This window comes from Lemur catta, chromosome 6 (assembly GCF_020740605.2).
Source record: "Lemur catta isolate mLemCat1 chromosome 6, mLemCat1.pri, whole genome shotgun sequence".
In the NCBI taxonomy this organism is placed as follows: domain Eukaryota; kingdom Metazoa; phylum Chordata; class Mammalia; order Primates; family Lemuridae; genus Lemur; species Lemur catta.
Genome location: NC_059133.1, coordinates 7,755,393 through 7,877,803, shown reverse-complemented (window position 1 = coordinate 7,877,803; position 122,411 = coordinate 7,755,393). Strand labels below are relative to the sequence as shown.

Sequence of the window (122,411 nt, the reverse complement as noted above, 5' to 3'; positions counted from 1 at the left end):
GCAGGTTCAAAGAGTTTGATTTACGTCTCATTGATGTAGACTGCTTTGTAGTTATCAACTAGACCTTCTAAGGGATAACCAGTAAAGATAGAAATGACTTTGAATTCTGCCTGGAACCAAACCTTGTTCACACTGGAGAATAAGTGCTGGTTTTTGGTTATTGCACAATTTCATTTCAGTTCACGTAGAGGAGCTTGTTTTGTGAAGTACCTGTAAGAGTTTGGGGTGTCAGCTGTTAAATCTTGTTTTTTGTTTGGTTAATAAATATGGACAGTAATTTCTTACATTTTTGTTTCCCTTTAGAGGTACATTTTGGTTATCCTTTTATGACTTTATAAAGCGGTGGGCTTAAATAATGCCCTTAATGCCTTAATAAGGCCAGAGACCTAGCAGGTGACCACGGGCTCCCTCCCAGGAGCCCCGAGCAGCAAGGCTTGTGATCAGTAGTTGCCTCTTGGTGCCATTGTGTCTTTTACCCCTTTGCTTACAGAAAATAATTACTGTTCTTTTTATGCCAAGAAGTTCTTATTAATTGGGTAGCTTAGAACAGTGGCTTTCAAATTATTTGATTGGATCTACTATAAAAATTCTATTTGCATTGAGACCCACACTGAAGCAAAAGTATTGCTTTCTGATACTATGTGTAATGTAGTCAGATACATTCAAGTGCATTTTATAAAATACAAAACTAAACCCCCCAAAAGCTGATCCCAACCCACCAAATTGATTTAGTGATCCACTGAGGATTGGCTTCCTGTGGTTTCAACAAGTTTTAGAGGGAGCCACTCATGGATTGCAGTATTCTAGGATATGATCCCCAGTTTTGCTGGTCTAGAGAATCAAGTTTATTAGTCCCACTGTGTCATCACATCAACCAAATTCATAAGCAACTTTAAAAAACAGTGTTAATTTATTATTTCAACCTGTGGGAGATAGATATTTTTGATGACCAGAATGTCACCTTTCCTGTCCAGAGCATCTCATTTTGATCTAATGGAGTTGGCCATCTGTATTGAGAAATGGATATAGATATATTTATATTGAGAAATAAAAATATGTATACTCTCCCCCAGGTTTTGGAGACACAAGTAGAAAATACCTTTTTAGCTACCAGATTATGTATACTTTCTTGGAAAAGCCTCTCAGGAAACACTGCTATGCTCTCTTTTTTGGAAGAGGGGGACACACACCTCCCTCCCCCCAAGTTTCATGAAGGCACATCTCTCAATTAGTATACATTCTGTTTTCAGACACACTTTTCAGTACATTTGATTAGTTCAGCATTTCCCATTGTTTGTTGGGGTACTGGTAGATTTGCCTGCAAAAAAACAAAACAAAACAAAAAACAGGTTTCTTTCCTGATTATGGTGAATTAAACTGGCCTCTGCTTGCTATAGGACTTAAGATGTAGTGTGTACTAGGAATCTTAAGTGATGTGTATATAAAACTTTTCTTAAAGTACCAGGTTTTTGTTTGTTGTCTTTTAGTCTTCATTTGAGGAAATTATCGATTAGCTTTCCATTTCATTTATTCCCTTGTAAAACTATATCCTAGTCAAGCAAGCTGGATTTGGGTGTCTCCAAAGTCTCCTCAAGCATTTCAATACGGTGGTTCCCAGACTTGGGTTCCAGATAACATTGGAAAAGTAATACTGGGATCCAACATGAGTTACTTCCTGGTTTTAAATTTGCCAAGTAAAGGCATTTTTAAAAACTCATTGTTTAGTAACATCATTTCAAAGAAATAACTATTTTAACATAGAAGTAGTACAACAGACAGTCTCAGAATAAGAGACATCTCAATAAATTGAATATAACTTTATGAAAACCATTACGTTGTTTTTTTTCTATTTTTCCCATAGATCAGCTCAGGTACTAAAGTTCAACATTTGTGAAACACATCCTAATTATAGACCATCTCTTAGCATGTATTACAATTAACTGTATGCATGCTGGTTTTATTGGCCTCACTCTTAGGAATAAACCTTATTTCAAGTTCTGAGACTACCTCCCTTCATTCTATGATGATGATTTCATGACTCACACTTTCAAAAAAAATTACTTTGTTCCATTGGAATATATTGTGAGAAGATAATCATTCTGCATTATTGTGTGAAAAAACTAAACCAACTCCATTAGGTGCTGAGCAATTGTAGAATCTAGAACAACAATCAAAACTTACAGCAAAGTTTATCTGATTCAGTGAAGTATATGGCAATGGTGACTAAGTGGCAAGTATGTCACAAAACTAATATTTCTATATACTTTATGTTTCAGCCAGCCTATTGGCTCTTTATGAGTTATAAATAATGGCCATGACAGATTTTCTATCTTGTACATTTAATTTGTATGTCCATCATCCATTGTCACATTTTAAATGACAAAGACCTTAAATCTGGAAACCCCACATCAAATGGCCCCTCTGTCCCTTTCTCCCAAGGAGAGAATGTACTTCTTAGATGCACTTCAGTCCTGTAATCAAGAGGACCATAGCCAGCAGCTCTGAGCCTGCCCTGGCTAAGATAATGCTATCGGCTGGGTACGGGAGTGGCCACCTCAGCAAGGGTTGACTCCTCATCACTGAAGAGTCCTGGGGCAGAGAGAAAGGGAGAGCTCAAGGTTAGCTGTGTAGGGCATTTGGAAGTAGTAACGTGCTGGGTAGACTTGAATTGGAGGTTGGTATAATCTAGGTCCTGTGTAATTGGAAGGAAGTGTTTATTACATAAGTATTTATTGAACATTTGGTAAAACGAGGGCAGTAATAGTACCTGTCTCAGAGAATGCTTATGATGATTAAATGAGAATTTATTTAGTGTTTAGCACATTGCTTGGGTCGCTGTTAGCTACTGCTTTCCTTATTACTAGTATTATTACTGTTAGCTTTTCAGGCAGAGGAAATAGCGTAAACAAAGGCAAGGACTTTGGAAGTGAGTGGAAGAATGGGAAATGGTGAGATTAGAGGGACACAAGTGTTGGCTGTCTGGAGGAGAGGAAGGGTAGTTTGTAGTTGTATTCTGATGGGTTTTACATTCTAAGAAATTTGGATTTTATCTCGTAGAAAGAAAGCAGTTAAAAACTAGCTTGCCGATTGCAGAGACACTCTGAAAATAGAACCAGTCGGACATGATGAGAAAGGGGGGGGGTTTGTGGCTCATCCCCAGGGTAGGTGAAGGGGCCATACTGTGAACTGTGTTGGGTGTTCAGTGGGTGGAGCAGGGGTTTGGGTATGTGGTGGGGTGAGTGCCAGGGGTGGAAGGCGGTGTGTTTTGCTTGCGACATATTTTGTATGTGGCGGACATATAATATAACTTGGTGGGCAGAAGTAAGGGTCTGGAGCTCAAGAGAGAAGATTGGGGGCTGTTGATTTACACAGAGATGGTCATGTAGGCCACGGGAGTGACGGGCTCCTTTAGCATTTATCTGGGGAATGGGAGGAGAACCGGGAAAAGGGTGGTGCAAGAGAAACCCAGACGGAAGGAGTTTGGATAAGTAAAGGATAGCATCATGGCCTGTGTGTGTCAGCCCAGGAAGCCCAGCATGCTCTGGATGTGGGCAGTTAGATTTGGTGTTGAGGAGCTTTGGGGTTGTTCATCCTGCTTGCCACTGTCTGTCACATTGGAAAGTCTCCCCATGGGCTTTTGGGTGTTTTCCTGGAACTACCTCCAGCAGCTTACCTCCGTAACCCCAGCACCTGCACCAGCTCTGACACTCACAGTGGGCACTCAGGGAGCATTTGTTGAATGTATAAGTGAATCAAGGATGACTTGAAGCAACTCAACAAATATTTCTTGAGCTCCTTATGTGTTCTAGGAGCTATGCTAGTGTCTAGGGATAAAAGAGTGAGCAATAATAGAAAATCACTGTCCTTTTGGGCTTACATTCTAAAGCACAAAAGGAAGGCTGAGGCAGAGGAGCGAGCAGAGAGGTAGGGATTGAAGGTACAAGGATGCGCTCTGTGACTTGGAGCCTGGCACCCAGGGGACATTCGATAAGTTAGTTGACTCGAACATGGGAGAGAAGATCTTCCAGGTGTCACCCTCAGAGGGAGAGACCTGAAGCCTGGGAAGAGGTTTGCTGCACAGATGACAGGTTAGCCTCAGAGAGGGAAAAGTAAATTTGGAAATGGAGGGAAGGGTATTTGAGGGAGTTCTCCTGGGCAGCATTCACGGTTTCTGTAAAATAGGAGGTGAAGTCTAAGTGGAAGAGGGAACCTGAAGAAAGATAAAACATTTGGAACAGCGCTCCCCCCACCCCTCAAGAAAAAGAAAAAGTGCTACAAAGAGAACCGTCTGCTTGCTCTAAAGGCTGCGCTGAAAGAGGAGGTGGCTTTATATTGGAGTTATCTGTAGCTGTGTAGGTTTTTTCCCAGCAAGTCAAGGTGAAGAACACAGTGGGGGTTAGAGTTTGTCTGATGCTGAGTCTAGAAAGGCGGTGTGGGATAACCAAGGGGGCGAGGTCTTTGGAGAATGCTGGTGAATGTTCATGAGAGTCCGAGCGAGGTGGGGAATAAAATAAAACCGGGAGCAGGCAGATGGTCTGAAAGAATAGGGAATGAAAAGAAAGGGTCTTGGTTGGAGGAGGCGGGAATTTATCTATTGGAGGGAAAGAATATTACTTCCTGTGATGAACTGCCCCCGCCCCCGGTGTTCTAAGTGCCTTACATATGCTAACTCACTTAATGTTCTTGGAGACCCTAGGAGCTTGCTGAGAGGTTAACTCTGTTGCCCAAGGCTACACAGGTAGGAAATGACCTACACAGCCTTGCCTGCTGAGATTGTCTGCCTTAGGGAAAAAAACAGACAAAAAGCTTCTCCCAGGCCAAATAGCTTTGCAGTAGCTTCCTGAAGTTGCTGGGCCAACTTTTGTTCTTGAAGAAATATTTGTGGTAATGTGGAAGAGGACTATGGACTGCTCCCCGCCTTTTAAAATAAAATCCCTATATTTTAGGCAACAGTGTACTTTATATAGAACTCTTTGTTTTCCTACCTGTTTTGCTCATGCCAGAACATCCTTTAATATAGGAAACAAAGAATGCCTAACATTTCATGATTAATTAAGACTCTAAATGCAAATTCAGCGTCTGGTGGCTCACACCTGTAATCCTAGTACTTTGGGAGGTTGAGGCAAGATCACTTGAGGTCAGGACTTCGAGACCAGCCTGGCCGACATAGTGAGACCTGGTCTCTACAAAAAAATAGAAAAATTAGCTGGGCACGCTTCTGTAGTCCCAGCTACTCGGGAGACTAAGGCAGGAGCATCCCTTGAGCCCAGGAATTTGACTTCTGCTGTTGGGTAAGGAATTTAGTCTCTGGCCCTGTGCCCTTTACCTGCATCTAAGGCCTATGACATATCACTCAGGGTCTAGGCCCTTTGTAAACTCAGGGAAGACCTCCTTAAACTTTGCGTGGAGGCCATTTGGAGGCACAGGAGGCATTGCAAATGAAACATGTAGACAGCTTTATCCTTCTGTATGAAGAAAGAATTGTTTGCAGAGACAACAACATATATTCATGGTACCTTTTTTTGTTTGCATTTCTAAAATATCTAGCCTTGCTCTTGAGGCAGTTTGGAAGGAATCTCACTATACGTTCTTCAATGTAAACAAATTTTCATGGTATTAAAAGAAACAACAAACTGAAATCACATAATCTTATATGCCAAGAAAGGTTAGATACTTCAAATATTGAAAATGTATAGCAAATAGATCATCTGGCATTATTTGCTGGCAAATTTTAGATTCACTCCTGATCCCAGCGTTTTCTGTGGAGGCCGCGTATTTGAAGTGTTTCACCTGCTGGGACCTTTCCACTTCTGCTTGATTTAGTATCAGGGATTTTCTTTTTTGTTTTTGTCTTTATTATTTTTTTTTAACACTGGTAGGATAGCCCATAGTGCACCACATTATTAACACCTTTGATTTTTAAAGTTGCTTACCACTAATGGATTTTTAACAATGAGACCCTAATATTTAGTCCCTAGTATACTTGACAGAGCTGGAGGTAAAAAACCAGATCAGCCACCAGTGAATGAGTCTGTTCACTGGTCCCTGTGCCCTCAGGCCAGAATTCACTGGGATCTCTAGGACTAGTTGGCACCTTTATTTGGAAGTCAGGGTAGAAAATATACCTATTTATTCCTCATTTCTTTTCCTCTTGAATACTGATGCTATTCTCCCTGGGGGAGGGGTGATTTGGTTGCTTATTTTTTGGTTATGGAACTCTTGCTGGTGTTTTTTCCTGTTTCTCTTTGTTTTGGTCAGGGGCAGACAAAGTTCAAGTTGAAGGTTATGACCTATTCTTCAGTAGGTTCTCTCTGAGGTTCTGTGTGACCAAATTTTAAAACATTGCTCTGAGTCAGACTAAATTTTTCCATGAGGTTCTGTGGGGAAGGAACATGAACTAATATTCATTAAGTGCCTATTATATAGCACGTACTTCCATTACCTCATTACCTCCTGACAACCTGGTGTGGAGAATGGTTTTATCTTCACGAGGAGAATGGTTTTATCTTCACGAGGAAAATGGAGTGCCAGCAGCTTAGTGACCAGGCTGAGGCCATGTATACAAGGAAGCAGAGGAACTGGGTGCTACAGCTCCAGAATGCCTTCTCTTTCCAAGCCTTCCTAAATGTAGTGCACAATAATTTGTTAACTGATTGGGTGAATCCCTATTTTGTAAAATGGAGTGTCTTAAATAAAATATGGACACAAATGATACAAACCAATGGCTTTATGGGCATCCTCAGTGCTGCAGTTGTGATAAATAACAGGAGAACGAGACCTGGGCTGATGGGGTACAGAATAAGAGGTCTCAGGGAGCAGTCCTGGATGGCCACTGAAAGGTGCTTTTTTTCTTTTCGAGCAGCATGACACAGTAACAAAAAGGGGGAAATCACTGAATGATTAAAAACTTTATTTCAGATTAGTTGAACAGCCAAATTGATTAATAAAGAGATATTTTTAAAAGTATCTTAACTGTATAGAGTTTGAGTTGTAATTCTTAAAGTGTAATCAAATAGAGGACTTATCAAAGCTATAATGAAGAAAATAGAAATCATTTGTAATTAGACAATAATTAAAAGCAAGTACATGCCCAGTGATTTTAAAGTGCTTGAAAACAATTAGTTTTCTTAAGTAGGTTAAACATCTGGGTTACAAGCTTGTTTACACTATTAATTTACTTAGCAAACCTGTTCTTCAAAGATGATGCAAAGGTGAACTTTAGCTTGGCTCTCTAAATTATCACAAGTTCTAATTTAATGGATATCCTTTATAAAAATATTTTTTACATTAATTCTTTTTAATTATAAAAGTATTCTTCTCTTTCCTCTTTTCCTTCCTGAATGATTCCATCCTAAAGGCTATTAAGTTTGCAGAGCAAGGGCCTGGCCCGGGGGGTGTCAGAGCCTGAGTAGGATGAGGTCTTCACATGGAGGGAGGGTCTGGTGTGGTGCGTCAGAGCACAGAAGAGATGAGAAGGACATCCACTGCTGCTGGGGTGCCCTTCCTGTATTCATTGGTTCCATATAGGAGGCTGGATCAAATAAGTATGTTTAGGATAATGGGAGCCAGCAGCTCTAACTGTTGCAGAAGGGTATTACAAATATTGGAAGAAGACAACTAGAATTAATCCTGCAATGTTAGATTGGAATCAGAAGTATTGGTATTAATGTATAGATTTTAATAAGGACCAACAAATATTGAAATACAATCATTGTAAAATGTACGCGTCCGTGTGTGTGTGTACATGCACATACAAACATACATCTGTTTCCTAGCTGTGTCCACAGTAGAGGGGAAGGATGCCTGGAAGCATTAATACCCCAATAGCAGTGAGTGCATCAAGTGCCCAGATCTTGGCTTTCCACTAAAAGGAACCCCAGCTTCTTGGAAAAATGGCTCATTATAGGATCAAGGCAGAAAAGTTCAAGATGAACCTGGAGGCTGAGCTTGGTGGCTCACGACTGTAATCCTAGCACTCTGGGGGGCTAAGGCGGGAGGATCATTTGAGCTCAGGAGTTTGAGGTTGCAGTGAGCTATGATGACACCACTGCACTCTACCTGAGGCAACAGAGGGAGACTGTGTCTCAAAAAGAAAAAAAAAACCATGAACCTGGAACATCTTGGGTTCGGAAGCAAAGAAGTCTTCAGAGAGTGATGGAAACATGCTAAAAGGATCCAGAAGTCACTCTGAGGGGGTTCTCCCTGGCCAACTCAGAGGTAATTTGATCATCAAAATTTAAGAAGTGATAGACATGGATTAAAATCTATTCAATAAAAAAGAAAACTAAGAATTCTCACCCAGCCTCAACTACTTTGTTAGAAAACCTATTTATGGACTCGAATAAATTCCAAGTTTGAAGAATAGGTTATTTAAATTTCAAAGTACCTCTTCACAAAATTCCTATTGATTAAAGGGGGGAGGGGGAGAGCAACTTTACAGTGGAGAAGACTGGCAGATGCCACCTTAACCAAGTGATCCCAGTGACTATCACCAGCAGTGGGACAAATTGAAATCGTGTCACCCGCTAGGATGCAGAGAGAAAGCAGCACTGCTTCTGTGGTATTCCTGCCAGGGTGCATGACCTGAATCTAATCAGGAGGAAATGAAAGACAAACCTAATTGGTGAACATTCTACAAAATAACCTGTGATCTTCAAAAATTTCAAGGTTATGAAAATCAAAGCAAGACTGAGGAACTATTCCAAACTGAATAAGGTTAAGGAGACATGACAGCTACATGCAACACATGATTCTGACCTGGATCTCTTTGCTGCAAAGGCCATTGCTGGGACAAGTGGGGAAACTCGAACGGACTTGAGGATTAAATGGTGGAAAACGTATCATTGTTCGTTTTCTGATTTTGATGGTTGTATTATAGTCACATGGGACAATGATTTGGTTTGGTTTTGGGGAAAACATACACTAAAGTATTCCAGGTGATGGGGCCTCAGACTGGCAACTTCCCCTCAGTGGTTCTGGGGAGAGAGAGTTCTTTGTACTATTCTTGCAAGTTTTCCATAAGTTTGAGATTGTTTCAAAATTTAAAAATGACTTGGAAAGTAATATTCTTGCCTAAAACTTAAGCCATGAGAAGTACATAAAATTATAAGTTCCTTACTTATTTTAACCTCTTAAGCATTTTTTTACTATATTGATTTCTCTTTTTTTCTTTTTGAAAAATTTTTTTTATTGATACATAATAATTACATATTCATGGATTACATGTTACATCTTGATACAAGCACATAGCATACAATGATCAAATCAGGGAAACTGGGACTTAAGTATTTTTATTTATCAATGTATATGTAGTATATAGTGTAGATTATAATGAATAAATTGCTAGGCACACTGCACTCCTGGGAATTACAGTGGCCAGCAAGCAAAACAAGCCAGCTTCCCAACGCCTGACACTGCACGCCCTTGTGTTACTTCAAGGTGCCATCATTTCTTTAAACTCCTCTCATGAGAGGCAGTGCAATGTGGTGGTGAGAGCTTGAGCTCTAAATTCGTATCCCAGCCCTGCCAGCAACTCTGAAATCTTACTCAACTTCGCTGTGCCTCCATTTCCGTACCTGTAGTTTGGGGATACTACTCGTCCCCATCTGACAGAACTATTGTGAGAATTACTTACAGTGATGTGTGTAGGGTGCTACACTTGTGTGTGGCATGTAGCAAGCACTCAGTTAATGGTAGCTCCCACTGAGGGACATTGAAGTTACCCTTTTGTACTTCTGCAAATCCAAAAATTGCCTTTTACACATTTTTGCATACTTAAGCTTTAGAAACTTTTAAAAACATTTGGTTACCTTTCTGTTGTGAAGTTTTGCTTTTAGTGGCTTTCATAGTCTTTCAGAGTGATGTGAAAAACTAGACAGAGAATGGGGAAGATTTGTGTGAAATTCTGTGCCATACAGTGCTGGAACTTGAGCAATATGGCATATGAAGTACTGGCTTAATTCCAGATTGATCTCTACTCAAGGGTTGGTGTACTAACATAATTGTTTTTATATGGCAGTTTGCCCGTTTTCAAATACAGGTTGAAAATCCCAAATCTGAACATCTGAAATATGAAATGCTCCAAAACCTGAAACTTTTTGAGTGCCAACATGACTCTCAAAGTAAATGCTCTTTGGAGCATTTTGGATTTGGAATGCTCAACCAGTAAAAATCATGCACATATCTTAAAATTCAAAAAAAATCTGAAATCCAAAATACTTCTGGTCCCAAGCATTTCAGATAAGGGATAATCACACTGCAATACAATTTTAGAATGATTAGGTGAGTTTCTCTCGGGTTTGAAAGGATCATGTAATGCCAATCACTAGGAAATGTGAAATTGCTTTTGTCTCAAGTGGCATAAATCAAGAAAATGCTGTATATGAGGTTTTGAGAACATTGCCTGATGGATTTTGGATTTTAAATGTCAGAGAAAGAAGTAATGGAATTCCTATTTGTTCCTAGTTTAAAGTCATTTAATTTGATGTTTATATTCCTGTATACCCTGCTTCAAACCCTGCTTGAAAAACCAGAATAGGCTTTTAAAACCTCTAAATGGTTTTTTTTTTTTTTTTTTTTTTGCCTTTGGCAGACCTATTTTGCAAATGACCAACTTTCTATTATGAGTTTTTAACAAGAATGTTGCCACTTGTTACTTTTCACATTTGAAAGAATCAAGTAACCTATTTTGGGGGTATTATAATTGCAAATAGATTGTGATTTTCCTGCACTCAGTGGAGGAGTGTAAATAAACCATTGCTACTCTGACTATATATAAACTCATGTAGGACAGGAGATGTGCTTGAAAACCATGAAGCAAAAGGGAGTCTATCTTTCAAAAAGAGATAACCCTGCTGGGGGCGGTGGCTCACAGCCTGTAATCCCAGCACTTTGGGAAGCGGAAGCAGGAAGATCACTTGAGGCCATGAGTTTGAGACCAGCCTGGGCAACATATAGAGACCCTGTCTCTACAAAAAATTAAAAAATTAGCCGGGTGTGCTGATGTGCACCTGTAGTTTTAGCTATTCAGGAAGCTGTGGCAGAAGGATTGCTTGAGCCCTGGAATCCAAGGCTGCAGTAAGCTGTGCTCACACTACTGCACTCCAGCCTGGGTGACAGAGTAAGAACCTGTCTTTTAAAGCAGTGGTCTCCTACCTTTTTGGCACCAGGGTCCAGTTTCATGGAAGACAGTTTTCCATAGCAAAGAAGATGGAGGCAGAGCTCTGCGGCCTGGTCCCTAACAGGTCGTGGGCCATAAGCTGATGCTAGCCTGCTGCCCGGGGCTTGGGGATCACAGTTTTAAATGGGGGGGGGGCAGAGAGATAACCCATTTATTTAAGATGAGTGTGATTTATGTATTGCCTCAAGATAGCAAATGACTTATTTCTCAGTTTAGAGATACATAGCCCACAGCGTTGGATAATAACCCTCATTACTTTATGAAGATTAAAATGTTTCCTCCATGTCACTGGCCATATGATATGGATCCCTAGTCCTTGAAAATGTATAAAAAGGGGTCCAGGCCAGGCGTAGTGGCTCACACCTGTAATCCTAGCTCTCTGGGAGGCCAAGGTGGGCGGATCGTTTGAGCTCAGGAGTTTGAGACCAGCCTGAGCAAGAGCGAGACCCCGTTTCTACTAAAAAAAATAGAAAGAAATTAGCTGGACAACTAAAAAAATACATATAGAAAAAATTAGCCGGGCATGGTGGCGCATGCCTGTAGTCCCAGCTACTTGGGAGGCTGAGGCAGGAGGATCGCTTGAGCCCAGGAGTTTGAGGTTGCTGTGAGCTAGGCTGATGCCACGGGCAACAGAGTGAGACTCTGTCTCAAAAAAAAAAAAAAAAAAAGGAGGGGGGGGTGTCCGTATATCGAGTGCCTGCTGGAATAGGGACAGGAGTGGGCTGAGTGGAGGGGATAACTGCAGGTGGAAGGCATCTCTTTAGATTATCCATCTGAGAGTCGGTACTTTTGTGTATCTCAAAAGTGACAGCTCATCAGCATTGCTTCCATCCATCTTTCCTCCACACACTTGTCTTTTCTTCCTCACTCTTTTTTTCTTGCCCGGGTTTTCACCAACATTTTGATTGTTAGATTAAAATGGTTTAGATTTAATGAGGAGGACTTCAGGCCTGTTGTCCTAGACTGTGATAAGGCCAGATTCTGTGCTGAATGGGCTTCAGGCTTTGCAGATTGGCATTAGCTCACCAGCAGGTTCCAAAAAGTGCTGGCCACTGATTATCAACCTGTCTTGTTGAATTTAGTAGAGATAAATAATTATTGGTGATCACATAGTGGTTAACAAACTTAACTGATAGGTCAAAACAAAACATATTTTGGGTCCTAAGCTATTTGTGCTTCCCGGCGAGGTGTCAGGACACTCTAGTGCATCACAAAGACCTAACATGTCACAGCATGCCAGGTTCCCCCTGCCCAGGGTCTGGCTTACCACCTTAATGGATTCCCATCAGGGTTGCTTCTGGCTTGTATGACCCACCCTCCTCTTTCCATCAGCCCCATGCTCTGCCTTTCGCCCCTCCATAACAGAAGTGAGCTTCATGAGCATACTCTTCGCTTTTCCTTCAATCTCTTCCAGGTATGCCATAAAAATCCAAAAATATACAAGTGTGCAGTGCAATAGAATTGGGAATACAGCCCCCAAAACTCTTTGATTACTTTAATAAACACCACTTATGGTAAATCTTTACAGTTATGATCTCTTATATTTAAGATGAAATTTTGAAACCCAGTGTTTTTTCACCTCAGACAGCCTTAGGCTCTGTCATCAGAACAGTCTCCTGTGGTGAGGCCTTCTGCTTCTGCCAATTTTGTTTTGTTTTGTTTTCATTTCCTGCCACACGGCAGGTGCAGCTGAAAAGTACCTTCAGAAACCGCTGAAAATCCTAGCCTCATCTTTCTAAGAGTTCAGTGAACTGGGTGGGAGGAGAGTGGGTAGCATTGACTTGGGCCTCGGGCTTGTCTTTTATTGCCCCTTATAATGTGTCTATCTCACTTTTTCTTTCCTTCCCTTCCTCAGTTTTCCTTCTTTCCATCTTTCCCCCAAATATTAATAGCATTGCCTTCTCCAGTGTTCTCTTTTTCACCCCCATGTGCCTCTTAATAAATAAATCAAATCAAAAAGGAAAAGAGAAAGAAGAAGAAACATTTTATAATGCAAAGTTTTGAGCAAAATACTTAACTGTGTCTAAATGTTGCCACATCTCTTTACATTTTTAGAAGAGGATATGAACATACAGCCTTTTGTATTCCATAAGCCATCTGTACAGTGTTTAGACCCTGTGGGTTCTTTGTTGTTTAATTATAGGAGGAGGAGGTATGCCCTAGGAACTTTTTACGTAATTGCGAATTTTGGTCTTTCCTGTGAAATGTAAGAGTCTAGCAGTTATTCACAGACCTCATTAGGGTAAACTGGTTATGTAGATTCAATCCTTTTCCCCCTTACGGGGATGCTGTGGCCAGTGGCCAGGGACAGGCATTCCAGATTCACTCACTGCCACTTTGGTTCTCAGGGACTAGCAGAGCCCAGGCAGTGAACATTTTCCTGGTTGTTGACCTGTACTTCTGCTTCCTCTGTCGCACTGTATGCAGAAAATGCTAACAAGTGACTAGCCAGAGTAAATTTTATGTGTTGCAAAGTAGTTTGTGGAACTTGGGTTTTAACGTTTGCATCACTATTTGTAAGCATGATGTTACCTCTAAATGATAGCATGTGTAACTGACTCAGGTGGCTGCCTGGCCTCATTGATGCTCTTCTGTGAGAATAATTGATTCTGGTAACTACAGTGCTGCCTGCGGCTATCAAGAAGCTCTGCTATACTTATACCACCTGCTTCTCGGCTACTGCTGCTTTTTCTGTTTTTAATAAATTGTCAATTACTTGGTTTTGTAGGGATACCAACAGTTCGCTAAAATGGGCATAGGAAACTGTTGTTGGTTTCTAACCTTCATTTTTTCATTTATCCAGTAAAATTAATGGTATTAAGAAGGACTCTGATCAATTATTATCTTATAAACAGCGCTGTTTAGTTTCACCATTTTGAAAACAGTATATAACCAAGTAGCTAAGAACAGTTTGCCCGACATACACTAATTTTGACAATGATGTTAATTTCAGGTGTGGTCTAATAAGCTGATCAACTGTTCCTGACCCACTCCTGGACCACATTGGAGTGTGCTAAGTGTGCGACACCCCATAGGGGAAATTGTCAAGGTCTTTTGTCTCTTTTGTTCAGTGATGTACCCCAAGAGTTTAGTAGAAGTTTAATTAATATTTGTAGCATTGTAGTAAGCAAACAAATGTAATTAAATAATTAGATGATGTTCACAGATTATTTGTTAATAAAAGGTAAGACCAAAGTTTTATGCACCAGTACTGAAAATAATTCATTGGTATCTACTAAGGTCAGATTATTGGAAGGTGATTTTTTATATGCCCCTCTGGTTCCAAGAATGGCCAGAAGGATATGAAGATCACCAAGAGTAATTTGGAGGTTGCCAAGGACTTATTTAAAAGTGTTTTCAAGTCCGACCGAGAACTCTGACATTTAGAGAAAAAGAAAGAAAGAAAGAAAAGATTACTGGTACTGCTGATTCTGTAGCTTATATATTAAGAAGGAATTTAGACATAACATATTAATGTAATCACCATTCTATTCTAGTAAAAATCATCAGAACAGTCAATTATTGGTTTGCCCACAGAAGCAATAATAATCATCAACCTAGAACCTTTGGGATCTGGGTGAGGTCCACTGCTAAATCTTGAAAGTGAATCATTAATTTGAAAATTGACAGTTAAGCACTGAGTATTTTTTTTTAATAATTAAAAAATTATTGGGAAGTTACCGTTGTAACAGAAATACTAGTTTTGTGACATTCTCAGTTAACTATATTATCTAATTATTGAAAGTGTTGAGTATTTATCATCTATAGAGTATTTTATTCTAATTAGTCAGAAAAGTAGTTTTGAATCCATAAGTGCAGTCAGTTTCATTGCTATTTTGATTTGGAGAACTCACCAAGTGAATTTAGGTAGTCAGAAGGGATTTTTATTATTAGGAAAGTCTTCTTGGATTCTGAGGTTACGGGTGGATTTTATTCTTCTCATCTGTCATAACAAGGGGGCAATACATACAATACTACTCAAGAAATTAAACAGTGGAGCCAAACACTGCCTTCTGTTTCCAGTGCTACTATCTCCTTGGGTCATTACCTCTTTAAGCCTCAGTTTCCTCAACTGTACAATGAGGTTAACAGAATTTACCTCAAAAAAGTTTACACATTTAGGGCAATGTCCAACACATGATGGAGCACTGACATAGTAGATATTAATATGGTTATTAAAATGTCTGGCTTCTGTTTGAGATGCTCATTCAAGAGTTTACTGGGCATGAGTATATGATTAGGAGCTGTTCTAAAGATCAGCAGAGTTTCATCTATTTTTATTTAAATGAGTCCCAGTTTAAGAATATAATTTTAAAAGATATTACAATAGCAAGAGAAAATATAAGAAATCTGGGAGTAAACCTAACAAGAACTCCATGAAGAAGATATAAAACTATATTAGAAGACATTAAAGTAAGAACTAAATAGACATAGAGCTCTGTCATGTCCATGGATAAGAAGGTTCTGTAATTTTAAAATGTCATTTCTTCTTGAATTATTAAATAAATTCAAAGCAATTCTAATAAAAATTCCAGTAGTTTTTCTGAAACTTGATAAGCTGATTTTAAAATTTATATGAAAAGAGAAAGAACAGGAATCACAAATAGGATTTAACGTACTCGATCTCTTACCATCATCAAGCTGTAGTCAGAAAGGCAGTGTGGTGTAGATGCGCAAGGGTTGAGATGGGTCAGCAGATCGGAGTTGGAAGTGTAGACTCAGACTACCATGTGTGGGATCTTGCACTATGATAAGGACTGGCTTTAACAATTGTCAGGAGAGGAGACAGTTGTTGCAGATTAGTGGGGAAAATAATGGACTTGCCAGCAAATGGTGCTGGGATACTACAGATGGATTGTATTAGTCTTTTAGGGCTATCACAGCAAAATACCACAAATTGGCTTAAAACATTAGAAGTTTATTCTCTCAAAGTTCTGGGGACTCTAAGTCCAAAATCATGCTCCCTCCGAAGGCTCTAGGAAAGGATCGTTCCGTGTTTTCCTAGCTTCTGTTGTTTGCTGGCAGTCCTTGGTGTTCCTTGTGTTACAGCTGCACCACTTCACTTTCTGCCCCTGTCTTCACTCAAGTCTTCCCCTTGTATGTTAAGGATCAAGCCATACACCATATATACAAAAATAAATACCACATGGATTCAGATAAATATGAAAAAATACTATTTCTAGAAGTAAATAATGTTTATGACCTTGGACCAGAGATGATTTAAACGATAATAAAAAGCACAAAACGTGAATTTAAAAAGTTGATACATTCATGTTCATTATAATTAAGAACTTACGTTCACCAAATGACACTATAATGAAAGTGAGAGAGAAGCTAGGAAAAAATATCTTAAGCACATACGATCAACAGTGTGTTCATATCCAGAATACAATACAGAACTCCCGCGAATCAGTAATAAAAGACCTAGTAGGGAAAAAAATAGACAAAAGAAACAAATAGAAATTTCACAATAGAGAAAAATCTAAATGGCCAATGGATATAGGGGGGAAAATCCAGCTTAATTAGTAATCAAGGAAATGCAAGTTAAACCATGATGAGATACCACTTTATACTCAACTTGGCAAAAATTAAAATGTTTGAAAATACCAAGTTTTGGTGAGTATTTAGAACAGTGAGAGCTTATACTTTTCTTATGGGAGTGTAAATTTTTGTAACCACTCTGGAAAATAGTATAGCACAATGTGTCCAGTTTAGTTTGAAAACACGGACAACCTGTGATCCAGCAGTTTCAGTTGTGGGCAAGTACTACCTCACAGAACCCTTGTGGGTATGCACATACAGAAGACATGTACTAGGATGTCTGCAGCCACATGGCTTGTAGTGGCAAAAATTGAAAACCTAAATGCCCATCAGAAGGAGAATGTATGAATACGTTGTGGTATATAGCATTTACATGAATGAACTATAGCTGATGCATCAGTGTAAGTGAATTTTAGGACCGTAGCATTCATTGAGAAAAGCAAGTTGCAAAAGAATAAAGTAGCATAGTTGTACTTTATAAAATTCCAAAATATTTAACACTGAAATTATTGTTTAGGTTACCAAGCATGCGATAAATCAAGGGGATGCTGAGCATTCAGTTAAGGGGGTGGTTAACCTTGTGGAGTAGGAAAAGGTAGGACTGTAGAAGGGGCTTCTGAGTACTGGAAATGTTCTGTTCCATGGTGGGTACATGGAAGTTGTTTTGTATGTATTAAATATTTAATAATAAAAAATTACCCTGAGAAGTTTTATTAAAAAGAGTGGAAAAATAACAGAAATGTCATCTCCCTCCAAAAAGTAATTTAATACTGAACACTTACTTTTAAATGTGTTTTGAATTCTTTGTAGATGAGAGATGCTTTAAACACAGAGAAGGGAAAGGCTGAGTGATCCTTGTTTGTCCTGTACTTTGTCATTGAGAGGCTTCCGCTGCCGTAGACGGGGACAGTGTGTCTCAAGAGCCAGCAAGAGGGGGTTTTAGCAGCTTATGAAAGCATATTCACATTTTGATTGAAGCATCAATATGCCCATCTCCTGTTCATTTTATTTTTTCTTGGCATCTAAGTAATTGAGCCAGATGGAAAATGTTTCCCACATTAGGTTCTCTTTCAGCGTGTCAGCCATTTAATTTTACTGTTCCTAATTTCCTAAGGATGAGACTTCAAAATGTGAGTAGTTGACTAAGAGAGTCCAATTTATTCTCCTGTACCGAAGGTGTTTTATGTTTGTTTGTTTGTTTTGTTTTGTTTTTTGTTTTTTGAGACAGGGTCTCACTCTGTTGCCTGGGCTAGAGTGCAGTGGCGTCGTCATAGCTCACTGCAGCCTCAAACTCGTGGGCTCAAGCAATCCTCCTGTCTCAGCCTCCTGAATAGCCAGGACTATAGGCACGTGCCACCACACCCAGCTAATTTTTCTATTTTTAGTAGAGACAATGTCTTGCTATGTTGCCCAGGCTGGCCTCCCAAAGTGCTGGGATTACAGGCATGAGCCACCGCACCCTGCCAGTACGGAAGCTTTTAATGATAGTTTGTACCTGCCCTTTTGTATTGATATCATGTAGTTAACAGATAGTAAGAACAAAATAAATAAAACTAGCTTTCATTTCTTCCAAGCCTATCTGGACATGCAGGCATCTGGTCAGCTAGCAATAGAAAAAGCTCAATTGTTTATTTTACCGTAAGAACATGGGCTTGGAAATCAGACAGACAAACCTAGGTTCAGGCCTCAGCTCTGCTTCTTACTATGTGTAAAAATTTTGTAATAACAGTCTCTGAACCTCAGTTCAGAACATGGTGGTAGTTCTGCCATTGGCCTCTCTCAGAATGGTGGCGTCCTTGTGCTTACCTGGGCTCTTGGCCCCATGACATACATGAGTAGCATTACCCCCGTGAGAGGAGCCCTGAGTTAGGGCTCTCCCCTGCTGCAGTCACCAGTTGCATGATCTCATGTAATTCACTTGACCTCTCTGAGCCTCAGTTTTCCCGTTTGCAAAGTGGGTAGAAAGACTTCCACATCTGGGTGGATAATGAACATGCAGATGTGAGCATGCACATACTTGGTGACCCAGAGATCTCTGCAAACTGCAGACCCCACATTATCACTGTCGCAGACCCCGTACCCTCACCTGCCTGATGCCCACCTGGTGTTCACTCCTTGCTGCTATATCCCAGGCTCCTGGAGACCTTTCTCCCACCCTCTGCTTCCCCTGTCTGGATGGTGTCTTCAGCTATAAAACAGAGATGGCAATGTTTGTGTCACAGGTTTGCTATACAGATCAAGTAGTCAAGTGAGATGAGACAGAGGATGTGAATATGCTCTATCATCTCTAACACCCTGGGAATATAGGCACAGATGATGTTCACCCTAACTAACACCAGGCGTTGGCCCCCTGAGCAAGCCTGGTAATGTTTGTTCATCATGCAGAGTTTGATCTTTGTAAAATAGCTTTGGGGGTCTATGGCCTGGTTGGTAAGGGAGTTTGTGTATCAATTTCTGCTTCCATATTCATTGAAAACTATTAGCACCTTGGTCAGAATTATTGTTTCTACCATTTTATATTCATTGCTTTCAGTAGTTAAAACACATACAGAGTCTAAACTCCTTTCCACTATTAAATTGTTCCTCTCTGACTGCAGCAGAGACTGTTTTAAATGAAGACTGGCATTGGAAACTATTAACATGCTTTTGGTAGCAACATTCTTTGATAATTGTCTTTCCTAGAACTTAATTCAATTAAATTGTAAGAAAGATGTGATAGTTTCATATGCCACAGTTTGCTAAGATATATGTCATCCTTAGATTTGTCCCTTGCCATCCTCTCTTCATGTTCCCTGGATAAACTCATTATTCTTATTACTCCTAGGACTTTGGCTTCCATCTCTGTGCACTGCGAGACTCCTGATTCTTATGACCAGACTGTTCCTCTGATGTGTTTTCAAGCCCTTACTCAACATCTGTGTCTGGATGGTCCATGGGAACCTCTGTTTCACCATGTCCACAACTGAATGCATTTCTCCCCTGCTCTCTCCCCCAGCCCCAGCCTGTATTCATCCTCCTTATGTGCTGTATCTTCATTGACAGCCCCATTCTTTACCTGTCGCCCTACTCCAGGAACCTGGAAATTATGCTAGACCAGAGTTTCTAAACCTTGGAAATATTTGGGGCTGGATAAATCTCTGTAGTGGGGGCCATCTTGTGCATTGGAAAGTGTTTAGCTGCCTCCTTGACCTCTACCCACTAGATGCCAGTTAGCACCCTGCCCCCTCAGTCGTGACACTCAAAATGTCTCTATACATTGACAGGTGTCCCCTGGGGGGCAAAACCATCTCTGTTGAAAACCACTGTCTTACACTCATCTTTTTCACTTCCCTTCCACATTGAGTTACTAGACATTTTTTTTTTTTTCCTGAGACAGAGTCTCTTGCTCTGTTACCTGGCTAGAGTGAGTGAGTGCCGTGGCATCAGCCTAGCTCACAGCAACCTCAGACTCCTGGGCTCAAGCAATCCTCCTGCCTCAGCCTTCCAAGTAGCTGGGACTACAGGTGCTCGCCACCACACCTGGCTAATTTTTTGTTTCTATTTTTAGTTGCCCAGTTAATTTTTTTATTTTTAGTAGAGACGGAGTCTCACTCTTGCTCAGGCTGGTCTTGAACTCCTGAGCTCAAGCAATCGTCCCATGTTGGCCTCCCAGAGGGCTAGGATTATAGGCATGAGCCACCATGCCTGGCCTACTAGCCCTTTCAGTACTGCTTTCTGAATATCTTTCTGAGATTTCTTCATTTTTCTTTATTCTCATTGCTTGTGCCTTAGTGCAGGTTCTTTTCCCATGCCTGAACTATTCTAGTAGTTACTAGGAACACCACCTGTGTTGAGTAACTGGTATGTGTAAGACACCGCGTTTGGTGCTTTGCATGTTTCATATGTAATCCTTACCACAAATTTATTGTGGATCTCTGGGTTGCAAGCAACCTAAATCCAACTCACACCTTTAAACCCAAATAGGCACTTACTAGCCTAAGTTACTAGGAGGCCAACACTCCACCTATCCACTCTATCTCAAGGCTATGCGTGCTTGTGCTTTGCTCTAGGTCCACCTTGTCCTTACAGCCCTCCATCCCAGAGAGGGACAGCAAGAAGGTGTCACCAGAACTCTGGCAGCAGTTCTTGGAGGGGCCAGCCTTTTGTCTCGACCAAAAATGTACAGGGGGATATCCCCATTTTATATGGCAGTAAACTGAGGCTGTGGGAAGGGAACCCTGTGTCCTAGCCTACGTTGTAGGTAGAGCTGGTGGACGCTGACTGTAAAGCCTAAACTCTTCCCGCTACTATGACTGCCTCCTGACTCCTCTTTCCTTTGGCTACCTCTTCACCTGCAGGATAGCCTTCCTTCACTTCAAATGTTAGTTTTCTGAAATACAAATTTGGTTGTTCAGTTACTTTGCTTAGGAGGTTCCTTCAGTGGTTCCTCACCAAGATAAAGTCCAAATTTAGCCTGAAAGTCAAAGCCCTTTATCTTCCTTGACTGTGCTTATCTTAGGGTTATAGAGTTAACCGTCTGTCATTTACCTAGTTGTGCTTGCTTCAGAACTTCATGGTTTTGCTTCTGCAGTTTCCTTAGTCGAATGGAGTGGTCAAGATCACGGGCCATGGGAAACAGACCTGTGTTTGAATCTTGGCTCTACCACCTCCTAGCTCTGTGACCTTGGACCCTGCCTGGAATGCCCTGCCCACTGTGTCCCGCTAGCTGATGTCTGTTCCTTAAGAGGAAACAGCCCTCAACTGGAGAGGCCTTGCCAGTCTTTCTGCCTCTAGTCTCTTAACCATTTTGTTCTTAGCCTCTGTATGTAGTGCTATTAACACTCTCATTAATGTCCATATTGCCAGCATTTGTTTTTTTTTATATGCATACCTTTGCGAACAGATTAATTGGGAACTTTTGTGGCCTTTGGGGTATTGGACACAGGCCAAGGCTGTGGTGTTTGTGTACTGGATTTCTACATGCTTCTAGCATGCGTTGTTTCCTCTGTGGCTGGACAGCTTTGCTCCTGCCTATATGCCTTGCCCCTCACCAGCTAGGTCTATTTTTTTTTTTAATTTTTTCAAATACTCTTAAGCAGTGCTGTCCAATAGACTTTCTGCGATGATGGAAATATTCTGTATCTGTGCTGTTCAGTACAATAGTCACTGGCCATGGTGACTCAATATGGTTATTGAGCATTTGAAATGTGATGGGTATGACTGAGAAGCTAAGTTAAATTGCCACATGTGGCTAGTGGCCACCATGTTAGACAGCTCGGGTCTTAACTGTTAATAGCTTCCTGTTAAATGAGACTTCATGTCCTCTCTAATTTGTAACTCCTGATTTTCTCCTTTCTTACGGAAAACTATTATGTATTCCATTTAATGCCTACTGCACCTGGAATAATGAACTCATAGGAAAATTGAATAAAGTGCTAATGGCACTGAACTGTATGTACACTTAAAAACAGTTAAAATGGTAAATTTTGTGTTATGTATATTTTAACCACAATTTAAAAAAGCACGTGGTGAAGCGATCCAAACCTCAGTGGGCCTCAGGGAGGTTTCACTGAGGGGGAGAGTCTGACAGGTACAAGCTGTGGCCAGGAAGGGAGATGTCGAGTGGCTTCCTGACCTGGACCTGAAGGGCCTGGTGAGCAGCTGGCATGGCAGGGACAAGACTTGGTACAGAAAGCCATGGGAAGCCACTGAGAGAGTTGAAGCAAGCAAACGACATGCTTGGATTTCATTTCTGTAAAGAACAGTCTGTCTGCTCTGTGGGAAATGTATCAGAAGGTGGCAACACTGGATCAAGGGAGACATAATCAAGCTAATAACAATCACAGTGATAATAATAGCAGCTAACATTCAGTGTTGTGGTGGTTCAGGAGGAGATGAAGAGAATCTGAAAGGCCGTGCAGAGTGCAGTGATTGTACAGCTAGTAAAGATGGGGTTTGGAAAGAGGCCAGGATTTCCTCATTTGGAGAGGCCTTTAACCATTTTGCAGTGCACTGCTGTATAGGAGTAGCTGACCCAAAGTTAGCTGAGAGATCTTGTTCATTAATCACTCTTTAAATACAGAAAAAAGAACTGTGGGGTTGATATGATGAATAATGATAGAATAATTTGTAAGCTCTTTTCCTTAAAGAAATAATGTAGACGGGTACGTTGGGCAGAGAGATGGCTGTGATTATGAAAGTAGCATGAGGGATCCTTGTGGTCGAACTGTTCTCTTTTGACTGTGGTGGTGGTTACACGAAGCTACACATGACAAATCTCATAGAACTATTAATGAATACACACAGATACACACACAAATGAGTGCATGTAAAACTGGTGAAGTCTGAATAACACTGGTGGGTTTTGTCAGTGTTGATTTCCTGGCGGGGATAGTCTATGTAGTCACGTAAGGTGTCACCATTGGTGGAAACTGGATGAAGGGTGTGCAGGATCTCCACGTGGTATGTCTTACAACTGCATATGTATTTACAGTTATCCCAAAATAAGAATTTAAAAACAAAAAAACTTAATAAAGCAGGTCTCCCTTCGTGCTCCTAGTTTTTAGTATTTTCCTTTTATCTGGGTGTTTCTTCAGTAATAGTTTTCTACAGAAATGATTTGTTTTGATTAAGTTTGACACTTTTACTAAAGAATTTTTAGCGCTTTTTTTTAACCTTTTAACGTCTTTGAAATAAGCAATTCATGGAGAATTAGCATTGAGTCAGTTTAATTGGCAGCAGTTTTTCTTAGTACACATAAAAAATTGATGAGTCTCACAAGCACTGTTCTAGATTTGATACATATGATTAGTGAGTCATTCGGCTACATTGGAAAGGAATAGTAGCTGGTAAAAATTTTGTTAGATACATTTTCGTGTGATTTATCAGTTATTAAGTGTTGGCTTCTCAGCCCCAAGCCTGCCCCCTTTCTCTACTCTGTTTTGTGCCTTTAAAGCTGGGATCCTACCGAGCAACCTTTCTATTGCCACCTGGCTCTTCATTAGGCAATGCCAGCAGGGGGTGTGAAAGGGTGAAGGAAGAAGGAAATTGCTGCTTCCTGTCTGTTTCCTGTTGTCATAAAAGGTACTTAAGCAACACTTATTTTGCCCTAGGGGCAGCAGCAGTTCTTTTCTGTAGCAGCCGGTGAATCTATTTTGCAGTTTTTCCCATTATTTGTAGGACCAGCTTCATTGCACCCACTAAGCTGTTGACACCTGACCAAAGCTCATGGAAGCCTTTTCCGTTTGTTTGCCCAACCCTGGAGCAGCTTCTACCTCTAACCCTCTAACATAGCTTTGTGTTCTTCCCACCCCACCCCACCCCCCCACCCCCGCTTTTCAGTGACTGGTTAATAACTTTATACCTAATTAACAAAATAATGAATGTGGTTTCTGTCTCCTGCGTGGTCCTTGACTAATACCTAGTGAACAGAGCCACCAGTTCCAGTGTGAACTGCATCCAGGCTTCTTTCTCACGCATACTCTGTTCTGTGCAGCCAGTGACCTCTTGAAATGTAAGTCTGATATTCTTCCACTTAAAACCCATCAGTGGATTCCTGTGTTCTCAGGAAAAGGAAGACAATTCTTAGAGGGCTTACGAGGACCATGAATGATCTTGCCCCATCTACTGGCTTCTCATCTCACGCTTTGCTTCCCTTCTGTCTTTGTGATCCAGCCATGCTGCTCTTATTTAGTTCTTTACAACCAGGTTTCTTCCTGCTGCTCAGCCTTCGCCCGTAGTACTCCCTGTACTTAGACATCCCCTCCCCTCTTGCCTAGTTAGCTCCTTCTTTGGTCTCAATTTAATTGTAACTTCCTGGGGACACCCTTCTGCCAAGCTCCATTCCCCCATACATGCACTCATAGTACCTCATTCCCCGTATAGCACTGAGTACCGTCTTAGTGTACATGTATGTGTGCTGCTCTCTAAAGCATGTCTCTTTCCCCAGCCATACCATTCAGCTTCATGAGTGCGGGAACTAAGTCAATGTTGTTGTGGGTATTTTTCCCCATTCCTACTGCTGTGTCCCTAGTGCCTAGGACATTGTATATGCTCGATAAATATTTGTTGAATGAACAGTAGAAAGAGACCATTTGGAGATATCTTGATAGTGAATCAGTTTTTACTGTAAGCTAAAAAATTTTGATAAAGAAAATCTCTCTTGCTGTTCATTAAATTACTTCAATAAAAATACTGACAAGGAACCCCAAACCATGAGAAGAAATTCACTTATTAACTGCAAGTCAACATGGTAGATTGCCACCTTTTATAATTCTCAGATGAAAAGATAATCTGAGAACCTATGTACCCCATTGAAGCCTTATCCTTATAGTGGTTTCTATATTACCACTCCTTCTTAAAAGGTAAACATGAATTATTCTACTTCCTGTCTTTGAGTTACCATTAGTCCCACACTGGAGGTTTTGCTACAACATGAACTCACAATGTATAGATGTTTGCTCTCCTAAAGCTTTTTCTTGTAATCTAGTGTAGTGCCTTGTGTTTGATGCAACTGTACCTTTGCCTTCCTTTCCTCTAAATCTTCTTAAGCTCTTGTCTCATGGGCAAAGCCTTCTGCTCCGGCTAGGTGTACCACACGTCCTTTCCCATTACCCTACTCCAAAAATTCCTTCTGACCTGGCCCATTACCGTACTCTGAAGAGTCCTGATTTTGGAAACATTTCTTTCATTGCTCCTCATTTTCTATCACTGCATTATTGGTGTCAACCTTTTTATAGTGAGCAGTAAAATTAGAGACTATGTTTTAATACTTGTCCCACATAGTAGTTCCCAGATTGGTCTGTTGTTGAAATTGGATTTTAGTAATTCTCTAAAATCAACAAGAAATCTAGGACTGAAGGGAACCTGACATTATCTACCCCAGTTCCCTCTCTCATGTGTATGACCCAGAACGTGTGAGTGGCTGCCCAGACCCCATGTGGTGTCAGAGGCAGAGCCAGGGCTCCAAGATGCTCTACCTCCTGTTTCTGGTGACAGGACTACGAACCTGTGTATAAGGCAGCATTGTGAAAGGATGGGTGATGTGACTATGCAAATTAATTTCTTTTAAAACTAGTCTTCTAGAATTTACACATCCAAATCAGTGTTGCTTTAAAAAAGCAGACTTGGCCGGCACGGTGGCTCACGCCTGTAATCCTAGCCCTCTGGGAGGCTGAGGCGGGTGGATTGCTCGAGGTCAGGAGTTCGAGACCAGCCTGAGCGAGACCCCGTCTCTACTAAAAATAGAAATAAATTATCTGGACAACTAAAAGTATATATAGAAAAAATTAGCCGGGCATGGTGGCGCATGCCTGTAGTCCCAGCTACTTGGGAGGCTGAGGCAGGAGGATCGCTTAAGCCCAGGAGTTTGAGGTTGCTGTGAGCTAGGCTGACGCCACGGCACTCACTCTAGCCCCGGCAACAAAGTGAGACTCTGTCTCAAAAAAAAAAAAAGCAGACTTTACAGATATTGGTAAAGGTACCACCACGTGCTCCTGCACTCCAGCCTGGGTGACAGGAGACTGTATCTCATTTTCTCTCTCTCTCTTTTCTTTTTCCACTCTATCGCCTGGGCTAGAGTGCTGTGGCATCAGCCTAGCTCACAGCAACCTCAAACTCCTGGGCTCAAGCGATCCTTCTGCCTCAGCCTCCCAAGTAGCTGGGACTACAGACACGCGCCACCATGCTCGGCTAATTTTTTCTATATATTTTTAGTTGTCCAGCTAATTTCTTTTTATTTTTTTTAGTAGAGATGGGTCTCGCTCTCACTCAGGCTGGTCTCGAACTCCTGAGCTCAAACGATCAGCCTGCCTCGGCCTCCCACCATGCTAGGATTACAGGTGTGAGCTACCGCACCCAGCTGAGACCCTATCTCTTAAAACAATAAAAGGAAAGAAAAAGTTGCCCTAGCCCTGGTTTAGTCTGTCTAAAACAGATGTTCCAAAATGGTGTGAACCAAGAAAATAATACTAGAATAAGCACAGAACCCTCCAAGGTAACTGCTTTGAACAGGACAAGACATACTTGTCTCAGTAAATTCTAGTATGATTGTTAAAACCTCAGACTTATCTCTTGATAACACAGTTTGTAGAGTATGGCTACTATTTGCAAGTTGCTTGACCTAATTTAATAATATTAGAAATAATTTTTAAAATCCTATTACATAACACCTTGTTGACTACTAAGTGATAGTGAGGACTAGGCATTCGGAACAGGGAAAGTACTGCCAGGAGAGCTTTTCCAAGTTAGCTCCTGGTGTAGTCGCAGGGACGTTCCCTTCATTTCTTTGTTTAGCAAGCGTTTATTAAGTACCTTTCTTGGACCAGGCATGGGTGGTACAGAGTGACCACAGAAAGGCAGAAGGTGACAAATTACAGGGACATTCTGGGAACAGCAGGTGAAGGTCTGTTAAGGCAGACATGGTAGAGAAGATGGGGTGTAAGTTGAGGCCACATGAATAGCAGGCTTTAAGAGCCAGGCCAAGGCCGGGCGCGGTGGCTCACGCCTGTAATCCTAGCACTCTGGGAGGCCGAGGCGGATGGATTGTTTGAGCTCAGGAGTTCGAGACAAGCCTGAGCAAGAGGCAGACCCCGTCTCTACTGAAAATAGAAATAAATTATATGGACAACTAAAAGTATATACAGAAAAAATTAGCCGGGCATGGTGGCGCATGTCTGTACTCCCAGCTACTCAGGAGGCGGAGGCAGGAGGATCGCTTGAGCCCAGATGTTTGAGGTTGCTGTGAGCTAGGCTGATGCCACGGCACTCTAGCCTGGGCAAGAGTAAGACTCTGTCTCAAAAAAAAAAAGAGCTAGGCCAAGAGTGGTGACCTAGTCCTGATGGGGAAAGGGTGAAGTTGTTGTCCACAGTGGGACACTTTTAAGGAGCCACAGGTATAAAATAGAACTTCCTAGGCATTCTGGGAAGCAGGTTCACCTGCCACTTGAGTTTTCAGGCTGATCTGGGCAGATGACATCATATGCACACTCATGAAAAAGTTAAGTTGCTGTTAGAGGCAGTTATCTGATAAAAAGCCAAATGGAATTTTATGGTTATAATCAGCCCATTGTATAGAATTTGTTTGCTTGCCAGTCTTCTCCCTGGGGCACCAGCCTGAGTCTCTTGAAGACAGGCTGTATCTGGTTCACTTCTGTCTCTCCCCAGGGCCAGGTTAATACCTGGCACTTAGTAGGTGGGCAGTAATATTTGCTTAAAAAATTAGTAAGTGCTCTGGGCTTTCAGGAACACTAGAGAAGATGAACTTTGAGTGGGGAAAGTATATGAAGGAGCAAGAAAGTCATTTCTGGAGGTGGGAATGACCCAAGCAAAGGTACAAATTGGGAATGAGGACAGGAGGAGGCTGAAGGTTCTTTAATTGCAACCCAAGGAAAGGAAGAGTCTTGGAAAGGCTGGCAGGGGCTCTCCCCTTTTGTATTGTGTAGGCATTTGCCATGGCACCTCTGCCATACTGTTCCTACTCTCCTAACTTCCAGCTGTCCTGCCAACTTAGTCTGGTGTCCACAGTGGCCACCCAGACCTTCTTCCTGTGCCTTACACTCAAACAAGGCAGTTCCCTCATTCTTCCTGTATTAGTCTTCCCCAGGGGCCTGTTTTCAACATTTAGCTCTCTGAACCCTTCCCTCTGAAGCCTCTGAGATTATTTAAAGATAAATATCCAAAGATCCATTCTCCACCCTCTCCAAGTTGTATTCCATTACCCGTCTAGTTTCTTTTGTTCCTAGTATTGATCACTACTAAAATCATCTTATTCATAACTCCACTGGTTTAGTGCCTATTCTTCTTACTGGAATCAATGTACACGTGATTTTGGTCTTTTCTGCTATCCTGAGTACCCAGAGTAAGGCGTGGCCTATAGGGGGCACTAAGTGAATGCACAGTGGGGGGCGGGGAGGAAATAGGTTTTATTACAGAGGGAGCACCTTTGTGTAAAACAAATCATTTGTAAATTTAGAAACTTTATTAACAACACATTATGATAGAGCTCACACTGATCTCATTGAGAATTGCTGCCATAGGAGATGAGGGTTGGAGCTTTTATAGGCAAGCATTTCAGGGTGTCCTGGCTCAAATGCCCTGGCCTCCTGAGCTCTGAGTCTAATGGGGTGTGTAGTAGGGAACCCTTGTTGACAGACCCCCAAACCCTTGATACCCATGGACAGGCCCCAGTTGTCCTGGAGCCAAAGCTAGAATTCTGAGTATGACCAGAGTTTAAGGCATGGCAGTGGTTATACTCCCATACATTTTCCATTCCCTTTGAGGGCAGGGTAGAGGTTTGAGTCCCCTCCACGTCCCACCCCCACTGTGGTTCCTTTGTCATTCTCTCAGCTTTAGAGTGACTTGGAAGGGAGGTGTGTGGAGGGGTGGGGATTGTTTGAGCCTACCCGCCTGTAGGCTGTAAATAGTTTTGTAAGTATGTGTACACTCTATTGTTGAAGTTATTTTCACTTTAGAAATTTTTTTTACCTTTTGGTTAGCGCCTTTACAGTTTAGTTTTGGTACTTAGTATTTCATTTCCTGTCTCCTTTTGTCTTTTTTTTTTTTCAAGCAAAAGATGCACATGTGACAGTGGAAAGCTTAACTGTAGAAACCCCAAGTTGGCCAGAAGAATTGGCAGGCGTGAATGCGCTTTCTTTCTTCACTTTCCTTTCCCTTTCAAAGCCTTTGTTTTAGCAAAAAGGAAATTGGTGTGTTTGGAGAGCAGTTGTTAGCTTTTCAAGACTGGACTAGTTGGTCTAATTTGGTAAGGGCCCAGAGCACGTTGTGTGGAGTGAGTGAAAAATGTGAAGCTGAAACAGGCATGTAGGGGAGAACAAATAACTGCAAACTTTAACCCCAGAGCCCCACCTCATATGCGTTTAGTGAGAGGCTTGGCTGTTTCTGGGAAGCTTTAGGTTTCCTGATGATGCTAGCACCCCTCCATGTTGTCCCATTCCCTGCCCTTCCCCCATTCTTTCGATACCGGTAGCATTTCTTCTTGTGTCTGGACACTCAGATCAGGCCAGCATGTGGAAGATTCCGGTTCTTTCCTTCACTGTTGCTTGTGACACCACATGGTGGGTAGTTTCCTTTTTGTCAGAGCGGATGTTTCCTTTTTTAGGTGTATGGGTGGTTTGACTATACTACTTACCTGGGTTCCTATGGTAAATCTCAAGTGTCTAGGTTGAGTGTCTAGCTGATGTTTCAGGAGCAGTTGAGTGCTCAGGAACTAGAGGAGTACAAACTTACTTAGTTGTTAGTTTTCTCTCAGAGGTAGTTCAGCTAGGTGAAGATTGCGGGCCACCTTCTTATCGCCTTTACTGACTCCTATCTACTTTCCTGCTGCCTCTTGCTCCAAGGCTCCCAGTGGACATTCTGCCCAACCCTGTTTTTACCCAGGTGTCCTGTGTAGGAAAATCAGATGGTTGCTTGGTGAGCAAGGAGTCCATATATGGGGTGATTGGACTGAAGGATCTTAATGCCTAGTGTCCTGAAGTTAAGGTGTGTTGGCCCATCCATCCCTTTTTTTCATTTTAAGGTGGAGGTAGGGTGGTTCATATCTAATAATGGAGGCACTTTTCAGCTCCAAGAAAACTGGAGACACCAACAAAGTCTGGCTCTCTGGAGACTCTTCCGACCATCTCTCTTGTGCAGTCTTCATGCCATCTCTTAGCCCCTTCCTAAAGGTAAAAATAGGGGGTCCCTGAATCCTCTTAGTTATCCATTGGCTGCTTATTGCTGAGGAGGGTTTAATTCTGTCATGGCTAATCTGGGACAGCTTGCATCTTCATGTTTGAGGCACCCTAAGTTACCTCTGTGTGCCACTATACGAAGTGCTGAGGTGTTAAGAATAAAAGAGGTTTAAAGGGGATGCATGGAGGAAGGGGAAGTCTCACGGTTATTTGAAGGCCTTGCTGGACCAGAAGAAAGGAGGAGTGCAGTCCACGTGGGGAAATGCTTGAGCCAGAGGTCACGGAGAAATGGCACTTGTTTGTGGGAATGAAGGGTTCTCAAGGAGGAATTGTGGGCTCATGTGGGGCAGCCTAAGGTGGTCTTTCTTCTGAACTCAGGACAGCATTGCTATCTGGACCACATGTTTGACTTCTAGATCCAGTTTATATTACGTATTCAAATAAAGCAGATTATCTTTTCTTATTTAAAATTAAAAATTCTAAATTAAATTTACATTTTCAGATAATCATATATTCACATGCAGTTAGAAGAAATAATCTCTTGTACCCTTTTACCCAGTGTCCCCTATTAACATCTTGCTATATTATCTTTTGTTTGTTTGCTTTTTGGAGACAGGGTCTTGCTGTTTCCCAGGCTGGTCTCAAACTCCTGTGCTCAAATGATCCTCCTGCCTTGGCCTCCCAAAGTGCTAGGATTACAGGTGTGAGCCACTGCACCTGGCCTGTATTATCTTTTGTAAAATGGAATTGATCTAGTTAAAAAGCGTATATAGTTGTCTTACAGCCACCAGCTTTTCCTTTTCTATCTCAGTAGTATTACTATAATAGTTTTTTATTTCCATTCAAGGAGTCCCTATTCATATTATATATTAAAAATTACTTATGAGCCCACTGTTTTTTATACACATGGTAATATAAAGTCCCCTTTTTTGGATCTTGCTTTTTTAAATTTAACAACATATCTTGAAGATCTATCTTCATTAGTACATAAAGAACCTTTGTTTATAATTGTATGGTATTCCCTTGTATGGATAAGGTATAATTTATTTAATCAGTCCCTTAATTAATGGACTGTTTCCGATTTATTATCATTACAAACATTGTTGCAATGAATTTCCTTTATATACATAATTTCCCATGTGTATAATATTTTCCTGTGATAAACTCCTAGAAGTGAGATAGCTGGGTCAAAGACTATGTACACTTTCAATTTGATAAATAACTGCCAAATTGTCCTTCATAGGGACTGTACCAGTTTGTGTTCTCGCCAGCAATAATATATGCGAATGTCTTTTTCCTGTTGCCTTTGACAGCTCTGTGTTATTAGCAAATTTTAACTTTGCCAGTTTGGTCAATGAAAAATGGTATCTTAGTATACTCTTAATAAATGCTATTCCCTTATGGGGAATGCGATTGGTCTTTTCAAACGTTTTGGAACTCTTTATTTCCTTCTTTGTGAACAGTCTGTTCATTTCCTTTACCCATTTTTCTATTGGATTGTTGGTCTTTTCCTTGTTGATTTGTAGGTGTTCTTTATGTATTATGGAATGCTCTGTGTCATAAATTGCTGATATTTTTTCCCGGCAGTACCGACTTTGTTCCTGGTGGTTTTTATCATCATAAATTGTTTTGAAGTGTTTATATAGTTGGATATAGCCATCATTTGTTTATGGCTTCTGAGTTTGTATCATGGTTAGAAAGCCTTTCTTCACTCTGCATTATGAAAAGAAAAAGTAGGCAGTTTCTTCCAGCGCTTTAATGGTGTCCTTCCTTTCTCCTTCCTTGCCTCCCTCCCTTCCATTTAAATGTTTCATCCATCTGGTGTTTATTTTCATGTAAAGTGTGAGGTATGTATGTAATTTTATAAACTTGTATGGTTCTTGAGTGCCTTCTCAGTGGTGGTGTGTGTTTCATACCTCTGTGTTGCTCATAGCTCCTTCTCTGATGCTTTATGCGTAAAAGATACTTGAGGTGGAGGAAGAGGAGGAGGAGGAGGACCTTGCTGCCAGAGCAGTAGCAGCAATAATAGCAGCCCGTGTGTTTTGTATTGTTAGGTGCTTTCCGTCCATTATCTCTAATCAACACAGCCTCTCTTGAAGATAAGTAGCATAACCCTATTTTACAGGTACAGAAACTGACTTTGAGGTGAGATGATTTGCCCAAGTTCTTACCATCAGTGTCTGAGATACATGTAATTTGATCTTAAACTGTCAGACTCTAAAGCCTGTGCTTTTTTTCTCTTTACCTGGCTACCATTTAGAAAGGGAACACTTTGGAGTAGGGGGACATCAGCGTGTCACAGTTGATCTTGCTTGGGTTTAGGACTTTGAAAGATGGATTCAAAAGAACTTTGAAGATGATATTGGAATCTGAGGATCCTGAAACATGATGAAATGCACAAATACTGTATGCATTCATTAACAGGATCCCTAGATTCAAATGATACATAGAGAACACACTTCTCAACTATCTTCTTCATAGCATGTTTAAGAGAAACTTAAGTATCCTCTCAGAAAAAGGTGATATTTAACATAGCTATTGCTGTGATTGTCTATTAAAGAGTATAGTGGTAGATCATTCACTGGGTAAAACATTTCCCCAGGTTACTTAAGTAGAAATTAGGTAGGTGCTAACATGTGTATATAGAGACTTGGATATCATTTTGAATGGAGCCAGACATCCTGTATCTGATCCTGAGGAGTTAAACACAGGTAAGTTGGCTTAGTCCTTACCAAAAGGCTGTATATAAATGATGTTTTAGATTTTAAGTCCTTTTCCCACTGCTGTATAATTTTAGTTAAGAACCGGGTCATGAAGCCAGGCGCAGCGGCTCACACCTGTAATCCTAGCACTCTGGGAGGCCTAGGCGGGAGGATCATTTGAGCCCAGGAGTTTGAGGTTGCAGTGAGCTACCCAGGGTGACCAAGCAATACTCTGTCTCAAAAAAAAAAAAAAAACCAAACAAACAAAAGAAAAGAACCAGGTCATGTAAGTTCACAAGTCAGCTTTACTCTGTAGTTTGTTACTTATTACTATTAAACATGCTTCTTTCAGAAATATACATTTCCCTCAAGATAATTCAATTATTATCATTCAGCTTGCTAAATTTAAATGACAACTGCTGGCACACAAGAACACGACTTTCCATTTTTACTATTCTGAAAATAGAGCACAAATTAAGAGCATTCAGAAGTAGGGTACGACTGTCACCTGTGGAATCTTGAATTTAGAGTTGACTTTCTTGTCTGCTAATTTTTTTCAATACCAAGATAAGTGTCACAAATAGCACCCTTTCTCAGAGGATTTCCAGAATTAGAATAACAGACACAAACTTAATAAGACGGTAGTGATGCAACGTAATCAGGAAGCTTACACGCTGCCTGCTGGCTCATTGTTTGCGGTAGACACTATACTGTGTGATCCCTGAAGAGAGTTCATGTATCTTCCATTTAATTTCTGACATAAAATGCTTGGTTTTTTCCTTAAAGCACAGATCTAGAAAGATGTACAAAAGTCACTTTCCTTAGTAGGTGGACCAGACCGCATTATGACAAGACTCCTTGGATCTTCCTTGTGTCTTTGTCATGGGGTACACATCAGCCCCAGAGTTGAGGACACGTGGTCAGAGGAGAGCCAAATGTATGATTGTTTGAATTCATTTTTTCTTTTTGATGCCTTAAATTTGAATACTGTTTTTAAAGATTTTCAGGCCCGTCATTTAGCTCCATTTCTTCTGTCTGCAAGTAAGAAGTGACTTGGTCAGAGAGAAGGTCTGGAGCCTGTAGGTAAGGCTCTCAGCTGAGGGCACACACTCCTAGCTCCCTTTCCCGGTGTTGGCCTGCAGGGGGCCTCCCAGAAACACTGGTTACTCCGCTGGGAATGCTCAGGCCAGGGGTGGGGAACTTGTGGCCTTAGGGCCACATGTGGCCTTCTAGGTCCTTAAGTGTGGCCTTGGACTGAATCCAAATTTTACAGAACAAATCCTTTTATTTTTATTAATACATTTTTGTTTGTCTTTTATATTTTTATTTTATTTTTAAAATGAACATATTTAAAATACCAAAGAATAAAATAATTTTTAACAAAACAATCCTCCCAGATTGACCAGCACAATCAGAATACTACTAAGCTGTAAGGGGTACATTGACGGCTGCTAAGCTCATGATTTAGTTCTAACTTTCACTGCCTGACTGGCACCACTACTGCACGAGGCTTGTTGGTGAGAGTTTATGGGGGTCAAGTACGCCAGTCTGTTATCAGCTTTTGACAACAGTGCACTGTGTTTCTGTTTGAAGTGGAATTTGTGAATAGTTGCACATCTCAACAGTGTTTTTTAATTGTCTGCTTAACAGCCCATTGTGTCAAAGACCAAGAGAACACTGAAGGAAGGAAATAGATTTTTTAATGAGGATTGGGAATTGCACTGTTATATAAACTGCTGCTTATGTACTCGGGGGGAAAAAAGGGAAGCCATTCAGTGATGTAGAAATTGTGAACGAATATGTTGTCGAAGTTGTAGGATGCTTAGACCCCAATAAAGTTCCAAAGCACAACTAACCTCTTCAAGGAGAACCATGACTGATTGACAGCATGAATTAGCCTTCAACTTAACAGAACAAATTCATGCAATACTTCAAAAGGAAAATATATATTATTCAGCCGCTTTGGATGAATCAACTGGTACGGCTGACTCAGCACAGGTTTCATACCTCATTCGGGTCGTAACAGAAGATTTTCTTTGCTACAAAGAGTTACTTGCTTTGGGTACTCTTGGGAACAGAACACGGGGAATGGATGCCTTCAACAACTATCACGATGAATGTTATGAAGTTGGACTGAATTTGGTAAATTTAGTGAGTGTGTGTACAGACAGTGCACCTTCCATGACAGGAAAACATGAAGGGTTTGTTGCACAGATACAAAAACGTATTAACAGATCCAGATGCTCTCATTTCTTTTCATTGTATCTTGCATCAACAAAATCTCTGTGCTAAAGCTCCTATTTTAAGTGACACTTTTCAACAATTTATCAGTATTGTTAACTATATTCGTGCAAATGCAATGCTGCATCACTTTTGTAACATGCTAAAGTTGAACGATGAGGTATTCAGTGTGGATTTGCCGTATCATTCTAAAGTGCATTGGCTATCGTAGGGACAGGTGTTAGCCAAAATTTTATCTCTGTGAGAACAGAGTTAAATTTTATGAAGAACAGAATCAGCAGTGTGAATTATTGAGAGAAGATTTCTATAGGAGTGCAGCGTTTCTGTGCGATGCCATGTCAAAATGACTTGAATATTTCTTTACAAGGTAAAACTAAGTCTGTATATGATATGTGGCAGAAAATCCAAGCATTTCGAAAAAAGCTATCTTTTTCCAAAACACTTTTTAAAAAGGAAATTTCGGATGAACATTTTCCCCAGTTAGCAAAGGTCATTGATGACCAGGATGATATATGCAAATCATTTGGAGAATACCAGCTGTTATAGACCTATTAATTGGAGAATACAATGAAAGGTTCACTGACTTTCAGAATCATGACATCACACTCAAATTAGCATTTCAACCTCACCTAGTTGATATCACCAAGGCACCTAAAGAACTACAGATGGAATTGATTAAGCTTTCAGTAGATGACATTTTAAAGTCATTGTTTTATGCGAGGAAAGATCCAATTGAACTATGGAAAAATGCAGTAAAATACCCACGCCTTTGGCATCATGCCCGAAAAATGCTTTCTTGCTTTTCTACCACTTACTGCTGCAAATCTACATTCTCCTACCTAACCCAAATCAAGACACCCTTAAGGTCAGAAATGACTGATACCCATCTAGAGGATCAACTGAAACTGGAGACCTCCATGCCACAACCAAATATTCAAATGCTTTCCAACAAAAAGCAGACAACAAATTCATTAAAAGGTTAACTAATTTTAAAATTAACAAATAGTTTTCATTTTTTTAATTATTAAGTACATAGCAGATTTTTACAAAATAATATACATTTTTAAGTATATGTAATTGAAGTTTCTTGAATGCAGCCTTATTTGATTACAGCTAAATTAATGTGGCCTTCCAACATGAAAAGGCTCCCCACCCCTGGGCGCAGACCGTGGCTTCAAATCAGCATCTTCAGAGAAGAGGCCCTGGTATGCACAGCATGTTTGAAGTACTTTGGCTCATTTCTGTGTCCTAGCCACTGAGTCACTCTTTTTTTTTTTTTTTTTTTTTTTTTTTTTTTGAGACAGAGTCTCTGTTGCCTGGGCTAGAGTGCCATGGCATCACCCTAGCTCACAGCAACCTCAAACTCCTGGGCTCAAGCGATCCTCCTGCCTTAGCCTCCCGAGTAGCTGGGACTACAGACATGCGCCACCAGGCCTGGCTGATTTTTTTTCTATATATATATATTTAGCTGTCCAGATAATTTCTTTCTATTTGTTTTGTAAAGACGGAGTCTTGCTGTTGCTCAGGGTGGTCTCGAACTCCTGACCTTGAGCGATCCTCCTGCCTTGGCCTCCCAGGGTGCTAGGATTACAGTCGTGAGCCACTGCGCCTGGCCTGAATCACTCTTGATACATTTGTATATCACATACTTTGACAGTCATATGTCATGCTTTAATTGCTTTCAAATTGCCTTTTAGTGGAGTTTCAACTTACTGTAAGTTTGGTGTTGAATTGCTAACAATCTGATAGATTTCAAAGATCAGTTATTTATTCTCTCAATATAAAAGAATAATTATGTTGGACCATGCGTGGAGGCAACAGGCAAAGAAGAAAAAATATTGTAACATAAAAATGAAAGCACCTAAATGTTTGTGAAAGCAGCCCCGCTGTCTACTGTTGATCAGTTCTCAGTTCTCCTAAGGAGCATGTGCCTCAGAGCTGTGGACTCTAATCGATAAACGTTCTGTTGAGGAGCTGTGTTTCATCACTCTTCTGTAGTGTGTAGTTATTTCCAAAGCCATGGTGTGGAGTCCTAGTCCTCATTTTCTTTCCAGTTTCCTTGCTGTGGAATGCTGAGGGTAGAGTGCTTCTCTGGTTTTGTGGGTTTGTCTGGCCCTTGAGGTGTAAACATAGTTTTTAGTGGTTCTAGATTATAAATATTAGAATGGGTGGTATAGCCTTCACCGTGATGCTGCTCTTTAGCCTGGTTGGCTGTCCAGGCTACTCCTTATTTGAGGCTGTCATTAGGAGCCTGGCATATTAATTGTATTGTATGGGAAAGTACTTTTAGGCGTAAAATGTGAGGTGATGTTAACAAAGATTTATTTACCACATTTTATTAATACATTAAAACCCAAGGGGTCCTTTGAACTTAAAGAATCTTATTTTAAGGCAAACAAAACCACAAGGATGGTTGAAAAATTAACAGCTTTGATTGGGTTACTATATAAACACACAATATGGGTTTTACCAATTGAATGAAAGTTCAAGAAAAACCCTGTGAAGATGCTGGTAATTTATGATGGTCCAGAGACTTAAAGTGGTGAGATGTGAAGATACAGGTCTAAAATTCAGATGTTTGCCTTATTAAGCTCTCTCTGACAGGAGACTTCATTGCATTGAAAAATGGAACCTGACACCCATTGTAGGAATATTATCCATACAGAATCTCCCGTTTAGAGATTTGCCATCTTAGGAAACAATGTGAACACCCAGGGTGAAATTTCAGCTGATAAAGAGATCTCACTTACAGGGCTATATCAGTTAGGGTTCTGCCAGGGAAACAGAGGCCATTCTAGGTATTCCATGTAGGAAAGATTTTTTCCCTGTTCTTTATTTTTCCTTTTAGCCGCCTTATTGAGGTATAATTGGCATATAATAAACTGCCTATATTTGAAGTATACATCTTTCTAAGTTTTGAACTATTGTATACAAAAGAGAATGACCATATCCCTCACCCTTCCCTGGTCAAGTCTCTCTTTGCCCATTTATCATCCTTTCTTCTCACCCTTCCCCACCTCTCCCCCAACCCCACTGATCTGCTTTCTGTCACTATAGATTAGTTTGAATTTTCTAGAATTTTATGTAAGTGGAATCATACAGTAGGTACTCTTTCTTGTCTGACTTCTTTTATTCAACATAATTATTTTTAGGTTTATCCACGTTGTGTGTATCAGTAGTTCACCCCTTTTGTTGCTGAGCAGCATCCTGCTGTATGCTTTACCTTGATTTGTTTATCTCTTCACCTGTTGATGTACAGCTGGACAGTTTCTAGCTTTCAGCTATTATGAGGAAAGCTGCTATGAATATTCATTTAGAAGTCTTTGTTGGACATATGCTTTCTTTTCTCTAGGGTAGATACCTGGGCATATCTACCCTAGAGCAGGCTGGGTTATATGGTAGGTGTATGCTTAACTTTTCTAGAAACTGCCAAAATGTTTTCTGAAGTGGTTGGACCATTTTGTATTCCTAACCATGAGAGGGTTTCAGTTGCCAATGCTTGGTATGGTGAATCTTTTTAATTTTCGACATTCTTTAAGTCTGTGTGTTGCCATCTTCATTGTGGCTTTAATTTCTTTTCTTTTTTTCTTTTCTTTTTTTTCATAATCACCAGTGATGTTAACTTCTTTTTATGTGTTTTTTTGTTATGTATATATCTTCTTTGGTGAAGGGCTGATTTAAATCTTTTGCCTGTTTTTAAAATGGGATGGTTTGTTGAGAGTTCTTTATGTTGAGAGTTCTTTACAAATTCTGTATCAGATAAGTGATTGCAAATAACTTTTTCCCATACTGTGGCTTATCTTTTCATTCTTCTAAGTGTCTTTTGAAGAACCAAAGTTCTTAACTTTGATCAGTCAAATTTATCAGTTTTTTTCTATTAATAATGGTGCTTTTTGGTATTTTATCTAAGAAATAATTTCCCTAATCAGAGATCATAAAGATTTTCTCCTAGTTTTCTTCTAGAACTTTTATAGTTTTAGGTTTTATATTTAAGTCTATGATCAATTTTGAGTTAATTTTTATATAGTACAAGGTATGGATTGAGGTTCATTTTTTAACATATAGCTACCAGTTGTTCTGACATGATTTTTTTTTTTTTTTGAGACAGTCTCACTTTGTTGCCCGGGCTAGAGTGAGTGCCATGGCGTCAGCCTAGCTCACAGCAACCTCAAACTCCTGAGCTTAAGCGATCCTACTGCCTCAGCCTCCCAAGTAGCTGGGACTACAGGCATGCGCCACCATGCCCGGCTAATTTTCTATATATATATTTTTAGTTGTTCAGATAATTTATTTCTATTTTTAGTAGAGACGGGGTCTCGCTCAGGCTGGTCTCGAACTCCCGACCTCGAGTGATCCACCCGCCTCGGCCTCCCAGAGGGCTAGGATTACAGGCGTGAGCCACTGTGCTGGCCTGACACGCTTTGTTGAAAAGACTGTCCTTTTTCAGTTGAAGCCTTTCCACCTTTTTTGAAAATTGGTGATCCATACATGTGTTGGTCTATTTCTGGACTATGTTCTGTCCTGTTGAACTTTCTATTTTAGTGCCACTACCACACTGTTTTGATTATTGTAGCTTTATAATAAGTCTTAATGTCAGGCTGTGTAAGTCCTCCAACTGTGTTCTTTTTAGAAGTTGTCAGCCTGGTGTGTTGTTCCACGCCTGTAATCCTAACACTTTGGGAGGCCAAGGGAGGATCGCTTGAGGTCAAGAGTTTGAGACCAGCCTCAGCAAGAGCGAGACCCTGTCTCTACAAAAAATAGAAAAAGTAGCCAGGCATAGTGGTGCACACCTGTAGTCTCAGCTAGTCAGGAGGCTGAGGCAGGATGATCACTTGAGCCCAGGAGTTAGCAGTTGTAGTGAGTTACGACGACACCACTGCACTCTTGTGGGGGATGGGGGTGTGGGGAGGACAGAGCAAAACCCTGTCTCAAAAAAATAAAAAATGTTGTCAACTGTTCTGGGTCCTTGCATTTCCTTGTGAATTTTAGAAGGCACGTGTCAATTTCTGCAAAAAATCCTGCTGAAATTTTGATATAGAGATTTTGTTGAATCTATAAATTAATTAGGGGATTAACATCTTAACACTATTTAGTCTTTTTATTCATGAACATGTTATAGCTCTCCATTTATTTAGGATTTTAAAAACTTCTATCCACAGTGTCTTTTAGTTTTCAGTGTAAAGGGCTTACATGGTTTTGTCAGACTTACTCCTATTTATTCATGTTTTTTGATGCTACTGTAAATGGAATTTTTTTTTGAAATTTCAATTTCTGATTATTGTTAGTATGTGGAAATAATGGTCAATCTTTATATATTGATCTTGTGTTCTGCAATCTTGCTAAACTCATTTATTAATTCTGATAGTTTTGGTGGGTTTTTTTGTTTTTTGTTTGTAGAATCCATTGGACTTTCCAAATAGGAAAGATTTTAATATAGGGGATTAAGGGCTCACACAACCATTAGAAAGTTTGGGGAAAGAAGTTTAGGAAAGCCACAGTTACTGTTGATGAAATTGGAGTGCTGGTTCCCAGGGAAGCAGTGATCTCAGCTGTCTGTAGCTCCAGTATGACTTTAGGCCATCTGGAAGCTGCTGTAGAAGTAGAAAGTCCTATCTGCTGTTACCCATGTGTCTTTTTGCAACTGTTTCTAGAGAATATTGACTTGTTTTCTGCCTTCCCGATCTCAAGAGGGTGCCTCTTCTTGGTGGCTGCTGACCTGGAACCATATGTGGAACGAGATTCTGAGAAATGTAGTTCTAGGCTTTTCCCTGCGCTGCACGGAAGATGGGCATGGTGATGAAGGCAGTTGACAGTCTGGCTCAGAGGGCATTAATAGGGATACGTGTAAGATCTTGTGCTTGGTTTTGAAAGAGTGAGGCAATAATATTGTGAAAAAATAGGGGTGTTAGCTGTCTGTTACTCAGTAAAATGTGATTTCCAAGAAAATGAACAGGCTCTTTGACAGTATTGGCAATGGTATATCATCTGGGATGATGAAGTGGCAGGCCCATTCTCCTTGGTCCTGCCTTGCCCAATAATTGGATGAGTGTAGACAAACTGGAAAATCTTTAAGGGAAAATGACCCCAGCGATAAGGGAATAGGTCATGAGTAGAATGTTTGAAAGAACTAAGAATACCTCAGGGATGCATGATGGATAACTACAAATATTTGGAAGATTTATTCTTTGTGATCTGAAAAGGAAGGCTTAGGACCATTGGGTGGCAGCTATAAGGAGACATTTCTCAAGGCAATATGAAGAACTTCCTACGCAGTTGTACTAAGATTGAATAGGAAGTCATATCTCTCTTTGTTAGAGATTGCTGGGCTGCCCAGCCAGAGTATATAAGGCGTAGGATAAGTGGTTTCGAATTCTGTGTTCTTCAGATATCATTCTAACCCTGAACTTCTTTACAGGGAAAAATTATCCAAATCATTGGTTACAACTTTTCCCACGTGGTATTTCTGAAAGTAAAAACAAGTTTTGTTTTTTTATTTTGTTTTTTCGTTTTGTTTTTTTTGAGACAGAGTGTCACTTTGTTGCCCGGGCTAGAGTGAGTGCCGTGGCGTCAGCCTAGCTCACAGCAACCTCAAACTCCTGAGCTTAAGCGATCCTATTGCCTCAGCCTCCCGAGTAGCTGGGACTACAGGCATGCGCCACCATGCCCGGCTAATTTTTTCTATATATATTTTTAGTTGTCCAGATAATTTATTTCTATTTTTAGTAGAGACGGGGTCTCGCTCAGGCTGGTCTCGAACTCCTGACCTCGAGCGATCCACCTGCCTCGGCCTCCCAGAGGGCTAGGATTACAGGCGTGAGCCACTGTGCCCGGCCTTAGTTTTAAAAAATATATTATTTTACTTTATTTGATTTGAGTAATTCCAAACAAGCCAATTCCTTGCATTTGCCTCAAAACTGGGAAACTCACTTGACATCTCTGAAATCTGCATTCACCCTACAGCTGATGGCACCGTTGGATGGCTAATGCCTTAGTGCCTTACATTTGCTGTCATCCAGCTAGCAGTTGTCCTTGCCTGCACATGCACAGGTTGGTCCTAGGTGTTCCTAATGTCATCATTTCAACAGAGTTTCATGTAGTTGGTACTACATGAGTTTCATTGCGTTTTAAAGTACCTTCATAAAGATTACACTGTAATTTGGTGTTAAAACAAAGAAATAATAAGGCATAAGCTTGATATTAATGAGGTTATTACTCAATGAGAAATGACTACAATTCCCTATTTTCTTGAAAAGAAACAGCCAAGTACATTATACCTGTGCTACTCAAAGTAAGGTCCAGGGAGCATTTCTTGTTAGAAATGGAGAATTGTAGGCACCATCCACACCTACTAAATAAGAACCTGCATTTAGTAAGATTCCCATTAAAGTTTGACAAGCATTGCTTTATACAGCCTCAGAAAAGGAAGATAACCCAGATGTAGAGGGAGTTGTGTTACATTTTGTTGCTGACATATAAAAGTATTACTTGTCATATGTCACAGGATATAACTGAAGGCAGGAGAAATTTCTACATCCTTCTAAATTAATGAAAAATCCCTTTACCTTATTTTTTCTAGGTTTAATGTTGTTTTCTTCTCATGAGCCACTTAGTCTCAATGACTTTTGTGCCCCAGTGCTATTTGGCCTTGTCTGCTAATTTAATATGTGCAAATTACATTAGCATTCCATTAAATTTCCTTAGTGAGATCCAGCAAATGAAAGAATGTTAAAAACAAATCCAACACAGATATTTGGAGTACCCTACTATGTAATTTCCTCTGCCTGAATGGATGTATTCCAACATGCTCTTTTTTTACATTGTGCATTTTTAATTAAAAACACTCTAAATAGATACTTTGAGCATTTTGCTTAATTCTTTTCATTGCAATCTTTTGTTAATTTTTCTTATCCCAAACATGCATGTGGTATCACTAATCTTTAATTGGTTATGATTGGTAATGTTTTTTTGCCTGATTATTTTCTTACTGTCTTATAAATTGCCGAGATTACTTTTTGTCTTCTAAGGAAATACGTGTCTGTGTGAGTAATGTGTATTAATATTAGATGCATTTTGAGAAACCCTGTTCAAATCTGCACTGGGCTGAGTTCTCAGTGTGCAGATAGTAGAATTCACTCTCACTGGTGTGTAGGGTTTATTCATTGCATTGGTGAGGCTATCTCACAGGCCCTTGAGAAGCTGATGATCAAATGCCTCCTAGCACCACACCACAGAACTAGGGGTCCCTTGGGAGCTTTTTCCTTTTCTGGCACATTCAGGAAACTACTATCACAGGTGTAGGCTCTAGGACCATGTCTTCCCTGCCATGCTGCCTGAGAAGATGGGTGTTCCCTGTTAAAATCACAAGTATACCTTATTAGCAGAGCATAAATCATATCTCCAAATTCAGTTGTGAAGGAGCCTGGGAAGTAGGGCAGAAGGGGCTTGGAGTTGGTGTTGATTTAGCTAGTGTATATCCCACCACAAAGTGAAATGATATTAACAGCTTATGTGACTGTTACACCACTGAAATTCTTAGTTAGAGAATTATATTCTGAATTATGTGGGAGAGGAACATTTTAAATACCTTTGTGTAGATATCTATCATATATCTAATTGTACTTTTTAAGACAAGGAACTATCAATTAAACTATAACAATTTGAACACTTTGGGATGAAGTGTAGATTCCAGGATATTTTGGGAAATGCGTTTCTGTGAATGTTGGGACTAAATGATTTCTAAAATTCCTTTTGACTCTAATGTGACTGTCATAAAGAGCTGTTAACAAAATGGTTTAAAGTAAAAGTCCTTGAAAAAAGTTTTAAAGAGGTGACCAAAAGATGAGTCAATATTTGAAGCTCTTTTTTTTAAATGAAATTCTGTCAAAAAAAAATTGTAGATTCACATGCAGTTGTAAGAAATAACAGAGAGATACCATGTGCCTTTTCCACCAAGGGCAACTTCTTGCAGAACTGTAGGACAAAATCACAATAAAGATTTTGACATTGATACAATCTGCCAATCTTATCCTGATTCCCCCAGCCTTACTTGTACTTAATTGTGTGTGTGTTTAGTTCTTTTATAGTATTGGTTTGCTTCTAGCTTAGTTCATGTGTTGGTTGGCTCTGTTATTTCTGTTCAGGTCTGCTTGCCTCAATTATGTGGAGTTGGTTATGAACTAGGACCCAAGGTGCTACCACACTTGCTGACCACAGAGTGTCAGGGATAGGTTTTCATGCTGTTATGGCTGGTTATCCAGACCTTAAAGAAAAGGAAGATGCTCCTGAACATCTGCTGCCATTTTCCTGTCAAGATGAATTCTGGCTGTTTGTCTAAATTGAGGTTCTTAACAATCATCTTACTCCCGTGAGCATACTGGTGGAGATTACTACTTGCAAGTGTGAAATGGTTAGCCCTGCCTCTCCTCCATGTTTGAGGCACAGTGGGCTTAGGGCATGAATTCAGGAACCACTGGTCATGACTCTAGTTTGTGGAAAGAAGTTGGTCTCTTACGGGATTTTCACAGCTTGAATTCGCATGTCCAGGGTTTTGGTACTTTCGAGACACCAAAGGCACTGCAGGCTCTCTTCAGAGCACCCCCAAAGTGCAGATGGAGAGCAGAGCAGGAAGAGCACAGGTTCCTGCCCTGAAGGTGCTGTCCAGAGGGCTGTGGGGTGAGACTGAGCTGCTGAAACTTGGAACACGGAGCACCAGGAGGGCAGGCAGCTCCGCGTCTTGTTTGCTGCTGAATTCTCGGCCTCAGCCCGGTGCCTGGCATCAAGTGGGCACTGAAATACTGAATGAATTAATGAGGTAGAAGGGAAGCTTTTAAATAAGATGCCTGGTTCTTTTGGTGTGGGTGAGGGCTAGTACCAAGGAAGCACAGAGAACTCTGAAGGGTGTGGGCGTGTGTCGGAGAGGCTTGCTGTGAATGGAGGTGGAAGAAGGGAGTATGTCCCTCTCCCTGCCCCCAAACTCACACCAGGCACTTGCCCATCTCGGAGTGCTGGAACTCAATATTCTCTCTACCTGATCGCCCATCTCCCAGATAATTTTCTTCGTTGAAGTGTCTAAATGTCACTGCCTCACAAGAAGCCTTCTGTGGACATCTCATGGAAAATAGCGCACCCTCTTCCCTGTCCCTTCCCTTATGGACACTCTAGCCTCTTATCCAGCTGTTTTGTCTGTCTCTCATGTGGAATGTCCACTCCCTGAGGCGGTAACTGTCTTTTGTTTGCCCACTGTTGTATCCTCAGTGCTTACATGAATGCCCGGCACACTGAGGGCAGGCACTCAATGTATGTTTATTGTATGATTGAGTTCATTATTTTGAGGCTTTTCTTTAAACACATCTCTCCTGGGAGGGGTAGAAAGTGTTGTTCACTCTCTCTTTTTTTTTTTTTTTTTTTGGAGACAGAGTCTTGCTCTGTCGCCTGGGCTAGAGTGCCATGGCATCAGCCTAGCTCACAGCAACCTCAAACTCCTGGTCTCAAGTGATCCTCCTGCCTCAGCCTCCCAAGTAGCTGGGACTACAGGCATGCGCCACCATGCCTGGCTAATTTTTCCTATGTTTTTAGTTGTCCAGCTAATTTCTTTCTATTTTTAGTAGAGATGGGATCTCACTCTTGCTCAGGCTGGTCTTGAACTGAACTGAAACAATCCGCCCACCTCGGCCTCCCAGAGTGCTAGGATTACAGGAGTGAGCCACCGTGCCCGGCCTGTTAACTCTTTAATCATGCCTTTCGGTAACATTTACGTGGAGGCCCTGCTGTGTTCCAGTATTTGTGCCAGGTACCCATGGCAGGAAGAAGAGTAGGGTTGACTCCCCGTCCCCTGTGTTCAGAGACTCCAGCAGCAGGACACGCAAACATACTTGGCTCCCTTCTCTCCAGTGTGATGGGTGCTCTGGAGGAGGCAGGCCAGGCCTGTGAGGACAGACGCAGGAGCTTGGTTGTTGACACCTGAGGGGAGAGAGGGGACTCTTGATTGGAGGTGGGAATAAGAGGTTTTGGAAGTTTTGTTTTATGTGTTTATGTACACCAGTCCCAATTTGATTCCTTATTCAGTTACCAGAAAATGTGTGCCGGTTAATTTGAAAAATGCATTCCCTCTCAGGAGAGCCCCTGCCACTTGCTCCCTTGCTCCCCGTGCTGCACTCTCCCTGCACCTCCTCAGACACACCAGTCTCACTTCTGTACCTTTGCCATTCTCTCTGTCCAGAATGTTCTCTCCCCAGATATCCACATAGCCCCATCGCTTGCCTCAGTGGGTCTCAGACTATTGGAGGGTTCTGCTGTAGGATGCAGCAGGTCTTTAGGAATGTCACCATCATTGCTCATCAGTTCTGAACTTGTATGCAGAGCAGGAGTCTTGCCATGCCTCGGCACAGGTGAATATTGGATGTTTTCCTTTCTATTCAGGTACTGCCTTTCTTTTAAAAAGTCACTTCTTTCAACTAACGATTATTGTGGGAAAAAAAGAAAGAGAAGAAGAAGAAAACATTGTTGTAGTCTTTCCTCACGCTACAGGTTAAGAGTAGTCTGACCTCTTACCATTCTAGATTTGTTCTAGATACAGTGTGTGCTTGCTTTATCTTTTGCTTACCCACACAGTACTTCAGTTCTTCCGTCACTGACAAGAGTCAAGTAGCAATGACAGGAATTTGTCTCTTGCAGAAGCAGTATTAAACCCCCAGCTCCTAGCCACGTGCTTCCTAACCTGTTCATGTCAAGACATACATTAAAAAGATTTGTACAGGCTGGGCACGGTGGCTCACGCCTGTAATCCTGGCACTCTGGGAGGCTGAGGCAGGTGGATTGCTTGAGCTCAGGAGTTTGAGACCAGCCTGAGCAACAGCGAGACCCCCGTCTCTACTAAAAAATAGAAAGAAATTATCTGGCCAACTAAAATATATATATAGAAAAAATTAGCCGGGCATGGTGGCGCATGCCTGTAGTCCCAGCTACTCGGGAGGCTGAGGCAGTTGGATTGCTTAAGCCCAGGAGTTTGAGGTTGCTGTGAGCTAGGCTGACGCCACGGCACTCACTCTAGCCCGGGTAACAGAGCGAGATTCTGTCTCAAAAAAAAAAAAAAAAAGATTTCTACAGCACGCTGGGGTAGATGGATGGGGTTGGTTTGGGCTAGCAGCCCCGGGTTCTGGCTGGGAGTCCCTGAGGGCCCCGAGGGCCATGAGGGGCTTTGTACTCCTTACCTGCCTAGAAACCAGGCACAGCTGTAAACCATTCTTGGCACAAAGTAGGGAAGGAGAGGTGCACATAGGATTGCCTGGCGAGCTATAGTAAAGACTTAGTAAATACTTAACTAAATTTGTTGAATGAATTAAATAGCAATTTGGAAGTAATGAATTTTACATCTGGCTGTGTATTTAGAGATGAGAGAGACTATGAGTGATTTCTCCTGCCCTCCAGACTTAGAAGCAACTGATGGTTGAATAGGACCCACCTACTCATCTGGCATTTATAGTTGGTTACTGTATGAGAAGTTTGATTTTTGAGGTATAAATCGGGTAATAATGTTATTTTCTCTTAAGAGATGGGATCGTGCTTTGTAGTATGGGCTGGAATGCAGTGGTGCTGCCATAGCTCACCTCCGCCTCCAACTCCTGGGCTCGAGAAATCTTCCCAGCTAAGCCTCTTGAGTAGCTAGGACTACAGTCATGCACCACCATACCTGGTTAATTTCTTTTTTTTCTGTAGAGACGTCTCACTATGTTGCCCAGGCTGGTCTCAAACTCCTGTCCTCAAACGATCCTCCCACCCTGGCCTCCCAAAGTACTGGGATTACAGGCATGAGCCACCGCTTCCAGTGATAATAATGGTGTTAAAGTGTAGGTTTAAACAAGAATTTAAAGCACTGGTTCTCAGCTCTAGCCACATGTTAGAACCACTTGGGGAGACTTCTGAAAATTCGTAGAGATTTCTTTGTAATTGATCTAGGGTGCTGCTTGAGCAATGGTTTTGTGTTTGGTGTTTGGATTTTGTTTTGTGTTGGGAAAAAAATCTCAAAGTTACAGAGTTTGAATCTGTATGATTTTAAAAAGACTTCTTCCCCCCCCAAGTCATTTGAGAATAAACTGCTGACCCAGTGTCACCTGTAGCCCTTTCACCAACACTGTAGTGTATTTCTAACAAAAAGAACATTCTTCTGTAGAACCACAATATAACCACCAAAGGAAAAACTTAACGCTGATATGTTACTCTCTCTTACTTTTCAGCTTCATTAAAAGTGTGACGCTCGCCTTTACATGCCTTTACATCGCCAAAGGACCACAGGTTGCATCTGGTGGTTATCTCTTTAGTCTCCTTCCATTTGAAACAGTTCTCATTCTTTCCTTGACTTTTTTGGCCTTGAAGCTTTTGAAGATTGCAGGCCAGTTATTCTGTAGAATGCCTATCAACGCGGAGTTGTCCGAGGCTTCTTTGTGATGATATTCAGGTTATACGCATTTGAAAAGAGTATCACAGAAGTGATCAAACATACATTTCAGGTTCATCTAGTACTTTTTTTTACCCTACCCCCCAAATTAGCTGTTTTTCCAAAGAACTCTGTTTAGTGACGAATATTATTTAGGAGCCATAAAACCGGATGCTAAATGTGTTCATTGCTGTCTGGATGTTGCTTGTTCTGTAGCCTTTGCAGAGAGAGACTCAGCAAAGGGATTTTTTCAAGTTCCCCAAATGATGCTAATATGCAGCCTTAATGGAGAGCACAAATGAATTAGAAGAAAGGTGAATCCCACACTATTTGATTTATTTTTAAGTAAATGGCAAGTTTTTAAGTCAAGTTTGGCAAAGTAAATTCTCCCTAAGGAAGTAAAATTTAAAGAGAAGCCTAAATTCTACCCAAATCCATGCTAAAAAAAAAAAAAAAATCAGGGTGAAAGCACAGACTGTCTCCTGGAAAGCTTTGAAAAATATTTGTTTTGGAAATAAATTCACTTCTAGTAAGCATGAATTTCTATCTCTTTCCCTGAATTACCTGTTTATAGGGAAAATATTTGAAAAGGTTAGCTGTTTTTTAAACACCGAATATTTAAACAGACATTTAGGCTGTGGTTGCCTGAATATCCTTTTTTCTGCAGTCAGTTTCACTATAAAATGCAGAAGCCAAATTATACCAATTTTGACATGAGAAACCCCCTCCTCTCTCCACTTGCAGCAAGAGGAAGCAAGAGGCTCTTACAGCCAAGTATAACAGGATTGGTGGCCAGCCTACCTTAGATGGGAAACATCCATCTGGCCAGTTTTTGTAAATCCATTTTCTTAAAGCAGTACACTGCTGCAAGTGGATTTTCTCCAGGAGCTTCATACCTAGACAGATGTACACATAATCTCACTCCAAAGAAATTCAACATTAGACCTAAGGAATTTTCAATAAAATTTCATCCTATATTGTGTGAATTTTGCATATTAGGTTTTTGTATATTTATGCCTAGAGGTGCAGAAGGAGAAAGGCTAGTCTAGTATTTGTGAATGTGGACAAAGTCAGTGACAACTTAACATGTAGGTAAAACAACTTTTTAAACTTTTGTTTTCTGTAAATAAAAGATTAATTACTTATTCAGGAGAGCCCACCTCAGTGTTGGTCCTTATTCCGTTCCTTTTGTGTGGATTGAATGTATTAAACTAGATCTCCACTTCCCAAACTTGAGTCCTTCAGGAACCATCTTTGTGATTTTTGACGTGTTTGCAAACCTGTTATTTACTTAGCATTTTTCTTTAATTTGACTCACTTTTTTTTTTCTTTTTGAGACAGGGTCTCACTCTGATGTCCAGGCTGGAGTGCAGTGGTGCTGTCAGAGCTCCCTGACATAATGGGCATGAGCCACCTCACTCAGCCTAATTTGACTCACTTTTAACTTGGCCTTAATCTAGGTGATATCTGTGAAACTGGGGATTTGTTATGTTGATCACATAAAATCATAAGTACTGCAGGCCTTATCTGTTCAGTTCTCTGGGAACCTGAGAATTACATCTCCGTTTCTAGCTCTGAAATTCAATAAGCATCCATTCCTACCTTCAGCTTTGAAGTTGTACTAGGTGGTTGCTTATATGGTTTTTCTCAGTTGATTATACAGAGTAAAATTTATTGCCATTAGAATAAATGTTCCATTTCAAAGTTATTTTTGAAATGTGAGGTATAAATTATCTTAATTTCTTAAGATTCACACATTTGTTCAGCTGGTATGTTTATGTATTATTTTTATTGTAATTGAGTGGAGCAAAACCTGATTGTCTTAATTGAGCTGCATGAGAGGATGCAATTGTGCACTCAATAGGGAATACATTGATTTATAGGCTCTCGGTAACTGCCTTAAAAACAAGTAAAAATATGTAAAACATGTAGTATTAATAAATGTAGAGAAAAAATACGGAATACAGAACATCAGAGTTTTATGTTCACCATTCTAAGGATGTCATGGGAAAACACCTAAATTATGATAAATACATATGTACTGTAATTAATTGCATTATTTGTGAGGAATATTGCCAGAAGCCAACTGGATATTATCATATTCAAATCAAGTCCTTTGCTGAGTGGAAATACATTAATCCTCTGTGTGTGTGCGCACATATATTCTTCTAGGTAGATACTATAAAAGCTTATCTTAATAGGCTTCTTTGCAACTAAACTTAATGTTGTGTTTTACAAAAGGGGTGATAAACCAAGATGTGAGAATAATTAAATGTGGTGCGTTTTATGCATCCTTTTGGTTTAAGTGAAATAACTGTGTTCTGCTCGGTCACAGAGATGAAATGTTGTCTTGCACATCATCTATAAGCATTTAATTTGCTACAGAAATGAATTGTGAATGTAGATGTATAACCTTCTGGTATGATATTACTTTAACAGAGAGAAGGAGCAAGAAAGGGAAGAACAGTTAATGGAAGACAAGAAAAGGAAGAAAGAGGATAAAAAGAAAAAAGAAGCCACTCAGAAGGTGGGTTTAATCAATTAAGTCTGCCTTTACATCTGCAAGCATCCAGAATGTGAAACTGTATCGGCCCACATACCTGCCATCTCAATAATGCTACCTGAGACATTAGTTTACTTGAAAGTTTTAAGATTTGAAAGTGGGAGAAAGTGCAAGGTCTGTACTTGTTACCATAAAGTACATGTTAAATAATGCTGCAGCTGCTTTTGTGAAAACAACAATAAACAATATTGAGAAAGACAAGAGAGTTTTCAAATGCTCAGCTCTTATTGTGTTTCCTTATTTGTATAATAATTTAATCTTAATTTCCTTAAGCAAGTTTAGAGAATAACTTTTAAAAACATGCTGGAGTTTGCCTTGGTATTCTTTCGGTCACTCATAGCACTGTTGTTTTGATGAGTCTGCCTTTGGATAATTCCATACAGAAACCCCCTTCAGAAAGGATCCAGTGGGTCTGCGTAGTGTCTGGGGGGATACAGCACTGCATGACTTTGAGGAATTTACTTAGGAAAAAAGAAGAGATGCTAAAAGAAAAAACACACAGGGCTGACAGCTCTGAGCTGTCAGGTCTCAGTTGAAGTGTTAGTCTGGCAGTGCTGTCTGAGGCGGAGAGTGGTTAGAATGCCCTGCCCCCTCTTTGCTTTAGAGCATCACCTCTGCCCTGGCCATTGCCTGATCTGACTTCACTTCCCCACCTCACCATTCTTTTTATATCTCCTGACTTGGGCTCTGGCTCAGCAGGGTTGCTGTGGTGCCTTTTTTGGAGGCAAGGTGATTTGTTACCAGTTCTTGTTAGCACTACTTGAAGCACCTGGGAAGCAGAGGCTCACTGTGGGGCAGGTTTGAGGGTCCCTGCTGTGGTGCTAGTTATTGAAGCCTAAGTTTAGGGAGGTAGAAACTGTTACTAAGGTTCAGAGGATATCTCTAGATTAAGTATAGAGTCAAGGCGATCAAACACAAGCCAATGTAAGGTGTAAGGGGCACTGCAAGTTTTCCCAGCATTATTGGATATAGCGTTTCCCACAATTCAATTTCTCGAATTATTGAAATAGATCATTTATGGGTACCAGCATAAGAAAAATCCTGGAAATATTTTCTGAATTGGATTGCATGTGACCCTGCCATGTTAACTATATGAAATATATTTTTATCTTTTCTTCATGACTTAATTAAAAAGAACATCCATTATTATTTGGTGCTATAATAGACTGCTGTGCTCTTGAAGATTTTGTCTGTTTTTGTTTCTGTTAATAGTGGTATCTTGCGCATCACATCTTTGTGTTATTAGGGTATCTGCTTCTAATGAGTTGCTTCTCATCTGAGTTTGTAAGAGTTTTGTAAAATTCTAGAGTAAAGAGTGTGGGCTGGGCATGGTGGTTCCCATTTATAATCCCAACACTTTAGGAGGCTGAGGCAGGAGGACTGTTGATCCCAGGAGTTAGAGGCTACAGTGAGCTATGATTGTACCACTGCATTCCAGCCTGGGCCACAGAGCAAGACTCTCTCTCTAAAAAAAAAGAAAAGAAAAAAGAAAAGTCCAAATAAAGAAGTCAGATAACAACCTAGAGGCTTTTTTGCACTTCCTTTTGGGTACACAACCACATTCCCTGTCATTGAGATTACAATATGCAGGTCCACCACGTATGAGGTGTTAGTGGCATTTCCCCTGTGGCTTCTGGGCTCTTGTCCCTGTGCCCTGCACACACTGGGCACGCCCCCTCCCCACCCCCTGGAGTGATGTGAGATTGAACCTTAGTGAAAGCTTTCCTTCAAGGTACTCACACATTTCATCTACTAAGTTGGTACAAAAATCAGATTTTGCAGTCTGTTGAAATGGATGGTTAATAGGTTAGATACCAGGGAACTTGAGCAAAGGCTGTTAACAAGAGGATGCCAAATAGAGCAATTATTTTAGACAATATACATTCCATTTTCATTCTTGACATAAATAACAATGTTTTTTTAAACTAAAAATATCAATATCTAGAAATGATTAATAAAATATGCATCTGTAAACTTGCGTTGTGGATTCCACTAAGAAAAATGATTTCAAATAAAGATGGTATGGATATATTTGAGAGTGAATTGGGATTACTTAATGTAGTTTATGCAACTGGACAAGCTCCCCTGTGTGCTTGCATCTGCATTAAGAGCTGATTAAGAAGTGATGTCGAAGAGGAAAAGCATCATAAGTAAGATTTTGAAGTGGCTAATTGCAAGCAATAAAAATTCAATAATTTTTGGTCGAAATTTTCTAGATCAGCTGACATAGAATCTAGGTTGACACAGGCCGACTCATGGCCTTTGGTACTGTTTTATTATACTGAACCATTGCATCATTTCAGAATTAAATTCTGATTTAGCAGTTTTAAGGAGAGAACACAAAGCTTGCCATGTGATTGTCTAAGTGGTTTCCAACCTTATTATAGAGAAAACGCCTCAACTAGGAGGCATAAAATGTGCTATGATGAAAAGAATTGTAGAGAATGTGCCAGAGGTTCTATTATGTGGTCAGTCGTTCATTCAGTCAGCAAACATTTGTGGTGCCTCATCTAAGTGTTTCCACATCTTTCATGCTGCTTACCGCACTGCTTTATAGCCAGTTCTTTGTGTCTGTCTTCACCACTAGACTGACTGTAAGTTTCTCAAGGTTTTATTCATATTTGTATTGCCAGTAACTAGGGCAGTGCCTGGTGCAGAATAGTCACTTAAAAATTGTATATTTAATAAGTGAATGGTCAAGAACGAATGATGGCAACATAATTTTCTTGAAGAATCGACTTTTATTTAAAGCTAAAATTAAATTACTTCCACACAGAAATCAAACATTAGCTTTCTGCACTGTGTTCAGTGACTGTGGCAGTTTGCTCTCTCTAGAGCCATCACTGAGTAAACTGTTAGATTTCCATTCAGGAGAGAGGTGTCAAAGAAGGATTCCATTCACATTCATTAGGCTGTTGCTGCTAAAGGAGCATTGTTTAGTGTTGGCAGAATACATACTTTGATCATCCAGCTTTTTACCATCTGGGGGACAGCTCTTTTAACAGAACCCACATTATAAGACATATTTGACATTATTTGGGTTTGTTGCTTGTGGCGGGAAGGCATTGATTTCCTGTATAACTGATTTTCAAAAACGGCATTCTAAGAAATATTTACAATGGTATAAAACCTAAATTGCCTTAGGGAATTGGTATGTGGCTGGATAGAAATCATTCATTCTTGGATAAGTGGGGTTATAGAAAAATTATAAAAGGGTATTTTTTGGTAGAATTGGGCTCTGTAATAATTAGTACTGAGAAACATTCATTTCAAGACACTGTGTTCCACAAATCCACTACAATAGAATTAACTTGTGCTTTCATGTAAGAATATAAGAAGCATTCCAGGAGATCCTGCAAGTAAATTGTTTAACTCAGACTTAGAGTCCAACAGTGGAGTTCGAGGATCCATGGTGAGGTGGGCAGGTTAGCTGCAGGACCTTCCCCCCAAAGATGACCATGTTTTTGTGAACCCCCATAGCAGTAACCCAGTATGATCACCAGCCACAAATGATCAGACCTCTTCTACATGAATATTTTTATTACAAACATCAGATAACCAATAGAAAAATGCTTTAGAAGATTAACAGTTCGGAAAAGTGGGTCAGAAGCACCCACGAGTCTCAATAATGTAAAGTAACCACTGTTGGAATTTTGGCATATTTCCTTTTGGATGTTTTTCTTACGCGTGACCTTTGTGGGTTTTATACAGGGCATGTATAATTAAACACCCTCCTTTATTTTCCCTTCTTAACAATATCAGAAGCAGTTTTCCATTTGGCTTCTAATCATCATTTCCAAACTGTCTAAAAACCCATTACTGTACTCGGCCTGTCCACCTTTTTAGGTTAATCACTTCCATAGATGTGTTAGTTACTATATAAAGAAATACTTTTAGCAAAGAACTCTTGATTTGTTCAAAACTTACATATTTCAATCATATTGCCGTACTTCATGCTGTATGTAAACTTTAATAACAACAGCAAACATGCATGAATATCTGATTTAATCCTTACAACAACCCTTTGCAGGGATATACTATTATTAACTCTGTTCAGCAGATAATAGAAAACTGAGATCACACAGCCAGGAAGTGACAAGGGTTGGTTTTGAATCTTGCTTTCCTACCATGACCTCTCTTGCCTCTGATGATGTATCTCTGAAGTTTTGCTTTTTAGATTTGGGATTAAGTGTTTGAGTCCATATTCATAGGGGAATCTTTTTGTCTCTATGGCTAATTCAGTTTCTGGGCCACATCCATTTGATTTTGTCTAGTCATAGCAACCAAATGGCAAATACTCACAGGACAGGGACTACATCATGTAATGAGAGTGAAGTCCTTTTTTTTTTGTTTTTTTTTTTTTAATTTTTAGTATTCTTCCTAATGGTGGTCATGTAAATTATAGCTGGACATATGGCTGTAGTCTAGAAGAATGTCCGAATGGAGTCCCAGCTCTTTTTCTAGATTTCAACCATGCCTGTGTATCTGACAGCCTGGATTACTTAAGTTATCAGAATTAAAGTTGTCTTATAATGCTGAATTAGAAAGCAAATCTCATTTACTGATGTCTGTTCATTTTGCAGGTCACGGAACAAAAAACCAAAGGTAAGATTTTTTTTCTTTTTAAATTATTAGAAACTTTTGTGTTTAGATTTTACACTCTTGCTGACTCAGCCTCCAGTCCACTTGGAAAGAGAATGGGTGTAGAGTAATTAAGGTGGGTTGTTTGCAGTCCCTGAAGAGCAGTAATAACGAATTAAAAGTACTTGTACTAATGTTTCTAGTTGGCCTTAAATTTTTTAGGAGACAAAAGAGTAAATACCTTGTTGTAAAAGTATATAGGTCATGATTTTGAACTGAACCTTTTCCGAAAAATTTTTTAGAACAATAACAAAAAACAAACCACCAGCTCCTAATTTACAGAGGGGAACTGCAAAGGGCTGTTAACCACTTTACCCATGGCACGCATTGACTCTGAAAATGGAATGTTGCATCTACACTCTCTTCTGAGCTAAAGCCTGGAGTATGCTTTTTTAAAGGTAATACATTTTGAGTAGGTTAACTCTGTTACAAAACGGTGACGTCTTGTAAACAGAAGCAGGTGTCCCTCGGGTCATTCTCAACTTAATGGTCTATGTCTTCTTTTGTTTTTTTCTTTCCTATTGATTTTGATCATGTAGTTTTTGTCGGGTGATGGTCACACTTTGTTTTGGGTCAGTTCCCGTTAAGAATGGGAGACTTCATCCTTTGATGCGGCTCTTCTCCTTGCTCACCTAAATGTGTGTGTCAATTAGGTATGCATGACAGAGAATCATTTGCATAGAGCTGTCAAAATACACAAGCCCAGGCCTCCTGCCAAACCTTCACAGTCCCAGGCCATGGCCTTAGCAGATGTATTTTAAAAAGCTCTGCAGGTGATCCCAGTACATGACCCTGGTGAGAACCGCTGCTCTGGACGAAGGGAATCAGATGTGCCTGTAACTTGGAGGAGGGTAAGGATGATGGAGAGGCCAAGGCTTGACAGGAGGCTCTGTAAAGATTAGTTTCTTCATTGTTTTTTGTTTTGTTTTGTTTTGTTGGACTGCCGGGCCAAAGCGTGTCACACAGTGATGGAAGACTAATAAAGACAGTGCTAGTTCCTTAAGAAATTTTGTTACGGAAAACAAATTCTCAGATAACTAGACATTACTGTGATTATTTCTAATCAAAAGACATTTCAAAGAAGACTGTAGTCTAGGACTTTGTAGTGATTTATAAAATAAACTGAGAGAAACTATTATTAGTTATAATTATCTTAATTGGTTAGAGAGAATAGTATTCTCCCCTGTACATTATCCTAGTTCCCAGCCCAGAAGTAGGCTTTATTTTGGAAGTATCTTTGTAAATTACTTGCTTGAAGTATAAATTATACTTTGTCATAGAAATAGCGTTATTCATAGTGGTACAGTGTCCATATTTTCTGAACCAACATACTGTCTAGGAAAGGGTTTGGGCATTTAAATACTGATATTTATAGGACTTTTTGATAATTTATGGGGGCAGCAGATGAGAAAATTGTCATTTTCCTGGACAATCCAGGCTCTGTGGTTTCTGGAACGTGGTGGTTGGGTTCCTAGGCCTGGCCACAAGTCTAATGCTCATGAAGCCAAGTATTGGTGTGCTATAGAACCAAGCTGTTTTGTACGATAAGTGGTGTTTCTATTGGAAAACTGAAAATCTGTTAGGCATTTTTTCTCACCAAAAAATTTTTTTGGTACCAGATCTGTTCTCAAACGCATTCCTCTTTCCTCTGCCAAGTCTTAAAAATCAAACTTTGTTTTCTATTCACTACCAGATTTTTTTTCTAACTAGGATCTTTCTCATACCTATCATAGAATGGAGTACAGTTTCACAATCTCCATGCTCTCCCCACTCCCCTCCCCTCCAATCAAAAAATAAAGTAAAATAATCCTAAGGGCAGCTGAAAGCCCATTTCAGATTTCCTAAGGGATTTAATTTTGAGAACCAGGGAGTAGTCAGGAAGTAAAAATACAAATTATCCCTGAGGTATGTTAGACTGTAAGCACAGGGAGGCCTTGATCGTTCTAGTTTGGGGCCCAGGTTTATGGCTACAGCTTTATCTTTGTTCCTGAGAGCCTGCCTGGGTACTCTAAATCTTCTTACCTTCGCTCAGCTGACGTGTCTGAGTCCTGTTCCTCTCCCCAAAGATGATGTCTTCCTCAGGCAATCTCCCTTTAACTCTGAATCTACCCCTCTTTCCCCAACAGACCCTATAAGAAAAAAGAAAAGACTGTTGGTGCCGAATTTCTGGTTGTACAGAGGACTAAAGTAAGATTTTTCCATATTTCAGAGAAAAAGTAGATTTATTATATGTTCTTTATCTTCCATCATTTAAAAAAAATGGTGAGAATTCTGAAGAGAAGAATAGGACATTTCAAGTGGAAGTTATATGAAGACATAGGCTAGAGCTGGCTTGCTACCCAGGTACCAAATAATAATAAATACTTAAAGTAGAAGTTAATGTACTCCTTTATTGGATGTTAGACTTGGAATCCAAAGAGTTTGAGGGATTGGTGTAACAGATCAGATCTAGGAGATGAAATTTAACAGGGATGAAGGATAAGTTTAGGATTAAAAAGCCCAGTTGCATAGACTATGTAATAGGGAAATTCAGACATAGCAATTTAACCTTATTAAGAAGATGTTAGAGTGATGGTTGGCTTAATTAGAGTTATCAGCATGAAATGACTGATTTATAAAAACTAGCATGACCTTAAGCTGCATTAATAGAGATACGGTATCCAAGAAGGGATTTACAGTTCCTGTAATGGGCACCATGCTGTGGAAAGAAACAGAGATCAGCCTCCATGGACCATACAGAGTTTGGGCCAGATCACTCAAGGAATTTGTTACCTTAGGAGGTTTAAACACCTGTGGTGGGGGGGGGGGTTGCTTAGCTCCCATGGGCAGGCTTCCCACCTGCGGAACGTCACGTAACTGTCTTCAAAAATTTGAAGGGCTCTGGTGCCTGACATTTAATAGTTCCTTGGTAATTGTCTGTTGTATGTTTTGTTCAGTGAAACTTATTCTAACCCTTAAGTACCACTGATGAGTCAAAGCAACAGGGAAAGGCTACCAGCTCAGTGTAAGCTAAATTTTTTAGATACTGTTGTCCAAAGTAGTTATTCATGACATTGCCCTTTTACCCCACTGGGACACAGCTGAGGGACAGCACCTTCCCCATCAGTGGACGTGAGGCATGGGTCTTTGCAGTAAGTTGGCTACAACTCTACTTTTGTTTGAGCCTATTCCAGAAGACATGTTTCAGTGAGTACAGGGTAACCTTGAGTCTACTTTTATTTATTACTATTGGAGTTCCCCCCACCACTAAATAATTAATAAACTACTCACAGCACCCCTTACATATTGCAGAAACAGCGGTGTGTTCTAACATTATTGTGGGTAACCACTTGTTCAGACATGGAACTGGCTGCCTCTAAGAGAGTGAATGAATGTGAGGTATTATGAGACATGTGGATCAGATAAGTGGACGTGAAAATAGCCTAGGTGGCAGGTAATGAGGACTTGAACCTGGTTAGGAGAACTGGTGGTAGAGATGAAGGAACAAATTGCAGAGGTGCTTTAGTGTAACTTAATGTTGTTGGATAATGATGTGGGGTGTCGTAGTACTGAGAAGTCTAAGATACCTTCCAGGTATCTGACTTGAGCAGCTGGTTGGGTGATGGCTTCATTCTTTGAGGGAGGAGAAATGGGATTGGGAGCTAGGGAACAAATTTGAGGAGAAGGGGAAGGGTAAAAGAGATCTGAGTTACAGATTGTGATTTGGGAAACATTAACACATAAGTGATGGTTAAAGTGGGCGCATGGGAGAGTTTTGTATACAAGTAACTTAAATGAGGGAATGGTGTGGGCCCTGATTTTTGTTTTTTTGTTTTTTCAGACAGAGTTTCGCTCTGTCATTCAGGCTAGAGTGCAGTGGCGTCATCAGAGCTCACTGTAACTTTCAACTCCTGGGCTCTCTATCCTCCCACCTCAGCCTCCAGAGTAGCTGGGACTAGAGGTGCAAGCTACCATGCCTGGCTGATTTTCTTTTATTTTTTTGTAAAGATGAGGTCTTGCTATGTTGCCCTGGCTGGTCTCGGACTCCTGGCCTCAAGCAAGCCTCCTGCCTCAGCCTGGCATCACAAAGTGCTGGGATTACAGCATGAGCTACCTTGCCTGGCCCACACTGATTTTTTCTTTCTTTCTTTTTTTTTTTTTTTAAGCCACAATTCAATGGCCAAATTCAGCTGCCATTCTGCAATTATTATGAGGATAGTCAAAAGCAGGGTATGCCAACTGTGGCCACAGGCCCACTGTATCTCACCACCTATTTTTGTATTGCCCACGAGCTAAGAATGTTTTCTACGTTTTTTAATTATTGGGGGAAAAAAAACAATATTTCATGGCATGTGAAAATATGAAAGTCATATTTCACTGTCTATAAGCAAAGTTTTATTGGAACACAGCCACACTCACTTGTTTACACATTGTCTGTGACTGTTTTTGCCCTGTAAGTGCAGAGTTGAGTTGTTGTGACAAAGACAATGTGGCCAGTAAAGCCTAAAATATTTTCTATCTGGCCTTTCACAGAAGAAGTTTGCTGACCCTGATCAAGAGTATGAGAAGCCGAGCAAGAGAGAGAGAAAGGAAGAGCTAGCAGGAGCGGCTCTTGTAAAAACACAGAGGGAGGGAATGACAAGTAGTGTCAGAAGCTGCAGAAAATCAAAGAAGAAATGGTCCAGTGAGCGCTCATTGGATTGGCAGTGAAGATCAATAGTGACTTAGGGGAAACCCAGTGTGCTGCTTTTGTTTCAACCCAAAGGTTGAGAAGTGAATGGAAGGTAAACAAATGGAGACAGTGCTTAAAGTTTACTGAAAATTGTTCAGTATGTGTCAGCCATTCACTGTGTGTCATCAGATCTAAAATTAAGACTAAAATAATATCTTTTCTAGGCCTGGTTTGTATTTTAAACATTTCTAGGTAATTTTTTATGTTTGGTCCCATTGAGATGGTTAAAGGAAATAATAGTTTGTATTGGTCCTGTATAGGTGTTAGGTTTGTCGTTAATATATACTTTTTTTCCTTTTTTTTTTTTTTTTGAGATGGAGTCTTGCTCTGTCACCTAGTCTGGAGTGCAGTGGCATCATCATAGCTCATTGCAACCTTGAACTCCAAGGCTCGCGCGATCCTTCTGCCTCAGCCTCATGAATAGCTGGGACTGGGCTTGCGCTACCGTGCCCAGCTAATCTATTTTTTGTAGAGATGGGGTCTTGCTCTCGCTCAGGCTGGTCTTGAACTCCTGGCCTTAGGCAATCCTCCTGACTCAGCCTCCCAAAGTATTAGGGTTGCAGGCGTGAGCCACCATGCCCAACCTACTTTTAAAAAATTCAGAAACCTACCTGTTTCAGGAGTTTCTTAACCCTTTTATCTGAAAAAGTAGTATCTTATTGAAGTTTTCCAGATATAGGGGGCAATTAGAAGTTCAAACTGTTAAGACGTGAGAATGACATACGACAAAGAGGCTAGGAATGGGGAAGATTCAGTCACTAGAATACGTAAATGGTTTGTAGAAGTAAATGAATGGAAATTAGAAAATAGGATACCCAGCATTTTGCACAATGTTTTTATTTCCCTGTGATACAGAGACCATGTTTAAGCCTTGGACCTTTTCTCTGGAAAGTAAGAAACTATGCGCTTATTTAGAAAGGCATCCTGTTTAGAAGTACTTGAACTACAACCTGCAAATCCTTAAGACTCAGAAAAGAAAGGGCCTGAAAAGTAACATATTCAGACTTAATGATAGTGTCTCTCTCTTCTGTTATCATCGAACGTTCTGGAGCATGACAAGGGACACACACTGATTCTGATGTCTTAAGTTTGGACTTGGGATCAGATTGGATCAGGCTTCTTGCCAACAGCACCATTGCTCTCCATTTAGTTCCTAGAATTCTGATTGGCCTTTAAATGCTTGATGTTCTTGAACTCATAGAAAGGTGTAATTAAAAAAATAGAATAAGAATTCATTCATGTCCTGAAACAATTATCTTCTGACTAACATAGTATTGCAGGCTTTTTCGGACGATGTCTTGGGGTTTTAAATGACTCATATCCCAGCACAGAGCACTGCATTGGAAGGAAAGTGGTTGCGGCGTGTTCCCACTTTATAATGGCTTTATCATTTATGGTCCATTCTGTCTCTGAGACGTGATGTGAGGGTGGGAAAGTGCCCTGAGGAGTTTTTGCAAGGAATCTTGCACAATATGTGATGTTCACCAGATTTCTTTGATTGAAACAGTGCTGTGGATGTTATAAAGTTAATCAAACTAATGTTCAGCCCTCAGTCCTGTAGGCTGTTCTTTGTCTTATTCGTTTTTTAGGGAAATGAATTAAGGCATGTAGTAGACTTGGTTAAGGTCAAGTGAAGATCCTAGTCCTTTTACAGAAGGGCAGCCTCACAGAGACATAGCTCCTTCTGTCCTAAAAACCAGTTGGGAAGAATCCCTCCCAGCCTTTGCCACCTACTTATTCTCCCAATAAGAGAAAAGGGGATTGAGAATGCCATATACTGTGGAATCCTCCAGAAACATACAGAAAATGAATCATTAAATCATCTTTTATTCATTCACTTACCAGATATTTATCCATCTGTGGTTATAGGTCATTAATATTAGATAATGACTAATTTATTAAGTCTCATTTTTATTCTGCTCATCAGATTTTGGATCCTCTGACCTCCCTTACTAGGAGGGTCAGTACTGCCTTTTGATTGGCTAAGGTTGAATATGGGGGTCACCGGGAAGGCAGGCACCTGCTTTTTTCTCTTGTCACTCAGAGTACTTGTTAATGTCCAGTGGTGCTATAGATTGGGCCCCTGGATTTCTGATGATGTATCTCTCTCCTCATAAAGGAGCCAGTTAAATGAGCGACATGCTGGCCCAGCATCATTTTAGCAGTCAAAGCAGTACTGCCACCAGAGCTGGCCCTAACGTTACCCTGGGTGGCAGGGATTTGGGGCTCAGAATTGTCTGACTTGTCAGGTTCAGTGATTATTTCTGTGATATTCCAGCCTCAAGTTGTCATGTAGATTTTTATGGAATGGATAGTGGTCTTTTGGTAGCATGAAGCAAGCGGGGTGCAGACCCAAGAGAACGTTCTCTGTGGGGCTGAGAGGGGAGGGCCTAAGGTCTGGCAGCATGTGCTCACGGTTGCCCGGCACCATCCTGTGCTGTTTGCCATTTTAAAAATTAAGGTAAAAAATTATTTGAAATAAATAGAAAAGGTATCGATATTTTGAAATTTTTATCTTAAAGATTTGGGGAAAACAATTTTTGTTTGACAACAGCAAAAAGATTTATGGCATTTGTAATATTTACACAGAGAGCCATACGAGTCTTTGAGTCCAGGTGGCTGTAGAAACCAAAACAATTTGAGTTTTGCGATTCTCCAGTCCCACTGTTTCCTGTTGGGGTCCACTCTGTGCCATGCATTAAAAACAGAAATATGGAAGGTGGGTCCCTGCCCTGAGACAGTCATGGCCCATTGAGGGAGAGTGTCCTGTAAATGGAGAATTTCAACATGATACAGTAAATTCCATGGTAGGGAGAGATGCGGACAGCATGTTCCGGAGCACAAATGAAGGGTGCTTAGCCCACCTGGTCCAGGAACTGCAGGAAAGTCTTTTCAGAGCCAGATCTTTAAAGAAATGTAGATGAAGGGAGGAAGCCCTTGGGCCAAGAGGCTGAACCCCTTACCAAGGACTCTGCCACAGACATTTAAACCTGCAAGGCAGCCCTTCAGGGAATTAATTCCACTGTTGATAAAAGGGAACGAATGATGATTGTGTCCCTCTCCCCCTTCATTAACGGCATATAATTCCATGATCTTACTGTGTTTGAATCCTTGTCGCCATCACCCGCTGCCTCCATGCTGCCTTCAGTAAACTGGAGATACTATGGAGAATTTGGAAAGACTGTATCTCTCTACAGTAGAGTGAAAAGAGAAGAGTTATTGGTCTCATGTAAGCTTTATGAAAAGTAATCTTTAGAAAAATGTATTTGATGTATTTCAAAGACTGTTCCCAACCTCTCTCTTTCAGTGCCCGAAGTGACGAAACCAAGTTTAAGCCAACCAACGGCCGCCAGCCCAATTGGCAGCTCTCCATCGCCACCAGTCAATGGTGGCAACAATGCCAAAAGGGTGGCAGTGCCGAACGGACAACCGCCAAGCGCCGCCCGCTACATGCCTCGGGAGGTGCCGCCGCGATTCCGTTGCCAGCAGGACCACAAAGTGTTACTGAAACGTGGGCAGCCCCCTCCACCGTCCTGCATGCTCCTCGGGGGTGGGGCAGGGCCTCCTCCCTGCACAGCACCTGGAGCAAACCCAAACAACGCACAAGTGACAGGAACGCTGCTGCAGAGTGAGAGTGGGACTGCGCCAGGTGAGGCATCGGAGGTGATGACTTGAATTCATGGCAGCTTTAGAGAGAGAGAGCGCTTTGTTTGCATTGCCTGATGTGAGGTCTGGGCAAACTGTGAATTATAAAGACTGTTGGGATTATTCAAAAGATGGAAGAAGATCCCAGTATGAAATGTATATAGGCAGTTCTCAGAAACTGGGTTTTAGTGTCCTGTAAGTGTGGGCTCTGGGCATGAGAGGCTCATGTATCTGCTGTTGGTCATCATTGTTTGGGCCTTTCTTTCCCTTCTCAGACAAAAATGTTATAAATTTAATCCTGTAGTTCCACTGTGTGTTCCGAGCATGATGGCAAGTGGAGCTTCTGTGGAGGCTCATTCTGTTTCCGGAATGCTAGGAGTATAGAGAAAATGATTTCTTAGATTAAAATGTAGACTTTTGAGAGGTTACCAAATAAAACCATTCTATAGTTTTTTTATTAAATTTTTAAAGTCAATATTTCTTCTGAGGGCCCTGGATTTTGAGCGTTGTTAAAAACTCTATGTGGACATAAGATCTTTAGCTGAGGGGTTCTACTAGAAGTTTTGAGAGTTTTTAATTGATGAATACTAAGTCAACTAACAGCTAAGAGCCTCTAAGTACATTATTGTTATTTTTAGTTAACAGATTTTGACTTGTCTCTTAAAATGCCTTTTTAGGCGCCATTAAAATTCAGAGCTTGAACATGATCATGCATTAGCAAGGACAGTGAATCGATGGGTTAATGGTTGTCACCAGTAGGATGCTTTATTTGAGTTCTGAGTTTGAACAAAGAATTGCCCAGAAAATTCTTTCACCATCTTGTGTGCAGAGTAATAAGGATGTAAAGAAACCTAGTGGTAACACAGACTTCACGCAGAGGTAAGCCCTACCTGGGAGGCTTCAGGCCAGGCCCAAAGCAGACAGAGAAAGGTCTTGTGGCTCTTTTGTCCTGGCCCTGGTAACCAGCTGCAAAAAGAAGCATGGGGGTAGATGGCCCTGTCAGGCGTTTCTGCAGCTGAGTCTAGCCAGGCCTGAGTGGAGACGCAGGTCCTGTGTGAGTCAGAGTCTCTTCTTTATATCATTAAAGCCAAGGAGGCCCCTAAATATCCCGAGTTTCAGATTCTATGCTTTCTCATTTTTATGTGGCTCTATATGATATTTTGTTCCACTTCATATTGATTTTAAGCTACTTGGTTAAAGGAGCTAAAATAAATTTAGAAGAAATTATCTCATTAAAAAAATGTCATTTTCCCCCCACCAAATATGGTAAATTCCACCCAAAATGTGTGCTGAGCCAGACTAATTTATCAGCTTAAGTTCCTTGGGGCTATGAAATCTGATTCATGCTTGTGTGTCACCCAGCATCTAGCTCAGTGAGCATTTATCATTCAGCAGATCTGTGGAATTCAAACATTAGCAAGATAGGGTCTCTACCTAAAAGGCGCTAACATGGGGAAGGAAAGATGTGAACACAGTACTGTAGCACTGAAGAAAATGGCTCTGGACAGGGAAAAATTATTTTCAGATGATGAGCTCAGAAACAGCTTCATAGGAGAAATGGCACTTGAACTAGGCCCAGAAGGATGAATAAATTTCATTGTGTGACTACAGGAGGTAAAAACAGTAGGTGCCAATGTAGAATGGTGCCAGAGCGAGAAGGCACAAGTTGTGGAAGGTCAAGTGGTGTGGATCCACATGGAAGGTAGTAGGACATAAGACTAGAAAGTTGGTTGGTCCCAGGTCATGGAGCATCTTGAACTCCCAACCAAGGAGTTCAGCTTTATTCTTGTGCATTAAGGTACTATTATTGGAGGCTCTCCATACAGCAGTGATAGAATCAAAGGTCAAAGGTATCCTTTAGAAAAATTTGTTCAGCCAGGAGTGTTTAGAGTAGATTGGAGATACAGAACAAGTTTAGAGTGCTATTGCACTGACTCAAGATACAAGAAGGCCCTTCTCGGTCAACAGGAATGGCAAGGAGATACCTTTGAGAGATGTTGTGGAGTTAGACTTGGCCAGTGTGACATCAGACAAATGAAAAAAAGATGACTAAGACAGTTGTGATGCAGCAACTAGGTAATGAAGCTGATTTGCGGAGAAATGTGCTTAGCTCTTCTAGAGGCAGTCTGAGTTCTGGATTTTAATGGATAATAAATGCATGTGAAACTGTGATTGATAAAACGATCTCTTTCCCAGAGTCAACCCTTGGAGGTGCTGCTGCTTCAAATTATGCAAATTCCACTTGGGGCCCGGGAGCCTCCTCCAACAACGGCACCTCCCCCAACCCAATTCACATCTGGGACAAGGTGATTGTAGACGGGTCTGACATGGAAGAGTGGCCTTGTATTGCCAGCAAAGACACTGAATCTTCTTCCGAAAACACCACCGATAACAACAGTGCCTCGAACCCTGGCTCTGAGAAGAGCACTCTGCCAGGAAGCACCACTAGTAACAAAGGAAAAGGGAGCCAGTGCCAGTCTGCAAGTTCTGGGAACGAATGTAATCTTGGGGTCTGGAAATCTGACCCTAAGGCTAAATCTGTTCAATCTTCCAACTGTACTACAGAGAGCAACAATGGACTAGGAAATTGGAGGAATGTGAGTGGTCAAGATAGAATTGGACCTGGCTCTGGCTTCAGCAACTTTAACCCAAATAGCAACCCATCTGCCTGGCCAGCACTGGTCCAAGAAGGAACTTCTAGGAAAGGAGCATTGGAAGCAGATAATAGTAATTCCAGTGCACAGGTTAGCACAGTAGGTCAGACATCCAGGGAACAGCAGTCAAAGATGGAAAATGCGGGTGTTAATTTTGTTGTCTCTGGCAGAGAACAGGCTCAAATTCATAACACTGATGGACCAAAAAATGGAAACACTAACTCCTTGAACTTAAGTTCACCAAACCCCGTGGAGAATAAGGGAATGCCCTTTGGAATGGGCTTGGGGAACACCTCCAGGAGCACTGATGCCCCTTCACAAAGCACTGGAGATCGAAAGACTGGGAGTGTTGGATCTTGGGGTGCAGCTAGGGGGCCTTCTGGAACTGACACAGTCTCTGGACAAAGCAATTCTGGAAACAATGGGAACAATGGAAAAGAGAGAGAGGACTCCTGGAAAGGAGCTTCTGTTCAGAAATCAACTGGGTCAAAAAATGACTCTTGGGACAACAATAACAGGTCTACGGGTGGGTCCTGGAACTTTGGCCCTCAGGACTCTAATGACAACAAATGGGGTGAAGGGAACAAAATGACATCTGGGGTCTCTCAGGGAGAATGGAAACAGCCGACTGGGTCTGATGAATTGAAAATTGGAGAATGGAGTGGTCCAAACCAACCAAATTCTAGCACTGGAGCATGGGACAATCAAAAGGGCCACCCCCTCCCTGAAAACCAAGGCAATGCCCAGGCTCCCTGTTGGGGAAGATCTTCCAGCTCCACAGGAAGTGAAGTTGGAGGTCAAAGCACTGGAAGCAACCACAAGGCAGGAAGTAGTGACAGTCATAATTCTGGCCGTCGGTCATACAGGCCCACACATCCTGATTGTCAGGCTGTCTTGCAGACTCTTTTGAGCCGAACTGATTTGGACCCCAGGGTGCTCTCAAACACTGGCTGGGGCCAAACTCAAATTAAGCAGGACACGGTGTGGGATATTGAAGAGGTGCCAAGGCCTGAGGGGAAATCTGACAAAGGAACTGAGGGGTGGGAGAGCGCTGCCACACAGACCAAGAACTCAGGGGGCTGGGGAGACGCACCCAGCCAAAGCAATCAAATGAAGTCTGGATGGGGGGAGCTCTCAGCCTCTACAGAGTGGAAAGACCCCAAGAACACAGGAAGCTGGAATGATTATAAGAACAACAACTCTTCCAACTGGGGAGGAGCACGACCAGATGAAAAGACATCTTCCTCTTGGAGTGAGAACCCCAGCAAGGATCAGGGGTGGGGAGGTGGACGCCAGCCCAATCAAGGATGGACTTCTGGAAAGAATGGTTGGGGAGAGGAAGTTGATCAAGTGAAAAACAGCAATTGGGAAGGTTCTGCAAGTAAACCTGTGTCTGGGTGGGGTGAAGGAGGACAGAACGAAATCGGAACTTGGGGTAATGGTGGGAATGCAAGCCTAGCTTCAAAAGGTGGGTGGGAAGATTGCAAAAGATCCCCGGCATGGAATGAGACAGGCAGACAGCCCAATTCCTGGAATAAACAGCACCAACAGCAGCAGCAGCCACAGCCACCACAGCCACCACAGCCAGAGGCTTCTGGCTCATGGGGAGGCCCACCCCCACCACCTCCAGGCAACGTTCGACCTTCCAATTCCAACTGGAGCAGCGGGCCACAGCCCACAACCCCTAAGGATGAGGAACCCAGTGGTTGGGAAGAGCCATCTCCACAGTCAATTAGTCGAAAAATGGACATTGATGATGGCACTTCAGCGTGGGGAGACCCTAACAGTTACAACTACAAGAATGTGAATCTGTGGGATAAGAATTCCCAAGGGGGCCCAGCACCTCGTGAACCAAACCTGCCCACCCCGATGACTGGGAAATCAGCATCAGGTAAGCAATGGTTTTTTCTTGCAGATTTTGATGAAGAAAAGAAATCCTAGACCAAGGCACTTTTATTAAGGTGCATTTATTCAACTCAGCTTTATTCTCAGACTCTTTCCTACAGTTGCTACTTTGTTGCTAACAGAATCTCTCTTTTTATAAACTGCTAGTGCTGGCAGATGCTGGTAGTACTTTTTAATGTTCTTTCTCAGCAAAAGGAAAAGATGACAACCCCGTGTTAGTCCCCAAAATTATTTTTCTCTAATTGTATTGGTGTGCATAATCCAGAGGACTTCTATCTTGCCAAACAAACTATGCTCTAGATTTTAAAATAAAGAATTAAAGTAGTAGCAGAAATAGACCTGATTTCCATTCTGGTTCCACCCATGGACAAATCCTCTGTTTCTCTTTCCCCAGCAAAGGGAAGTATTCTGAGTTGTTCTGCCAGAGGCCATCAATGCTGTAGCAAAGCTGGTATCTGGAAGGTTTTAGTCTCTTTCCAGATGGTTTTTAATGATTACCTCTGGAAGGGGGAGTACTGTGGATTAGAGATTATTATCTCATGATAATCAGTTGCCCAGAATTAAACTTTCTTCTCTCATTATTTGAATAGGAAACATCATACCTGGTAAATTAAAAGTTACGATGGTAATGACATTCTTAGTTTGACATTGTCAACCTGAATGTTCTCATAAAGCAGATAATTCAACAAATTAAGGGGGATGTACTTTTCAAGTCTTTTTTTAGTTAAACTTAATCATAATATTAGTAATCAGTTTTCCACTTCTCAAAGTAAACCCAGTGGTTATTGAATCCATTTTTGACCACTTAGAAAATGATTACTTTTAACTAATTCTTTTTTTCAAGTATCAAAAAGAATGAGGAAGGAAATGAAGATTGCTCATTAACTCCTATCTAGAACAAAACCTGCTAACATTTTCGAAAACAATATCCACATAGTAAAAACCATCAAACTGTATGGAAAAGCAAAAAATAATAATAAAAGAATCTTAACCCCTAGAGTCTTTCCACATAGGTAATCTCTTTGAAGTTTATGTCCCATTGAGAAATGTTGTTCATGCCTGCAGCAAGAGTTTTAATATATCTGTCCTTTACAAATTTTACAGAGAAGGGATTATACTTTCTACACTGTTCTTCACCCTGCTTTTTTCATTATATGCTTATAAGCTTTCCATTTTAGCACATACAGTTCTTTTTCTTAATTGCTTCTTAAATAGTATTTTATGGGGACCCCACAATTGGTCTATCTGGGTTGCTTCCAAATTTTTTCTAACAGTGATGCAGTGAGCATTGTTGTACATGGAATTCCACCTACATTTACAAGTATATCTGTGGTATAATTTCCTGGCAGTGGAGTTAACTGAGTCAAAAGTTATGTGCATCCGACTTTTAAAAAGTAACATTGCCAGATGCCCTCCATGAAAGTTGAGTTTTTACCAACAGAATATCAGCATGCCTGTTACCACCACCTTCACCTCCATTGGATATTATGGTATTTCACTTAACAAGTCATTCACAGAGACATATTTCCTTTCTTTACAGTCTGGAGCAAAAGCACACCACCTGCTCCAGATAATGGTACTTCAGCTTGGGGTGAGCCCAATGAAACCAGTCCTGGGTGGGGCGAAATGGATGATACAGGAGCAGCGACCACAGGCTGGGGGAACACACCCACCAACGCTCCCAATGCCATGAAACCTAGTAAGCATGCGGCATTTGTATCTTTGAGGGATTTCTTTCTTAATTTGGACATCAGACATTTTGGTGAGAGCTGTTTAGTGTTTAAACTGTTGATTCAGTGAGATTCAGGATCTCGAATGTTAAATAAATAATTAATAGCAAATGGTGGTGACTTGGCTTGGCATGTGTTAAAATGTTCACGGTGAACTAAATTGGGCACGGTGGTATGTGCCTGTAGTCAGTCCCAGCTACTTAGGAGGCTGAAGCTGGAGGATCACTTGAGCCCAGGAGTTCGAGTCCGGCCAGGGCAACATAACAAGACTCTATCTCTTTAAAAAAAAAAAAAAAAAAATCGCAAGTTAATTTTGTTTTAAATTAGGTTTAGAATCTAGACAGAATTATAATTTTGATGTGATTTTTTTTTTTTAGCTCAGTAAATTAAATACGCTCACTATGTCTAATGTATGTTTCTGCTCTTTTGTCAGTATAATTTAAAATAGGAGTTCCCTGGCTTTTAAGGTGGAACCTGGTCTCTGCTGCCCGGTGACTTCATCCTTCCATGCCTTCCTTTTGCCTTTGTCTGTCTTCTCTTAATAGCCACCCACATAAGAGCTTTTCAGGTTTCTTGAAGCTGACAAAGATTTCATAATCAATTTTTTAAACGAAGAATGCCATACTCATTCATAACCATTGAAAATCTGAGCTGTACATGATACAGCTGGCAATGTGTAGCCACAGTAATTTGCAAAACTTTGTAGCCTGATGTTATGGAAGGTCTCATTGGATGTTCCTAAATTGAAAAATTGAATTTCAAGTGCCTGTTTTTCCACTTGCTTGTTTGTAACTTTCTTTAAAATGTCCATCATCTCTTTTCTACCAAATAGCAGATTTAAGGGACTATCTTTTGATTAAGTAATGAAATTTTATGGAATGCTCAAAATTTGAACAAGAAAAAAAATTCTGTGAAGTTTATCAGTATTATATTTAGGACTTTTACAGTGCCACTTGAATGAATGATAGTCTAGAAATTCACACTCAGGTGTACATAGTCACTTGACTGCATTTTAAAAATCATGCATCTCCTCTACTTCATAGAAATAGGTTTGTGAAGATTTTGTTTCCATCGTGGTTTTCATTGTGGAATCAGTTGTATCGTCATGGGAACCATCATCTAGTAGACTTGAAATAGATCTAAAGTGCTGTTGGAAGACATTAACCAGAACCTTGGCACAAAGAGGTGTTTAGCAGTACCTTCAGGATCTTTGTGTGTCTTTCCCAACCTTGGGATCGCCTCTCTTCCATCACAAAACCCTCACTTTTCTCCAGATTCTAGAAATGTCTTCTAGTCTTCAGGATCATCTGTGGTTATAGCTCACGTCCTTTCTCTGGGTAATTGGACCGTGTAGTTCTCAGAGGAAAAGGCCAGCTCATCACAGCCTACCAGATGATGCTGATAGGTTACCCTGTGATCTTCTCTGGCCTGCAGATGCCTTAAATTTTATGTTATGAGTCCATGATTAAAAATTAGAGCTTATCTTTTCTATAAGAAACATTTGTCAAAAGTTTAGCTCCTTTCTCTAATAGAAGAGTTCACGTGCATGTCATTTTTCTAAAGGGGTCAGCATGTGATTTATATTGGGTTTTTAATTTCTGTTGCTTGTCAGTGGATGCTATAAAGCCTGTGCTTACATAATATAAATCATAAGTATATTATGGGATTATATAAATGTATAATTCAATATGCAGAAGAAGCAATCCTGGTTATCAACAGCACTTCCAGCAGCAGGGACAGTGGCATCTTAGCCCTGTTTCTTGCTGCCCAGGCAGAAAGCCCCTTCATGTGGCTAAGATGAACCTCATCGAGGAGCTGTCATACTCACTTGGGCCTCGCTGTGGGAGTGAAATGCCACAGTTAGAAGAAATTAATCATCCTGTGCCTTGTCTGTTTGGTGGGAACTTAAGTGGCTGTCATAGGCCTGGTGTCCTGAGGAACAGCAGCTGTCATTCGAGGAAAGGCCTGGTGGAAGAACCACTTTTCTGGCTCTAGATTCTTCATATGGAGCTATCTGTAAATCAAATGACTTCCATAAAAGTCCTATCATTTGGGACAGTGAAGGAGTGCATGGAAATTTCTTGACTAGAGAATATATTTCCTTTCTTTCATCATTTTATACAGTGTCATTACTGCAACATGTATATTTTGATTCCACACAATATTTTCAAAGGGAAATTAAGGTCTTATTCCAATCTTCAAATTAAAGATCTTTGTTTAGAAGGGGGTGTTGGTAGAATAGACTATACATACTGACATCCTACTTCCTCAAACATTAAAGCCTGTTCTTTGATTTCTTTCTGTTTTCCTTCCTCCCTTTCTATATCTTCCACATTTCTTCCTCCTGACTTCAAAACCACTGCGTACACATCCTCTTTGTCTAGGATTGCTTTAGTATCTAATAAATTTCAAATTTCGTGACCATATGTGAATTTCTCTTTTTTTTACCATAATTTGGATGTTCAGAATCTTACAAAATTTCCTTTTTTCTTCCCATCTTCATGTCCTTTTTTTGTCTTCACTACAAGCAGACAGTTGTCCTTTGTTATGCCTCATATTTGTAATGTCCGTTGTATGTAAAGTACATAATGTATAGAAGAGTAAATCTAGGACTCCAGTAAATAGTGCTCATTAAGAGGAACACATATCCCTTAATTGAGATGTGAAATTTCTTGTCATGAAAGTAGTGATAATTTCTTTTCAATTTTGAAATTCCTGTCAACTTGATGCAAGGGAAAAAGCATTGACCCAGAAGTCAGAAGGTCTTGATTCTCTAGTTTGTTAACTTACTGAGTGACATTGAAATTTTACCAGTTTCAATTTCCTGGTCTCTAAAATATGAATAATAGTATTTGCCTTGCCATGTAGATGGAGTAGATAATATTACAAAGATACTAAAATGCTGCATCTGCAAGGAATTATTGTTCTGGTTATTGTTGTATATAGCTGTTGCAAAGAGTTGATTCATTCTTTCCTTAAAGATTCCAAATCTATGCAAGACGGCTGGGGGGAGAGTGACGGGCCAGTCACAGGAACTCGCCATCCCAGCTGGGAAGAGGAGGATGACGGAGGAGTCTGGAACACCGCCGGCTCTCAGGGAAGTGCTTCCTCCCACAACTCAGCAAGCTGGGGACAAGGAGGGAAGAAACAAATGAAGGTAGCCCACTTTAGAAATGTTTCCACTTGCGTATTCGTTCTTAGAAGGCAGACAGAGACATTTTTATTGGAAGTTGAGAGGCAACTGGGGTCCTCAAGGTCCTAAGTAAGGGGGAAAATATTTTCCTGCAAGCAAATAATGATTTCCCTTTTACCTGTCATCTTCCTTTCCCATGACCTTGAAACCTTGAACTACAGAGCTGTTGCTGTGGGCAAGATGAAATTTTCAAAGAATGAGATACTTTTCATTTTTAGTTTCCACATTAAATCAATAACAATTCATTGGAGGCTCTCAAGGCATACTTTGTATTAATAAATGCTTTATGCTTTTGCATTCTAAAGCCAAAGAAGTCCTTAGAGTAAATCCCCATGAGTATGCAGAAGAGAAACCAAAGGAAGATAATACTGGCTTCTCTAGTGGCAGTCAGCATGCATGTCTTGATTTTATCTGATTTGGGGGAGTCCATGGCCCAGAACCCTTTTACTAACAAAGTGAAGTACCAGTATGTAACCCAGCAACAGCAGCTGGATGATCTCTCTACATCCTATACCACTGCGGTGTCCAACACGCTGGGCTGCAGAGCTCCACCTCTGCCCTACTCCCTCCCCCGTCTGTCTGCGGAAAAATTGTATTCCATGAAACCGGTCCCTAGTGCCAAAAAGGTTGAGGACTGCTGCTATACCAGATTGTGTTCTAAACTTTTCATTTTCCATATCTTACTACAACTTGTTTCTCTTTGGGTTTGTATAATTTGATGAGAACTTTGATTTTTAACCTAGAACAGTAGTGTTTGAATCTGAACCACTGTCTTGGCAGCAGCTCTTTTTTCCTCTCTTCTTCATTCCACACATAAAATGGTGGAAATAAATGGGCATTCATTGCTTAATTTCAACCTGAGAGCCTTATTGCCCTGTGAAATGCTTCACGACTAATATTCTCCTGCGTTTCCAATACCAGATGCCGTCTTAGAAGGCCTTCCAGTGGCTATGGATTGGGCCTTTATCCCCTTTGCTGCCTGTTGGATATCAATTTTATTGAATACCCTAACTTTCTTTTATAGCATAAGAATATAGTTCATTTCTATTAGAAACACTTTGTTTAAGCAGTCCTTCATAGTTTTCACTCTTTTAAGGACTTTTATTTCCTTACTCTAGTCACAGAAGGAATTAGTCAGCAAAATTTTCAGCATTCTTTGTCCTCTTATGTTGTCTAGTCTGCTTTTGGCTTTCTTTTAGTTACTCACAAATTAACAATGAGACCAAATTAACTCAGTGAAAGGTGCTAATAAATACCCCACTCAGGTGATAACTAAAATTTAATTAATTGGGAATCGAATGTGTCAGCTCCAGTACCAGCTATTCTGACTTTTCCTACTGTGGCCCATTTTTTTAAAAATGTGATAAAATGCACATAACATAAAATTTAGCATCTTAACCGTTTTTAAGCATACAGTTCAGTGGCATTAAGTACATTCACATTTTTGTGCTACCATCACCACCATCCATCCACAGAACTCTTTTCATCTTGCAAAACTGAAACTCTGTACCAATTAAACAATAACTCCCCCATTCCCCCATTAAGGGCTTTTTTGGCCTTAAAACCTATAACTAAAGTTAAGTACCTCATCACTTTCAAGAGTGATAAAATTGACGTGATGAATACTATCACAGCACACAGAATGTGTACTTGTGGAAGGCACATGTGCACAAAGCCTCAGCATCCTCTGTCCCACCAAATCCTTGTCAGAATTCCACCTGCCTTCACAGGAGTGAAAGTGGAGCTTATGGTTGGTGCCTTAGTCCAGGGAGAAACTAAATTGTCCCATTAAAAAGCAAAAACCCACCTCTGCCTTGCTTTTCCCAGGGCATGAGTGATAGTGTCTTCCACTGGGCCTCTTTCCTACTGGGGACCCATGTCCTTTGTGCTGTGGAGCTGACAGATGCAGTGCTGCATGGTCGTTCCTCGTAATGGCCCGTTTAAATAGGCTCCTTTCCAGATAACCTGAACTGGCATCAAATTCTCTTTTCTCCTCATCCAAACCAGCCTGGGTTACTAAGAGAGCAACCTGCTGAAAGTGAAAGTAGTAGCCTGCAAAAAGTTTACTTTAGAAAATCTGGTACTGACTTCTATTTAAAAAGTAAAAACACCAGCCGACCATATACTTTTCCATTTACTCCTAGTTGGGTGCAATGAATAAAAAAGAATGAAAACGTAGATATAAACCTGCACTTATTAATTATTTAAACTAACAGATAAAATATCAAAATAATTGTAGTTAAAGAGAGATAGGGTTCAGAAAGATAAACTCTCATTTCTACATTTTCAGTCTGTGCTTATGCAACTCAGGAGGTTGAAATAAATTATTTGGTTCTGAGGTTACATATTTCATTTCTGTAGTGCTCACTAAAAGGAGGAAACAATGATTCATGGATGAATCCTCTTGCCAAACAGTTTTCAAATATGGGATTGCTGGTAAGTTTTATTTTTTTTCATGTATATAATATATCCCAACTGTAAGGTTTAGTAAAAATTTTAAGAACACTGCCATGTGTAGTACAAAATCACAGATTTATAAACTCATCAAACAATGTTATTGATCTTTTGGGTTAAGCAATGTTTGTTTTCTCTTGCTTTATTCTTAATGACATATCCAACATGTAAAGGGTATGGCTTTTGAATTTGTAGTCTTTGTGTCCTTTTCTTCAGGAGGGCAGGGAAGAAAGAGTTAGGCACTTTAAATTTATGAAGTTTTCTTTGACTGCAGTGCTGTACTAGTTTTCATATTATAATTTTTAAAAGGCAACAACAACAAAATATGTAATAAAACTATATTGGGACTACTTAGGGAATTCTTGTAGAATTTCTAATTTCCTTATCTCTTGGGAACATTGTGGGGACGCCCTGTCCCTGGTTGCCAAAAGACAAATGACATGACTTGGCTGCACATTTGAAGATTTGATGACTTGACAAGTCACAAGAAGAAGTTGTCATCATTTGGCTGCCACTCATGGAATTTGATCCTGGGTGGACTGGAACTTTAAGACAGGGGTTTATTTCTTCAGGCAGCTGTTTAGCTATTGCTCTGTTCATAGATTTATTGAGGCTAATTGTGTGCAAAAAATGAATTTTAGGAATATAGGCAACAGCAGGAATTAAACTATTAAAAATCTTAATATCTTCATTGCAGTTTAAAGTTCATTTCAGAGGACCTTGTGTAGTGCCAGTGGTAAGATGGCACTCACATGACTAATGCTACTTCTCTGATTCAAATATGTACATCCTTAATTCTCTCTCATCTGTTCTTTATTTTTTCAGAGTCAAACTGAAGATAATCCAAGCAGCAAAATGGATTTGTCTGTAGGTGTGTATCATTCCACTGATAGGAGTGGAATATATTGGTGTTAATGGTATCCTGTTGGGCTCTTCTGCCCAATTTAAGTTGGGATGGGTATAGTTCAACAGACATTTATTGAACACTTACTCTTTGTAAGGTACTGTGTTAGACACTGAGTAGGGGTTGAAAACTCAAATGACTGCAAGCATCAGGAAGGAATGTGAATGAGTCATGTGTCCCAGGTATAAGAAATTAGGATGAAGAGAGTGCTGGTTAACTGGAGAAGTTTGTAACACCTTAAAGAATCGGCCTTGCTTGGCTCCTAGCGGTTGTTGCTGTGGAGGAGTGCGGCTCAGCTGTGCCAAGTCTTCCAGTTTTTCAAGAGAGGCCAGACATTTAGATATAGATTGACATCCTGATTTTTAAATACTGGAAACAAAATCAGATCTTTTAAAATTCTGTTTGGTGCCAAACAAAATATGTCCATGGTCCTGCCAGACTTGGCCCTTAGGTTGCCAGTCATGTCTGCACCAGGATGTTTCATAATTGACAAACTCTCCCATTGCAGCTGGACAAGTGCAGAGTCAGCCATTAGTCTGTGGGATTGTCACAGTCATGTTTGCTGTTGGTCACCCTGAGGATCTTAAAAAAAATCGAACTGAGAAGAAAACAACCCTGGGTAGTAAGGGAAATAGGTAGTCTTAGATCTATGATATTTTTTAATAGGAAAATGATTAAAACATAAGCTTCCTGGGGCACAGATGATGTCAGTTTACAAAGATGTGAAAGGAAAGTGGGTATGGTCGTTGTACCTGGGAAAAACACATTGTGCAGGAATTGTGGACACATCTTCTGTGTTCAGCTCTTAAGTTCTAAATTTTAAGGCAACAGCTGTGCCTCTTTGATCTTTTTATTCCCCATAACTATGTTTTACAACCCTGATCATTTATCTAGCAGATGCAAAAACAGCAAAAATAGACTACTTCTCTCATGCAGGACATTTGAATTTATGAGCAAGATGTGTTCATTAAATATAACAATAACCAATCTAAATATAATATGTTCTCAGCCAGATTTTTGCCAGGTTAGCCCTAAGGCTCTCTTTCAGTCTTTCAAGGAGAACAACCTCCAACAGATACATATTTTATTTGGTTTTTAAAAAAGGACCCACTTGTGTTCCAAGGACCAGCACTAGTAGCCTGAACCAGTGAGAACTCTTCTGGTTTTATCCCTAGAAAGTAGAAAGAACTTGTACCTAGCACCCCGGGAAAGACAGTGGAGCAAGTCACTTTTGGTTCATAAGGGAGACATTGATTCTAGAAATTTTCACTTTATTTATACTCCTTTTCAGGAAGCCTTTCAGATAAAAAATTTGATGTGGACAAGCGAGCAATGAATCTCGGGGATTTTAATGATATCATGAGGAAGGATCGATCTGGGTTCCGTCCACCTAATTCCAAAGACATGGGAACCACAGATAGTGGGCCTTATTTTGAGAAGGTGAGTTGAATCCTTTGTTTAAGGTAATAATTCATGAGAACCACTTTGGTTCCCATTTGTCTTTTGATAACTAATTTTGGAGAAAGCATAGAATTACTGAATTCAGTGAGTAAAACACAAACATCACCTGCATTAAAGTGGTGACATGAAAACAATTGATGTCAGTAGGTGATTAGGAGCTAGAACCATCTGTCTTTAACATGTGAGTATTGTGAAGAAAGCCTGAGTTTTGAAAAATTCATGAAGTTTGGAGTTTTAAGAGATAAATTATTCTGAATTCTTTTTTTTGCTGCTGTGCAGCTACAAAATAAATTTTGGGATTTTGTATAAATGTACTCCATATCTCCTAAGGTCTTACCTTATAGTTTTGAGGAGCTCTTTTGTTATCTTTCCCCACTTCCCTGGTGATCTGTGTTTAGTAACAATGTTACATTTTTCAAATTTTCAACTACCTGATTTAACCAAGTAATTTATACTATTGGCTTTGATTTTTAACATTTCTAATGGAGGAGATTATTCTTTGATTCAGAATAACAATTTGCAGTGTTCCTGGTCTTCAGAAAGCAGTTAAAACCAGAATTTTTAGATGTGGCACATTTTGACACCACCGGTGCTGGTCTGCACAGCAACATATTCACAAGAAGAATGCCCTTGGCTTCTGTTTTAGCAGCCACATAGAGTAATGAATAGTAGATGCGCAAAAATAAAGCATCTGGCAATTTTTATCTTAGTGCAATAGAGAAAATGTGTTACTAACTCAGAAGATAAGAAAAATCTATATCAAAGAGGATGGCAGATGGTGTCTGTTGGGCAGAGTATGATGATGATGATTACCAGATCCAAGTCCATCCTTGGTTATTGCTAATACACTCTAACTTTGTTTATTGCTAGTGTTTCTCTCTTTTCCCTTCTTGCATTCTGTTGCTTCACTAACCAACACTCATTGTGATTGGCTAACTCCTACTACTTTTCAGCTGACTTTGCCTTTCTCCAATCAAGATGGGTGCCTTGGGGATGAGGCTCCCTGCTCTCCCTTCTCCCCTTCTCCCAGCTACAAGCTGTCTCCCTCTGGTTCCACACTACCCAACGTCAGCCTTGGAGCAATCGGCACAGGGCTCAACCCCCAAAACTTCGCTGCTAGACAAGTAAGGAGGCCTCTCAAATTTATAACTGCTTGACTATGGCCTCGCCTTGGCCCTGGTCTGCAGTTTATTGCATCATTTGTCTGTCTTGGGAAATTTGTTGATTACTGAATGCACAGAATGATATTCAGTGTAGGTTTTAGATCTTTCAGCCCATAGAACCCATCTCTCTTCATGTTTCTCAACATGGATTTTATTTTAAACCTGTTTCTTTTGTCTTCTCATTTTTGGTCATAAGTTCACATTTAATAAGCTAACCAATAACTGACTTAGGAAAATGTTAAAGAGCCTACCTAAGTACCTTATATAATCTGATTTAGCAATGCATTTGCCATTTTCAACATTACACTGAATGATAAGTAATACTTTGGAGGTCTTTTCAATTTAATAAACCTGTTAATTTAAACATAAATATCCTAGCTACTCCAAAGGCTGAGGTGGGAGGATCACTTGAGTCCAGGAGTTTGAGGCTGCAGTTAGTTGTATAGCTGTAATTGTGCCAGTGCACTTGAGCCTGGGCGACAGAACAAGACCTCATCTAAAAAGAAAAATAAAAATAAAAAATAGTAGCAAAACCATTAAGATTAAGTATAATATTTTAGGGTTACAACATCTTGAAATCTAGTATCTTAAAGTTTAAAATATAATAATTACCTAGAGAAAGGTAACTTTAGTAGTAGATAACAACGCTTCAGAAGAGTGGGTGTTGCTCAGACATGGCAGTGTTTCACTGGCCCTGGGGTTGAACCTGGCAGTCCTCCGAGGAAGGGCTGTGCAATCAAAACAAAACAGGCCAAGCTGGTACAGGCCTTAGGGCACACAGCAGCGCTCTGCCTGCCACCCCACAGTGGCTCTGTTGTAGTTATCTTGGAGACAACCAGGAATTTGAGTCCTTTGCAACAATAACTCCAGCAGTGATATTTTCCTAGCCATAGTTCTGTGACCACTTACTTGTCACTGTGACATTCACTTCAGAACGTCATGGGAGGACATTATACAGCTTATAATTATCGTACCCATTCCGTCTCCACATGACGACTTTCCCATGTACGTCACAGGATGACGTAAAGCAGCACCTCTTACGCCATAGTCAAGTTGCACGTAGGCCTTTCATGTGCTTTCTACTTGTCTCTGTAGCAGATTTTGAACAATGTATGATACTATATCCCTGTGTTCAGATTGGTTATCTCTGGATTGGGAGTTACAGCTAATTTTTTGTTTTCTTCCCTTATATTTCACTTTTTTTCTTAATGCTTCCACAGAGGACATGGATATTTATTGCTTATATGAACAGAGAAGAAATAATTATATCTGTTTTGGGGGGCTCTTTTGTTTTGAGTTGAGGTATAAAAAATATAAAACAGGCATAACACTTAAAGTTAATGGTGATTATAAATGTGGTTGTAAGATACCATGATTATCAAAAGCTATTAGTACATAAACTTGAGTATAATAAATGAGCCAAACTAGCTGGGCATTGGACTCTACAAAAGGTCATTCTTTGTTTTCTTGATCTGTGGATTGCTACAAAGTCCATTGTTAACCACGTTAGTATACATATTCTATCCAAATATGGTCATGATTTTAAAGACTGTTTTCATATGGAGTCAATTTAATATACTTCATAATTAATAAAATTTAAGATTTTTATTTTCCAAATCACAGAAGATTTCAATCAGCTTGATAAATTTATTCTTAATTTGTATACTATTCTGAGTTAAACACTAGTTGAGGCAAATATCACCAATAACTATGAAGGGTTTGGGTCACTGTAAAAGCTTCATATATAACAAGTAAAGCTTTAGCAATAGCCAGATAAACCAGTGTTAGGATATATACTGGCTTTTGATTGCCATTTTCCTAAGTTCTAAATGTTTTTTTTAAAGGCCAGATCTGTATGATTTCCCCCAAATACATCACTGTGCAAAATAGCTGTATCCAGGCCAAGAAAATGACCAGCTTGTGATGCCAAGGTTCCATATTAAGATACAGAGATGGCGTTTTTTTGATCAACTGCTATTGACTTAGCTATACTGTTAGCAATTTCAGATGTACCAAAGTGCTCTGTACAGCTTTAGAGACGCTTGATAATGAAAAGCCTAAAACCCTTGGCGGGGGAGGGTAGAATCTGTCTACTGTGAAGAGGAAAGTAGGGTTTGATTTTACAGAAATTTTAAAAAGCAAATTCTCTTTAATACTTGTTATTAAAGGAGAGATTGAGGTTAAAAGGGCCCTCATAAAGCAGTTTTGTATTTTGCCAAAACATACCTTCTGTCAAGGACTTTAGCTACCAGCAACCCCACCATCCAAGGACGGGTCATGAATAATAGTCATCTAATGACAAGGTCATTACTTCGATGGTAAATTGTAAGCGAGAAAGATCTAAGCAGAATATTCTTGGTGAAATAAATGTTTCCTCTTTTATTGAGGATGATCTGTAACCAAGCTACAAACTACCACTGATAAAAGTTAGAGCCGAGCCATTTCACCTTAGAGTGACAGTGTGATTAGTAAGACAGGAGAAGTAGCACTGTTTAAGTTTCTCAAATTAAAGGTCTTCTGATGTTTAAACAACCCTTTGGGAGACATAAAATTCATGGCGGATCTTTGATTTTCTTTTATGAGATACACAGGTTTTAATTGCCATTTCTACTTTATGTTTATAATCATTTTTATTTATTATGCTTTCAAGTTCATTAATTGCCCTGTAGCAGTCCCTTAATCTGTTTTTGAATCATTAAGCCATCACAGTATCTTTAGTATTCTAGAACTTAATGATGCCATTACAAAATTCTTCTTTAAAATTACTTTAATTCCCATGATTCCAGGGATGAGATGATGGTGGTGACTTCAAATTAGAGTATACATAGTTGGTATAAGCAGTGGTGCAGCTGTCTTTGCCAAAGGTGTTCTGTGGGATATTTTCAAGTGTATGGAATTGGTGGGACATGGATGTTTGCAAATGATGCCCTCATCCTACAGACCAGGGCTATATTGAGTCCTGGGAATGCAAAGATGGAAGGATTAAGCAGATGGTAGAAAGACAGAATGAAAAATATCTAGAATGTGGTTTGATGATGTGTGTCATCAAAGAGTTTTAAAGTGTTTTGAGAACAAACAGGTATGCACAGTTAATTTGAATGTGGAATAAGGAAGAAGGTTTTGGGGGAAGACTCTTGATGAGGATGACCTCCGAGCTGAGCCTTGAAGAAGCCAAGTAAAGATGGTATAGAAAAGAACCTCAGGCAAAGGGAACAGTGTCAAGTTACCAAATGTAGTTTCCATGCTGAAGGACTTTCCTGGGCTAGAAACAAGTCAGGAAGGAAGGCTACCATATAACCCAGCTTTCCATAGCTCTCTCGTTGGAACAGTGTAGAAGTGCTCCAGTGAGTTTGTCCTCCAGAAATCAGGGAGTTAAGCTTATTTTTAACTAGACTGATAACTCATGTGTTTGAATGAGAAGTTACAGGTGAGTAATACTTTTTTTGGTATCCCTGTAATGATTTTTACTTTTTCCCTTTCTTCCTTGTTTATCTCACCGTGTGACTGATCCACATTTCCTCATCTAGCAAAGACGGGGTCAAGCAGATCCAGGACAAAGAAGGGTGTTCAGATCTGGAGTAGGGTCCTCATGATGCTAGGCTTGCTCTTTGATGGCAGTGATTTTGTGATTAACCAATTCAGAGAAGTAATATTGTGGTGTTGTTTTACATCTGATAATTATTCATAAGCCTGAATTTTTACTTAAGTGCCTTTCAAAATGGATCTCAGATTATAAAGTTTGAGAAGAAATTTGGTAAACCCAATCTCAAAGAATAGTTGAAATAAATGTTATGTTGCCTTTACCTTTCAATCACAGAAAAGAATGTAGAACTGCTTCTGACATTTGACTAAATTTAACCCTTTTATTATATAGAATTCATCAGACTGTGCAGGTGGTGGTGATATACCCATGATTCTATTTAAGTAATTGCCCCAAGCTTTCCAAAATCAGGAACTTCTCAGTTATAAAGTTCTGTGAATCCATGGAACACAGTGTATTATTCTTCTGAGGGATAGAAAACCAGAACTGTTTCTTACTTGCATTTTCTTATGTTAACAAAAAGCCTTACTGTTGCTTTTATGTTTACAGGGTGGTAATCATGGTTTGTTTGGAAATAGCACAGCACAATCGAGAGGTCTGCACACACCAGTGCAGCCACTAAATTCTTCTCCTAGTCTCCGGGCACAAGTGCCTCCCCAGTTTATTTCCCCCCAGGTAAGCAATTTTGTGTTTCCATGAATCAAAATGAAAGTCTATTCAGGAGGTTACCAGTTGTTAACTGACTAATATTTGTGGGCATGAAAGAAATAAAAGTTACTGGTTTAAAATATGAAAAATCCATTGTTTCTTGGTCTTTTGGCTATGGTCAAGTATAGTAAAATATGAAATATCCACCCAGCAAGGATCAAGATTTTTAGAACAAAATATCAAATCTCATGTTTTATTACTTTGCACATACTAACAAAGTAGATGTTTTTACATGAAAAACAGTATGTGTATATTCCATTTAGATCTATTTTTCTAATACTACATTGATATTTAAGATTACATATAATTAAAACTACTTTATAAATTGTGACTTACCAACATTCAGAGATTGGTTGTCCTTGGTGATTCACCCACAGATAAATGAGAAATTCAAGGTTCTTGGTTATTCTGAAAAATTTTGAGGTGCTGTCTGCTAACATACTGACCAGATAGATGCTCTAGGGGGAGTTTTAGAACTAATGAAGTAGCAGAGACACTGTACTAAAATCTCATTCGTAGGGCAGCTCTGTGTAGGCTGTAGTCCATTGGGTACCATGGGAACCCTTTAGATCTTGTGCAATGAGTTGTTTTGTCTTTGTTCTTGTTTTGTTTTTATTGGGGGTAGGGGGTAAAGGTGAGAGATTTGTGTCGGTCTGCCACTCACTGTCCCTGGTACCTCTTTGTGACAAAATGGGTCTGAGGAGCAGAATAAAAGCTGAGAAGCCCAAGTAAGGATTCAGTGTGTAACCTTTAGTCTCTTTAGAATGTGACTTTAATGAACTAAGGTCAAGAGCTTTGAGTCCATCTCATTCTATAAAAGAGGTTGGGAGTACTTACTAGATCCAACCAGTGTGTTATGAAGGGTCAGTTTTTTTGCTTGTTTGTTTTTTGAAATTTCTTTTAAAACAATGGCTTAAAATAATTATTGGAAACAATAATCTATAGATTTCAAATCCTGTTTTTAACATTCTGAGTCTTTATCTGTCTTAGTAGAGGAGGAAATTTTCACCCACACCCCATCCCCTCCAACTGGCCTCACAAGGTCCTGCTGGGAGTTGGGACTCTGTCCCTTTAGTGTCTCTCTTCTTCTTTCCTTCTCTTTTAAGTTCCAGTCATCCTTTAAGCCCCAGGTGATATGTCCTCTAGACAGAGCCATTCCTGACTTTCCTAGTGCTCCACAATGGCAGCAGAATCTCGCTCTGTCGCCGGGGCCGGAATATAGTGGTGTCGTCATAGCTCACTACAACCCCAAATTCCTGGTCTCAAGTGATCCTCCTGCGTCAGGCTTCCAAGTAGCTGGGACTACAGGTGCACACCACTGTGCCCAGATAATTTTTCTATTTTTTGTAGAGATAGGATCTCACTATGTTGCTCAGGCTGGTCTCGAACCCCTGGTCCAAAGCAATCCTGCCTCAGCCTCCCAAAGTGCCAGGATTACAGGCGTGAGTTACCGCACCCGGCCAACAATGCAGTATCTTAAGTCTTGGAGCACTTTTTATTATCGCTTGGTATGAGGCTGATAGTCATCCATGGCTATTGAATGTCCATGATGTGCTAGATAATGTCTTGGTGATGCACAGTTGAAGAAAATGCCATCTATCCCTTCACAGCCTCTTGGAGTTGGTGGCAGAGGGGTGGGTGGGGAGGAGGTGATAGCAGAAGAGACAGCAGATAGTGTGATAAATGGTTGTATAGAAGTGATTAACAGAATTTGGGGGATCAGGTGAGGCTTCTTGCTAGCAATAACATTTAAACTGGGTCTCGAAGAATGAGTCAAGAGTTTTTTGGGTGTAGCAGATTAAAGATGCCATCTAAGCAGCAGTAGCCTCAGGTACAAGGGGCATTAATATCTACAGGAACATGGCATGTTTGGGGAAATGCAGTTTGAAGAATTAGTCTGAGCTTGTTGAAGTGTGTGTGCACATACACATGCGTGCGCATCAGGAATGAAATAGGGAGAAATTAAATAGGAAGTTGGAGGCCAAATTTGGACCTTATCTTGCTCAGGAGTTTGAGCTTTGTCCTGTAGGCCAATCCTTATCAGCATGGTTTATAACCAGTCTCTGGGCTACTACTTAAAGATACACTTCCCAGGTTTTCCCTAATCTCCTGATACAGAATCTTGTGCTTTGGGGCCTAGTCACTCCCAGGTGATTTTTATGTGCATTCTAAAGTTTGGCTACAGACACATAGTGTGAAATATGATTTTTTGGCTGAGTGGTGATGTAGGAAATTTTAAGGTTTAGAAAGAAAGATAACATTGGTAGTAATATAGAGGACATGTTTGAGTGGCGGAATTACTAAAGCAGAGGAGAGCAAATGTAGGGAGTCCAGGTAAGGCAGTGGCAGTGGGAATGGAAACCCTCTTGTAAAAGTTGCCTGTGACCTGTGTGCTGCAGAATACCGTGGTCTGCCCTGCAGTCTGTATCAGCAGCGTTTGGCACAGTGAACCACTCCTCCCTTTTTGAAACACTTTGTTCATTTGGCCTTGGGGCATCTTCTGTATTGGTTCTCTGTCTGCCTCTTCTCCATCTCCTTCACAAGTTCCTCCTCTCCATCCCAACCTCTCCCCCTCACCTGTAGCCGCTGCTAGGTGATTTACCTAGTGGAATAGCTTTAAGTACTAGATTCCAAAATGGTGTCTTCAGCCCACATCTTTTTTCTCAACTGCACAGACTACTGGACATCTCTACTAGGATCTCAGGTTAACACATCAGACCTTCTGATTCCACCCCACACTCCCCTCAAAAACATCCTCTTGCTTCAAGTAAGTGGCACCCCTATTCTGCAAGTGTTCAGGCCAAAGACCTCGAGCTAGTCGTGTCTCTTCTCAGAGATCACGCTCATCCCATTAACAAATTCTCCCTTCAAAACTTTTTCCAAAATCCAACCATTTCTTGTCACCTCCACTAACATGGTCCCTGGCCAAGCCACCGCTTTCTCTCGTGGATTATGGCAGTGATCTCCTGCCTGGTCCCTGCCCTACTTCATTCAACGCTGCCTGTCTCAGGTGTGAGTCAGACTGATCCTCTAACACTTCATTGTCCAGTGTGGTAGCCAGTAGCCACATGAGCAACTGAAATGTGCCCAGTGGACTGGAAGAACTAAATTTTTTATTTTATTTCATTTTAATAACTTAAATTTAAATAGCCACACCTGGTTAGTGGCCACTGTACAGACAGTGCAGCTACAGAACATTTCAGTGTTGTACAAAGTTCTGTACAGCCATGCTCTAAAACAGAAGATAGGTCATGTTATTAATACTACTTTACCAGGAATACCCTTGTGGCTCTCTCTCTCCCTGAGAGTGCAAAGCAGGGAGTCCTTACTGTAGTCTTTGAGGCTCTTGGTGATCTCCCCTCACCTCCGTACATTCATGCCGCTCTAGCTAACTGCTCCCAGCACACCAACCATACTCCTGGAATATTCTTTTCCCAGGTTCTCCATCTTTATTTCCTTCAGCTCCCTGCTCCAGTGTCACCTTATCTGCACAGCTTTTGCAGCCCAGCTGCACACAGTGCAGCACCTGCCCCACTACTCCATCGTCTTACCCTCCTCTGATTCATTTGTTCCTGTCTTTCTCCTCCTCTGCCCCAGGAGTGTAATAAGCTTCATTCACAGTGGCAGGGCCTGGGTCTGCCTTGTTTGCTGCTAGAGTCTAAGCATCTACAGCTGTGCAGGGCATGTTTTTTTTCAGCTCAGTAACTCTGTATCGAGTCATGGAAATGTGGGTATCAGAATGATTTTGAAAGTGGAATTGTTAGGAAAACATAGTTAACTTTGTCTAAGAAACTTAGGTGCCACAAATCTATGACCAGAGTATCTGCTCTACTTAAAAAACTGAAAGTACTTGTATTCCCTACATTTTTGAAATTTGCTTATTTAGGAAAACATGGTTAACATTTATTTAATCCATAATGGGTGCAGAATACTAAATAATAGTATTAATGTTAAATAATTGAATATTAAATAATTTATATTAAATATAAATATTAAATGATCTTCCATCATTTCCTGATATTTCTATATTTTTAAAAAACGAAATAGTTGAGTAGCTCTATTTAATAGAAATTTAAAAAGATAACCACACTGAAAGTTTGGACAGTGAAGAAAAAAATTCTTTTAGAAACTACCTACCCAGATACAATGACAGCGGTTATTTTTATACAATCCTCTATTCAGACTTTTTTCTTGTACGGGCATGCTTTTCACATAATTGTATTCATTGTCACTAGAACCTGCTGTTTTTGTTAACATCATGTCCTAATATTTTCCTCTGTTCCTGTATAGTCTCCATGTTGATCTTAATGTTTCATCAGACAGATTTACCTTGATTTACTTGACATTCTCTTCCTCCATTATTAGGTATTAAATTGTTTCTGATTTTTCACTGTTATAAATAATGCCACAGAGAAATCCTTATACCTAAATCTTTGCCCATATTATTTATTTATTTTTTTTTTATTTGAGACAGAGTCTCACTCTGTTGCCCAGGCTAGGATACTGTGGCATCAGCCTAGCTCACAGCAACCTCAAACTCCTGGGCTCAAACGATCCTACTGCCTCGGCCTCCCGAGTAGCTGGGACTACAGGCATGTGCCACCATGCCTGGCTAATTTTTTTCTATATATATTTTTAGCTGTCCAGATCATTTCTTTCTATTTTTAGTAGAGACAGCCGGGGTGGGGTGGGGCACGGGGGGGTCTCACTCTTGTTCAGGCTGTTCTCAAACTCCTGACCTCGAGCAATCCTCCTGCCTCAGCCTCCCAGAGTGCTAAGATTACAGGAGTGAGCCACCGTGCCCAGCCTGCCCATATTATTTTTAAATTTAGTTGCTCAGAATGAAATTTCTAGGTCAAAGCACATGAACATTCAAAAAGGCTTTGATACATGTCATCAAATTTTACATCCATTCTGACCACATTATAGGGGCACTAACTATTTAATGTAAACATAGAGAGAAGACACTGAAACTCACCTTTACAATTTATTACAGGTGTCCTGGACCTTAGGTTTCTGTCATTGCCTTTTTCCTCCAGGTACTCAAATGCAGTATTCAGAAAGCAATACATTTTAGTAAGCTTTTGTCTTGCCTTTAAATTACTGTCATTTTGCACCTGCTATGCTTTGTTAAATGCCGTATTGATTGCAATAAGATCTTCACTTTCTCCAACCCAGCTGGAGATTGAAGAGCTTTTAAGCCAGAGTAATTAACTCCCTGCAGTAGGGTATGTGCAAACCTGCACTGTAATTACTCTGCAGCCCAGGTATGAATAGGCATTTGCCTGGAGCCTAGTGGTGTTTCTCTTTGGTCCTTTTGTATTCTTTGGAGAAAAATAATATAATACATTTGCAATCTGAAGAAGGGAGAAGTTGAACAAGGCTGTGATAGGATGTCCTCAAAAGTATGATTTTTTATAGTCTGTAAAATTGTCAGTGTATAGAACATACGATGATACCTTCTAAATATAAGGTCACATTCCTGTGCTTTTCTTTATAGTCTTTGTGTATCTATCTTTCTATCTTTAAACAATATGTTGTTTTCTTTTTGCTTTTTTTGCCCTTTATATAATGAAATTATATAGAATATAGCTTTTTTTTTTTTTTCTGTTTTATTTTTACTTGACATTGTTCCTAAGATATTCCCATGTTGATTTGGGCAATTTGTGGTTCCTATGGTATTCCATTATATGAATATGCCACAATTACCTATTCTCCTACCGACTCTACTATTGATAGACATTTCGATTGTTCCTAGGTTTTTGCTATGATAAGTGGTGCTGCTGTGAATATTCTTATATTTATCTGCTAGGATGAATTTCCCTAGGGTACTGCTGGGCCATGGGCGTGTTTTACTTTGAATGGTGGTTTCTTTAGCTAATTTTGAGTGGTAGGAATTGCTGGAGGGAGAGGAGAGAATAATGCTCTCTTGGTGAGGGATGGCCAAGGGATGGCATCCATTCCCAAGACTGAAGAGAAGTGGGTTAGTCCAGAGACTAGCCAGATTGTTCAGTAGAGCTTTTAAAACTGAACAAAGAAGGAAAGAGATATGAAAGCTCAGACAATGGCCATTCATTTTGGAGGTCAGCAGGTTGGAAAAGAAATTAAGCAGAGGAGATTTCTGGTGCATCCCAGAAGAAAACTTCGGAAAGGAAGTTGGAAACAATGCTAATGGCCCAGACCAGGGCTGTCCAGTAGAAATACAACACGAGCCACCTAATGTGATTAAAACATTTTTAATAGCCACATTAGAAAAGCTAAAAAGAAATGGGTAAAATTAATTTTAGTAACATATATTCTTTAACATAATATTTCCAAAATATCATGTAATCAGTGCTTAACATTATTATTGAGATTTTTACTTTCTTTTTTTTTGATATAAAGTCTTTGAAATCTGGTATGTATTTTAAACTTAAAGCACATCTCATTTGAGACAAGCCATATTTCAAGTGCTCAATAGCTGTATGAGACTAGTAGCTAACATATTAAACAGCACAGGTCTGGAGAGTTGAACAAAGTTACTCTATTAGTTTCGTAGAGCTGCCATGACAAATTGCCACACACTGTGTGGCTTAAAACAGCAGAAATTTATTCTCTCAGCTTTGGAGGCCACAAATCTGAAATCAAGGTAGCATCAGGGTTGGTTCCTGCTGGAGACTGAGGGAAAATCTATTCCCTCCCTGTCTCCTGGCTTCTGGTGGTTGCTGGCAATCCTTGTTGTCCCTTGGCTTATAGATATATCACTCCAGTCTCTGCCTCTGTGTTCACCCGACGTCCTCAACTGTGTGTGTCTGTCTTTACATGGCTTTTTTTCCCTTCTCTTATCTCTGTCTCCAAATTTCCCTCTTCTTCTGAGGACAGTGGTTATTGGGTTAGGGCCCACCCTAATTCAGTATGACCTCATGATTGCATCTACAAAGACCCTATTTCTAAATAAGGTCACATTCTGAGGTTCCAGGTGGGCATAAATGTATGGAAAACACTAGGTACAAGGCCAGGCGTGGTGGCTCACACCTGTAATCCTAGCACTGTGGGAGGCCGAGACGGGCGGATTGTTGAGCTCAGGAGTTCAAGACCAGCCTGAGCAAGAGCGAGACCCTGTCTCTACTAAAGAAATAGAAAAGAAATTATCTGGACAACTAAAACATATATACAAAAAATTAGCCGGGCATGGTGGCACATGCCTGTAGTCCCAGCTACTCAGGAGGCTGAGACAGAAGGATTGCTTGAGCCCAGGAGTTTGAGGTTGCTGTGAGCTAGGCTGACGACACGGCACTCTAGCCCGGACAACAGGGTGAAACTCTTGTCTCAAAAAACAAAGAAAACATTAGGTATAGTTGCTAATTTAAATGAATTTAAAATTCACACTGAAGATAGTACATATGATTTCATGGACCATTGAGGTATAGTGAAATAAGATTGTGGTTTGAAGTATAGTTTTGAGAACACAGGATATATCTATATGTACCCTATCCCCCCCCAAACCTTTTATTATAGTGAGGTTAAAATTATTATATCAGAGATAGTAAGTCATACTGGTGACATTTAGGGTGAATTGAAAGGAGAGGTGAAGAGTTACTTGGGGGAAACTGGAGGAAATGTGTTCCTCATGGTGGTCATAAAGCTGGTGCTGAGACAGAATGCACAGTAGTGTGTGCTCACATCTGCTTGGAACACAACAGTTAAAATAGAAACTCAAACAAGTTTTTAAATTGGTTGGTAACACTCAGCATCTTAGGATAGAGAGGAAGCAGCTGGGAGAACTATTACTTTGAACCAGAGTACTTTACAAAATGGTAGAATTCGTGAGTTATCAGCTATCGCCAACCTTTTTGGCACCGGGGACCAGTTTCATGGAAGACATTTTTTCCACAGACGAGTGGCAGGGGATGCGGTGGGGGGTGGTTGGGGATTGGAGGGTTAAGTGACAGTGACTGAGATTTTGTAAGAAAATGAGCAAGTGAGCCAAGTATAGGAAACCTGAACTTGGTCAGATGTTTTTAGACTAGAAGGATATCAAAGGAAAGATAGGCATATATTCTTAGAGAACATGGTAGAGATGGTGGCCCAAAAGTATTAGAAAACTGAGAAATTTTAATTCTGAGCATAATGCTAAAGAAAGGTAAAAGGGAAGACCCAACGGGGAAGATTTCCTATAAACTCATTTTATAAAGGGGCATTTTCAGAAGGTGGAAAGCAAAGGTAAAAGCAAGGATGAATGTATATAAGAGGTGCCTCAGGGAATTAGAACACAAAATAAGTTGAGGCTTGTGAAAAAGTATGCACATTTAAAAAACCTTTAGAGTTTGGTTTGGTGCAATTTGGTGACTGGGAAAGGAATCATTGCTTTGGACTAGTGTATCATGCCCACTGATTAGAAAGTGGAAATAAAATCTTTATTGCTTTTGTTAAGAAGAATGTTCAAACCAAAACAATTAAGACTGGTGAAATCCTATAGCAGAAAAATAATTTGTGAAAAGATTTGCAGAGCCCTCTCTGTGATCTTTGAGGAATGCTGAGAGTCTTCAAGGAGAGTTTAATAATGACCACCCTCTTTCCTGCCCAAATTCTTTTAAGGAAAAGAGGAAGGCATATTGGGGCCAGAATATCTCCTTTACTGCCAATTAAGCAGATGCTGGAGAATGTGTGCTTCCTAATACTGAATTCCAGACTTCACCCTGAGTAACTGGAACGGGGCAGCCCTCCCTATAGCCTTGCTTCCAAGAAGAAGGGGAAGGAGGCCTGGAGTGCCATGATGAAGGTGGAGGTCCCTCTGTGTGCATCCTCAGATCAGAAATGGGAAACAAGCACACCTCCCTTAATAGGAAGTGAGGGGAAATTTTTTAAAAACAATCTCTGAAGGGAAAAATAAGGAAAATGGCTTAAGATTGATTAACTTAGTGCCAATTCCAGGCAAGAATCTAGACTAGATTATCAAAAAGATTGCTTTTGAGTACCTATGGCAGTAATCAATAATCATAGTTGGCTAACAAGTTTTAACTCATTCCCTTCATTGATTGGTAAACATACTGGAATATAAAAATGATATAGGCCGGGCACGATGGGTCACACCTGTAATCCTAGCACTCTGGGAGGCTAAGGTGGGAGAATCACTCAAGCTTAGGAATTCGAGACAAGCCTGAGCAAGAGCGAGACCCTGTCTCTACTAAAAATAGAAAAAACTAGACAGTCATTGTGGGGCACACCTTTAGTCCCAGCTGCTTGGGAGGCTGTGGCAGGAGGATCACTCGAGCCCAGGAGTTTGAGATTGCAGTGAGCCATGATGATGCCACTACACTCTACCTGGGATGACAGAGTGAGACTCTTGTCTCAAAAAAAAATTTTCTTTAAATAAAAATGATGTGATTATTGTGTCTCTAACAGGCCATTTGACATGCTGTCTCTTTGTATTGAATGAGATGGAACACTATAGGCTAAATGCTAAACAGTTGTATGAATTAGTAAATGATTGACTATTCATAGGCTGATCTGTTTCATGTTGAAAGGACATTTTAGTGGCATATGACTGGATTATCCCAGTTCTGTCATGTTCAACATTCCCATCCATGACCAGATGGGAGAATACAAACTGGAATAAGTGGAATGATGGGATCAAAAAGAACTTGGTGGAGTGACTCTTAACATGTTAAAATATAATAGAGACTCATTCATTTAATAGGTATTTATCAAGCATCTACTACATGCCATGCACATAAAAGCAAATATAAGGTCCTAAGCTCAAATAAAAATACAAATTAATAAAATTTTAAAACTTAGCTTCATGGGTTAAATATTATTAATAAATATTACATGGGGGAAGCATTTTTAAATATAGTGGATTTTAATTGACATTAAACTTAGTGTATGAATCAGGAGTTGTGATCACCAGAGAAACTGAGATCTTGGGCATTATTAATAAAAGCATGACTTTTAACAGGATGGTTAGGGATGGCCAGGTCTACATGGAGCTACCTTAGAAAATGGCCTTCTGTATTTAGCCTGAAGATGAGATGCAAGAGAACTGTATTCATTGTCTCTAGACATTTGAAGAACCAGCCTGTGGAATAATATGAACATTTATAGAGTGCATCTCTAAGCATTTAACATATATTAACTCATGAAAATCCTCAGCCCATTGAAGTTAATATTATTATTATTCCTCTTTTGGAGATAAGGAAAGTAAGGGTCAGAAAGATTAAGTAACTTGCTGTGAGTCACACAGCTTTGAAGTGGCAGAGCTGGGATGCCAGTCTGCCCCGAGGACTGAACTCTCGGCCAGCGTGCTGCTAAGTTCCTAAGTTCTTTCTCTGTGGCCCTAGCTGGTCCAGTGTATTCAGTGATGAAAGTGCAGGGAAACTCATTTCAGCTCACTTAAAACATCTTAGCAGACCAAAGATGGGAGGGAATCCTTTCTCTGTCACCAGAGCTTCCCCACAGCCCAGTCTGGCTCACTACTGAAAACCAGGGAGGGGAGCCAGCTGGGCCAGCTGACCTTCCAGGCGCTTCCACACTGCTGATTCTGAGAGTGTTTCCTATCAGAAGTCATGAGTTGACTCTCCTGTGTCTCCTACTTACAAGTTAACATATTTTTCTTATTTGTGTAGCAGAAGTGCTTTCTTGTAAACATTTATGTATTAGCTTTGTGCAATTTGGTGTGTATTGTTTTATGACACGTTTCCAGTAACAATTTCTCAGTTAGGCAAAAGCCATATTGTCATTGAAAATTTTTTTTCTTAAAGATGTTTTCCTGAGTAGGAAATTCATAGTTTTTATTGTAGAAAATTGGGAAGTCTAAGAAGATAATTAAAATCTCTTATAATCCCACTGCTCAGAGATAATCACTGTTAACACTTGTTTTAGACGCATCAACATTCTTTTCATAGAAAAAAATACTTTGATAAATCCCAAGGATTCCTTTTTTTTTTTTCTTTTGGCTAGGTTTCTGCCTCAATGCTCAAGCAGTTTCCCAACAGTGGCCTGAGTCCAGGTCTTTTCAACGTGGGGCCCCAGTTATCGCCTCAACAAATTGCCATGCTGAGCCAGCTCCCACAGATTCCCCAGTTTCAGTTGGTAAGTGGCAGATTTTCTTCCTGTAGCTAAAAACATTTGCTTTTTTTTCCCCCTTTAGCTTTGATCTGCTTCGTACATCTCTGCCACTTTTTATGTTTGGAGGGTATTAATTCACACTTTTATGCAAATTACTGAGTGTGCTTAAGGGTTGATGTATCAGCTCAACTGGATGTAAATGTAACTAATAGACAGGTAACTGGTGTTACTTCCCTCATTGATACTTCTGATTCAGTGACCCATACTTCAGTGCACAGACCCTTTCGGTGCTCTCTATAAGTCAATCTTAGGAAACTTTTGTTCCCTGTTTTCTCCTTGTTTTGTAGGCATGTCAGCTTCTCCTGCAGCAGCAGCAGCAGCAGCAGCAGTTGTTACAGAACCAGAGAAAGATTTCTCAAGCTGTGCGCCAACAGCAAGAGCAGCAGGTATGCAGGATGGGAAGGGTACCTCCAGTGCTGGTAGCAAAAAGGCATCACATGTGGTCTTTTCCTAGGAAGTTGGGGGTGTTGGCTTCTCATTTGTCTGTCTGCTCCTGTCCTCCAGCTGGCTCGAATGGTGAGTGCACTCCAGCAGCAGCAGCAGCAGCAGCAGCAGAGGCAACCCAGCATGAAGCATTCGCCATCTCATCCTGTTGGGCCCAAGCCGCATCTGGACAACATGGTACCCAACGCGCTGAATGTGGGGCTCCCAGACCTTCAAACCAAAGGGCCAATACCTGGATATGGTTCTGGTAAGTTGTTATTGGTAAACACTACCTTTTAAAAAATCTGCCTGTCTAAGCCTGTGGTAGGGTTTGAACCTTCATTACCTTCTGTTTTTACAACAGCCATACAAGGTAGATAAATATTCTTATCCTTGGTTTACAGAGGAGCTATCTGAGGCTTCTCAAGTTGCAATGGTTTTCCAGATTTCACCACACAATTACTAAATAGCATAGATAGGCCTCCAACTTCTCTGGCTCCATAGCAGTCTTTTACTACAACATGTTTATGAATGACAAACTGCTCTCCTACCACCAGGAATTTCTAAGAGCCAGTTTAACTGTTAGTATGTGCTGTGAGTGCTACACATGGCTGAGGTTATGATCTGTTAAACTATGTACTAGTTGAAATGTTTTGCTCCACTGATAAAATTGCCTTCTCTTGAAAACATGAGGAACTCAAATTATAAGGCAGATTGATAAAAATTCATCTGATATTAGTATTTCATTTGATTTAAATAGAATAGCTTAAGTAAGGTTATACCTTTGACATTCATCAAGAATTTTTTGGCAGGCAAATCGTAGCTCTTTCAGAACTGAGCAACTTGCTGTAAGCAGAATCTAGTCAGTGAGGCAGCAGTGATTTCAAAAATAAAACTTACAAATTAAAGACAACATACACCACAGTGGTTTCATTTCAAACTAACAACATTTAGAATTTATTTTGATAAAATATATGCTATTCTATGCAAACTTGAAAAACTAGAGTTGGAAGACCTGAAGGCCATGCTCCTAGGTGACAAAGTGACCCCGGACAAATGGCTCTGCTATTTGTGCTTTAACCCCATGATCTTCCTACTGGGGTGCCCATGTGTGGGGTGAGCAAAGACTTCAGGCATCCTTGATCCTGGATAGTTTAAGGGAATTAATTTCCAGATCCTTAATTTCCACCAACTGTTTTCTTTCTTAAAAATGCTCTAGTTGAGAACTGTCTTAAATTCAAAATAACCTTTCTTCCACTTGACATGAATGAAGGGCAGGCCCTCTGCCCATCCCACATCTTCCTACTGTGTTCAGCTGGGCTACAGAATGCCAGGGGTACCAAGCACGAGGGAGCCTCCCTTGATGGCTAACGAAGGTGTTCTGACTGTGGGGTTTCCAGGCTTCTTCTTAATCACATTTCCTGTTGAGGATGAAGCTTGATGGAGGATACTGGGTATTTTGGTATGTGTTGGGGTGTGCTGAATGTAGACACTGCGTGATAATAAAGCAGAGCAACTTTGCTCTTCGTGCCCTTTTGTCAAAGAGTGCATAGTTCTGGAGGTACAGTCCAGTCAGTGCAAAGGAAAGAGAGCGACTGAAAGCCACAAGCAGTCTTTTCACATGTTTAAGTGCACGTAGTTCTTTTCAGCTTTGCTCTGTGCTCTGTGCTCATCCCTAGAGCATGTCATTAGGTGAAAAGAAAACCACCTTCCAGCAGCTTGAGCAGGATAGGTTAGTGACACAGATTCTTTTAAATACACATTTTCAGGATGCATCAGGTAAAGCCCATGGGAAAATGTTCACATCATTTCCTTTAGGCTGATTTAGTGTTAAAAACCTAAAATCATATGATGTATTTATTTTAATGACAGTTCTTATGACATCTTTAGTATTTTCTGCCTCCTATTAAAAAGTGACATTATATTTTGGCTATGAATCTGTTAGTTTTTAGCAACATATACCTTTCTCATTTATTAAATACACAGAAAATTTTTATCATGATGTCTTATTAGATTAATAGTGTTATTTGTGATTATTTTGCTTATTTCCTACTTGTTTCTAATGGCTAAAGGATCAGAGAACAGTATATACTTATATACACATTCACTGAAGAAATTTCATGTTTTTTACCTACAAAACTCCTGTTTCATAGGTAACTTATAAATTTAGCTATGTATTATATTATTTCAAAATAAGTAAGGAGAAAGAACATCAACTTATTAACTTGTTTTTACATTTGATATCTTATTAAAGAAGAGATAAATTAATTTCATTAGGTCTTTATCATTTTAATTGTGACCTGTTTATAATTTGCTTTATGAGATGCATTTTGCCATTTATTTTACAGGTGTAATTTTCCTTAATTTATATTATCACATTTATTTGAATTGAAAAATGCATTTTGGGACTAAAAGCGAGTTTGATTTGGCTGCCTGTTTTGAATAAACTAAATCTATAAGATTTTGCTGAAAATACACTTAAAGTATATAGAGAGATTAAAATTATTTTCTAAAAAAATTAAATGTCCAAATGTAATAATATTTCAATTTTCCTAATGTTGAATATATCAAACTAAAATAGATAACTCTAGGTAAAAGAAGAGCAGGAATACTTAAAAGTTTCTTAATATGTTTTGATAAAGCTTCCTTTGTTATATTTTCTCAAAATTAAAAAGTAGAATGACTAATGACAACTGAACTAATTGTTACTGATTCTTTTGTGAAGTAGATGGTCTCTAATTCTTTGCTTTTAGTAAAACTGAAAATATACCTAATTGTCAGGATAATGACCTATCTCAAAATTATGTTTTAGTATCCTGTGTTACTGGGCTGGGGGAGGGATATACTTAAAAAGAAATTCAGAGAATTAAGTGATGTTATAACATGACCCCTTCTATTCCCATCTGCTTATTTATATGAATAAGATGTCTTAGTGCTTTATGTCTACAAAAATTTTAAAAATACTAGAGTGAACTCTGTCTCATTCTAGTAGTGAGTCGTAGTTATCTATGTATGGATAGCTGAACTAACTGAGAAACAAAGTCACTCATTATTAGAAAATGCATTCCAATCAACTTTTACTTTTTACGTTTAAAATGTATCAAAATTTATAATATTTACAAATTTTATTTTCACTGTGGTACACAGTGAATATTGGAGATTATAAAAGTGACAGAAGAGCAATTTGTATCTATATTGGGATTATGATTGTGTCAACATCAAGTATGCGTGTGGATGTGGATTAGAACAGTTGTGTTAGGATAGGCGATTATGAATGGTGTGTTTTTTATAATTTATTTTTTGTTATGAAAGCAGTAAAACATTTTTTAATCTACAGCAAAACGAGTAGCAGAATACAGAGAACTATAGACAAGGGAGTGAAGACATCAATTTAAGGACAAGTTAATTCGAGAGGGTTTCCTCAAGGATGTAAGAGCAGCCAGCCACATGATAGTGATGGATAGACAGTGCACTAGGGTGTGTGGAGGCAGGAGAAGGTAATTCTGGCAAGGACAGATAAGGTGGTAGGCAAAGAGTTGTATTTGTAAGAATGATAAGACAAGTGAAAGGGATGTCCTGGTGAAATGAGTCCCAGGGAAGGCAAAGGGCATGTCTTATCTCTACTTGCACCTCAACTCCTAAGACAGCCTGTCCATAAATATTTATTGAGCCAGACTTAATGGCTTGTCTGATTTGAGTTAAAGTTTTGTGTTTGTAAGCTGGAAATTACAGGGGAGCCACTTGGTGGACTGAGGAAATTTGGTTTTGATGTAATGGCAAGTATTTTCCTGGGCTCAGAAGTGTGACAGCTCATAAATAGCCCAGAGGTCACTTAGTGAAGCACTGGTCTGCTCTTTGTTAATGTAGGTGCTGGAGCACAGTGCTTCAGAATTCCTTTCCTCAAGATTCATCAAGCACATTCCATGTCCCGGCATCATGCCGGTTACTATGTGACATCATAGAAAATCATGTGTATCTTGCACTGATTTTTCTTCTCATTGTTTTGGATTTGTAGAGTTAACCTTTCAAGGCAATTTTATCTCCTATTCTCCCTCTGACACCCTTCAATTTTTTTTCCTTACCAACCTTCTGCTGTAGTTATGATGCGGCCGTATTGTGGTGGCACTTGGTCCCCAAGTTTCTAGTGAGAAGGATGCTCACTTTATCTAAGGTTCTGATGGAGCTGCTCGAATCCTTCCCTATTCTAAGATTTATACCTCGTAATTTTCTACATTGCATGTGTCACCAAAAAAACCTCTAAGCCACTGAAATTATATAACTTTAATTCACTATGAGTTTTACAAAAGTTTTAGAGTAACTTCAAATAAAATTAATGTTTAAGGAATGATTCCTTCTTACTAACCCTTGCATTCTTTTTAATCTTTGCCAGAATCCTAGGTTATTTTCAAAAACTCTTTCTTGGTGATTGGAACTCAGCTTTCAGATGGCCTGGAATTCACACCTTGGCCTGGTTTTCTCTCTCAAAAGCAGAAGTATAATTTGCCCAAAGAGCAACCTGCTTAGGCCATTAAGGTTTATGTCACAGAAAACCTTTGTTCCTTGCAACCTCCCTGCCCTCCAATCTCATTTCATTTCTGCTACATAGGAAGAAAGAAAAAAATGCCTTGAATCCTTTTTTTTTTAATATAATAATTTATAATTTAAAGTATTTTCGTCTCCTTCCAAGGATTTCTGCTCCACACCCTCCCCCTCCAAGCAATCATTTGGATTATTAAGTTCAGTTTCAAACAGTGTGAAAGAACACTTCTGTATATAAATAGTAACATTTTAAACATAGATCAAGAAGGTACCAGATTTTAACTTGATTTGCTACATGTTTATAAAACTATCCTAGACAAGTAGGGTAAGCATAGAGGAAGAAAAACATGACCTGGGCTTCCCGTGAGATTTGGATAAATGGAACTTGAGGACCAACAAGGGTCCAGCAGATGGCAGGAGAGCAAAATGGACTGGTGTGGAGTCTGGCCTGCCTGGAGTTGCAATTCTCCTTGTGTAGGAGGAGGTTGGCTTTTGGCTCCTGCAGGCCACCTTCACTTTGATGTGGGAGGAACCTTGCTCATCTCTTGTACTTGGGCCACTGTTCTCCACTTACTATGGCTCATTCTCATTTTTCTGTGGCTATTGTTCTTCCCTTCCTCTGTTTCATTTGTTTGTTTTAGTCCTTTATTTTACTTTTTTGAGAGTCAGTTTAAAGAAGTGTTGTATACATTCTGACCCAAATGGGTGGTGGACGTTGTGAGACTCTATCACCAACCCTCTCCCCTGTGGCTTCCGGCTCTCCAGCTCTGTGCAATGGGAAAACCTTACCTACGAAGACTCCTGCTGAAAGCCTGAACCCTGAGGCTTACCTGGAGGCCTATGGCAAAGTGAACTCATAACTTCCCACTGTCTACTCAAGCTTTGGGGTCTTCCTTGTTTCATGAAGACTGCTTTCAAATGGTCTCTCAGATTCTACCCTGACTTTCATCGACCCCATTCTCACACTGCTGGTTCTCTTTTTAAAATTCATATCTAGTTATCTCTCTCTCACGTGCTTAAAAATTTCTTTGTCTCCTGTCTTAGAGAAAAAAAAGGTCCCAACCAACTCCTTGCCCTTTTATATAAAGACCCTACACGACATGACTTCAGTTTTCCCCATCCCCTGCCACTCTTCATCTCATAGTTAGCTAGACATCAGCAATCACATTGAACTTCTTGCCCTTCCCTAAACATGCTTGACTGTCATGAATCAGAGCTTTTTGTACTTGGTTTCCTTGACTTACCCAAATACCTACCCTAGGCCCTAGATCACATGTCCCTTCTGCAAAGCCGTTCCTCCCCCAGATACCCTATCACATCCCTGTCACTGCTGTTGTACCTAATTGGTTGGATGTGTAGGCTTCTTCATCTTGGTTGGAGAATGGCTGGCCCCAAAGGAAACAGGGAATGTGTGCGTGCACTGAGATGGTGGCCATATGCCTCTCTGTACCTTAACAAAGAGTCATTACTTTTTTAGCAAGCAAGAACGAAGATCAGATTTTTTAATCAAAATATCTGTTTCTGAGTGGAGAATCTTTGTGAATTGGCCATTCAATGACAAGTGAAGACATTCATGGGTTCTGCATCAGAACTCTTGGTTGCTGATGCTAGAAATTTATGGAAAGACATAAAATGTGGTATTCTGCATTTTAGGCTTCAGCTCTGGCGGCATGGACTATAGCATGGTTGGTGGGAAGGAGGCTGGAACCGAGTCTCGCTTTAAACAGTGGACCTCCATGATGGAGGGACTGCCCTCCGTAGCCACACAGGAAGCCAATATGCACAAAAACGGTAAGAGCAAGCTATTCTGACCCTCCACAGGTCTTGAGGAAGCATCCTGTAAGATGATTTTGAAGCATATGTCTTTCCCTTTTTCTTAATGAGTCTCTTGATCTTTTTTCCCTCCAAATCTTATGATCACCTGTGAGAGGAAAGTTGGAGTTACATGTGTATGCCTACATGATGAGTGCGTTGCGAACCGTCTGGGGAATGGTCATGCTTGAGGGTGCTGACTCGGGGAGTGGGGGGCGGGGGGAGGGGATGGAGGTGTGACTACATGGTGAGTGCCAGGCGAACTGTCTGGTGAATGGACACGCTTGAAGCTCTGACTCGGGGGGATGGACAGGACATGGACATTGTATATAACTTGAACTTATGTACCCCCATGATGAGCTGAAATTAAAAAAAAAAAAAATTACAAGAAATTTAAAGAGCTAGTTCTACTTAAGGGGAGCAAATTTCCCAGCTGCCGTGGGATTGAAGGTAGTGAACCTGGGCACCTGTGAAGGTAAAACCCTTATAAATTGGCTGACCAAACAGAATCAGCTTGTTGAGTTGGGATTTTTTTGTTGTTTTGTTTTTTTGAGGGGCAAGGGATCACAACAAATATACATCTTGTTGATTATTTGAACCACATATTCACCAGCTTTTTCAAAAATTCCTGCTTTTAATCTCCAAAAGATGACTGTTACATGAGATTTGAACTTTTCACAAAGCTTTCTTGTTCTTCGTGAATTACAGTGTCTGCAAGACAGCATTTGAGGGCATTGCAGGCTTTGGTTGTGAATGTGGGTCAGCCCTTCCTCCCCATAATTCCCTGTAAGGGCTTCTCCATTTCCCTGTAAATCAGATAAAAGGTCTCAGAACCTCCTTCAGCCTTTGTTTCAATGTTTGTTTCATTTGACGGTAATTCACTTGGACTCAGCTGTATCCATGAGAACCAAGTATAAATAGGTATCTGTCTGTTCTGCTGCAGCTGCCTGGCAGGCCTCAGCTGCGTCATTCGGTCTGAAGCCTTTCAGGTTTCCTTTCTGAAGCCCTCTTTAATAGAGTGAGGAGGCTGGTGAGGTAGCCACATGAGGCTCCTTGCCTGATATCCCTAAGCACTATCATTTGACTTCATGGCACAAAGTCAAGAATGATTTATTGAAATTATAAAATCTGTTTATAGACTGAATAATCCTAGCCCAGTATCATCTATAGCTTTGGGCACTTTCACGGCTTCCTTAGGCTGATGATTCGTGTTCCCAAAGACATGATAGGTGCATGATAATAAATACAAAATGGCACGTGAGAGGATATCTTGAAGGTAAAATATCCACTTGCCTTTTAGAGTTTTATAGATCATGTTTTCCTCATTTCCTTAGCAATCCCCAAGATAATTGAGCTTTTCATTTTCCACTACTTCACTGTAATGTGCCCCTGAGCCAACTTTCTGTCAGTGGCTCCAGAAAAGCAAATGTTCCCTTAGCTGAGCATGGAGATAGTTTTGATAATACTCCTGTTAGGCTGCATCACCCTGGGAATAATTTTATCTGTTCACAGGCAGCATCCTAAGAATAGATCGAGTGACACAATACAGCATGTAAAATTCATTTGAAAAAAATAAGTATAATGGCACCTCACAGACATCTAAAATTTTATTTAAAGCACCTTTTTTGTTAGTTTAAGGGAATTCTAAGCTTTTAATTTTTTTCCTGCCCCGTAGCATAAAAATGCACAAAGGGGGCACCAGCAAAACCACTGAAATGCTCTCAGGAAAGCGGTTACAAAGGATTTGCTGTTCTCCGTGTGTGAGGCCGTGGATCTCAGAGTGGCAGAGTTCACTGCTGGTCTTGTGCTGGCAGAGACCCTAAGCGGGAATTCCATCTCATTGCCTTGGAATTTAAAGCAATTGCAGATGCTTTTCTCACCAGTGGACTCACTCTGTTTACACTGCTGCTTCCAGCTAATCTAAGCCTGATCAGCCCTTAAGAACTTGGGTGGGTAGCATTAGTAGAAATTTAGTTAAAACCTTCATTTGTGCTGCAAATTGTTTAGTGTTTTTCCCATTTCTCACTCTTAAGTCATTAGCATAGAAACTATGGGGATGATGGTAGGATTCATAGTTTGTGAATGTTTCATTAATTTCATAAGACTATGGAATTTTACAGCTGGAAGGAATATTTAAGAACGAGAGCAGTCCTGTGTGCCTAAGTGAGACACTGAGAGGCTCAGAGAGGTGAAATGAATTGTTCATGGTCACATTGCTTATTAATTATATCCTAAGTCCCAAGTGCGGCCTCATTCCAGTACTCTTTTTACTCCAGAAGCTTTAGAGTACTGTATTTGTTTGAGTTCTTATGAATAAAAAAGATAAATTCTGTTCATAGGGGTTACTCTGGATGAATTAATTTCCTCTCTCTCTTCTCAGGCGCTATAGTGGCCCCTGGTAAGACCCGGGGAGGGTCACCATACAACCAGTTTGATATCATCCCGGGGGACACACTGGGTGGCCATACAGGTCCTGCTGGTGATAGCTGGTTACCTGCCAAATCTCCACCAACAAATAAAATCGGAAGTAAATCCAGCAATGCCAGTTGGCCTCCAGGTATTGTCTGGGAAATTCTTTTTCTATGATAGCGTTTGTTTTTTAATCGTTGATTTCAGGTTCTGAACATACTGCTTTTGTGACTTACTTCACTAAGGCACTTATTTTCATTTTTCATTCAGTAATTACTGTCTGATGAAAGCAAGACATGCGCTGTGGGAAAGATAGAAAATTTGCATTAGATGGGGAATCCGGGATAAAGGAAAGTGACGTTGTGGCTGGGACTTGGCACTCATCCCATACGTAGAATTCCTCGTAACATAGGTGCTGTTGAAGTGTCTTTTGAATTGGTTTATTATTAATTTAGGCAAGTATTTATTATCAGTTCTGTTCTAGGTATGCAGTAGTGAGTGCAATGAGATTATTTGTTAATTTTTTTCTTTCTCTCTTTTAGACATAATAATCTGTTTCATTATAGAAAAATTAGAAAATTTAGTAAAGCAAAAATAAAAGTCAGTAACTCCGTAAAGATATGTCTTTCTAGACTTCTTTCTGTACATGTATATTTGTGACATCAATATATATGATTTCATTTTATTAAAGTAGGATCATGTAATGCATATTGTTCATATATAATACATGTTATTCTTTCTCTTATTTTCTTATTAGGAAAATAAAAGTTTATTTCTATTCATGGCTTTAAAAATGATTTAAATTGACAAGTAAAAAAATTATAAGCTCTCATGTATATTCTAGGGTTTCCGATGCTACGCTAAATTATTCCTGCTGGTTTTCCCTGGATGTTCCATGTAGCAATGGTCATTTATATTATGTTTTACGTGTTTGGACCAATATCCAGTGAGGAAAATGGGAGAAGTCACTAATCTCCAGCCTAGATTTCCTCCCAGTTCTTGGCCTAGATACCTGGATGGTTTTGTGAGCACCAGAGTCCTCACTCCTGCTTTCTCTGCCTTCAGGCTAAATTCCTGGTGTGCAGGTAGGGGCCAGGCCTTGATGAGCTGTGGCATCAAGTTCACTCCCTCAGACAGACCGGCACGCGTGATAACACAGAGGTGCTGTTGGCAAGTTCAGGCTGATTTTTTTCTTTAATTTCATGATGAAAATCTAAGAGACAATAGATTCAGTATTTAGACTTTTCACAGACCCATTTCTTGTATCAAAAAATTATTTTGTCATTTTTTAAACAACATCCTACCTCCAATATTTGTTCTCCTTGTCTCAGAATTCCAACCAGGAGTGCCATGGAAAGGTATCCAAAATATTGACCCTGAATCTGACCCCTATGTCACCCCAGGAAGTGTGCTGGGGGGCACAGCCACATCTCCCATTGTCGATACTGACCACCAGCTGCTGCGGGAGAACACCACAGGTAAGCGACGGCACTCCCTGTGTGCGTTCAGTGCCCAGTGTTTTCGTAGTTGTCCATCTGTGGCTCCATTTGTACTTGCTGATACCTAAGAATTTAACCCCAAAATATACGAGTACTACTTTTCATGTGTTTTTTTTAGGACATATTTTGTTCTCCCTTCTATTGAAGTTCAAATAAAATATTCTCAAGGTTTCATTGGTTATACTGCCATTTATCTTCAGTATCTTCTTCTTGTTCTTCGTTTATCATCCCAAGGGTCTAATTCTTCCCTCAACACCTCGCTGCCTTCACCTGGTGCCTGGCCCTACAGTGCCTCTGACAACTCCTTTACCAACGTTCATAGCACTTCAGGTACGAGCGTGCCGTTTGTTTCCCTTAGGTTAGCACTTTTCCATCAGGTTCTCTGTTATAAAGAAAACTGGCATTTATTTCTTAAGGAATACTTTTACAAAAGTTGAATAGCATGGGTCAGCGTAGGTGGAAGCACACCTTTTGTATTTGCCATGTCTTCAAGGAACTTCTAGTCTCACAGGGAGGATGAAGCAGTACAGCTTTGGGATGAGGCTCATGAGTGACATAATCGCTGGGAGCTGGGGGTGTTCAGAGGGCTGAGGTCATATCCCGATGACACAAATCTTGCTCTTTTAACCATCCAAGGAAGAAATCAAAGGCCTTGGGAACAACCACTATAAGTCCAAGTTACTATTCCTAAGGCTGCCAGTTATAGCTTGCTTTTCTCTAAAAATCCTTGCACACAGGCAAAGACTAAGGGCAGATGGCCATAGGAAAAAAGAGGACCTCAGTTAATTTTCCCAACATATGTTGAGTTCCTCATGTTTTTTTGAAAGACGGTAGGCAATGGAAAAGTTAATGGGTATACTAAAAGCTTTGAAGTCACTCACTCAGCACAGTGCTTTATAGATTGGTAGACAAATCATTAGTAATTGGCACCTTGATTTTACAAAAGTTGGACCTTAAGCCATTAAAGTCATTAAGACTTATGTGCTTTGTCCAGGCAAGAGCAGATAAAGCTAAGACACTGCAGGCTAATGGTCTACAAATAGTCGTCTTTTTCTTGCCACCAGTAGAACAACAGTAACATACCATTTATGAAATGCTCCTGCAGTCCAGGCATCATGCTAAACCTTTAGCATGAATTTTACTTTACCTTCACCAAAGGCTGTGAGTCTGCCGTCTGTCATCCTCATTTTTTAGATAAAGAAACCGAGACATAGAGGTGACAGGTTTTGCCTCAGGTCTGAGCAGCTGCATAAAGGAGGCGTCTTGGCATTCCATGTTTCTAACCACCACCCTGCATGACACTTTTATAGGACTTTTACATGTAACAACTTAACTTTCACTCAACTTTTACTCCTGTAAATGCCCATATCTCAGGTTGAACCATGTATCTTTTCCCTAAAATTGGACATTCACCTGAGAGATGAACCAAGAATCACCTCAGATTTGTCTAAAACTGAACCTAGACTTCCCCATCCCCCCAAATTGTCTTTCCTTCTTAACTCAGCTCTTTATTTTCTTCGTGATGCCTCAGGTATCACCCAGTTACAGATTCTCGGTATTTCCTCCCCCTCCCCTCTCCCCCTCCCTCCATGGATCCAGACAGTGGTGATGTCTCCCAAGTGGTTTATTCTGCAGTCATGTTGCTCAGATCCACTCCTTCTGTTCCGTTCCATTTGCTGTCACACTGGTTTAAACACTCCATGCTGATTCTACTGCAAAGATTCCCACTAGCATCTTAATCGGCCCCCAGCCTCCCTTTATGGCGTCCATCACCTCTCTGCCCCTATGAAATGTTCAACCAAAATTGAAGGACATACTTGGTACAGGGGGAGTTTGTGTTGAACCTTGGTTTACATTTTCCTGTTTGTGTGAGTCCATCCATTTGTGTAAATCCTTCAAAGCCTTTGCTGACAGCTCAACATTCTTTTTCTCCCTTGTATACTGAACATATATGATGTTGCCGTGGTTACCAGTTCTGTTGTTCATCCGTTCTGTCTTCCCATCTGAACTAGAGGTTCTTGGGGAATAACTGTTTATATAACCCACAACACTGATTTAGTGCCTTATACATAATAAGCTCTTAGTGGATATTTGTTGATTGTTTTGTAAAAATCTGTTTGAATGTTGTTATCTGATATGCTGAATCCAGGCAGAAGAAAAGTATAATTTTCTAATGTACTTTTCATTGAGTCAATAAGTATTTATAGAATACTTTAGTTCTGCTAGGCTTCACATTCTAACGATGTATATAAGCCCAATGTCTTTAAGAGTACTTGCTCCTTAAATTTGTCTTCCCTTTCAAGTTGTTTTTAGCTGAGAAAGAGTAGAGAATTAGTTACCTTATTAAAGATTTAGTTCATAAAATGTCGTCATTTCAGAGCAATAGTCACTTAAAATTTTATATTCAATAAGGTCGAAGGACAATACTATTTTTATATTGCTGTTTTTAAAATGTGTACTTTTTAGAATATAAGTATGTATGTATTTATGTGTGTGTAGATAAAATTCATGTGCATTTGTCAATAAAAGTGACCCATCTAACCTTATTCCTTCCTTAATTTTCTCTTCTTACAGCAAAGTTCCCTGATTACAAATCAACATGGTCCCCAGATCCCATAGGACACAACCCCACTCATCTCTCCAACAAGATGTGGAAAAACCATATTTCCTCCAGGAACACTACACCGCTGCCCCGCCCACCTCCTGGTCTGACCAACCCCAAACCATCATCTCCCTGGAGCAGCACAGCACCCCGATCAGTCAGGGGGTGGGGGACACAGGACTCACGGCTTGCCTCAGGTGAGAAGGATTTGCCTAAGGAGCATCGTCGTTCATCCATTATGTTAACACAAATGGTAAAGACCGGAAGAGATCTTTACGGAAGAGGAAAGCATGGGTGTGTGGTAGAGGAAAAAGGATCTCTTGAGTGAAAGTTGTAGCCAGTGTAAGATGGAGAGACCCAAGAACTCCCCAGGGACAGATGGAGTAAAAATGACAAATAGCAGAGTAAGACACTGGGAGGAAAATATTTTCTTGCAAATAAGGCAGAAGAGTACACAGGAGTCAAGGACCAGTAGACGAGAAAAAGATGGTCAGAGACTGGTAAAAAAGAGAGACTATTTGTAAAAGGGGAGTAGAAACATGTGGGCTACAGGAAAATGTTTCTCCCTCATGGCTTCCTTGAATTTTTTGTTCATCTTCCTGATTCTCTTTCTGGTTGCTTTCAGCCTCTACCTGGAGTGATGGTGGTTCGGTTCGTCCTAGTTACTGGCTAGTTCTTCACAATCTCACTCCGCAGGTAATCATGCTTTCTTGTGGTTTTCCAGATAGGACTCCATCGTATTAAGAGAGGGAGAAACTCAAGAGATGCGGGAGGTTGGCAGATATGAAAGTTTATTCATTTCTCGGTCTCTGCAAAGAGAGTCTCTTCTCCCCACCCCAAGGTTCATAGTGCACTTCTGAAAGGGGGCGGTGCTGACCACTCAGCTTCACGCCTGCCGTCAAGGTGATACACATGTGGTTTATAAAACTGAAAGTGGGGCAGTATTATTTGGTGATTTCTGCACAGCAGAGATAATTTTCTGCATAGGTACACCTCTGAGAATCTGGAACATCTAGGGGGAGAGGAATGTTTTAACCACACACAAAAAAGTTACCTGTTTCTATGTTAGTTGTCCAACAAGACCTAAGGTGCCACATTAACCATTTGCATGCATTGTAAATAATTAACTGTCCATCTCTGTAGTAGAAGGAATCAATCGATTTCATAGCTTATAAATGCCACACGGATGCTTTTAATATTCCATCTGTTGTCCTCATCGTATGTAGATGGTGTTACTAACTTGGTCTCATCAGAACGTGCCCTCTGGTTGGTTTTTCCAGTGGTGGGATTTCTTTTGCATCGAGCCACCCTCCCTTTCTCCTTGGTTGCTCGACAACTGACACATTTGCGCAGCATCATGTTGAGCACTTGACTGAGGTTAAATGAACCTGTCGAAACTGAGCCCATTACCTTCATCTTGACTTAACAGTACAACCTTTACAACACCTTCTTAAAAGGATTCAATTATGCCTCCTTCTTTTTGACACATAAGGTGCATTGTCTAACATTTAATTCATACATGGATTCATGCACACTTTATTAAGCTAACATGTTCCAGAGTATTCCCATGAGATATTATTAGGTCTCTGGCCTAGTATGTTTGAAATGCATAGTTGGTTAAATAAAATTAAGCAGGTTTCCTCACTATGAGACTTCTTAGACCCTTTAATATGTTAATGTATATTATGATTCTCTGTGGAGAAATACATCTTTTCCTACATTTATTTGCCCAGGGAACCCATTTGTGAGGTGTAAATTACAGGACTCATATTTCAAGGTTCATGTTAAGTAAGGCAGTTACACGAGGCAAGGTATGGGTCAGTGCTTACTCTCCATATCTAATCAACTCAGCTAAAAGTTCCAGGTTGTTTATTTAGCTAACAGTTGACTGAAGCACGAAGAATCTTACATGACCATCCTCAAAACTATGCATGCCTCGTTTTTTCTAAGAATTGCCAAACAATGTGGTGGTTACAATGTGATTAGGGTGAGAAAGGCAGTAAGGGCTGCGCTGTTTGGAAAGAAGCCTGGGCAAGCTAACCAGCTGTTCACTTGTTCTATCTTATGAAAAATAGTAAGTATATATGTATATATATAAAATGAATATGAGGGACACTATGTTTGTATTAAAAAGAATTAGTTAATTTAAAAAATCAAAACTACCTAATAGCAGACTAATCTCAGTCACAACTTAAAAGGTTCTAAGAGCAAATCTTGATAGAGTAGTCCTCCCCTTATCTAAGGTTTTAGTTACCCACAATCAACCACAGTCTGAAAATATTAAGATACGTTGAGAGACACCACATTCACATAACTTTTATTGTAGTATATTTTTACAATTGCTCTATTTTGATCTCTTACTGTGCCTAATTTATAAAGTAAACTTTATCATAGGTGTGTATAGGGTTGGTACTGTCCGCAGTTGCAGCATCCACTGTGGGTCTTGGGATGTGTCCTCTGAGGATAAGAGGGACCTGTTGTACCTGGATAAGTTTATTTTTTATCACCTAAAAGTTATATAGAAGACATCTATCCTGAAAGTCTCTTGTGGCATGGTCTCTCTACTGACATAGTTATGTAGTCAGTTGTCACTTACAAAACAATGATAACAGCGGTTTCTATATTTTCTATAGCTATAATGTATCATTTCTCCATATAGCTAGGGAGAAAGTGCCAGTTTTCATCCTACAGGGTTTCTACCACTGCTGCCAGTGGCACAACATTTAAGTCAGTTCCATTAGTAATGTGTTTATCTTCCAAAGAAATGAAATGTTGAATTGGGCAGCTTAAAATAAGCCTATTTAAGATCTTGATGCAAAATAAATTAATCAGAGTGAATAGATTTGTTTATCCAACTCATAGGTTAGGGAAATCACTGAATATCTTAAGTGGTGAGACTGTAACCAGGGAGGGCAAGTACAGCCTTTGGGAAGCAGATGTAAATAGTCCCACCTCGAAATGGTCAAAGCCGGTGTGAGGCAGTTTTGGGATAGGCTGTGAACTAGAGCGGCTGTCAACATCTTAAATGATCTGATGTCTAGCAGTGCTTTTCTTATTTCTATCCTTCTCTTAACCTCTTTGTGAGATTAACTTGGAGAGGTAGAAGAATAATACATTAGTAATCATGCTGAGAACTTTTTATGTTAACTTAAATTCTTACTTGGATACCATCTCATTTCTGCCTTTTTTTAATGCTCTATAGATTAATACACACTCATTTACCTCTTAAAGAAAATAGACCACAAGTTGAATTACATGCTTTTGGTTCGAGCTGTATTTATGCAAACTTTTTTATTTGCAAAATGGGTACACTACATCTCGCTCAGTGCTTTGAATATCTTAAAATTTGCCTCTCCCACCCCACCTCCTTCCCCCTCCCCCGCCCCCCCCCCTCCCCGAGACAGAGTCTTGCTCTGTTCATCCCCTGTGTAGGGTGCAGTGGCATCATGGTAGCTCACTGCAACCTCAAACTCCTGAGCTCAGGCAGTCCTCCTGCCTCAGCCAGCCTGAGCAAGAGCAAGACGCCCTCTCTACTAAAAATAGAAAAATTAGGCAGGCATTGTGGCGAGCGCCTGTAGTCCCATCTCCAATTTTTATCTCATGAATGTTGTTGCTCCTTAGATTGATGGGTCAACCTTGAGAACGATCTGCATGCAGCATGGCCCACTGCTGACATTCCATCTGAATCTAACCCAGGGCACTGCCCTGATCCGATACAGCACCAAACAGGAGGCAGCCAAGGCCCAAACTGCACTGCACATGTGAGTATTCCATCCTATACTCACTCAGACAGACATGCCTGGAGATGTACGTGTGAGTATTCCAGCACCTGCTTAATTAAAGATGCATAAGAATATGCACAAAAATGAATGACACCACTGCGTATGCATTTGCAAGTCTTAGGTACTGTGGTATCAAGTCTTTTCTAGCTGAGCTTAGATTCTCCTATGTATATCATAGGCTGATAGTCAAAATACCAAATGTAAATAATTTGTGAAATAGTAAATTTTAAGTACTATAAAAACAAAGCCAATACTTATGAAAATGTGAAACATTGTAAGTGCTGTCATTTTTCATAATAAAATCTTGCTGCTTCCTGTGGCCTCTTTGTAGATGAAGATGAAATATTGTACTCTTGGTCAGTAGTAGAATCTTTGCTTGAAGTAGGCGGAACTGGATCAGACTTTAACCATCCCTCTCCCTGCCACTGTCAAACTGGTGGACAGAAAAGAGCTGGCTCCCTTTGGCTGCAGATGCGGTGACAGAAAGCGACACACACGGCAAGCACATGGTGGTGAGGCTCAGGCAGTGAGTGCTGTCCCTGAGACAGAGCACCACTTCCAGGTGTCTGAGCCTGGTCTCCTCGATGCTCTGGGTGTGATCTTTTACCTCATATGGGAGGAAAAAAAGATATGGGATTTTCTTTTTTTTCCTTTTCTTTTTTTTTTTTTTTTTTAAGACTATTTTTAGAGCAGTTTTAGGTTCACAGCAAAATTGAGAGAAAGGTGCTGAGATTTCCCATATGCCTCCTGCCGACACGCATGCATAGCCTCCCCTATTATCAACGTCCTCCACCAGAGTGGCACATTTGTCACAATTACTGAACACATCATTATCACCCAAAATCTATAGTTTACATGAGAGTTCACTCTTAGTATTTTATATGCTGTGGGTTTGGACAAGTGTATAATGGCATGTGTCTGCCATTATAGTATCACACAGAGTCATTTCACTGGTCTAAAATATCCTGCGTATTCCATCTATTCATCTCCCCCCCCCCCCTCCTTGATGGCTGAGTTGTTTGGAATATATAAATTTCATACACCAAGGGACATTAATACATAGTATTATTCTCTAGTAGTCTTTGGATATCTTGAGATTCAGTGACACCTTGTTGTTTTGAATCGGTACTTCTCAGTCACCTGGCTATCTGGTTGAAATATAGGTTCTGATCCCGTAGGCTTTGGGTAGGGCCGGTGACTCTGGACTAAAAAGTACCCAGGGATATGGAAGCTTCTAGTCGCAGGACCACACTCTGAATGGCAAGGACTGAGAGTACTTGTTCCCTGTGTGTGCTTCAGGACTTTCCTCAGACTCATCATTCTTTTCACTCCTTTTTCCAGGTGTGTGTTGGGAAACACTACCATCCTGGCTGAGTTTGCCACCGATGATGAAGTTAGCCGCTTTCTGGCACAAGCTCAGCCCCCTACACCTGCAGCAACCCCGAGCGCGCCAGCTGCAGGGTGGCAATCTCTGGAGACCGGCCAGAACCAGTCAGATCCCGTCGGACCTGCTCTGAATCTTTTCGGTGGGTCCACTGGGCTCGGGCAGTGGAGCAGCAGTGCTGGTGGCAGCAGCGGGGCCGATCTTGCTGGCGCTTCGTTGTGGGGGCCCCCAAACTATTCTTCTAGCTTGTGGGGAGTCCCGGCGGTAGAAGATCCCCACAGGATGGGCAGCCCTGCTCCTTTACTACCTGGTGACCTTCTGGGAGGAGGGTCGGATTCAATCTGAACTTAGAACTTTCAACTCTGACCTCGTGACCTTTTTTGGAACAGCAGCAGCACTAACTTGACCTTTTCGTTTTTTTTTTCAACTTGCAATAAATACATTTTTAAAAGGAAAAAAGAAAACGGAGAGAGAAAAAAAGGTGGGTCATTGACAGACTGTCTGAGCACATAGTTGCCTCCCTTATAACTTCAGTTTTTTCGTTTGGAATATGAATCCAAAAAGAGAACATATCACTCTTGAAATACTTGAATCATGAACGCCAACCTAGAAAGACAATGTGAAGCAAGTACACATACCATTTAAATTTAAACACAAAAAAATTAAAAAAATTAGTTTCTAGTTTTTCACTTTTTTCATGTTATATGGAAGTTGTTGCTAAGAAACATATATACTGAAAAAATAGCTTTTTAACTTTGTTTGCACTGGGTGTGTTTCCGTCCTTAGGTCTACCATGTTTGGGAGGGAGGGAAATTCAAAAGAATTGTTGGGGGAGGGGGGAGGGAAGACTTGACGGAGCCTCACTTTAAAAACAAAAACACAAAAAATCTAAAAAAAAAAAAGGAAAAAAATTGTGATTGGCTGGTTGGTAAATACCAGTGTGTTCTGGCACATGTAACCGCCCAGGCATGCTTGTTCTGGTGTGTGTGTGCACGTGTGTTCATGTGCATTCGCGTGCATCCTTCTCTGTCTCTGTGTGCCTGTGTCCTGCCCCCCCTCCTCCTCCCCCACCCTGGTTTCTCAGAAAGCTGCATTGCTGACAGTCTGCAGGCTGGCAGGCCGGCCATCTGCTTTTTATTTTTATTTTTTAAACTATGAGAACACACGAGCATGGAAAGCCACTGCTACTAAAGCAACTCCATTGGGCTGCATTAAGATGAACAGTGTAATTAGCTGGGCGTGGTGGCACGCACCTGTGGTCCCAGCTGCTCGGGAGGCTGAGGCAGAAGGATCACTTGAGCCCAGGAGTTCAAGGTTGCAGTGAGCTATGATGACACCACTGCACTCCAGCCCAGGTAACAGAGCAAGACCCTATCTCAAAAAAAAAAAAGGATGAACAGAGTGCTTTTTAATGATGAAAGCAGGGAGCTCCTTTCCATTAGCCTGAGTGTGAGGTTTCTCTAGCTTTTCTTTTGACCTAGCAGTAGAGTGGAGCACTGCCAAGTCCAAAAAAAAAAAAAAAAATAGAAGAGCAGGAGGTACCTCTTAGAGCAACTATGTGTTTATTTCTGTTTTTTTAAAGCGAATGGCCATGAGGCACATTTGAATAGCTGTTAAGTTTCATGCAGGCCTTTTCATTAGTTTGAATGGGAACAAAAGATAGTTTTCATTATAATTATATGATGTCTCAAGATCAGAAAAACTGTGTTCCCTCTTTCCTGTATGATCAGGTATGAGAAATTCATCAAAACAGTAGTTAATGCTGAATTGAATATTTCTGTTGGTTCTCTTTTTCATTCTGTGAAAACAGAAAACAAAGTTTCAGCAGCCTCCTGAAAGCACACGCAGCTACTCCCTCTGCTCCTGTCCCGCTGAGCGTTACCTGTGCCAGGCCGCAGTGTGCGACAGCACCAGGCCATCACTGACAGAAACGTTTACTTAACGAATGTTCTTAAACCAGTGTGTACTTCAAGCGTTTCCTTTTGTTCCTCTGTGTTGTGTATTTCCTGTGTATGTGGTTTTGCTTAGGCAGATATAACTTAGCAAAGACTTTTAAGTATTGCACCTTTTTTGGTTTTGACCTCTCCCCCGCCCCTTGTAATGTTGCTTTTTTATTTCGGTATTTAAAGAGTTTTTTTTTTTTTTAAGCATCAGTGTAGTAGTACTCTGGGCTGAACAAGGGGCAACGTTTAATCCACAGTTATCACCAACATGTATGTACTTATGTTGGAATCCAAATGTATGAAACTGCTTATTGTGAAGGGAGTTACAGCAGACCTGAAGGGGGGGGCAAAGCAGATGGCGGGTGGGGGGAGGGGGATGTGTGCCGGTAACGTGCTAACACTTGTGTGGACATCCCAGTCTGCATCACACTGTTTAACATGAAGTGCCGACATTTTGTACCAGCAAATACCTGCCCATTCCAACCCTTGGTGGGAGTAGACCTCTACTGTCCTCCATAACTTGCTGCTATTGAGGACAAGGGATTTTTTCTTTCTTTAGCATCTTCAGTGAAGGATACAACAATGCCTAACGTGTTTGACTTTCAGCTTGTGTCTGTGTGTAGGAGGGTGGGGGGGTGTGTAGGAAAAGGCAAAAACATACTATTTGCATTTAAGTGGTTTTGTGAGACAAAGAATGGGAAATTCTGTAGTCCTCTTAGCTTACCTACCCTGTTGATTTATAAACCTAGCCTCAAAAGAGATTGACAGGCATGACTCAAGTGAGCGCTCAGGCATAGAAGTGTGTGTGAGCCCTTGGCTGGTCTGTGGTCACGCTTGGGTCTGCAGCGCTGGCTTGGCCTCTTGGATGCCTTGTTGAAAACTGCGCGTGCCCTCCTCCTGCTCTCGAGTTTTCATCACCACCGTGCCCCTTCCACTGCTGCCCCGTACACAGTGTCTCCTTCCAGCCCCATGACTGCTCTCTGTGTGTGGAGCAGAGCCCTGTCGTGTGTGGTGACTGCCAGGTGAAGAGCAGCTTGTGTTCAGACATCTGCAGAAGGCTAAATCTTAGTGTCCCCGGGCCAGGAGCGCGTCCCAAGGCTCCTGCGAGCCAGTGGTGACTCTGTCCACTGCCTCTCTTGGCTCACTGCTGTGTCCTGCCTCGCCTCCTCTCCTCCTGCCTGTTGGTTCCTTGACCTGCACTATGGGTTAGTTGAGTTCCTTACGATACTACGGTGAAAGCCGGGTGCTAGAGCCCCTCTCGTTTACAAGACATAATGAGGGATTTGAAATATGTAAAAATAAACATGAGAAGCTAAAATGTTCTTCCATCATAAGCTTAAAGGGAAAAAAACTAAAAACTTAAAAAAAAAAGACCAAAAAGTGCGTATATATATACATATAAAAATATATATTTTAGATGAAGACTAACTCTGGGAGCATTTAACAGTGTTTTTTTGTTTCTGTTTTTAACATTTATTTTCCTGCTTTAAAATTTGCAAGCATTCTCAGGAATTCTAGGGTAGGAAGCCAGTTTTTTGAAGATGGTTTATTTAACCGTATCTTATCCTAGATAGACGGCTGTTTCTTTCCTGTTAATAAACTTTTACAAGTTCCTGAAACTTCAAAAAGTTTAAACAATTTTTACTTAAAAAAAAATGTAAAAAGAAAAGTCTCCAAATGTTATTGTCATACTGGGGATCACACATTTTAAAACACATAGAAAGAAATATTTTTTAAAAACTATCAATTTAGCAGCAACAGGTAAATTCATTATCTTAAAAATATGGGAGAAGGATTAAGCTTTATAAGAGCTCTATCATGGATTCATTTGAAATTGTGTGTAGTTTAGTGGGAGAGTGTTTGGTGTATATAAATGGGAATGCCATCACTTTGTTCCTTTCCATTTAAGACTGAACTGAAATCTCCCCTAGTGATTTTTATTTTTTTAAAGGAACCCTTCTCCCTGTCCCCCCAACCCCAGCAACAAAAGAAAGGAAGAAAGAAACAACGGCTTAAAAAGAGTAACTCTAATCTGTAAAATAGTACGGTTGGATTGCTGAGAATCTATGTAAAGAGTTAGGAAATATAGGTTAATAATTTTTGGAACAAATTTTAAATATAGGCATTACTAGAGGAAAATTATCTATGGACTGTTCTATTAATGAAGAATGTCTGTCTTACCTCCATTTGTTAAGGGAGGAGGAGAAAATATAGAAGAATCTAATAAGGAACAAGTGATTTTACTTTTTTAGCTCCCAGCTACTGTTGTGCTCGTTTTAATTGCTGTTTTGAAGATCTGCTGCTTAACTATCCCCATCCCTCAGCCAGAGATGTGGAGTGTTTCCTTTCAGTTTTTGGTGATGTTGAATTCTCCTTTTGTATTCCCTCCTGGGGCCAGGGGTCAGAATTCCCAAGCATGACCACAGCTTCTTTTAAACATTAAGCTTCCCAGTGGGAAAGAAACTCCAGCTCGACAGGTAAAGGGAGTGGGTGGGGTTGCTGCCTGCAATTTCTCTAAAACCGCTTTTGTGCCTTCGTACATACACCCAGACATCCTAAGCAGGGGCCGCGTGCAGATGTGTATGCGGTCCAGTCACTCCACAGATGTTAAGATGCTTGCCCATAAAAGAAATTGGAGTGGTTCTGGACAGGCCCCAAAGACAGTGGGGTAAATTTAAAATAAATAGGCAGAAATCAAGGAAGTTAAATATGCTTTTATGTCTCCATATTGTGGAATGCCAAGTTCCTTCCTGGTGTGTGTGCCCTCCATTCCTGCACATTGACTTCTCCAGGTATGTAACAGTGACAACTACAGTGATTTGGAAAGTCTCTGTGTTGGGCCAGTAGAAAGAGGTTCCTGTTTTCCCGCTTGTATCCTCTTCTGTCTTCTCCCCTTCTCCCGGCCCCTTTTCCCGTTCTTTTTGTCAACTTGCTGGAAGCTTTGTTTTATTGGTTGGCAGTGACCTAAGAACAGGATATGGTGAGGATGTCATGGAAGAGAGAAGCTCTATTCTTTCCATGGTATTCTTTGGCAAGAGCCATGTCTACTGAGAGGTTAGGTGGCTTCAATACACTTGCAAAGTTCAGTGGGAGTATCTTCTCTTCCACCACATTCTGGATATGTACAGAGGCTTGCTGGTCACCCCTCATTGCATAGGTTTATTTTTAAAACATTTTGGTCATGTAAGTTTGAGCTTTTCACTAGTTTCATTTTTTTTTTTTAAACACTTGATTACTGGTGGCTGGAGGTGTGTGCATCTCTTAAACATCACAGACTTGGTTTATGTCTACCACATGAGTGACCAAAAAAAGAGAAGCACTAGTGGGGAAGAAATGTCTCCCATCAGACAGGGAGGGACCTCTACTGTCAGTTAGATCCAATGCCATGACCTGGCTTGAGGTATTTAAAAAAATTCAGATGTCCGAGACACTGTGAAGAAATGCATGGCCCGTGTAACATCTCTGATCCCTCAGTCCTTAACCCTTGAAATTTTTCATTTACAACATTCACAGGAGTTAACTTAGCAGTGCTGCAAGTTAAGGTTCCAAACCAAATTCTTTCATCAGTGTCCCCCAGTAAATCAGCATTATCCATTTATTGCCATTCAGTTAGTTTTATTTACAGTGGCTTTATTTTCTATTACTATGGCTCCTGTTCTAAGAATTTCCCCACCTCTTCTGACATGAATGTAGCATAAGTTAGCAATTGGTTCTTCCAAACTCTTGTGGGTTGAATGTGGTATATATGGTATGCAAGGCGGAAAAAAAGAAAGGAAAAGAAATTCCTGCCTAAGAATTTGGAAGCACCTTTATGAATGCATATATCTAATAGAAAGTAAAAAGTTCATGGGCTGTTAACTTACTGCAAATAGTCACTCTCAATTTTGCCACTTTTTTTTTAGGGGGAGGGAGCAGTTTTGTAGGGTTAACAGCCAGATTCCATTTCGACCTCAGATGCTGTGTACTTTTTAATTTTATTTTTTGTATTCTGCCATCTTGACTCTTCTCTTAAACAGAATGAAAATATCTGCATTTTGAGCAAAATGCTTAAGGCAAGCCTGTTTTTCCCTGCATTGTAAACAGGATGTTTTCAGCAGTCTTGGCTGCAATAGCCATTTCTCTAAGATTAGGGAACAATTGGGTCTTTATGTAGAAAAGGTCCCCATCCTCAGAGTTAAAAATTCAGCATATAAAGTTTTGTAGGTTATTGTTTTGGGTTTCAAGGGTTTTTTAAAATTTTACTTTAAGTATATATAAGGTCTTTAAGAGTAGAAATAAATTTTTAGCTGGTTAAAAAAAAAAATCAGACTTTCTTCTCCAGTGTTTTTGCCAAGTTCTGTCACATTTCATGTCTATGCGTTAACTATAATTCTTAGTGTTACTGCAAAAAGAAATCTTGTTCTTTCATTGTGTTTTTACCCCTGTGAATGTACAATTAAGGCCACATGTGATAGTGCAGATGAAAACATTGTAGCCCGTGTGTATACAATAAATTGTCAGTCTTTAGACCTCAGTATCAGTCAGAAAATAGGTTGCCCTCACCCCTGCTGCACGCCAGGATGTATCCACTTTGCTTCCTTACCTGCGAATACAGGGTGTCCATATAGTCTAGAAACAGGCAGATATACAGAATGCTGTTGAGGACATCATCAGTCTATAGGAAAACAGAACATTATCTGCATTTCCAGTTTGTGCACATCTCGTAATATGGTCTGTAGGTTTATGGCCAGTGCCAAAGGTGTGTACATTTTCAGAGCTGGTGCCCATTTGTCAATGATAGTGTTTTATTCTTGACCTTAAATTTGACAAAGGGGGTGGTGGTACCACATTCTTTAGATCTGAAATAAATACCAACTCCTAGAATCTATGAACATGGTAATAACTTAATGAAAATTGAATATGGATCCTCCCTAACCTGCCCACAGCACCTCCCTGTCTCCTACCCTGTGCTGCCAAAGAAAGAGGCCGTGAATACCCACAAGATGGTGTAGGGGATCACGGGTCAGGGAGTGGAGAGCTGCTCCCCCGGCTCAGCATTCACACCACCCACATGCGTGTGGTCACCCGGACTCTATCCTGAGTGATTGCGAAGTATTCCCAACATTTGAATAGTTTTTAAACTGTCAATCTCTTGTCATAACCTACTACTACCACCCAAGAGATGTAACAAAAGTTGCAGAAACTGCCAGCATTTGCCTCACAGAATTTAAAGTTCCCTTTTCAGTTAGCTTTACACCTGATTTGTTTTTACCAAGAAACTGCATGCCAGGAAAAATGGTACTAACCTGACCGAAGGGTCTCTGCAAAGCTCAGTTCCTTCTTGTAACCAAGGCTTGTTACGTTCATGGGAGAGGAAAAGTCAGGTCAGAAGGCAAGAAGGGTTCTGTTTTAAATAAAAATGTAATAGTGTTTCCCTGAGCCACTTTGTGCCTCATCTTAGTTTGCAAGCTGTATATCATTGCTTTGCAAATAAATTATAACTGACCCATTTCTAGCTCATATCAATAAGTTGGGACTGTTTTTTCAAAAAAGGAAATTCCTCTTTACTGCTCATGGTGAGCACCAAAAGAAAGTTGTCAAGGTGGCTTACGATACTGTTGTAGCAGAGTCTTTTCTTGCCCTTCTCCTACCCTGGCTTCCTGGACCTCTCCAGAACCTGGCATTCCTTCTCCTTAGGCTCCTGAAATGTGTGCGCTAGTGGTGGGGGTAAAGGATGACTGGAGGCAAAATGGAGCAGCCTCCCGGCCCACCCCAGGGCAGAGCTTTACAGAGAGGAAGGGAGTATATACTAAGTGTGTGCACCAAAAATGAAAGGGGGGCATTTATGCAAAACAAAACAAAAACCATAGGAACCCTTTAAGAAGTTATACACCTTTTAAAGGTAGTATAGTTTCTCACCAAGTGATGCATTTTAGCATGACACTTCTTGCCAGAAATTTTGGGATTAAGTTAGAATAAATGTGTTTAAAACACCACCCTCCCCCCTTTTTACTTTTGTCTGAGGAATTACTTTAGTATTTCTGAATGTGCCTTTGTGAGTACAGAGACCGTCTGTTTTAGGATGAGGCTGTCCATTCGGATACTAACAAAAAGACGGTCAGCATAGGTTTTTAGGGAAGTCAGAGTTTCTCCTGGAAGTCCCAGGGGTAGCTGTTGAATTTTCATTAGCATCACTATTGCACAGTGTAGAGTTGTGTGGAAGAGAGTCTGGGACTTGGGAGAAGGGACAAGTGGGTGATGGTGCACAAGTGACAGAGACCCAGGTTAGTCCAAGAATGCAGGTTGAATTTGTACATCTGCATTACCTAGTTTTCTTTGTATGTACGTACGTGTGTGTGTGGCTGTTACTATTGTTTGTTTTTCTGTAAGCACTGGAGAATTGGAATCTGGTGGTGTTTGACACGTTTGTGCACGTAAAGGTGTCTTCTAGCTTCTGCCGTGTGCGGAGCGGGCAGCGCATTTTTACCCTCCCTGTCTGTGTCCCAAGATGGTCATTATTGTCCCAAATGGAAGTCACATCATGTTGCTGTTTATGTGAACAGGGTATTACACACAATGAAAAAGGTTTTGAAAGAGTTAAGATTGAAGTATTTGAGAAAGAAAAGAGAAAAATCTGAAATCATATTTTATTTCTTCAGAACCATTATAGTTAAACATAGAAATCTGCAGTGTCTCTTCATTTGTTTTTATGTTTGTTTTAAACAATTCCACCTCTTCTCCCCACTCCCTATCTTCTAAAGAAATATCAAGCAAATGCTAAGGGCCATTTCCATAATTCCTCAGAACTCCCCAAAGAGGAAAATGATTCCTTCAGCTTCATTCAGGAAGACAAAGGGAGGAGCGATGCTGCAGCTTTCTGTGCTTCACTCTCATTCCT

General features: G+C 40.4%; 1 protein-coding gene across 5 annotated transcripts; it reads left to right on the top strand.

The window, feature by feature from the left end:
- The first annotated feature begins 50,834 nt into the window (after positions 1–50,834).
- TNRC6B (trinucleotide repeat containing adaptor 6B) lies at positions 50,835–114,280 on the top strand. Of its 5 annotated transcripts, XM_045554853.1 has the most exons (23): positions 51,269–51,289; positions 55,909–55,930; positions 58,093–58,153; positions 60,479–60,729; positions 63,985–64,326; positions 66,519–68,867; positions 70,422–70,580; positions 73,593–73,768; positions 76,166–76,240; positions 77,084–77,129; positions 78,454–78,602; positions 83,877–84,002; positions 94,974–95,105; positions 95,429–95,527; positions 95,646–95,832; positions 101,757–101,894; positions 104,296–104,472; positions 105,656–105,802; positions 106,058–106,153; positions 108,398–108,622; positions 109,051–109,121; positions 112,047–112,186; positions 113,549–114,280. In XM_045554853.1, exons 4-23 carry the CDS (start codon positions 60,723–60,725, stop codon positions 113,934–113,936), a joined length of 5,229 nt encoding a protein of 1,742 aa, XP_045410809.1. In that variant the 5' UTR covers positions 51,269–51,289; positions 55,909–55,930; positions 58,093–58,153; positions 60,479–60,722; the 3' UTR covers positions 113,937–114,280. The 5 variants fall into 5 exon arrangements, with proteins under 5 accessions (XP_045410811.1, XP_045410813.1, XP_045410808.1 ...); XM_045554857.1 differs by lacking the exons at positions 58,093–58,153; positions 60,479–60,729 and adding an exon at positions 79,577–79,747 and having other exon boundaries at positions 50,844–51,289; XM_045554854.1 differs by lacking the exon at positions 60,479–60,729.
- Positions 114,281–122,411: the final 8,131 nt, after the last annotated feature.

Bases quoted from the DNA above. Each gene is read 5' to 3' on its own strand.
- TNRC6B (XM_045554857.1), top strand. From the start codon at position 51,233: ATGGAAGACAAGAAAAGGAAGAAAGAGGATAAAAAGAAAAAAGAAGCC. The intron at 105,803-106,057 runs GTAAGCGACGGC...TATCATCCCAAG, and splicing joins GCTGCGGGAGAACACCACAG to GGTCTAATTCTTCCCTCAAC. The intron at 112,187-113,548 runs GTGAGTATTCCA...TCCTTTTTCCAG, and splicing joins GCCCAAACTGCACTGCACAT to GTGTGTGTTGGGAAACACTA.